Here is a 112,563-nt window from a genome sequence, read left to right as displayed (position 1 = left end):
TCCTTGTAATCAGTTCCCCCTTTCTACCCCACCCTCCTTCTACCCTCCCAATATCTCCACTCACACCACTGAACCTGGTTTTCTTTTTCTTTTTTTTTTCTATCCTTTATTTTTACCCTACTTCTGTGTCTCTTGTAGGTCACATATTTATGGGTCTTGTTTTCTTTTTTAATTGTTTTATTAGGCTCATACAACTCTTATCACAATCCATAAATACATCAATTGTGTAAAGCATATCTGTACATTCGTTGCCCTCATCATTGTCAAAACATTTGCTCTCCGCTTAAGCCCTTGGCATCAGGTCCTCTCTTTTCCCCTCCCTCCCCATTCCTCCCTCCCTCATGAGCCCTTGATAATTTATAAATTATTATTTTGTCATATCTTTCCCTGTCCGACGTCTCCCTTCTCCTCCTTTTCTGTTGTCCAACCCCCAGGGAGGAGGTCACATGTTGTAATTGTTTCCCTCTTTCCAACCCACTCTCCCCCTACCCTCCCAGTATCATCACTCACACCCCTGGTCCTGAAGGGATCATCCGCCCTGGATTCCCTGTGTTTCCAGTTCCTCTCTGTACCAGTGTACATCCTCTGGTCTAGCCAGACTTGCAAGGTAGAATTAGGATCATGATAGTGGGGTGGGGGGAGCATTTAGGAACTAGAGAAAAATTGTATTTTTCATCAGTGCTACATCGCACCTTGACTGGCTCATCTCCTCCCCTAGACCCCTCTGCAAGTAGATCTCCAGTGGCCGACAAATGGGGTTTGGGTCTCCATTCTGCACTACCCTCCTCATTCACTATGGTAACATTTTTTTGTTCTGATGATGCCTTATACCTGATCCCTTCGACACCTTCATGATCGCACAGGCTGGTGTCCTTCTTCCGTGTGGGCTTTGTTGCTTCTGAGCTAGATGGCTGCTTGTTTACCTTCAAGCCTTTAAGAGCCCAGACGTTATACCTTTTGATAGCCAGGCACTTCTGCTTTCTTCGCCACATTTGCTTATTCACCCGCTTTGTCTTCAGCGGTTGTGTCAGGAAGGTGAACATCATAGAATGCCAATTTAATAGAAGAAAGTATTCTTGCATTGAGGGAGTACTTGAGTGGAGGCCCAATGTCCTTCTGCTACCTTAATACTAAACCTATAAATATTGGCACATAGATCTATTTCTCCATCCTCATATATAAATATATTTGCATATGTACATGTCTTTGTCTAGACCTCTATAAATGCCCTTTGCTCCCAGCTCTTTCCTCTATTTCCCTTGACTTTCCTCTTGTCCCACGATCAAGCTCAGTCCCTACCTGGGTTTCGGCAATACCTCTTTGTTACATTACCCTTGATCATGCTCTACCAGGCCTCCCACACCCACCTCCCCACAACCCGGTTTTCTTAAAAGGATGGTTTGCTTGCCTTTCTTTGTTTGGGCCAAGGCAGTAGAATTTGTCTCTGCTTTTCATTAGCTCCTTAGATACCTTGAATGTCTAGAGTCCCACTGCTCTCGACCACTTTTCTTGTCTTTCCAGCCACGATGGGACTCCGTGGTCTCCTTGGCTACCAGAGAATACCTTAGAAAGCCTTAGAAAAATGCCCTTGAACTGTTTTTGCTGTGACTCACATCCCGACTCAGACTAGCCAAATCGCCTGATGAAGGTATTCCAGGACACTACCCAGCAGCTGCTGGCTCTTCATTTGCATGTCCAAATAAACAAACTACTACTGGGTGCAGAAACCTATGACTCCCCACCTCTGGCCTTATTTCCTTTTCGTCTCCTCAAAGTCCTAACAGAAAACAGAACTAGGTTACTTTCAAGTAGAAATCGCCCAGCTGTAATCAAAACAGCTTATTGCTTGCCTAGTAGATGACAGGCAAAAAAAAGAGGGTGTGTGTTCGCGCGCGCGCGCACGACTGGCGACTTGACAGTCTCACTTGAGTATGTCGAACACAAAAAGATCCCTGATAAAACGAGACGGTATTTACTGCACATTAAAACAGAGACATTATTTTCACGAGGCCATCGGTTCTCGCTACACTTCAGTTTGAGCCTATCTCCTATACTATAATTTCCGAGACCATAAAATACCCAACAACAACAAGAGTCAGCCCGATCCAGAAGCACACATGCCATAAAATGACCAGAGGTCGCCGAGTTGTTTATCGGGCACATGATGCACGCTCGGGCCACTTCCTCAGGCCAGTCCCGAGGTTCGTTGCCCAATCTCCTGGAGGAGTCTCTGGTTTCCCTTCCCGGGCTCAGCCTCTGCACGCGCTGGCCTGGCCGTCCCTGCGGGTGCTCTCCTGCTGTCTCTGCAGCACCCCACCCCGGACAGCACCTGGCGGCCCCGCCCCCTCCCCGCCGGCCCCGCCCCTCACTCCCCCCCCCCGCCGGCGGCTCGGGCTGCGCAGGCGCACCGGGCGGGCGGCCGCGAGGCCGACGGAGACCGCAGCCGGCTCGGCCAGCCCGTCCTCGCCCCGGTCCTCCGCGGGGCTGCCGGCGGCGCCCTGGATCGCTCGGGACAGAGGCTCCGCGGGCCGCGCGTCGCCATGGGCTCGAGCTGGAGCGGCGAAGCGGAGCGGCAGCCGCTGCTGGCGCCGGGAGCCGGGCCGGGGCCGGGGGCCGCCCGGAGAAGTCGCGAGGCGGCGGCGGCGGCGGCGCTGGCCCCGGGCCCCGGGCGGGTGTACGCGCGCCGCTGGCTGGTGCTGCTGCTCTTCTCGCTGCTGGCGTTCGCGCAGGGCCTCGTCTGGAACACCTGGGGCCCCATCCAGAACTCGGCGCGCCAAGCCTACGACTTCTCCAGCTGGGACATCGCGCTGCTGGTGCTCTGGGGGCCCATCGGCTTTCTGCCCTGCTTTGCCTTCATGTGGCTGATGGACAAGAGAGGTAAGGGGCTGGCGGGCGCGCCGGCCGCCGCTGTCCCTGCTGCCCGAGGTGCCGCCGGGAGCCCTCCGCAGGCCAGCGGGCCTTCGCCCTCCTGAGGTTGCCATAAGAGGCGAGGGAGTGTCTTTGGTGTCCCATGCCTGACCCCTTGGCCCCAAGATTGAGAAGGCAAAGAAGCTTCTTTGTATATATATATACACACATATACGATGTGGATACATGTATCTAATTATCTATCTATCTATCTATCTATCTATCTATCTATCTATCTATCTATCTATCTATCTATCTATCTCCAAGCTGCCCCTTCTGCAAGACCTGGGGTTGCAGGTTCAAGGTTTTGCAGTGTGGGCACCAGAACATCCCCATGCACGTGTGATGCATGGTTTTTACACTTAGCCAAAAAATTCCTGATGCTCTGACTTCAAAGGGATGGATGTTGAGGATGAAAGATCTGAAAATCGACTGCTAATGCCTAGATGTAAGGAAGTAATGAGTTGGCTTTGCTTAATAGATGACTCCAGCCCGGACTAGCTAATTGGGAAACTCAGGTCATCTGACGCCTTGGTTTTGTGCAAGACGGTGCCGGGCAGCTCACAAGGGTGTGGGGCTTGGTGCTTTCTTTCCTTGGTTGAGATAGATGATTGGGATAAAGCTGGCAGGTGAATGAAGGCGGTCATAGAGGCAGGCTCTGGACAGCGTACAAATACTTGCTAGTGCGATTCTGGGAGGGAAACACTGTAGAAGTGAAGGGTAAGCATTGAACTTTACCATGTAAACATCAGTGATGGTCTGCCTTTCAGAGGCTCATGGGGAAGAGTTTAGATTGTTGGATGATGGTTTTTACAACTACTTTAATTACTTCGGTGTTAGTCTGACCTTTCATGCCTTTTGTTGACATGAGTTGTTTTTAGATCCTGAAAGTATTGGTGGGTACTCAATTGCAATTGTCTTGACACATTAAAAACAATGAATCATAGCAACCCTATATGGCAAAGTAGAACTGCCCCGTGCGATGTCCACGGCAGTAAATCTGTGTTGTAAGTTCTTTACCCTGCTCTTTGGAAAAGGAGCCCTGGCCGTGCTGTGGGCTGAGTGTTGCGTAGTTAACCACAAAGCCAGTGTTTGAAGCCCACCGAATGCTCTCTGGGTGCATGTCCTCCCCGTCAAGATTTAGTCTTGGAAGCGCTAAGGAGTAGTTCTCCTCTCTCCTATATAGCATCGCTATGAGTTGGAATTGACTCGATGGCAGTGAGTGGGCGGGTCCTTGGAACCTAACGATCGCGATAAGAAGTGGGTATGTGCTAATTTAGAAAAATAATCTTTCGTTGCGTTTTGGTGAAAATGCTCCCATCAAATTAGGTTCTGATATGACCATCTCCACACAGATTGTCCAGTGACATTAATTGCGTGTGTCACAATGTGGGCAGCATTCTTTTTCATGGTGTTCTGGTTGCTCCAGTTTCAGTCTTATGGTTTCCCTGCGGGAGCCCTGCCCTGCTCACACAGTGGTTGGCACCCTGGGCCACAACTCCAGGTCACCAGCTTGAAGCCAACAGCCGCTCTGAGGGGAAAGATGAGGCTTTCTACTCCCATAAAGATTTACAGGGTTGGAAACTCACATGGGGGCAGGTCTACCCTGCCCTGTGGATCACTATGAGTCAGAATCGACTTGATGACAGTGAATTTTTTGTAGTTTTCCTCCCCCTTACCTTCCTTCTTCTCGCTGCTTTTGGATAACTGTTGACTTTTTATTCTCAAACTAATGATTTTTAAATATAGCGCTGATCTTACCAGTGACATTCTTAGGCATGTGTCTGGCAAGGAGTCCTGGCAGGGCTCCTGGTTAAGCACTCACGTGGGGACCTCAAGGCCAGCTGTTGGAACGCACCAGTACCTCCAGCTCGAAAGCTACGGCAGTCCATTCCTTTCTAGTCTGCCTCTGTGAAGATTTACTGCCTTCCCCTAAGGCACTCTTTAACGTATCTATCCCAAGATCAACTCACAGTGAAAGACATAACACACACAACAATCTAGCCTCTGCCACTGAGTCAGATCATAGCCCTGCAGGACAGACGCTGCTGCTCGGTCGGTCGGTCGGGTTTTGGAGGCTGTGAATCTTTACGGGAGCAGAAAGCCTCATTTTTCTCTCTCTGAGCCTCTGGTTAATTTGAATTGCTCATTTTGTGCTTCGCACCCTCACACATAGCCCACGATGCCACCAGGACAGCCTTTTCCGACACACAGCGCTCTCCTATTTGTTGTTGCTCGAATGAAGTAACCGACCTTTTAGTAGCTGGGTTCTTGCCATTTCTTCCAGAGTTACCCATAGGGGAAAAGTATGAGCACTTGTCCGTGGATGGCGACTTCATTAATGAACAATGGTATGATGCAGTTGGTTTAAAAAAGGGGAGGAGTTTTAGGGCTGGAAGCATAGTATCCACCACAGAAAGAGAATTTGAGATGCTCCCCTCAGATTGTTCGCTCTGATGGTTAATTTTAAGAAGGCATTGACAGACTAGGGTGCTGAAAGGTGCGTGGCAAGAATGATAAAGGGATAAAACCATGATGTGGGAGATCAAGGACTGTGGATGTGCCCAGCTCCATGCAGCAGCCCGAGACAGGCTGTAAACTCTGTGCAGACCAACAGAGGAATCGGACTTTATGTTCTTGGGTGGTTATGCGTCAGGCAGACTCTTTGCCACGGCAGCAAGTTTGGTTTCTGGTTTAGTGTTGCAGGTTCTAGAAGAAAGAACTGTACAGAGTGATGCAGCAGCATGTGTGACCCAAATGGACACAAAGGAGCCATCTAACAACTTTCCAGCGCTGGGGGAGGTGTGTCTTGACAGGCACAGCCTTCCAAGTAGAGCAAGGACCTTGCAGCAAACGTGTGCTAGATCCGCACAATGATACTGCCGTCCTGGGGCCACCTGGAGTCCAGGTGGCTCCCCCGCAGTGATGGCGGCCTGCTAGATGCTGAAGAACGGCATCTGGTAGGAGGTGGAGGTTTTGTTTACTTGTTGGGTTTTAGTTTGCTGCTGTTGAACTAAATTCCAGACTTGATTCCGATTGCATCAGTCTTTCCAATAACGAGTGGCCACTTTCAGCTTCAGGAATTCAGTCTAGGACAGTGGGTCTCGCCCTTCCTGGTGTCGCGACCCTTTCATATAGTTCCTCATGTTGTGCTGACCCCCAAACCATAAAATTGTTTTCGTTGCTACTTCATCACTGTCATTTTGCTACTGTTATGAATCAGGCAACTCCTGTGAAAGGGTCATTTGCCCCCCAAAGAGGTTGCGACCCACAGAGTGAGAACCGCTGGTCTCTCATATCACGTTGCAGTTGGCGATTTCTTCGCAGCTCCGTGTGGGAGAAATACTCTCTACCGGTCCTTTCATCTAACTTTCATAGGGAGCATTTTTCCATACAGTTCCTTCAGTCTGGCCCACCTTGTTTTTAGTTTAGGAGGAAAAAAAATTCATTACAGCCTTATAATTAGAATCGTATACATGACGAGATAAATGAGGAAATTCACGCTTGAGTTTTTTCAGGGTTCCTGTCGCATTACATTGAACTCAAGGATGCTTTAGCTGTTGAAGCAAGGAATAAACTCAATTTAAAAATCCTCTTTTTAGAGATGGTCTTCTTTTTTGGTGGAGTTGCCCATCCCACTGGAGGAGAAAAGGGATAGTTGCCAGCATTGGCTCTCCTGCTGCCCTGGTCTTATCTGCACATATTCAAGCAATTACTTGAAATTCAGGTAACTGCCTGGCCTCCTACCTGCCATAGGCCCCACCCAGCTTACTGTAGAAATCAGACTGCCTAAGATAGGCCTTCACGCCCTCCCATATCAGCAAAGGAGACAGACCAGGATCAGCTAGGGAGACAGTAAGTGCTTGGGTCACTCGGTTTAAACCGCTAACGGAAAGGTCGGCAGTTCGAACTCACCAAGCCAGCATGCCCTGGTAGAAGATGTATTTTGCTTCCATAAATATTACAGCTTTGGAAAGACTGAGTTCTCCTGTTTTTTTTTAAAACCATTTTATTATGGGCTCATACAACTCTATCACAATCCATACATACATCAGTTGTGTAAAGCACATTTGTACATTCTTTACCCTCATCATTCTCATAATGAATTCTGCTGTTTTACAAAGCTGTTAAAAGTCAGCATTGGCCCCACATTAAGGAATGTTTCTTTTCTCTCTTGTTAAGGGGAGGATGTTCTAGATGCTAAGTAAAGAAAATCTTAAGGGGCTAGCAACCAAATGTATGCGAGGATTGAAAACATAAGCCCTCACAGAACCATTGCCTTAGTGAGGCGACGCAGACATCAAACAAACAATACAACCGAACAGTCCGTATGGCAGATGGTGACAAATGCTTTGGAGGAAAACAGTGCAGTGTAAGGGAGTAGAGAATAGGGTTGGCAGAGGGCAGGTGCATTATTCTGTTTTATATGGGGCGTCAGGTCAGGTGTCTTTGGACAGAGACCCGAAGGAAGAAGGAGCCCTCACATGTCCATTCTGGGCAAGACCGATTTGGACAAAGGATACAGGGCGAACCAAAGAGCACAAACATCTTGGGCATAGCCCAGGAAAAGCACTCTGGGTTGGATGTTTGGGGTAAAACCAGTGAGGAAGAAGACAGGGGTAGGAGATGACGTCAGAGAAGTGGGCGACCAGAGCCGCAGGCCCTTGTGGACTGTGCCCTTGTCCTGACTGCTGCTTTGTTGAAAGTAAAGACGCCAGGCAGGGAGACCAGTGAGCAGGCTCCCTGAGAAATCATCCAGGTGGGACCTACTGGTGGCTTCCAGCCAGAGGGAAAGCCAGTTTGGGTTTGGGCGTGGTGCAGCAGAGGTGACAGGGTATTTTAAAGAATAAAGTGTCAGCCATGTCCAACTTCCTCAAACTTCACAGGGGAAAGAACATGACCTTCCTCAGCAGCAGCACCCAAGGCCAGTTTCTGGGAGTCTGACGTCAGACTCACCGCCACCCAATAGCTCTCCTTTCCCAATTCAGACAACACCCTTCCTGCACCCCCCACCCCCACACGGCCCTTTCCACCTGTTAGCCGGGTTCCAAATGCCGTTGCATTAGCCACATAGAACCCCCCAATCCTAACCGTTGTGAGGTTTATTAAGGAAGGTAATACAAGTATTCAGCCAGGATAGGACAGCCTCTTCTCAGCCTTCCCCTCTGGTAGGCCTCTCTCCCACCTTCAACCGCTTGGACTGTGGGCTTCTGCCCTCCAAGGCTACATGGCTCTCTTAGGGCGACCGATAAATGCCCAAAGCTGCGTGCTGCCGTGGCCTTCAGCGCTAAGGCACTCGGCTCTAGCATGCCGGTCAGCAGAGCTGGCACCTCACTGAAGTGTCTGCTAGCACTCCACACACCCGCACTCGCTCCGCTTTGCGTGCTCGGGGGCCGCGAAGGCCACTGTGTTGCTTCATGCTCCGGCTCTTGCTTCTGCTATTGCCTCTCCTGTGGTGTCATAGCTGCCTCCTGGATCCAAGGAGGCTCAGGACCCGGGAATTTCCGGGTCCCGATGATATGCTCCCCACCTCTTCCTTGTTCTTGATGGGAGTGGAACCACCGTCGCCTTCCGAGATGGCCCATTTATACCCTGCAGGAGGGCAATCACTCACGGCTGACTCCTGTCACATCTCCCCCACTTTTCCTCTCCCAGACTCATCAGGGAATAACGGAGACTATGGCTAGCCGAGACACATGACCGGATACACTCGGTTGTAAGCCGGGGTTTTCAGCACATTTTTGTGGTACAATTAGGTGCCTCGGCTGATAATCGGGTTGGCTTATACTCGAGTATATATGGTAAATAATCCCATGGTTCATTGAAAAACCCCAGCCAGCAGCTAGCGACTCTCATGGCCTTTTGTGACCCTCTGGGAGAGTCAGGCTCCATGCTGCTTCCAAGCCTCTGGTCTGTGTAGAGGCTGACCCCTCATCTGCTCCCGGAGTAGCTGGTGGGGTCAGCTGACCACTGACCTACGGTGAGCCGCCAAGTGCTTAACCACTGTGCCACCAAGGCTCTTGAGCAGCAGTTAGATGCCAGCTACATTGGGGGGGGGGGTGTTTCCTGAGACTAGCTCTCTTTTTTTCTTTTTAATCCTTTTATCGGGGCCTCATACAACTCTTTTTTTTAAAACAATTTATTAGGGGCTCATACAACTCTTATCACAGTCCATACATATATACACATCAATTGTATAAAGCACATCTGTACATTCTTTGCCCTAATCATTTTCTTTTTTTTCTCTTTTCTTTTTTTACATTTTATTAGGGACTCATACAACTCTTATCACAATCCATACATATACATACATCAATTGTATAAAGCACATCCATACATTCCCTGCCCCAATCATTCTCAAAGCATTTGCTCTCCACTTAAGCCCTTTGCATCAGGTCCTCTTTTTTTTCCCCTCCCTCCCCTCATACAACTCTTATCACAATCCATACATACATCAGTTATGTCAAGCACATATGTACATTTGTTGCCATCTTCATTCTCCAAACATTTTCTACTTGAGCCCTTGATCTCAGCTCATTTCCCCCCTCCCTCCTTCACAAACCCTTGATAATTTATAAATTATTTTATCATGTCTTACACTGACCAATGTCTCCCTTCATCTGTCCCTCATGGAGGGGGTTATATGTAGATCGTTGTGATTGGTTCCCCCTTTCTCCCCCCACTTTTCTCTTGCCCTTCTGGTATCGCCACTCTTAATATTGGTCCTGAGGGGTTTATCTCTTCTGGGTTTCTTGTGTTTCCAGCTCTTAACTGTACCCTTGTACATGCTCTGGTGTAGCCAGATTTGTAAGGTAGAATTGGGGTCATGATAGTGGGGAGGAGGAAGCATTAAAGAACTAGAGGAAAGTTGTATGTTACATTGGTGCTATACTGCACCCTGGCTGGCTCGTCTCTTCCTTGTGACCCTTCTGTAAGGGGATGTCCAATTGTCTACAAATGGGTTTTGAGTCTCCACTCCACACTCCCCCTCCTTCACAATGATAAGATTTTTTGTTCTGGGTCTTTGATACCTGATCCCACCGACACTTCATGATCACACAGGCTGGTGTGCTTCTTCCATGTGGGCTTTGTTACTTGTCAGCTAGATGGCCACTTGTTTATCTTCAAGCCTTTAAGACCCTAGAAACTATCTCTTTTGAAAACCAGGCACCATTAGCTTTCTTTACCACATTTGCTTATGCACCTGTTTTGTCTTCAGCGACCATGTCAGGAAGGTGAACATCATGGAATGCTAGGTTAATAGAAGAAAGTATTCTTGCACTGAGGGAGTACTTGAGTTAAGACCCAATGTCCATTTGCTACCTTTAACATTAAACCTATAAATGTATGTACATAGATCTATTCCTTTTCATTATATATCAATCTACTTACATATGTACATGCCTGAATTTAGACCTCTGTAAATGCCTCCTAGTTCTTTCCTCTATTTCCTTTTAGTTTCCTTTTGTCCCACTGTCATGTTCGGCCTTCATTTGAGTTTCAGTAATTTCTCTCGATTACATTGTCCTTGATCAAGACCTCCCAAGCATCCTACACTCTCCTTGCCATCGATTTTAGATCACTTGTTGTTCCCTTGTCCCTGGGTTTGTTGGCTCCCCATTCGTTTCCCCCACGTACCCTTCCTCCATGTCCCCCAGAATAATCAGTCCGTTGGTTTCTCCTCCAGATTGTTTATCCTGCCTATCTTATCTAGATAGACATGCAGAGACAATAATAAGAATAAAAACAAGCCAGAGCAAAAGAACAAGAACAGAAAAATGACAAGAAATAAAAAAAGAGAGCGAGAGAGAGGAAAACCTGTAAACAGTTCCAGGTCTGTTTGTTGACCTTTAGGTGTGTTTTCCTGTTGAGTCTGATGGAGGCCCCAAAGTCTATTTTTGGTGTTCCCGGGGACTTCATTGTTGGTCCCCTTGCTGCTCTGTTGCACACCCTTAGTGTTTCTACCCAGTGTGACGGGGTCAGCTCTGGTACAACTCCCGCACTGTGCCTGCAGTGATGTCCCTTGAATCCCCAGGGGTCAGTGAGGGAAGTCGTGTCTCGGGGTGGGGCCGACCCTATGGTCCTCTCTGTGCATTGGCTGTCAGTGACATTTTCAAAGCAGACCCACAAGTATTTGTTATGGATTGAGTGTGGACTGTGAAAGGATGTTTAAGGCCTCTTAGATGTTTCTTACCTCATTGGCATGAGTACTTGGGAATTTACTGAGCTGTGCAAAACTGGACAGAGCAGTTTGGGGGCAGATGGCATGAAGCTCAGAGCTTTTCTGAAATGCCGAGTAGACATTCAAGTAGACGGGCTAAATTGTCATTGGAATATACAAATGTGGAGCTCAGAAGCGAGCCAGAGAGAACCTGAACTATACACGGGGGACTTGGTAGCCTCTAGATAGTATTTAAATAAAATGTAGGGCCCTGGGACAGGGTGAGGTCACCTGCGTGTCTCTGAAACAATCTGAGGCCTGAGCCCTACAGGCGCTCACTTCAGACTTCAGACATTGGGGAGATAAGGAAGAGCCAGCTAATGAGCATGGAGCCCAGAGCCTTGGACTTAGCAACCATATTCTCTTTGTATTTTTCCAAGTGTTCGAGAAGCAGTGGGAAGGATTTCAGAGCAGAATGCAGGGAGAAGGACTGGAGGTCAAGAGCGCAGTGTTTCGTTGCAGAAGTCATCATCTGGTGGGTGAGGATAAAACAAGACCGAACCTTTGCTGTCAAGTTGAAAGTAGAATCAAGCTCTGGGGGGGGTTTAGTTGTCATTGTTACAGGAACAGGTTGGCAGGCCTTTCTTCTGAGGTGCCACCCAGAGGGTGCTGAACCAGCAGCCTTTTCATTAGTAGACATGGGCACACTCTGTGCCACCCAGGGGCCTGCTGGTTGCTGCTTCTTGGGGTCAGTTCTTGCTCATAGTGACTCTATAGGGCAAGGTCGAGCTGCCCCTGTGGTTTTCCAAGGCAGTATCGTTTTGTGGGAGTAGAAAACCTCCTCTTTCTCCTGCTGAGCAGCTGATGGTTTCGAACTGCTGATCTTGCAGTTAGCATTGCAATGTGTACCCCCTATACCACTAGAGCTTGTCCCTAGTTATCGATAGGTCCTCACCAAAGGCATTATCTCCTTCGTTGAGAGCTGGCTCCCTCCCAGTGTCTAGGTGCCAGGTTTGAATTAAACAACAATAAAACCACTGCCATCGATTCCATGCCAACTCTTGGGTTTCCATGATGGTAACTGTTTATGGAGTGGAAAGCCCCATCTTTTGCCCTCAGAACAGCTGTGGTTTCGAAATGCCACCTCGGTCTCAGCCAACGTGTAACTGTGAGGCCACCAGAGCGCTTTATATTTGAATAGAAGTTGTTTTTATTTCTAACCATGTTAATTTCTCATAATTTCTCAAAATTCTTCACTTAAAATTTTTGTACAAGAGCTGTTACAGTGCAGTATATTTTATAAGAAGCATAATTGAGTAGAAAAGTATGTATCTTCAGCAGTAGCCACAGGAAGCCTGGCTCTTTCCACCGTATGGCTGTCAACAATGCCCTGCTGCTCACTTGGTGGCTGCTTACCTTAACTGCAAGCAGGCAGCCTTAGAGTGTCAACATATAAAACCTTATGTAGGACACCTAATAGAGTCACACAAGAGCAACATTTTGCAATTTTAGGATATTTCTAACCATGTATGTACCTTTTATTAATTGCAGACTATTTTGATGGCTATAATGTGTCAAAAATCTATGTTCTGTTAATAGAGAGGTTAAAGGAGCAGGTCATAGGCATTACTTATTACCAAGGAGCAGTTTTCCATGGTATTGTATTCGTCATATTTAGATTATATAAGAATAGTGTGACGTTAACTCAGTTCATATCATGGATTCTTCTCACTGTAGCAGGTGTGTGACTTGTCTGTGTCTCAGGGTTATTTTCCTTGCTGTGTTTTATCTGCATAATTGACAGTTGTGTTGACTTGCAATTTCTTTCAAGCAGATAAGCCCTATATAAACCAAACATTTGACCTTTCCCCCTCTGCCTACCCACCTTGCCAAAGTAGATTTAAATAAAAGAAACAATCCAATTCCAGGTGATTTTTCTGTTTGAAGTGGACTCAAGTTTCTATGTATGAGGTGTGTGCGTGGGGTGTGTGTGGGGATTTGAATAGAAGCGGTCACTTTGTGTGCCGTGGCTGCCACAGACAGAAAGGCCACAAGTGTGCATTCCAACAGTGGAAACACATGCCGCATCATAGGACTCTGGCCATACCTGAAATGCTGTGCCTGTTTCTGGTTGTCTTATTTTTTCCCAGGGGAGATTATGGGGCTTTTTACTCCCATACAGAGTTCTAGCCGGGAACCCCCGGGGCAGATCCCCTCTGCCTTTACCATCACCCTGCGTCGGCATCGACTGGATGGCAGAGATGGTTTTTTCCATGGTAGAGGTTACTTACAAATTATAATATACAAGGTAGAAAGGCATCTCTGGATGTGTCGTGAGAGAAACAGTTGAACTCCCTTGCAGTGTTTTTCCCTATGTAACCTCCGAGGAAAGTACCCCGACCAATCGGAAGGCAGCTTTCGGTCAGCATGGAAAGGGAGGACGAGCCTAAGAGTTGCCCTGGTCGCTTTGTGCAATGGGATCGTCTCATTACTGAAGGTAGTGCCAGCGAGGCCGGGCGTGAAGCCCTCCACTGTGTGGGAAGGGAGGTTGGCCTGCTTTAGCTACGGGCTGCCTTTCCGAGCCTCCCATTCCTTGTTTCCAAAGAAACCTAATAAATGAGATCTTGACCACAGGATGTAGGAAACAATGGGAAACACGCACTGCACACCACACCTAACCGGAAGAGCAGGCTTGCGTGACAGCTGGAGGCTGTAAACAGTGCAAAAAAAAAAAAAATCATTGACCTTTGTGTTCCAAAGGACGTTATCTACAAAACGAAGGCAGAACTTACAGATGGAGAGAAAATAGTCTTAGTAAATACGACTTAGAAAAATAAGTTGTGCGAACTAAAGGTTTAACATGCAAACCATGTAAAGAATTCAGTGGAGACCCAAAACCCATCTATAGGCAACTGCACACCCCCTTACTGAAGGGTCTTGGGGAGGAGACGAGCCAGTCAGGGTGCAGGGTACCAACTATGAAACACACAACTTTCCTCTAGTTCCTAAATGCTTCCCCAACTATCATGATCCCAGTTCTACCTTACAAATCCAGCTAGACCAGAGCATGTACACTGGTACAGATAGGAACTGGAAACACAGGGAATCCAGGATAGAGGATCCCTTCAGGACCAGTGGTGAGAGTGGTGATTCCGGGAGGGTGGAGGGAAAGGGGAACAGATTACAAGGATCTACACATAAACCCCTATCTGGGGGACACACAACAGAACAGTGGGTGAAAGGAGACGTCAGACAGTGTAAGATGTGACTAAAGAATAATTTATAAATTATCAAGGATTCACAAGGGAAGGGGTGTGAGGGGGAGAGGGGGGAAATGAGGAGTTGATATTAAGGGCTAAAGTAGAAAGAAAATGTTTTGAGAATGATGAGGACAACAAATGTACAAATGTGCTTGTCACGATGTATGTATGGATTGTGATAACTATACGGAAAAAATTTAAAAAAAAAAGAATTGTACGAGCCCCCAATAAAATGATTTTTAAAAATCCCTAAAGCTTAGCAAACCATTCAATAAAAAACTGGGCAGAAGATTTGAACAGGCACTTCCCAGAAAGATATGCAGCTGGCCAACCAGCACCTGAAAATGCACGTCAGTCATCAGTCCCGAGGGAGAATGAGAGAGAGGAGATGGCAGGAGGCCATGCCTGACTGCTCTGGCTGCGCAAGAGACCAGGAGAATCCACCTGCCTCAAGCCCAAGGCCAGGCACCACACAGCCGAGCTCAGCCATGCCCCTCTCCCATCTTTATCCTGCCACCAACTTCCTCCCGCCCTACTCCGCTTTCCTGCCGGGTTCGAATACATATTGCAGTAGCCACAGAGAACCCACAGACAATTGTGCGAGTTTATTAGGGAACTTAACAGGTTACCATCTGGCAGGATAAGGATGCTGCCATTGGGCCACAACCCCAAGTGCCTCTCTGGTCCTAGGCCTCTCAACCAGTCCCTTGGCCTCAGCCTCGGTGCCCAGCTTCCCCCGCCCACGGGCTCACATCTCAGGAGTGCAGCTGCTCCGCTCTCTCAGCATGGCTCCTGTGCGCTGTCCCCTGGTCCCTTGCCCTAACCTCTGATGCCACCTTAGTAGGGACCTCGAGTGTGCTCCACTGGTGCCTCCTCCTGGATGGTCCTGGGATTCTCCTTGTCCCCCTTCTGAGATGGCTCTCATGAACAGGGAACTGGCACCCCAAACTGACGGAGCCCCTATGTTAGTGTTGTACACCCCTGCCTGCATAGTGCCACCCAGTCATGTAGTGGGAGGGACAGAAACATGGACAGAAGAGCCCTGTTAGGAAATTTTACTTCACCATATGGCTTCAGAAGGTTCAGGGGGGAAATTCCATTTTTCCTTCAGCTTTATGACACACCCTATTTGGGAAGAGTTCTCCATTGGAGATGGCACGTGGGAGGACCGGGATAAACAGCGGGGTGGGAGGCAGAGCATCATCATTGCAGGCAATTCCGGGAGACACGGGCAGGTGAGGGGAAGGCGTGGGAAGACCAGCGCAGCGAGGCTGACTTCCCTGGGTGCAGCTGAGGGGGGGGAATGGAGGCTGTGAGCCTAGTCCGAATAACAAAGTCACCGTGCGCTTTAGTGAGTGGTGGGAGTCGGGATGGAAGGGCAAGCACCGATTGAGAAGAGCCGGTTGAACATTGTGATGAACGGGCCTGTGTGTTTCAGAAGCGCGGTCACATTTTCCACACCTAGCAACTGTGCAGCACAGGTGGGACTGCCCGTTGTTCTGCAGACTTCTCCACCTTTACAGAGGCAGACAGGCTCACCTCTCTCCGGCCTAGTGTAGTGTAGCGCCGGCGCACCAACATGCGCTCAATCGGAAGGGGCCCGATGACAGCGAGATGGGTATTTGCTTGATCACATTTCTCACCCAGAGACTGGAAAGGATGACCGTGTGCCTACCTGTGGTGGGACAATTGGGAGTGCAGACGGGGGCCTGTGTGTGCTAGCTCAGTCGTGGACCGACCAGCAGTGGGCGAAAACAACCATTCTGAGGGCGGGGGAGGACTGGGTGGTATGTCGTTCTGTCGGATACAGGCTTCGAGCCGACTTGACACCCCGACAGCATGTGTGCTTCAACGTCACAGCACGGTGGGCCACATGGTCTAAATGTGCTTTCCAAGAGAGAAGGAATTTGCTTTGTGTTTTTTTTAAAACATTTTATTAGGGGCTCATTACAACTCTTATCACAATCCATACATATACATACATCAATTGTATAAAGCACATCTGTACATTCTTTGCCCTAATCATTTTCTTTGTTTTTTTTTCTCTTTTCTTTTTTTACATTTTATTAGGGGCTCATAAAACTCTTATCACAGTCCATACATATACATACATCAATTGTATAAAGCACATCTGCACATTCCCTGCCCCAATCATTCTCAAAGCATTTACTCTCCACTTAAGCCCTTTGCATCAGGTCCTCTTTTTTTCCCCCCTCCCTCCGCTCCCCCCTCCCTCATGTGCCCTTGGTAATTTATACATTGTTATTTTATCATATCTTGCCCTATCTCCCTTCCCCCTTTCTCTGTTGTCCATCTCCCAGGGAGGAGGTCACATGTGTAATCAGTTCCCCCTTTCCAACCCACTCACCCTCCACTCTCCCAGCATCGCCCCTCACACCCATGGTCCTGAAGGTATCATCCACCCTGGATTCCCTGTGCCTCCAGCCCCCATATGTACCAGTGTACAACCTCTGCCCTGTCCAGTCCTGCAAGGTAGAATTTGGATCATGGTAGTTGGGGGGAGGAAACATCCAGGATCTGGGGGAAAGCTGTGTTCTTCATCAGTACTACCTCGTACCCTGACTGACCCATCTCCTCTCCTAAACCCCTCTATGAGGGGATCTCCAGTGGCCAACACTTGGGCCTTGGGCCTCCACTCTGTACTTCCCCCTTCATTCAATATGGTATTTACACACACACATACATACACACCCACATATGTACATATACATATATATATATCTTTTTTTTTTTGCGTGATGCCTTATACCTGGTCCCTTTGGCACCTCGTGATCACACTGGCCGGTGTGCTTCTTCCATGTGGGCTTTTTTGCTTCTGAGCTAGATGGCCGCTTGTTCACCTTCAAGCCTTTAAGACCCCAGACACTATCTCTTGATAGCCGGGCACCATCAGCTTTCTTCACCACATTTGCTTATGCATCCATTTGTCTTCAGCGATCCTATCATGGAGGTGTGCAGCCAATGATATGATTTTTTTTGTTCTTTGATGCCTGATAACTGATCCCTTTGGGACCACGCGATCACACAGGTTGGTGTGTTCTCCCATGTGGACTTTGTTGCTTCTGAGCTAGATGGCTGCTTGTTTATCTTCAAGCCTTTAAGACCCCAGTCACTGTCTTTTTTGATAGCCGGGCACCATCAGCTTTCTTCACCACATTTACTTGTTCACCCACTTTGGCTTCAGCAGTTGTGTCGGGAGAGTGAGCATCATAGAGTTCCAATTTAATAAAATAAAGTATTCATGCATTGAGGGAGTGTTTGAGTAGAGGCCCAAGTTCCTTCTGCCACCTTAATACTTAACCTATAAATACAGACACATAGATCTATTTCCCCATCCTCCTATATATATTTGCATGTACATGTCTTTGTCTAGACCTTCATAAATGCCCTTTGACTCCTAGCTCTTTTCTCCATCTCCCTTGACTTTCCTCCTGCCCCACTACCATGCTCCGTCTCCACCTGGGCTACAGCTATACCTCTTCTCTAAGCAACCTTACCCTTGATCATTCCCCACCAGACCTGCCACTCCCCCTCTCTACCATTTGGGGTCCCATGTTGTTCCCTTGTCCCTGTGTTTGTTAACACCACTTCCTTACCCCTCCTACTCCCCACCCCAAGTCCTCCGGAACTGTCGGTCACGTTGTTTTTCCTCCAGATAGTTCATCCAGCCTGTCCTATTCAGACAGCCCTGTGGAGACACTAACATGCACGTAAGCAGACTTCTCTGAGGCAAGAAAGACATTTTGGGAACTGTACTTGATGAAATAAAATTTGTCATGGATGAGGAGTGTATGGGGTGTTGGGATGTGTTTTGGTTTTGGATAGAGAAAGCCCTCGCCCCCCCCACACACACACATACACATTATCCATGTGACCAACTCTTGGGACATATAATTGATGTGTTTGATTTCCAAAGGAAACGACTGCCTGGTGCACGTTGTCTCTAAAGTCCTAAGTCTTGCCTTCTCTCGTATTAACAGCATTTTCCTCTAAGCTGAAAGCCACAAGACAAATCAAGACAATAAAAGGATCATTACCTCACTGATGGACTACTTCTTCTGCCTCTGTGACAAGTAGTAGCCACTTGTCAGGTTTTGAGGAAACTTCGAGCAATCTGTCACCCTAAAATAGTTTTTAGGGACAAACTAGAAATTTTATCAGCAGTTTAGATTTGCAAACTAGGATTTTGGGGGCTGCGCATTATATATAGAATATGGGTTTTGGGGTATGTACTATATTCTACAAACAAAATGGAAAGAACAGATAAATAAAAAATATATATGAATATAAGTAGAAAGCAATAAAGAGATAAACAAATTAAACTAAAAGAGAGAGAGAGGAATTGTAGCCTTAAAGCCGTCCAGAGCCCTCGCCCATCAGATCTCAGCATCAGCCTGCGGGGCTCTCAACAGAGGAAAAGTAAGCTGAGACATACAAGTGGGTTCAAACAAAAAGACAAAGCATTAGAATTTTTATATTGACAACGTACAACAAGCAGTACCTAGAGGCTGAAATTATTTCCCTCTATTTCTTAGTGTTTAATTCTTATTAAAACAAAAGATTCTATCCCTTCATTTTGGAAACGTGGAGCTAATAGAGCTTTTCCCTAGTGTCTTCAGTGAAGTTTTCTATTGAAGTTAGAAAATCGCCTGAATTGCCTGCGTAGTCTGGCCCTATGCTCATTTTATTTTTTAGTATGTAGACTTTCTTGTCCCACAGTGAGAGTTTTAAAGAAAAGCTGTGGTGTTGAAATGTTTGTGAGTGCAGGTAACTGAAGCCCTGGGCGTCGGAAACAGAAGGGAGCGTGATGCCTTTGGTTTTCTTTCAGGTCTTCGGATCACGGTGCTTCTGACGTCCTTCCTCATGGTTTTGGGAACTGGTCTCAGATGCATTCCCCTGTCAGACTTAATGCTTAAAAGAAGGTAAGTCCTGCCCCTCACTTTAGAAGAGGTGCTCCCGGTTTTCTCTTTCATCATGATGCTATGACATGGAGTGGGTTTCCCGATTTTAAGAGGATGACTGAGGGGTCATATCCGGAGAGGCAGCCTTTCCCCCCTCGGTGTTGATTAATTCCGGGACCATTTACGAGGTGTCATGGATAAGACGCTACAGTAGCTATTGTTGAAATAAAGAGAGAACAGGCTTGTCTGCATGCGCTCCAGAGCCGTCATGAGGTGGTTGTGCAGTGCCATGGACTCAGCCCCAGCTCACAGCCACCTGCACGCAACAGGCGGAGGCCCTGCCCAGTCCTGGCTGGTCCTCGATGACCGTAGCCACCATGTCAGTCTCGGCCACTGAAAATCTTTCTGGATTTTTGCCAACCACCGTCTGTCTTACCAAATGTGTTGCCTTTCTCCAGGGCCTGGTCTGACATAATAACATGCCTGATTCATGAAATGAAGTCTCACCGTCGTCCTGTCTAAGGGACATGCTGGCTATTGGAAACAATAGTGTAACGTAAGAACACAATGATTAATACCATAAACCAGACACCAAACAGGTTGCTGTTTAAGTAAGGTGACCAGGCGTCCCGCTTTGGGCGGGACAGTCCCGATTTTTTAACAATTTTCCCACGTCCCGCGGTGTTTTAAAAAAAGTCCCGATTTTTGGAAAGAATGCACGACAAGCTAGGGTATATGGTTTTCGGCTGCCATGTGGCTACTTCACCAGGATATGAGTTTCATGGATGGTGTCCCACTTTGCCAGTGTTAAAGTCAACTCCAATTAATAGCTAAATAGAGGACCGAAGTACGGCCGGAGTCCTCCTTGGAAGCAAGGTGGCGAGACTTCATGTTTACGTACGTTGGACATGTGACGAGAGGCTGGTCCCTGGAGAAGGACACCGCGCTTGGTAAACAGAGGCAGGCCCTGAGGAGATGGACCGACAGCAGGGCTGCACAGTGGGCGTACGCACAGGCACTGCGTGAGGACGGGGCAGGACCGGGCAGGGTGGCCTGATGCGACTCGATGGCCTCTAACACCCACAGGACAGGGCGGGACTGTTTCCTCTAGGGTGTCCAAGACGGTGTTCTTCGTGGAAGCAGGCCGCCAGCTGCTCCTCGCGTGGAGTGGCTGGTGGATTTGAGCCACTGACCGTCCAGTTAGCCGCTGGATGCTCAACGCAGCCGCCACCCGAGTTCCCGAGTTAGAGCCTGGCAAAGGGGTAAAACGGCTCCAGGCAGAGAGAAGCTTGCTGAGTTTATCGCCAAGAAGAAGCTCTCTTACATGAGGTGATGAGTGACCTAAGCCCTGGAGGATGAGGCCAATTTAGGGATGATGTAATTAGTATAATTAAGGCAAGGGTCTTCCGGCCGTGGGAAAGCAGGTCAGCAGGGCAGCACAGGCCTCATCTGGGATGGATGGGAGTTGCCTTTCTGTACAGCCGTATTTCTGCAACTTGGCTTCATGGATTTATTCCCAGGGGGCAGGAGGTATATGAAGATGTAAGGTGGGTTTTTTTTCCATTTTGATTGTAATATTAATTATTTTACCTATACTAAGCTTCAATTAGGAAACATTTTTATCGACCCAGGCCTCAATTATTATTTCTGTGAGGTTGAACTTGCATTTATTTTTCAAGTTGCTGGTTTCCTCTTACTTTCAAACCACAGTCATCATTTTACACATCCCAGACAGCACCTTCATTTAATATCATGCAGCAAGAGCATGGGAGTTCTTTTCTTAATTATCTTTATTTTTAAATTTTATTAATAATTGGAAATTAATACATAATATCATTCCACAGTTCAGTCACGTCAAGCAGTATTGTACAACTGCTACCACAATCAGGTTCCAAGCATTCTTTTTCCTTTTGGACTTCTTGACCTCAGTTCCCTTTTATCCCTCCACCCCATCACTGTATTCCCCCTGCCCCGAAACCCTTGCTTTACTTGCTGTTCCTCTGGGTTCATCCGTCCTGAGTTGCATATACCAACACACAGAACAGCAGGGAGCACAACTTCAAGAGTGACATAACATCTCTGCGATACACCCTAACTCAAACGAACAAGAGCAAGACAAAAACACAGAAAAGGCTGAAAACCACATCAGGTCCTGCATGCATCAGAGGGGAGAACCCACTGACAAAGTTTCAACTGCTCAAGTCAGATTTACAAGCCATCTATTCTTACTGTTTCTCAAATTGGAGTCCAGGTGTGTCCTTGAGAGACGCAGAACTTGCCCCCCTCCTTTTAAACAGAACCCACAAATTACTCAATGTTGGAAAACACTAGTGTGTAGAATCAAAGAGTGGGATATAAGAAGGGGAGGTTGGAAAATGGCATCCTGATTACAAAGGGTCTTTTTTTTAATAACAATTTTCATTGTATATTAGTTGCGGGGGAGGGTTACATTTCAGATCATCAGATTATGAAGGTCTTGATACCATCCTGAAGAATTCGACTTTCTTCACCAGACTGAGTAGCAACAGGGTCAGACTGTGTTGGGAAAATAACTGACGTGAGGTATGTGGGATGGGTATAGTGGGTAGAGATTGCTGGCAGGGGACCCAGAAAGGTGCAATGAGAGCCCACAAGGGAGTTTTTTTTTAAATCATTTTATTGGGGGCTTGTACAACTCATCACAATCCACACATAAATCCATTGTGTCAAGCACATCTGTACATTTGTTGTCCTCTTCATTCTCAAAACATTTGCTTTGTACTTGAGCCCTTGGTATCAGCTCCTCTTTTTCCCCTCCTTCCCCATTACTCGCTCCCTCGTGAACCCTTGATAATTTATAAATTATTATTCTTTTGTCATATCTTACACTGTCTGATGTCTCCCTTCACCCACTTTTCTGTGGTCTGTCCCCCAGGGAGGAGGTTATATGTAGATTCTTGAAATCTGTTCCCCCTTTTTACCCCACCTTCCCTCTACTCTCCCGGTATCACCACTCTCACCACTGGTCCTAAAGGGATCATCTGTCCTAGATTCCCTGTGTTTCCAGTTCCTATTTGTACCATTGTACATCCTCTGGTCTAGCTGGATTTGTAAGGTAGAATTGGGATTATAATAGTGTGGGGCGGGGGGGGGGGAGGAAGCATTTAGGAACTAGAGGAAAGTTGTATGTTTCATTGTTGCTACATTGCACCCTGACTGGCTCTTCTCCTCCCCAAGACTCTTCTGTAAGAGGATGTCTAGTTGCCTACAGATGGGCTTTGGGTCCCCAATCATCACTACCCCTCATTCACAATGATATGATTTTTTGTTCTTTGATGTCTGATCCCTGATCTCTTCGACACCTCGTGGTCACACAGGCTGGCGTGCTTCTTCCATGTGGGCTCTGTTGCTTCTGAGATAGGTGGCCGTTTGTTTACCTTCTAGCCTTTAAGACCCCAGATGCTATATCTTTTCATGGTCGGGCACCATCAGCTTTCTTCACCACATTTGCTTATGCACCCATTTGTCTTCAGTAATCGTGTCAGGGAGGTGAGCATCAGGGCATGCCAGTGTAATGGAACAATGTGTTCTTGCATTGAGGGAGTAATTGAATGGAGGCCCAATATCCATCTGCTACCTTAATACTAAACCTATAAATATATGCACATAGATCTATTTCCCCATCCTCATATAGAAAATATTTACAAATGTACGTGCCTGAATTTAGACCTCTGTAAATGCCCTTTGCCTCCTAGTTCTTTCCTCTATTTCCTTTTACCTTCCTCTTGTTCCACTATCATGTTCAGCCTTCATTTGGGTTTCAGTCATTCCTGTTGGTTACGTTGCCCTTGATCAAGCTCTACCAGGCCTCTTATACCCTCCTCACCACTGGTTTTGGATCATTTGTTTTTCCCTTGCCCCTGGGTTTGTTAACACCACTTCCTTTCCCCTGCTTACCCTCTCCCATGTCCCCCTGGAACCGTTGTTGGTCCCGTTGTTTTCTCCTCCAGATTGTTTATCTAGCATATCTTAACTAGATAGACCTGCAGAGAAAATATGCACAAAAACAAGATAGAGCAAAAGAAAGCAACAAAGAAAACAAAATAACAACAAAAAAAACAATGATTTAAAAAAAGAAAAGCCTGTAAATAGTTCAAGGTTTGTTTGTTGACCTTTAGGAGTGTTTTCTGGTGAGTCTGATGGGGTGCCATGCCCTGGCCCCAAAGTCTATTTTTGGTACTCCCACAGGACTTCATTGCTCTGTTCCCCTTGCTGTTCTGTTGCATGCCCATTGGTGTTTTGCCTCGGGGTGGTAGAATCAGATCAGGAGCAATTCCCACACTGTGTCTCCAAGGGAGTTGTTCTCTTATTAGTTCATCTATTAGTTCATCTATTAGTTCTTTTATTAGTTCATCTATTCAACAAAATTCAGGGAGCCCATGCTATGGGCCAAGCTCTCCTCTGGGCATTGGGAATAGAGCAAACTGAAAGCCCTCCCTCTTGGGAGTCTACAGTTCAGTCAGGAAGGGTTACAATAAACTAGATAAGTAATTAAACTCCATGAGTAGAGTCTGTTAGTCTTTTTACAATGGATAAGGAAAGACTGAAGAATCCATGCCTTTGAATTATGACCCGCCTTCTCGAATGGCACCTTTGAACCCTTGACTTCCGAACCTCAGCTATGTAAGTCTGCAAACTTTTGAAAAGCAGCTTACTGGCAGTCAAAACTCACTCAGAACGGTCCCCTGAGTGGTGGACCGGGACTCCCATAAGCGTACCATTTCAGTGGCCTCCTTGCTGCCCTGTAACATCTGGGAGACTTGGTTCTATTACTATTATTGAAAGTCTTCCCATCTCAGTAACCCACATTGTTTGTGTCAGTAGTGGCCAGCCACTTAAGAGATTAATCTGTATGAGTCAACAGTTATAGCTGGCCTGTACTTATATAATTTTCTAAACTGTGTTCCAAATTCCATACCATTGGCTAAATTAATGACACTGTCAGTAGAGTCCCCATATGCCTCAGGAGAATGATTAATAATGTTCTCTAACATAAAATGGCACTGGTGTCTCAGAGACATATATAAGCCATAGATATAGGAATGGATTTGGGGCTCCCACTTCATTAGCCCCAGTCTCAGAACAGTGCTTATGAATGGACCTGCTTGCTGCTTGCCCTCATGAAGAGAATACAGAGAAACTGGGTGGCTCCTGGCTATCAGAAAGAATAGTGTTTGGGGTCTTAAAGGCTTGTCTTCAAACAAGTGAGGTGTCAATTAAGTCTACCTGGAAGAAGCAGGCCAGGCAGGCTGTGTGATCTAAAGAGCTTAAATTGTGAACACCTGATTTGCAGAAGGCTTTGAATGATGTGGAAGCCCAAAATCCATTTGCAGGGTCCATGCATTGGTTAAGCCTCAGGTGACGCCCCTCCTGACTATAGTGGAGAGAACTGAATAACGTTGTTATCAGACAAGGAGCATTATAAAGTTGATTATGGCAGATATCTATTGTTAGATTAAAATGTAATTTTTTGGGGTCTCCATTGAAAAGTTGTTTCAGTGGAAAAAAAAAGAGAAAGAAAGAAAAGTAAAAGAAACGTGATGGGGAAGCGCACATGGATTCAGCCTCTGGTGCAAATTGCCTGATCACAGATCAGGACGTGAAGAGCCTGGCTCTGATGCAGTGCATTGGAAAGTGGGTGATTGCAGATGCAGTTGAAATCAAGACCTCATCATTTGATCTCCTTCTTGACCCATTTAATTAAATTTGTTCTAGTTTTTAATATTTTCTACTTCTCGACTGAGATTTTTCTATGTTGTAGCTGTTAGATTTGTTTTGTTGTTGTTGTTTTACTTTGTGGAAGTTTTTAATTAGTGTTTGTTTTTGTTGTTTACATATTTTTCTGTTTATGAAACCCAGGATAGGTAAGTCTATAGAGACAGTAATTGGATTAATGGTTTCTTGTTGGAGATTGGGAGCTAAGAACAATGGGGAGCTAAGAACAATGGGGAGCTAGTAACAATGAGTGCAAGAGAGAAGAAAATGTTCTAAAATTGATTGTGGTAATGACTCTTTTTTTAAAAAATCATTGTATTGGGGGTTCATACAATTCTTATCACAATCCATCCATCCATCCATTGTGTCAAGCACATTTGTACATTTGTTGCCATCATCATTCTCAAAACATTTGCTTTCTACTTGAGCCCTTAATATTAGGTCCTCATTTTCCCCTTTCCTCCCCCTATGAACCCTTGATAATTTATACATTATTATTATTTTGTCATATCTTACACTGTCTGATGTCTCCCTTCACCCACTTTTCTGTTGTCTATCCCCCAGGGTGGAGGTTATACGTAGATCCTTGTAATCGGTTCCCCCTTTCTACCCCACCTTCCCTCCACCTCCCGGAATCACCACTCTCACCACTGGTCCTGAAGGGATCCTCTGTCCTGGATTCCCTGTGTTTCCAGTTCCTATCTGTACCAGTGTACATCCTCTGGTCTAGCCAGACTTGTAAAGTAGAATTGGGATCATAATTGGTGGGGGGGTAGGAAGCATTTAGGAACTAGAGGAAAGTTATATGTTTCATTGTTCTACGCTACACCCTGACTGGCTTGTCTCCTCCCTAAGACCCTTCAGTAAGGGGGTCTCCACTCTGCACTCACCCTCGTTTACAATGATATGATTTTTTGTTCTTTGATGCCTGATCCCTGATCCCTTCCACACCTTGTGGTCAAACAGGCTGGTGTGCTTCTTCAATGTGGGCTTTGATGCTTCTGAGGTAGATGGCTGCTTGTTTACTTGCAAGCCTTTAAGACCTCAGGTGCTGTATCTTTTGATAGCTGGGCTCCATCAGCTTTCTTCACCACATTTGCTTATGCACACGTTTGTCTTCAGCGATTCGATTGTGTGGGGAAGGTGTGCATCATAGAATGCCAATTTAATAGAACAAAGTTTTCTTGCATTGAGTAAGTACTTGAGTGGAGGTCCAATGTCCATCTGCTGCCTTAATACTAAACCTATAAATATATGCATGTAGATCTATTTCCCTACGATCAATATATTTACATATGTATATCAATATATTTACATATGTATATCAATATATTTACATATGTATACACCTGTATTTAGACCTCTATAAATACCCTTTGTCTCCTAGCTCTTTCCTCTATTTCCTTTTACTTTCCTATTGTCCAGCTCTTCTTGGTATGATTGAACTAGCGTATGATATGTGGATTATGTGCCAATAAAACTGTTTAAAAACAAAACACACAAAAATCTGCTCTTCTCACTGCTCCTTAAAGCCTTAGCTGGATCAATATTTATTTTATCTGCATAGGACCTATACAAATTCAGAACATTGCTTTGTTTCTTTATCTTACTAACATTTTAGGTCAGTAAGGAATTTAGAATGATGCAATTTAAAATATTTCTTCCAGAATTTGGAAGCAAATCCATTAAAATATACAGATGGCATCACCCTGTAGTGTGAAATGCAATATTGCATACTCAGTAAACAATTTAAAGATTCTTAGAAGGCAACAGATATACCTATAGATACATATATATTCAATCATTTTATTGGGGAGGGCTCTTAAACATCTTATGACGATCCATCATTCGATTGTATTAAGCACTCTTTTCATAGGTTGCCATCAACATTTCCAAAAAATTTTCTTTCTACTTGAGCCTTTGGTATCAGCTCCTCTTTTTTACTCTCCTTCCCTCCCCATCCCTTCTGCACTCGTGAATCCTTGATTAATTATATATTATTGTTGTTATTTTGTGTCTCACACTGCCCTTTGTCTCCCTTCATCCACATTTCTGTTAACCCCCCCCCCGGGGGGTGGGCAACATATCCAATCTCCTGATGGATTTCCCCCCTCCCTCCCCCCTCCCTACCATCCCTCTACTCTCATGATATCGTTACTCCCCCTACTGATTATCAGGGTTTTATCTGTCCTGAATTGCATGTGTGGAGAGCTTTTATCTGTGCCAATGTGTGTTCTCCGGCCTGGCTAGATTTGTAAGGTAGAGCTGGGTCATGGGAGTGGGGGGAGGGAGCATTCAGGAGCTAGAAGAATGATGTGTGCTTCATCAGTGCTATACTGCACCCTGGGAATATCCTATTGTCTACAGATGGGCTTGGGGACTCCACTCATCCCCCTTCATTCACATCAATATAATTATTTGTTTGGGATCTTTTGATACCTGATACCTGATCCCGTCTGGAAGGCAGCCTTATAGTAGGAAGTTATATATGCCTTTAATCTTAGGGGTATCCAGTGATTCCCATAACACACGCAAGGTTGTCTTTCAGGACAGAAGACTTCTTATTAATCCCAATCATAGATAATAGTCACTAATGGATGTGGGATAGTTAAGTTGTATTATGGTTCTAATAAACATTTTTTAGAAATATGCACCACTCTGGAATGCTTTGCAGCTGGAAACATTACATTTAAGATGATCATAACAAGAAGAAATCGATTACTTTGTGGAATTACTCCACAACCTTTTGAAGCCCCCTCATATCTTTGTTTTACTACTTGAGCAAATTTCAACTGGGACAAAGATTTAAATATAAAAACAAAACAAACCTTAAGACTATAGAAGGACCCCTCTCCAGGAGGAAGAAAAACAGAAAACATGGGGGAGGGAGACAGGTCAGTGTGAGAGAGGAAAATAATAATTTATAATCTATCAAGGGATTATGGGGGGGAGGGGGAGAAGAGCTGATCCCAAGGGCTCAATAGAAAGTAAATGTCTAGAAAAGAATGATGGCAACGTGTGCAGACACGCTTGATGCAATCGATGTGTGGATTGTAACAAGAGCTGTAAGAGTCCCCAATAAAATGGTCTTTTAATTAAAAAAAAAGAATATTAGAAATATAGCAATAATGGTTGTACAACACAAAAAGTATCATCGATGGCACTTAATTATACATGTAGAAGTTGATGAATCGGGGGATGTTTTGTTGTGTATATTTTTGCCACAATTAAAAACAGTTGCACGAATCACGAATACAAAGAAGAAGAAAATGTTCTAAAATGGACTGGTAATGTCTGTATAGCTCTTCTTGACATGATTGAACTGTTGAAGGACATATGGATGAATTGTAAATGAAACTTACAAAATATGACAGAAGAACATGAGATTTCTTTGAATAATCTCAGCATGATGGAGAAAGACTTCCAACTAAGACACAACTCCTAGAAACAACCAAAGAAAAGATCAATACATTTAATGCAATTAAAATTGTAAACATCCGTGTTCAAATATACTTTAAAGCAACCTTAAAAGATAAATAAATACTGAGAATTAGAAGGGGCTCAAAAGTCCATGGGAAATCCGTAGTTTAGTTTCAGTTTCCTACAAACATCTTGAAAAGCCTTCCCATTTGCAACAATACGACAACTGGGTAATTTCTTTCAACTCAGTAAGAAATCAGTGATGAGCGATAGGAAAGTGGGCCACAGAAACAGGCAAGCAGCGTAAGAACTTGAAATGAAAGTGACATATACTTAAGAAAACAGGCTCGACTTTTTCCATCATAAAGAAATGAAAATCAAAATAGCTGTTAGCGATCTCTGTTGATTGGCAAGGTGAAAAAGTAATCATATGCTACGTTACCCGCCCGAGGTATCGGGAGAATCAGGCGCTGTTGATGTGCAAGTAGTTGCGAACATCACATTTGGAGCATCGTTTGCAATGTTTATCAGACTCAGCACGTACATGCTCTTAGACCCAGCAGTCACACCGCTAGGAATTTAGCTCATGTGTAAATCTCTGCTTGCTTGCACGGACAGCCATGTTTATGCAACGTTGCTTACAATAGCAGCATACTGATGTCACCCCAAAGACCGTCCAGAGAGGCCTGGTTAGGGTGCACCATATAGTTGAATGCACGTAGCTGGGAAAAGGAAGCAGAAACTATAACTGCTAATGTGAAAATATCTCTAAGATATATTCTTCTGTAAAACAAAAGGACCTAAGGTTTCTTTTGGCACAGTGTGTCCTGCTGCTAACTACAAGTCCTGCAGTTCGAGCCCACCCCAGAGGGACCTCAATAGAATGTTCTGGCAATCACCTTCTAAAAAATCCGCCATTGAAAATCCGATGTGGCAGAGTTCCACTCTGACACACATGGGGTCACCTTAAGTCAGAATCAACTCAATGGCAACTGAATTGGAATGGATTTAGAGAAAAGAGGAAGGGCTAAATCTGCCAGTATTTCTGGAAGAAACCACATAGCCATTGGTTATTCGCACTCTGGCATTTTATGGGCACACACAGATACACATGTATCTGTTATAGTCGTGGAAGCCGATAAGTCCCAATTTCATATGTCCGTCAGACTTGAAGCTCTGAGTCACTGGCTGCAGGAGCTGGCAAACCCACAATTTGCACGTCCTCTGGCAGGCTGTTGGCTCACCGCATTCCCACCGGAGCTGGTAAATCCAAAATCTCCAGGTCAGGAAGCAAGCTGAAGGCTACTCACATTCCAGGAAGACGACAAAGCAAATGCAGGACCAGAAGCGAGAGAATAAACTGCGCCAGCACGTTGAAATCCATCGGAGGCAGGCCACATTCCAAAGGAAACGTCCCTTCCCACTCCTGGGCTGTTGACGTCAGATCACAACGTGGAGACAGACAGATTATATTTCTGCACCTGGTCATGTGGTTGTTGCTGGTATTTAGAACTACCTTCTTCCACTCCCCAGTCCACATCCCGTTGCCAAAAGCAGTGCCTCAACCACCCATCGTCCTTTTCCCGGTGGGGCCCAACCTTCATTCCTGAAGCTCTGGGCCATTGGAAGTCCTGTCAGCATTGGGTTGCTATAGTTTTCAATTGACTGTAATCACGAGGCCTGGTAGTGATGAGAGATACCCTAAGGGATGTATCCCAGACATTCTCTTCATTACCTCATTATGTAACATCAATCTGACTTCCCCTTGGTTTCAGGACCTGTGTCACCAGCCTGTCTGGTAAGTCCCTCCTTTGCCTGCTGACCCAGAGGCATGGGAAACCCAAGGTGGGCCTGGGGCAGTTTCATTTCCAGTTCAATGGAATCAGGGTTTTGTCTCCTGGTGAGATTATTTCTCCCTTTGGAACTAAGACCTCTAGACCCACAGAGGACAGAGTTGTGGAGACAGGGAGCAACAATTTGGCCAGTAGGTCACAAGGTGTAATAGTGAGCGGTGCCCCTCCCCCTTTCACCTACTGATCCCTGGATCCGTGAATCCTCTCTCTGGGAGAAGCAACATCATATTTTATCTCCTGGTGTAGGTTATGTACAGCCTCCTGAGAACGCTGCCCCTACCCTGCAAGACATTGCCATTTAACTGTCACCTTAATTAGAAAGACCTAGTTTGCTTCAGGAGAATGGGGAACACGGTAAGGCCAGTAAATTCCACCAGCATAGACCCGTTGCCACACTTCTGCTATGGAGTGAGTTCCTCACTCTGAGGTGAGGCTGTGTGGGACACCGTGCCGGTGGAGCAGACATTCTGTAAGTCCATGGATGGTAGTTTTGACAGAAACATTGTATGCAGGGAAGGTAAATCCATACCCAGAGTGTTTTCCCAGGAAGAACAAAACGCTGCCCTTTCCATGGTGGAAGTGGTCTAATATAATCAACCTGCCATCAAGTTGTTGGCCGATCTCGCCGAGGCGTGGTCCTATGACGCTTGCTCCGTGTTGGTCTCCACGGCTGACATGTCGGGTCCTGAGCAGTGACTGTGTCCGAGGCAGCCGCAGAGAGTGGAGGTCTGTGTTGCTGAGCCCATGTTTAGGCTCCATCCCGGCCACGCCGGCCACTTTGTTCAGGAGCCTTGGGGGCAATGACAGGTGCAGCTAGGGCAGGAGGTGGACTCGTTTCCACCGAAGCTCTCATCTTAGGCCTGCAAGAGAGACTTGCCGCTGTAGTCGGCCGCCATGAACCCAGTCAGAATGCAAGACTGCTCTCTGAAGGAAGCTGGAACAGATACAGGAGCATAGTGGGACCTGCCTCCACGCATTCCGGCAGGCAGGCTCCTTTTCTCCCGCGGAGAACACACATCCTTTCCAAGAAAGAAAACGCAGCGTCTCATCCAGCTCGAGTTTCTGGATTCTCTCAGGTCTTGGTGGCTCTCTGGGAAAAGCTCCTTTTTGTTCTTTCCTGTGGCTTTTGGCTTTGTCCTTGGGGAGCCTCTTTGTTGTTATTTGCAGTGACCACACCTGCAGTGAATGATAGCGCATAAGGCCTTCGAAGCTACATGGCTCATGTATGGTCACTATCTCTGAGTAGGAAAATGGCATCTTTAATTTAATCTAGCTGCTGGACTAATGGTTCTTCCCCAGGTGGCAACACACTTCCTGGGGGGTGCGGACATGATCCGAGAAGGCATCGAAAGCAGATACTTACACTTTATCCTGGGTGGTGGGCTGAAGGCTAAACATTTTTAATTGCCAGAGTAGGGGCTAACTAGTTGTTTTTCTCCCTGAAGATAAGCCAAATAAGTTTGGGGATCGATGAGCTTAGACTGACTCAGGGACACTTTGATTCCCTGCCATTTCGGGAGACAGAAGCAACCTGAGGTGTAAAGTTCATGGTTTCTCATTAAATTTAGACTACAAGGCCTCAGGCAGAGCGACACTTTTAGCAGAACTCCTATTGCTTCTATCTACATTTACAAACCTAATATTTTCCTGACTTCAAGCTTTCCTAGAATGTCATCTTCAAAGCATAAAAGGTCCAGGCACACAGTAAAAGTCTGATTTTTTTTTTTCCCCAACCAGTTCCAGGTTGTATTTTGCTGAGTTGTCTAGAGAAATAAAACCAGGTACACATAAGTATAGAAAGGAACTTTATGTCAAGAAGTAATTTAATATCAAGAAGGCATCCCAGCCTAGTCCAACCCAAGGTCAAACTCACGTAGCCGATGGCAGGGAGACCACAGGCCAGTGGGCACAGGGTTGCAGAGATGCAAGGCCAGTGGAAATATAGCAGGGCACCAATCACTTTCAGGTTGGGCAGTCCCATGCAATCTCAGCATGCAGAAAGGCAAAGGGATGGAGAAATAGATGAAATATCCCCAATGTCTCTCTTATAAAAAGGCCTCACCTCCCAGGAGGCATCATCAGACTGGGACCTGATTGACAGGTTGGACTCCATCCCTACACAGATGCAAGTTGACTTCCTGTTTAACTACTACACAGGATATCACAAATGGTTGTTTACCTGTGACTCACTCTGGCCTGCTTTTCTGACTTGCCACAAACCATTGAGCCAGTGCCCAATATTTTCCATCTTTGTGCAAGCAACATCCAAAATCTAGAGCCATTTGGGGGGGAACAAGTTAAGTTGCTTTAATGAGGAGACCTCCACAATGCACTGCCTCAGACCAGGTGGCCTTTCTTTCTTGTTTAACCATGCAGAGTTGACAAGTAGACCAGGGAAGATAGCAAGCCATCTCAGGTCTTAAGCTCCCTCTAGCTTGTTGCTTCCTTGGGGAAATGACCCGGATGGTACAGGTAACAGTGGTTTCATGTGTACTGCAGTCACACGGGTCTTAGAAAGAGAGACAGAAAGAAGTCAAACGATGCAATTTGAAAAGAGCTCTACCCATCAATTGCCAACTTTCCCGATGAAGAGCGGAGGCCATGGGCCCAGGACCAGCAGGGACCTCTAAATCAATGAAACCCACAGTGGCCCTACCGGACAGGAAATCCCCCATGGATTTCAGAGACTGTAACTCTTTATGGGAACAGAAAGCCTTGTCTTTGTACACCCCTTCCCCAAGAGTGGCTGGTGGGTTTGAACTGATGACTTTGTAGTTAGCGGCCCAGCGCAAAAACACCAAGGCTCCTGGGGGGTGACCTCTAGAAACTGGCAAGGGCAAGGAAACAGCCCCAGGAAAGGACACAGTCTTGTGAACCCCTCGTGTTAGCTCAGGGAGATCCATGTTAGGCTTCTGACCTCTGGAGCTGCAGGAAAATCAATGTGTGTTGTTTTCAGGCACTGCCTTTGTGGTGGTTTGTGACAGCAGCTACCGACAACTCATATATCAAGTTAAGTGTGTGTGTTTAGCAGTAAAACTCAGTGCTGAGGAAGCAGGCGCTGAAAAACCTGCTGATGGGAATATAAATTACTACAAGCCCTGCTGAAAAAGACTTTGTGGGTATGATTCTTTCATGAAGTCTAAAATTCCATATTCTTTTACCCTAAGCAAATCATTTGGAAAGTGGCAAATATTTACCTATAAAGGTTATTATTAAAATTAGCAAATAAGTTGTGGAAGTAACTTCAACATCTAACATTAGGGATATAATGAAATGAATTTTGTAGCCACATATAAAGCAGCAATGGAAAACTGATATATCAAGTTATGGCTTCATCCATCATGCAGTCATTAACAATTACAATTATTAATGGAGTGAAAAAGATGCTCATGATAAACTATAAAGTTAAAAAATTAGTGCACGAAGCTGTATAGTCAATAAGATATCTGGGATTACTGATGGTGTTTTGCTCGAGAAAGAGAGACACACACAAAAAAATACTGAACAAACTCAAAATATTAGTAGTAGTTGTTGCTTAAATTGAAGTAGTAAATTTATGCATGGTTTTTTTCTTTATACATTTGTTTTTAAAAATGTGCATGCATATGACCTTTAAACTGCTGTTGTTTAATTCTGCCTTGTTATAATTCCATATGATAGAATAAGACTGCTTTATAAGGTTTCCAAAGCTGTGGTCATTATGAGAGCAAATTGCAAGGTCTTTTCTTCCACAGAGCAGGTGGTAGATTTGAACTGCTGATCTTTCAGTCCCCTGCTGAGTGCTTTACCATTGTACCCACAGAACTTACTAAGAGGACAAAATAAGTTCTAAGACAAAGGAAAGTGCTAGGAGACAAAATGGGGGTGGTAGAAATATCAAAGACTAAACTCCATACATTTCCCCCTGTGCCCGGCAGAGAGATTATCTTATTTGACCCTCTAAAAATCTTGTGAGAAGATAAGATAAAATAATAATTTATAAACTATTAAGGGTTAATGGGGGAGGGGGAGGGGGGAGGGGGAGGGAGGGGGAGGGTAAAAAAGGAAAATGAGCTAATTCCAGGAACCCAAGTGGAAGGCGAATTTTGAGAATGATGAGGGTAATGAATGTGTAAGGGTGCTTTACTCAATTGATGTATGTATGGATTGTGATAAGAGTTGCAGGAGCCCTAATAAAATGATTTATTAGAAGCAATCTCGTGAGAATAGATAAAGTATGATTGTAGAAACTGAAGCAGAAAGAGAGTAAGAGGATTCTGCAGCTAATATAGCTAAGGCCAGCAGCTGGGTCTGGATACCTAATCCAGTTTTCTTTCTACTGTCTTAATATATTTTCTATAACTTGCACTCAGTAAGTATTGTTGTAAGCCTCTTTAGGATGCTCACCTTTCTAGTCTCTAGTGTCTCGCTGGAGATGCCTTGCCTGGACCATCGTAGGTATGCCGTAGAATTTTTAAACGGAATCAAAATTGACCAAAGGTATTAAATGATACAAGAATAAAATTAAGTTTTCTAAAATAAACTGAAATTCTGATAACAACTGGTGCTGTGGGTTAGGCAGTGGACTACTAACTTCAAGGTTGGTGGTTCAAACTCACTATCTGCCCCAAAGAGAAAGATGAGGCTGTAAAGAGCTACAGCTGTAACAGCCCCATACAGGGACACTATGACCTACCTATTCTCTATGGCAATGGATTTGGTTTGGGTTTTTTTGTTGTTGTTTTTAATGATAACCGCATCTTTCTTCTTTTCCCACAATCATCTATTTTTCTTTTCTCCTTTCCTAACTCCTGTAGTTAACCTGTACCATCACCGATCCTTTGTATCGCTCTAGCATTCTTTGGGTTAATTAAAGGGAAACTCTTTCTAGTACTTTTGCCATTTTCAACACCCAAGAAATCCTGGAACAAGTGCGTTTCTTCTGGTGTGGGTTGATTCGGAATGGAGGGAAGTTTATGAACTGCCTGCCATATTGAGTGTCAGAGATGAGAGTACTTATGGGTTCTAAGTGATCTGGAAATGCATAGAATTTAGTTATAAATACCAGACTGACATTGTGGAAGTGTCTGCTGAGTTTCGCAAGGCCTGTGTTCTAATGTTGCCAGCGATGCTACTGATGCTCAGCTGGGGGTTTTATAAAGTAGGGCTAGACACAGAATAAAAACCTGCCTGTGATCTGAGAGCAGCCGTGGTTTCTGTTATTAGGAGAGGCTGTGTCGAGAGTAGAGATTTGTAGACGGGTGCCCTGAGTTCTCATTTGGATCTCTAGTCCCACCTCAGTCATTAGTTGAGTTGTATGATGTTGAGGCCCATCCTGTTCCCTCCAGTGCAAGGGAAATTTTAAAAATGCTTGAGAAAATTCCATTATTTTCAACTTCATTTTCCCTTGCACTTTTTGAGGCCTTCTTGTACTTTTGGGGAAAAGAAAGTTACAAAATTTGGAATTGGATTTTTAATATACTATTAACTTATCTGTATCCCATTTTTTACAGCTTCTAAAATGAGGAGGAAGTTATCTATATGAGATATGAAATCCCTTTCAGAAAAATTCTAATTCCAAAATATCACAGGCATTTGTTCCAGGATGTCGAAAAGCAAGAGGTTAGGCTATCAGAGTATCATTAAACGTAAGCCAGAATGTCATGTATATTAGCAAACATGAACTGAAGGTCTTCGGCTTGCACTCTGGCTCCTGCCGTTTGTTTGACAAGCTGTGGGGCGTTGAGTAACAGGAAGATGAGGGCAGCTGTGTGCTGTGTTCCACTGCAGGCCTGAGCCGCTCTCCTTGCAGGGGCCTTGAGTAAAGGCCCGGAGGGTCACAGGACACCAGCAGGACTTGGCAGCCCTCCCTTAGCCTAGAAAAGAAGGCCAGCAAACCTCTCAGCAGTCCTTGCAGAGTGTGTGTGTGTGTGTGTGTGTGTGTGTGTGTGTGTGTCCCCATGTGGGCAGGGGGGGGGGGGTGTTGGGCTGCGCTGCCTCTTCTTTCTCTACCTGCCCTGTTTTCTGATGTGGAGAAGCATCTTTGTCTTTAATCTAGGCTTCCACTCAGCTTGCAAGGGAAATTCTCCCATCTCCCATCCATTTTTTCCACCGAGGGAGGATGAAATGGGCCCCAGGGTTAGGCAGAAACTAGGTGCGAGAGGAGAAAGACAGGAGGGAGAAGAGAGTTGAACAGCACGGAGTGAAGGAGTGGATGGGAGGAAAGTGAAGGAGGGGTGGAATAGACAGAGTACACCCCACCCACCCCCTTGTCAGTGCTCTCTCGTTCATTTACAGAAGTGTCTCAGAAATGCAGTTCCCTGAGTATACTCCCTAACTCTAAATAGATGTCAAGCAGCAGTTCTTAACCTGTGGGTAGTGACCCCCTTGGGGCTCCAAGGACCCTTTCACAAGAGTCAACCAATTCACAACAGTAGCAAAATGACAGTGCTGAAGTAACGATAAAATAATTTTATGGTTGGGGGTCACCACAACATGAGGAGCCTTATTAAGGGGTCACGGCATTAGGAAGGCTGAGAGCCACTGCGTTAGAAGGTCCTGGCGGTGCTCTCAGGTAAGCATTGGGCTACTAACTGCAAAATTGGAGGTTCAAATCCACCAGCTGCACTGTAAGAGAAAGAAGAGGCTGTCCCCATAAAGATTTACAGCCATGTAAACACTACATAGGGTCACTATGAAATCGACTCGTTGACAGTGAGTGTTGTTTGTTATTTTATTTTGTTTTCAGCAGGCAAAACGTTTGCGTGGGCAAGTGAGTGTGAATTCACTGGCTGTCCTCTGGAGAGCTCCCTTTCTGCCTCAGTTTCCTGCAGAGTAGAGTGAACTCCCACCTCACACTTGTGCCCCACAAAAACACGGCCTCCTTATCCTCCATCCATCCCTCCCAGCCCCACGGCCCCTGTGCTTGAGATGCCAATGTGAAGTTGGTTTTGCTCTTCTTGCCCGTGTCTTGACTTGGAATGTGGAAAGCTTCTTTGGGGAGTTGCCATCACATTCCGTCTCCTGGACAACCTACCTGGGTCGAGACTGAGATTTTCCTGATTCCCTCGGTGCCGGCAGCTTTGATTCATCTGAGGTCACTGTTCCCATCTGGTGTTCCCATCTTCATGGCACATTTCCAGATCCCAGAGTGGCCAAGGGGTGCCCTTGGGATGCCGGTACTACCTTTTCTGCTTACCACTTTGTTGAGCCAATGGGCCAGGACTCGGTTGAAAAGGAAGCTACCCTCTATGTCTGGCTGCTGTGGTTTTAATTTATCCCTAGAATATTTATTAACCACCTTATCTTTTGTATTGTTGAATTTAAACCTTTTTTAGCATTTATAAACAGAACTGGGTTGGTACATAGTTTGATAACGTTCCTGTACTAGGGTCAGTGGTGCATTCCGGGAGCTTACCTTTAGTGTGTGACCACTTAGGTCCTGTGGAATTCCAGGAGTGCCCGTGGCTCTGTGGGCTAAGTATTGGACTGCTAGCCAACCACCTTGTCATGGGTGAAAGCCCCCTCAGGGCAAAAAGACGGGGCTGTCTGCTCTCTGCAGTTGATAGTCTTGAACACCCTAAGGGGCAGTTCTGCTCTGTCCTGCAAGGTTAATGAGAGCCCCACTCAAAGGAAGCGAGTTTGGGTGGGAAATTCACAAGCTGGGGCCCTTTGTCACCAGGAATTTGCCTTTTATTTAGGAAACAAAACTGAGACTTGGAGACTGACAGGAAAAAGCTTCCTTGAATCTTGGGATTTATTTCCGCTTTATGGGAGATCTTTCATCCTTCTTCCTTTATGCTTCTGTGTCATTTGAAAAAGGCCTTTTATTGTGATTTGTGCGGTGGTTTCCAGAAGAGACCAGCTTTCCATTCAGCAGTCCGCCCATATCTTGTTCCATGTCATTGACTGCAAGCACCAGAGAGTCCCCTCCTCGCTCCTCCCTCCTCCAGTGGTGTCCATTTCGGCTCCTTCTTCCTTCCTAGCCCTGCAGACCTTGCCCTTGGGTCAGTCAGTGCTGCCCTTCCCATCGCGTGTGTTTGCTCCTTCTCGGGAGGGGAGACCTCGGTTTTCTCGATTGCTCCCCTGGTGTCACTGGCTGAGAATTGAGTCTCAGGGATAAGTTCAGGCCAGACCTGAAGGACCATACGCTTGGGGTTCTACCAATCTAGTCTTTTTTATGATTTTTAGTTTTGACCGACTTTTTTCTCCACTTTGTCCGGGAGCTTTGACTGAGATCCTGGTTAGAGCATTCAGTGGTGGCAGCAGAGTATCACCTACTTCCGTTCTTAGCCTCCGAGAGCCTGGCTGTTGGTCCGTTGGACTCATGTTTCCACGTGCCTTTGACTTTCTTCACTCATTTGCCCGATGGATGGGAGGAGACTAGGAGATGCACCTTGGGTGGCTGCTCACAAGCTTCTCGGATCCCAGCAGCGACTCGTCAAATCAGGATGCAGACCATGTTTAATCTGCGTCAGCCCAGAGCAGTACGTGTGCGTTTCTGAAACCAACTTCTTTCACACGTGCTTGGAAAGCATTAAGACAACCACAAAGTTGGATTCTACTTTTTATAGATGGAAGGTGCGAGACTTTTCAGTGTAGACTAGATCCTTCACAAGCTGGGTGTTTTATCCACCTTTTACCAAACTCGGAGACTTCCTTGATCTTTCCTCTGCTGACTTCCATCCTTAGCATTCCCTGGCAGCTGCTTCTTCAGTGTGGCTGAAGCCAGGGTGACATTTCAGTTACCCGAATGACCTTCCTGTTGGATTGCATACTATTGAAACTCACTCGCCGTTTCAAGAGCTCCTCTTTCGTTGCTTTCCTGCCCCCGTAGGCGCTCCTTCTCAGTCACCTCTATAGATCCCACTTCCTCTGCTTGTACCTCCATTGGTAGTATTTCCTATTATCTGGTCCCCAACCTCAACACACATCTCGACTCAGATGCCCTAGCTTCTGACCCATATTCATCCACTTACTGGACATTTTTTTTTGATGGGTGTAAAATGATTTATTTATTTTAAACATTTTATTAGAGGCTCCTACAACTCTTATCACAATCCATACATATACATACATCAGTTGTATAAAGCACATCTGTACATTCTTTGCCCTCATCATTTTCAAAGCATTTGCTCTCCACTTAAGCCCTTTGCATCAGGTCCTCTTTTTTTTCCCCCTCCTTCCCCACTCCCCACTCCCTCATGAGCCCTTGATAATTTATAGATTATTATTTTGTCATATCTTGCCCTATCCGGAATCTCCCTTCACCCCCTTCTCTGTTGTCCATCTCCCAGGGAGCAGGTCACATGTAGATCCTTGTAATCAGTTCCCCCTTTCCAACCCACTCACCCTCCACTCTCCCAGTATCGCCCCTCATACTCCTGGTCCTGAAGGTATCATCCACCCTGGATTCCCCGTGCCTCCAGCTCATATATGTACCAGTGTACAACCTCTGCTCTATCCAGACTTGCAAGGTAGAATTCGGATCATGGTAGTTGGTGGGAGGAAGCATCCAGGATCTGGGGGAAAGCTGTATTCTTCATCGGTACTACATCGCACCCTGACTGACTCATCTCCTCCCCTAAGCCCCTCTGTGAGGGGATCTCCAGTGGCCGACAAATGGGCTTTGGGTCTCCACTCTGCACTTCCCCCTTCATTCACTACGGTATTTTTTTTTGATGATATCTTATACCTGGTCCCTTTGGCACCTCGTGATCGCACAGGCGGGTGTGCTTCTTCCACGTGGGCTTTGTTGCTTTTGAGCTAGATAGCCGCTTGTTTATCTTCAAGCCTTTAAGACCCCAGACACTATCTCTTTTGATAGCCGGGCACCATCAGCTTTCTTTACCACATTTACTTGTTCACCTGCTTTGGCTTCATCAGTTTACTGGACATTTTAATAGATGTGTGTTTCCTCCCATCTACACCTAATCACTCACCTGGCCATCACACTTCTCAATGCCATCTTTCCTCCATGTTCCTACTGCTGCTACCAATGCTGCCTTAGAACTACGCCACAGGGTCCCATGCTTGGGAATGCCCTGTTTTAACTTGCCTCAACCTTACTGTCCCGAGGGAAGATCCATCCTTCCTGCTGCCCTCTAGCCCGTGTTTTAGCTCCACCCGAACCCAAACCCACTGCCGTCAATTCTGACTCAGAGCCACCCAGCGGGACAGAGTAGAACTGCCCCATAGGCTTCCCAACCCTGTACATCTTTATGGGACAGGCTGCCACATCTTTCTTCTGTGGAGCAGCCACTGGGCTTAAACTGGTGACCTTATGGTTAGTAGTCAAGCACTTTCACTACTGTGCTAGGAGGGCTCCAGGAAATCCCTGCAACAAGCCTCTTTCCCAGGTCAGGCTGCACCCCTGATGTGTATGCTCCCTACACTCAGTGGGGGACAAGGGGACAGCTATTTGGGAGGGGCAATAGGAGCTAAGGGGGGTGAATTTTTACCTCCACACATACTTGAATTCCTTGACATGTAGGCCAGAGCCAGGGACCCGAGGAGAATATTTATACTCTTGTCACAGAACATTTGAACATTTGGGATGTTCCTAATGATGACCTTATGTTTCGTTGCAGACCTAGCCTGTGCAGTTAGGTGACTCGTCAGGGATTCTTGAGGGTTTAGCTTTCTATTTTTATATTCTCATATGTCTATCACAGTGTTGTCCCAGCACACAGTGAATAAATAATACGTATTTGATGAGTGATTTAAATAATGAATGCAGCTTATATTAAACATTTTTAATAAATATAAGATCTCCTTTATTGTCATTGCCATGCTTTATGATTTCTTTTAATGTCAGGAAAGCCAGCAATAGTGTTAAATAGGAAAATTTGATTTATATAAAAAATGAATTTTTACATTTGTATTTTTACAGGTAATTTGATTTGATAACTTGAGATTAATAATAAATGTCAGTGTCGCACAAGCATGAACACATTGGTAGTATGGATTCCCACTGCCATTGGGTTGGGCCAACTCATCGTGACCTCATAGGATAGGGTAGAACCGCGCATGCACATTTCTTTAAAAAAATTTTTTAATGTTAATAAATCATTTTATTGGGGGCTCTTGTAACTCTTATAATAAGCCATACATTGATTGTATCAAGCACATTTGTACATACGTTGCCATCATCATTTCCAAAACATTTTCTTTCTCCTTGAGCCCTTGGTATCAACTCCTCTTTTTCCCCTCCCTCCCCTCTCTCACCAATCATTGATAATTTATCAATTCTTTTTATTTTTATGTTTTACACCATCCACTGTTTCCCTTTACCCACGTTTCTGTTGTTCATCCCCATGGAGGGTGGGGGGATTGTATGTCGATCATTGTGATAGGTTCCTCCTTTCTCGCCCGTCTCCCCTCACCTTCTTCCTACCCTCCGGGTATCACTACTCTCGTGATTGCCCTGAGGGGTTTATCTGTCCTGGATTCCAAGTGTTGAGGTCTCTTACGTGTACTAATGTACATGCTCTGGTCTAGCTGAATTTGTAAGATAGGACTGGGGTCATGATCGTGTGGGGGGAACATTAAAGAACTAGAGGAATGTTGTGTGTTTCGTTGGTGCTGTACTGCACCCTAGCTGGCTCGTCCCCCTGTGAGTTTCTGAGACTGTAAATCTTTATGGGAGTAGAAAGCCCTGTATTTCTCCTGAGGAGCAGCTAGGGATTTAGAACTCTTGACCTTTCGGCTAGCAGCCCAATGAGTAACCACTTTGCCACCAAGGCCTTTGTGTTACATGATAATGACAGCAGTGATTACTAGATTATTAGTGCGCAGTAGGCACTGGAGCAGCAGAGCTTCTGAGCAGTTGTGTTAGGTAGCTGCCAAGTTCTGAGACTTTCTGGGATACAGGTTTGAGAGGGAACAGGGTCCTAAAAGATGCTGGTAAGAGCAGAAAGGGGTTTTCCTGCCAGCCTTCTTGTTGGATTCAGGTAGTCAGCCCCAGGTCCCACTGTGCGACTTTTTACATAAGAAGCATTTCGATATTGAGTAATATTTAAATACCCGCTGATGCTTGTTTGAATTACTGAGGTGGTTTTTCATGACGATATGAGTTTAGGCTGGACCCCTGCATTTAGTGACCTTTAGACTAAGAACCCACCTGGAATGCCCTTTGATACCGACATTGGATCTCCATGACCACCACCATTTCAGCACTGGTATCACATTGCAGCAAAACAACAACAACAAAAAACATCACGATGTTCTGATCTACGATGAGTAAATTGGAGTTAGATGATCCTGAAATCCCTGCAAGCTCACGAGTTCTCAACAGGACATAGAATTGCCCCTCCGTGTTTTCCCAGGCTGTAACCTTTTGGCAAATAGACCGCCTCATCTTTCTCCATTGTGCCCACTAATTGGAAAGTGACCTTGTCATGGTTCCCCTGAGGACACCGCGAAGCCACGGTGAACATTTGAGTCTTAACCTTCCCTCTCCAGAGTTACCAGTCGAGTGGCTTCTTTTTAACACTGTCCGTCCACGTTCTCCTCCCGGTAACGTGTAAGGCAGAATCAAATGTACTCCCGACAACCCTTCTCCTTGTGGAGGAGGTGAGTCTTTCAGGATTGCCCCAATGAAGATGTGGAATAGCCACGCAGGTACCCTTGATGAGCCAGCATGCGCTACCTGACCAGGCCGAGATGGAAACCACGTCCTGGCGTGGTTTCAGCGGTGTCTCCCTGATGCCCTTGCTGTGTGACCCTGGGCTGCACTGGCTTTTGGAGGCATGTTTGGGCTCGGAGATGGTTAAAAGGCTTCCGTCACCCAGAAAATCACTGCCCTCCCTAGTAGGGAGAGACCAAGGGCAAGGTAACTGAGAGGAATTACTGAAACCAGAAATGAAGGCTGAACATGGTAGTGGGACAGGAGGAAAGCGTAAGGAAATAGAGGAAAGGAGTAGGAGGGAAAGGGCATACAGAGAAGCCTAAATACAGACATGTACATATGTGCATATATTTATGATTATGGGGGAAATAGACCTATGTGCATATATTTATAGGTTCAGTAGTAGAGTAGCAGGTGGACATTGGGCCTCCTCGCATGCACTCCCTCAATACAATAGCACCTTGCTCAGCTAAACGGTCATTCCATGATACCCACCTTCCCGACATGATCTCTGAAGACAGACGTGTGCATAGCAAACATGGTGAAGAAAGCTGATGGTGTCCAGTTATCAAAGAGATATAGCGTCTGGGGTCTTAAAGGCTTGAAGCAAACCAGCGGCCATCTAGCTTGGAAGCAACAAAGCCCACAGAGAAGAAGCACACAGACTAAGTGAATAGAAGGTGTTGAAGGGACCAGGTAGCAGACATCAAAGAAAAAAAAACAACCCATCATTGTGTGATCACCTTCCCCACATAAATGCTGAAGACGAATGTGTGCATAAGTAAGTGTGGTGAAGAAGGCTGATGGTGTCCGGCTATTGAGAGATATAGCATCTGGGGACTTAAAAGGCTTGAAAGTAAACCAGCGGCCATCTAGCCGCTCAGAAGCAACAAAGCCCACATGGAAGCAACACACCAACATGGGTGATCATGAAGGACCGAGGGGACCAGGTTTCAAACAACAAAGGCTGGGGGGGGGTGGGGGAATCATATCACCGTGAATGAGGGGAGTGCGTGATGGGGACCCAGTGCCCATCTGTAGACAGCTGGACATCCCTTGCAGAGGGGTAGTGGGGAGAAGAAGAGTCACTCAGGCTTCAGGGTAGCAAACAAAGAAAAAAGAAAGAAAGAAGATCACTGCCCTCCCACCAGAAGATAAAAACAAACACCCTCAGTGTTCTGAATTTAGTGATGCCGATGCCATTTTGCCCTCAAATAATTTCTTCCGCACTTATCAGAGATAGGGCAGACCTGGCTCACATACTTTACATCCCACGCACTTACGCGGCTACCTTTCTGCCCGCCCTTCCCTCAGATGCCCATTGATTATTTCCTTCTGTGCTCAGGAAGTTTGTTTTGAGTGGCTTAAGGGGCCAGCTGTTAAAAGAGAGGTACTCGACTCCCACGTGGTACTTACAAAGCAAGACAAGCGGGGTGCAAGCCATAGTCAGTACCGCGTCTAAGGCAGAGAGCGCAGCTCGATTTGCTTACCTGTCTTGTCTGTGCTTTTGGATTCCTGGCTCCCCCTGCCCCCCCCTTCAAAGCTACCCTTGAATGGGAATGTCTCCAAAGAGGAAAAGGAATTGGGTCAATAAGGAACAGGAGAGAGAGCTAAGTAGAATATTGAGGGAAAGACAGCAGGAGATCAAATGGAATGGAATCTAGAGACTTTCCCCACCAGTCCTTACAACCACAGTCAGAATCAGAATATTCAAAACCAGAGTGGACCGAGCGGTCCTGCGTTTAAACCAGAAACGGGCTGCCGTCAAGTCAGTTCTGCCACAGGGCGACCCCATGCGTGTTGGGGCACCAGCGCTTTTCAGTGACGAAGTGTCAGCAAGCAGATCACCAGCACTGCCTTTCAAGGCACCTCGGGTGGACCTGAACCTCCGACCTTTGGTTAACAGCCAAGCCTGGTAACGTTTGTACCACGCAAGGGCTCACAGATCCTTCGGTTATCGTTCCTGCCCCGAGCAGGTCCTCAGTCACCGTGTGTTGAATTTAAATGAGGCCTCTTCTTCCCAGGTGAGGTCCATAACTGGCTAGTTGCAGGGCTGGGCCAGAACCCAGGCTTCTTGACTCTTCAGCCAGCTACTGTCTGTCAGAAGACTCTCAGACACTGCTTTGTATTTCACACATCTGAGAGCTGGCACAAAGGAGCCTTGAACTGGTGGGCTCAGCGGATTATTCGTAGGGCTGGTGGCATCCGTTTATGAGCAGCCAATTAGTAGAAAGAGGATGGGTTTTGGAGTCAGATGTGGGTCTAAGTCTTTGACTCGTTTGGTATGTGGAACAGATCAGCGGCTTCAGGAAATACTTGGGAGCTGAATAAATGCTAAGAATTATTATATTTGATCTCCCTCACCAACTGTCAGTGCACTGCCCCTTTCAGGTGTGTCGGTTTGTTTACACACACATGCTCATCGCCATGGGTAAATGGCCGTTGGACAGCCGACCTCTGCCTTAGAAACGTGCCTGCTCTGGCTACCGCCCGGCTTTGATCATTTTTTTTCTTTTTACTTCCAGACTAATCCACGCGGGACAGTTGTTCAATGGGTTGGCAGGCCCGACGGTAATGAACGCAGCCCCCTTCCTCTCCACGACGTGGTTTTCTGCAGACGAGCGGGCCACCGCCACGGCCATTGCGTCCATGCTCAGCTATCTGGGCGGGGCGTGTGCCTTTCTCGTCGGACCCCTCATTGTCCCGGCTCCGAACGGGACGGCTCCTCTTCTGGCAGCGGAGAGCAGCAGGGCCCACATCGAAGGCCGCATAGACACCGTGCTGTACACAGGTACTGTGACATCTGTTTGCTTACTGGTGGGATTGGGTTCGACGCCAGTGTTCCCTCTCTGTGGTGGGTGTCAGGCCATTTCACACCGGGTGTTTAAGGGGGCTCCTCTGGATCGCTCCACATGATAGGCTCTATCTGTCACATCAAGTCGAGATCTCCATTTGACACTTGTACCCTTTCTAGGCAGTTATTTGGGTTCAAAGGCTGTCCCTGCGTGACAGGTTATTTCTTAACTTTACTTCTCTTGCTCATTCATTTACAGTTGAGCACTGTATGAACCACTTTCTAGAGTCTTCTCTAGCTAGCTAATCAATCTATGTAATAGCCATCTTGATTAATAGTTTAACAACGCTTGGTCAGCACTGAGCTCATTTCCTCCTTCGCAGCTCCCCCATGATTGTCCGCGTTCTCTGACCTCATTTCCCTAAGTTTAAGTTACAGCTTCTCACCCCCTTCATTGGAGGTTGAGTCTACAAATAGAGGATAGTGACCTTTCCAGAACATTCTCTGAGACCCTTTCTCTCTGTACTTCTGAAGGCAAGTCCTCGCTCGCTCTTATATGACTGTCTCCTCCAGAAGCAAACCAGAAAACCCGTTGCCATCTATCTAGTCAATGCCAACTGGTACCAACCCCGTAGACAGACTTGAACTGCCCCATGGGGTTCACCAGCTGGAAACCTTAAGGAAGCAGATTCCCACAGCTTTCTCCCCCAAAACGGCTGATGGGTGAACCGCCAACTGAGAATGTAGCAGATGAGCGCTTAGTCACTGCGCTCATGAGTCCCCTCTACAATAATGCGGGGGGGGGGGGGTGGTTTATTTTCTGTTTTCTTTCAGATTAACAAAGAATACAGAGGTTGAGAATCCACACACTCCCCACGTGAATGTGTTAACAGTCTTTCTGTTTCTAACTGAACTAAATAAAATTGTCCGCGGTCGAGTGTCTTGTATGAATACTGTACCTTTTTTCCCCTGCACTAATTGGCATAAGAACTTGGACTTGCAAGTGTAAAAACTCTTTGAACAGTGCCTAGACCTCCCAGAAACCTTCCTTTCTCTGTTGAAACCAAACGAAGATGATTTGGATAGTCATTTTGTTTTCTAACATTTAATATTGTACAGTGTTTCAGTTAAATTCTACCCAGTCTCTTGATTTCATATTGTTGGATGCTTTCTTGTTATGTTCTGTTTTCCAATATCACCTATAAACTGGGCCTGACCTGCACTATACATTAGAACAATGACTTACGGTTGGCCAAGCAAGCCCTCTTATCCAGTGCTTACCAGGTTTGTTTGTTTTTTCATCACATTCTTTCTTTCTGAGCACCATTTTTAAGGGCGAGCATCCTGGACTTAGGTTTCACCATCCTGTTTTATGGTAGGTACTGTTGTTTTTAGTGCCGTTCCCTTCGGAGTAACAGTCTACAGTTGCTTCAGTCTTGCCTGTGTCGTACACCGTGGGTATGCCTGGGAGTCAGACTCAGCCGCCCCATAGCGTTTCCTAGGCTGGAAGTCTTTGTGGGAGCAGACCACCAGGCGTGTTCGCCTGCACGTGGTGAGTTCAGACCAACACCACGGCCACCTCTCCAGTGACAGTCATGTGCCACCAGTGTCCCCTTGGTGTACTCTAGTACCCCAATATTCTTGGCTTATATGACTTTTTTGCCTCTGTCCTAGTGGCATTTACCTCTTTGCATCCCAGTCACTGAGCTATCTGAGCCACCATACTATATTTTACTAATCTCTATATCCGTAGGACTTAGTTGCTGCTTCACAAATATGTGTTAGAGAAATAAATACTTGAAATGTGTAGGTTCTTTGTGTTGCGTGGATAGGATTTTACCCTATTAATTTTTCTTTCCTCTTTCAGAATTTGGAGCCGTATGCTTGATTTTTGCTGCAACGTTAGCTTATTTCCCGCCCCGGCCTCCTTTCCCGCCCAGTGTTGCTGCAGCTAGCCAGCGACTGAGTTATCGGCGGAGCTTTTGTAGATTATTAAGGTACCTGTACTTAGTCATTGGATCGTTTGGATGAACACCTTTACCTTTAAGATCATTTCACAATTAAGATACTCTATCATAGTAATTTTTTTTTAAATCCACTTTGATCTTTTATTTCCTGTCTTTTTTTTCTCATTTTATTGGGGCTCTTACAACTCTTAAAACAATCATTTGTATCAAGCATATTTGTATATATGTTACCATTGTTCTTTTCTAGACATTTACTTTCTATTGATCCCTTGGGTTCGGTTTTTCTTTTTTTCCCTTCCCCCACCCTTGTGGCCCCTTGATACATTATAAATTATTATTTTCATATCTTAAACTGACCGCTGTCGGTTTCTGTTGTTCGCCCCTCTAGAGTGGGGTGTGTGGTTATGTGTCGATCACTGTGATCGGTTCCTTCTTCCTCCCCTCCTCTCCCCACCTTCCCCCTACCCCTTTGGTATCAATAGTCCCATTCCTGTTCCTGCATTCCGTATGTCGTGAGCTCTAATCTCTTATCTGGACCTGTGTACCTGCTCCAGTCTAGTCTGAAGTGATAGGCATCACGGGGGTCATGACAGTGGGGGATGAGGGAGTCTCAAGGAACCAGAGGAATATTGTGTGCTTCATGGGTGCTATACTACACCCTGGTTGACTCATCCCTTCCCTGTGACCCTTCTGCGGGGGGTGTCCCATTGTCTACAGATGGGTTTTGGGTCTCTGCTCCAACCCCCCTCGCTCTCCACAATATGGTTTTTTGTTTGTTTTGGGTCTTCTGATGCCTGTTATGTGATCCCGTTGACACCTCATAATCGCACAGGTTGGTGTGCTTCTTCCATGGGGGCTTGTTGATTCTCTGCTAGATGACCACGTATTTAACGTCAAGCCTTTAAGACCCCAGACACTATATCTTTTTTAAAAAATCATTTTATTGGGGGCTCATACAACTCTTATCACAATCCATACATCTACCGATTGTGTCAAGCACATTAGTACATTTGTTGCCATCATTTTCAAAACATTTTCTTTCTACTTGAGCCCTTGGTATCACCTTCTCATTTTTCCCCTCCCTCCCCCACACTTCCTTCTTCATGAACTGTATAATTTACAAATTATTATTATTTTTTCATGCCTTACACTGACAACACTATATCTTTTAATAGCCAGACACCATCCGCTTTCTTCACCACATTTGCTTATGAACCTGTTTTGTCTTTGGTGATTGTGTCGGGAGGGTGAACATCTCAGGCTGCCGATTTGTTAGAACAAAGTGTTCTTGTATTGAGGGAGGGTATGAGCAGAGGCCTGAAGTCCATTTACTACCTCGGGGTATATCATAGTAATTTTTGATTAATGAAATATCTTAGAAGTGTTTCCACTCACGAATCTATCAAAAATTGCCAGAACAAAACCACCTTATAATTTTTGCCTTAGCTACATACCTATATTATTATTTACTTAATATTTTAAAGGAAAATATTTAAATATTTTACTTAAATAATTTTTAAAAGGAACCATATTAAATACTACTTATCCACCGCCATCGAGTCAATTCCAACCATAGTGAGCCTATAGGACAAGGTGCAACTGCCCCTCTGTTTCCAAGACTATAACTCCTTACAGGAGTTGGCCTCGTTTTTCTCCCTCGGAGTGGCTGGTGAGTTCGAACTGCTGACTTTGTGGTTAGCAGCCCAGTGCATAGCCTTCCATTCCAGGGTCAGCAAACCAAGGCTCAAGAGCCATATGTAGTTCTTTGTTACAAACGTGACTCTGAAGTAAAATTGAATATAAAGCTAGAATTTTGTTTTCTGATAATGATGATTTCATTTGTTTATAAATATATTGATGGCTATCGAATAATGTTTGAATCACTTGTTGGGAAGATTTAGAAGTCCAGTGCCAGCTGGCTCTCGAATCATTTTTAAATTGTAAGCAACAAGATTGGCTCTTCTGTTTCCAACCCCTGTACCACACCACCAATAGTACCTGTAGAATCATGGGGTTCACGTGCTTATTTTCCCTGCCATACTAATCATTTTATTTGTACTTCCCAAATGAGTATTACAAGAAACACACTGGTCAATACACAGTTAATAAAATGTTTATTCAGATATCACTTCAAATGATCTTTTATACTACTTGTGAGACCAGACTTAGGAAAAAGCTTACTATCTTATTTTATTGACATAACTTAAATATAGTTTGATTAACTGCTGCCCTTGCTAGCACAAATGCCTTGGTACTCAACTTGATCCTTGGGCTCTCTAGTCTTCTTTATGGGTGTGATTTAAACTTGATCCTTGGGCTCTCTAGTCTTCTTTATGAGTGTGATTTAAACTTGATCCTTGGGCTCTCTAGTCTTCTTTATGGGTGTTGATTTAAACTTGATCCTTGGGCTCTCTAGTCTTCTTTATGGGTGTGATTTAAACTTGATCCTTGGGCTCTCTAGTCTTCTTTATGGGTGTGATTTAAACTTGATCCTTGGGCTCTCTAGTCTTCTTTATGAGTGAGTTTTGAACTTGATCCTTGGGCTCTCTAGTCTTCTTTATGAGTGAGTTTTGAACTTGATCCTTGGGCTCTCTAGTCTTCTTTATGAGTGAGATTTGAACTTGATCCTTGGGCTCTCTAGTCTTCTTTATGAGTGAGATTTGCAACTGGACTAGGAGAACTTGCCTTTTGAATTTTTCCACCTAGTTGTCTTGAATTTTTATTGATCCTCTAGCAATTTCACTAGTTCTTTTTGATCTAATCTTTCTATCCCAGATGGTAAGCTCCTTGTAGTAGTAAACAATGTTTTTGTATTCTCTAGTGTTGTCTCATAGAAATATAATTTGAGCCACATATATAATTTAAACTTTTTTAGTAACCTCAAAATCTATAAAGAAATGAATCATTAATTTTAATGTTTATTCAGTTCAGTACTCTAAAATGTTGTCATTTTAACTTGTAATTAATATTTCAAATTATCAAATGAGATATTTTGCATTCTTTATCCACACAAAAGCTTTGAAATCCAGTGTGTATTTTTTATTTAAAGATTTTCTCCATTCAGATACCAAAATGTCATTGAATACTTGATCTATATTTAGAATTCATAAAATTCACAGTCAAAAAATTATTCTTTGGTCAGTGCCACTCATATTAAACTATTTGAAAGTAGAAATATTTGCAAATTTTCAAAATTTGAATAAAAAGATCTTTGATATTATAAGGTAAGTGTTATATTCTATAGGCAATTCTCTGATGGTTAAAGATCTTTCACTTTTGTAGAATATATATTTTTTAGTCTTTTCGTAATTTTCTGATAACATTTCCATCGCTGAATTAAGAGCAACTGTTGCCATACCTCCATCTCTGAAAATGTTTTTTTTTAATGCATGTCTTCAAGAACCCGAGCCATTTTGTAGCTGACCACCGTTAATACTGTCGTTGGATCCTTCTAAAAATAATTTTAAAGTAGTATATTGAGCATTCTGATTCCAGAAAACTAATTTCTTTGGTAATTTTTTGGATTGTTGAGAGGAAACGTCTTATCAGATCCACCACAGGCACACCTCATGTTATTACACTGCACTTTGCTGTGCTTGGCAGACACCATGCTTTGCACAGAGAAAGGCTTGCGCGGCTCTCCGCTGGCTCCCCTCCCAGCAGCCTGCACTCGCTCCGTGCCTGTCACATGTTCTCATCCTCCCATGTCAAGCTTCCCATGTGTGTGGCTGACTCGCCCGCAGCCAGTGCAGGCGCACTCCATGTGCACTGAGGAGCCGAAGCATGTGTGTGAGCGACACTGCAGCCGTCTGGCCGGACCCGCAACACCACTGAGGTTGCTCTGTGTGTTTGCTGAAAATACCTCCTAATGCTGTGCATGTGGGTATCTTTAGGGATATTTTTACAGTGTTTGTTTTGCTGCAACAAACTGCGGTTGCTGTCCTTTGTGAGAATTAGGACCCACCTTTCTTTCTCCATATGTGATGTCACTGAGAGTCAGAGGCCACTCGAGGGAAACAAGCAGCTGAGGGCTTGACGAGTCACTTAAGGACTTGAAGCTAAGGAGTAACACAGAAAAGTGGTTTTCTCGAGGAAACGCTAATGTAAAATGATCACTCTGACCACAATACACCTTCTTGCTTCTAATTACCTGGACACCAAAATCTTCCTTCTGTCTAAGTGCATTAGCTATCAGGTCTTTCTTGTCCATCCAGAGCCTTTATGCACATCCCTTTCTCAAATATCCCTTTGTCTCTTCCCATCCGTCTCTTTCCAGGATTACCTGCTTCAACCACTCACCTGCGGGCTGGCCACGACAGTCAGGGTGGGCTCTCCAGGTCTCACCTCTAGCCCACCACGCATTTTTCTCTGATTCTCCAAAGAGCTCCTGAAATCTCACTTCCTGCATTTGTTAGGAATAACTTTTCCAGATTCTAATTCCCCCATTTAACACTAGTGTTGACGAGTAACATGAATGTGCTGCTCCCAAGTTTCCACAGCAGTGATTGGTTTCCTGTCCCTGAGAGTCCCTTCTCTTGCCTCTGCTTTTAAGCTGAATGACATTTCTATATTGGTTACTGTCTCTGGTTTCTCTAGACCAGTGGTTCTCAACCTTCCTAATGGCACAATCCTTGAATACAGTTTCTCATGTTGTGATGACCCCCAACCATAACATTATTTTCATTGCTACTTCATCACTGTCATTTAGCTACTGTTATGAATCAGGTAACCCCTGTGAAAGGGTTGTTCGACCCCCAAGGGGGTCACAACTCACAGGTTGAGAGCCACTGTTCTAGAGAAACAGAACCAATGAAGCTTATAGATGTATCTATTAGAAAGTTTTATATCAAAGAAATGACTCACACAGTAATAGAGGCCGGCAAGTTGTAAGTCTGTGGGCAGGGGACTCCTATCAGACTTGAGTAGCTGCCCCCCATCTCTGTAGGTCCACGAGCGAACTTCTAGCTGCAGACGCCAAGGTCAGCAGGTAAGATGCAGGCAGCTCAGGCCTCCCGAGGCAGGCAGCATGGCAGGCTGCGGACTCAAATCCAGAGAGCTGGAGGCTGAGCATTTCCTTGGTAAATAGACACCCCCGCCTCCCAAGCAAGATTGCTAGGTCAAGATATTTTAAGCTTAATTTGTCAGGTCTTGGCAGGTTGCTTTTGAAACATGCCCACCCCTAGCTACACTTCTGTCTGTCTGTAGTGCCCATACCACCTCAAGCCTGCTGAACTTGGCATTGCTCGTTTTCAAACATTTTACCAGCCTACTTGGTATAAATGAATATAAGGTTTCATTTCATTTTCTGAGTATTAATAACTTGGAAATTCCCATCATGCGGTAGTGAGCCTTTTAGGTTTTGCCTTCTCTTAATTCCTGTTCATAGCTTTGCCCATTTCTTAATGAGAGCTGCTGACTTTTTCTTAATGATTTGCATAGTCTAGATACGAATCCATTGCTGATTTTAGAAATTACAGATATCCACTCTTATTCTGTCATCTGCGATTCATTTTATCCATGTCGTCCTTAATTATTAACCTCCGCTTTATACTTTAACGTTGGCCTTTCACACACACCTAGAAGCCACTTTCCTGTGTGATGTTATCTAGTGACACGGCGTTTTCTCCGTGAAATGAGCACCACCATTTTCCAAACAACCCTTAGCCCTTTGGTTCGTAGTGCCCACCTTTGTTATGCAGGGACGTTTTGTGTCTTAGCGCGCTGTCCTCTCCCATTATTCTGTTGGTTCCCGAGTCAATGCCACACTGTTTTCATCACCCCGACTACGCGGTTTGTCTTAGTTTCTGATCGAACACTGGTCCTCTTTCGTCTCTTTAAAGGATGGCTTAGCTCGCCAAGGACATTTATTATTCCAGGTAAACTTTAGAACTTGTATATATTGAGTTTCTAAAAATTAGAACTGGAATTTTAAAAAATATATTTTTATTGAGGGCTCTTGCATCTCTTATCGCAATCCATACATTCATCCAGTGGGTCAAGCACATTTGTACATATGCCGCCATCATCATTTTCAAAGCACTCTCTTCCCACTTTAGCCCCTGATATCAGCTCCCCATTTCTCCCCCCTCCCTTCCCCACCCACCTTCCCTCATGAACCCTTGATAAGTTATAGATTTTTTCCATATCTTTTTTCCCATATCTTACATCATCCTTCATCACCCCTCACCCACTTTTCTGTTATTCGTCCCCCTGAGAGGAGGTTCTAGGTTGATGCTTGTGATCAATTCCTCCCTTCTCCCCCCACTCACAACTAGAATTTTTAATTGTGATTTTGCTTTGACTACAGATTAATATAAGGTGAATTGATATATGGATTTCTAGTTTTGTTTTTGAAGTTGTTGGATTTTTGGTTTGTTCTACATTGAAGTCTTGGGCCGTCCTGATTTATTCCTGGTGCGTTATATTTTAAATTACTATTCTGAATGGTGTCTTGCCTGGTTGGTCATTATGGGAAAATGTTATGTTCCAACTCAGTCTGAGCTTGTTGGGGCAGTTAGTCTTTCCCTGCCAATCCTAACTCCTTTGTGGGCCACTTCCCAGTCACAAGCACTCCTTCCTGCTTGGGCTGCTTTAATTTTCCATTGTCATCGTCTCTGTATGTGCCTGAACACTGCGCTCTACTTTGGCACGTTTTTGAATCAATGCCATCAAAATTACCCTTTTGTGTCTGTCTTCTTTTAGCCACCCTTATTCCGTGAGATGCAACCGTGCACTGTCGTATTTCCCGTTGTGTGACTATGTGGGTATTACCCGTCTCTGAGGCTGGCGCACATGTGAGTTCTCTCTCTACTCCGAGGGCGTTACAGCAGGGATGCTGTGAAAACTCTCCTCACGTGCCTAATGCGCGTGCTTGCCTTCCTTTGGGTCTGTGCCTTGCTAGGCCACCGTGTATACACTTCTTGAGTCCAGTAATAATGCCAAACTTTCAGATGGACTGCATAGTTTTCCCCTCCCACTTTGACCGCTGCTTCATCTGCTCATCAACTTAGGATGTTGTCAGACTTGAATTCTGCCATTCTGGTGGGTGTACCTTGGTACTGCACTGTGCTTCCAGCCAGCGCTTCCCTGATGACCAGGAACACTGAGCATGTTTTCATATGTGTAACGGCCATATGAGCTTTTCTTTTTAAAAACTGCCTATTCAAGGTTCCTGCCCAGTTTCTCACAGTATTATCTATGGGTTTTTCCTTTTTTGTTCTGAGATTAGTTATATATCTGCTATGTAAACTCTCTTGGTTATAAGTATTGAAAATATCTTCTACTCTCTGACTTTCTTCTTAATTCTCGTTAGATACATGGCGGTTCTTAATTTTTGTCTAATCAGATTTATCCTCCCCAGCCCCATATGATTAGAACTTTGTACACAGCCTAAGGAATCTTTTCTTAACCTAAGGTCACAAAGATGTTTTTATATCTCATACTCTAAAATCTGTATGGTTTTGCATTTTGTTTTAAACAGTCAACCAGAAATTTGTCTGTAATCAGCAAAAATTGATTTTTTTAAAATATGGAACAGTGTCATTTTTTTACAGCATGGATTTTTCATTGATCCAGCAGCATGGACTGAATACTATCATTTCCTACTATTTGCAAGGTGGAATCAGCTTTGCCATAAATCACTGGTCCAAGCATTTCTGTTTTGGGGTTTTGTATTTTGCCTTGCTTCTCTTTGTATTTCGGTCCATGTAGGCCTTTTAGATTCATCTCAGTGTTTCTTAGTCTTCCATGTGGAACTGTGTACATTTTAAAGTTTTAGTATCAGGTTATTTTTGCTTGAGATTTTTAAATTTCTAGAATGACATTTTCGGCCTGCTGCTGGTTCATAAAAAGAATTTATGTGCTCACAGTATATCCAAAACTAATTCTAACAATCTGCTTTTATGCAAGGGGGCTTCAAAAAGTTTCTGGATTAAACAATTTTTCCGTGAATTTTTGAAGCGTCTTCACATTACTTTGGGTTTTCTGGTATTCACAACATCTGCAAATAGTAGCCTTTTTTCCCTCTCCATTTTAAAATTGTATGCCTTTTTCTTCTTCCTGTCACTGTTCCTAATTAGGACCAGCAGGGTGTTAGCAGTGGTGTTAGCCAGAACCTTGGTCTGTCTCACGTCTCAAACGGAGAGTCGAAGTTTGATGTTTTAAAGTTATGAACACGCCCTTCTTTTTTTGGAACAACACTTACCATGACTGAGTGTTGGATTTTTCAAACCTTTATTTTCTGTATCTATAGAGATCATTTTTTTCTTTTAAATGTTACAGTAATCTGTAAACACAATTTGATTGTGAATAAACACAATTTAATTGTGATGGATTACCTCTTTTAAATATTTTAAGATATTAGTTTCAAAAACTATAGTTTTTTAATATTTCTGTATTTGTGCTCTTATGAGGTAGTCAATAATTGTCTTTCCCAATAGTATCCTGGCCGGGTGTTTTTTTATCAGTATTACCGGTGTGTTGAATTTGTGAAGATCCCCCTTTTCTATTCTTTAGGAATTTGTGTGAAACCTAAAGGTATGTTATGTCTCTTTAGAATTTACTGGTGACAGTATCTGGGCCTAGAGTGTTCTTTGGGGTAAGTTTTTCATGGCAAGAGTAATTGATTTAATAGTTTGTTTTTAGATAATTTTCAGCCTTTCTTTTCTATGTGTTTAAAACATTAATTTCCTCCTCAGTATGTTTTTTGTTATACCCAGCAAGCTGATGTTATATTTTATCATTAATTGGTTGAAACTTTATTTTTATAATTTCCCTCATGCTTTCTGTTTGATCCATGTTATTTAGAGAGTATTTGTTTATTTCCAGATACATGAAGAGTTTCTGTGTACATTTTTGTTACAACTTTTTTGTTACAGTGCAATGTGATCAGCAGCGATGCTTCAATTCTTTGAAGTCTCTGGGGATTTCTTTTGTGATGCATGTGTTCTTCTGTAACATTCTGTATGTACTCACAGAGAGTGTCTTTGTCCTCGTTCAGTTACAGCGTTCTGTACACATCCTTTAGAATCCATGGTTCATTGGGCTTCTTAGCTTCTAAACCCTCATTGATTCGTTTTGGTTGTTTCATCTGCTTGTTCTATATGTGAGATGATAGAACAATGACTATATGAATTGTATCCCTTTGTAAATCTGTTTTTATCTTGCCAGAGGCAGTATTGTTAAATGTGTAGATTTATTCTATCTTCCTGATCTATTCAAGGGTGTATCATCGGGAGGTCCCTTTTTCTCATGTTTTATTTTGCTTCTACTTTATATGTAGTCTCACTGCCACCGAGGCATCTTGCCTCTGCTGGCCTAGGTCCCCAAGGCGTGAACACGTAATGAAGTTCAAGACTGTTTCCATTCGCCCACATGTGTCTTGTGTGGGTTTGTTTGTTTTTTAAGTACTGGAGTATATATTTCTCTCTTGCAGATTTGGTTTCTCTAAAGTTGCTTTTATAAGAGGGCACTCCCCCCTGAGACGGATCACTATCTGGGCAGAAACTGGAAAATTACCTGGTCCAATGGTTAATTTTCCTATTTGTCTTAAGTATTTGAAAAACCCATTTTTATGTGGTTTCTTCTCTTTTTACCTTTCTGCTTTTCAACTTAATTGTATCTATCCAAAGGGTGTCTCTTGTGTACAGCCTATAGTTGCCTTATTTTTAATACAACCGACAATCTTTGCCTTTTCATTAAAGTACAATCCATTTACATTTAGTGTAGATATGTGCTTTTGTGTTTCTTTTTCTTAAAGTTTACTATCTTTGTTTTATATGCTAATGATTTTCATCAAGTTTGAAACATTTTTAAAAATTGTATTGAACCCTTAAAGGCTGCCTTTTTCCACTTAATTCCTTGAGCATATTTATAATTTCAGGTAGTATAGAGTTGATTCCAACTCATATTGACCCTCTGCTCAATAGAATGAAATGCTGGCTGGACCTGAGCCAGCCTCAGAATTGTTGCTGTGCCTACGCCCCTGTGTTATTTCTCTTTACCCTGACCCTCCAACGTTGCCGAGCATGACCCCCTCCTGATAACATGTCCAAAGTACACGAGACAAAGTCTCGCCATTCTCACTCCGAAGGGACACTCCTGCGTGTTAAGGCAGTCCATGCTATAGCCATTTTCTTCCCAGTCTTGTGATCCAAGGCATTGATTCTCCTTCAGTTTCTTTATTGAGTGTCCAGCTTCCGTAAGCATATGAGGTGATTGAGAATACCATTGCTTGGGTCAGGAGCATCCCCATCTTCAGATGACATCTTTGCCTTTTAACATTTCAGAGAGGTCTTATTCCAACAGGTCTGTCCAGTGCAACATGTTTGATTTTTTGACTGCCGCTTCCAGTAGTGAAATTAGATCCTTGACCACTTCAGTCTTTTCTCTGTTTATCATGTTTATCGGTTCCGTTGTGAGGATTTGTGTTTTCTTTACATTTGAGGTACTGTCATGTTTTACCTTCTTTGGGAAGTGCTTCAAGTCCTCTTGACTGCCAGCAAGCAAGGTTAGGTGATCGGTATACTGCAGATTGATAATGAGTCTAATTTTTTTAACTTCAATCTTAATTCACCTTTTCTGTCTTTTTATTTATTTATTACTATTATTATGACTTATAAATCATTTTATCAGGGGCTCTTACAGCTCATATAACAATCTATACATCAAGCACATTTGTACATATGTCGCCATCATCATTTTTGAAACATTTTCTTTCTGTTTGAGCCCTTGGTATCAGCTCCTCTTTTTCCCCTCCTTCCCCCGCCCTTCCACCCTCATGAACCCCTGATAAATTACAAATTATTATTTTCATATTTTACATCGACCGCTGTCTCCCTCTGTCCACATTTCTGTTGTTCATCCCCCTGGGAGGATGGTGGTTATATATCGATCATTATAGTCAGTTTCCCCTTTCTCCCCCTTCTCCCCCCATCCTCCCCCTCCCCTCATGGTATGGCTATGCCCATTACTGTTCGTGAGGGGTTTATCTGTCCAGGATTCCGCATGCTGAGAGCTCCGGTCTAGCCGGATTTGTAGGTAGGACTGGGGTCATAGGGGGGTCATGGGGGGGGCAGAGGAATATTGTGTGTTTCGTCAGTAGTGCCTTTCTAATCCTGGTGCCACATTCCGCACGTCACCCGGTTTTCCGCCTATTTGCTCAGCATATAGATTTAACAAATATGGTGAAAGGATACAACCCTAATGCCCATCTTTGCTGACTTTAAACCATGAAGTAACCCCTTGTTCTGTCCATAGTTTCCCAAAACCTATTTGGCTTACTACCCCTTTCCAGAAAAAAGTTATTCGGTGCCTTCCCCCAACCATGAAAAATGTTGGTACTATAACTCATGATTTCGGCAAAAGCGTTTAAGTGTCTACGTTTACAGTTCCTCTGGATCATTCCAGCGCCTCTGCGGGGGTTGAATTGCCCACTTTGGGAAACACTGCTCTATGCAAATGACTGCCTTGTGGTTTGTGTACAGAGTTCACCTGAAGACAGTGAAATGTGCTTGAATTCCCTTTCTTTGCGTGTTACCCATAATTTGTTTGGTCCATACAGCCAAATGCCTTTGCAGGGCCCATAAGAAACAGGTGCGCATACCTGTTAGACAACTCACAACCACAGAGTCCATTCTGACTCAGAGACCCTGGAGGACAGGGTAGAGCTGCCCCGTGGGTTTCGGAAACCAACTGTTCAGGGAAGTAGAAAGTGGAGCAACTGGTGGTTTCGAACTGCTGACCTTGCATTTAGTAGCCCAAGGTGTTTGCACAACTGCCTCTTGATGCAGGTAAAAGTTCCAAATGAGCACAATGAAGTCATTTCCGCTGACGAGCAGACAGGTCTGTCTCTACTTGGACCTGTAGTCAGCAGAGAGCAGTGTCTGGAGCGACAGAGAAGGCCCTTGACAAGATGGGCTGGCACAGCGGCCTCAAGCATGGGAGCAGTTGTGGGGAGAGGCATGGAGACAGGGATGGGACAGGGCAGTGTGTCGTTCTCTTGTACAGACAGTTGCTATGGGTTGGAACCAACTGATGGCACCTCACAGCCACATAGAGTGAGCGACAGTCCCCAGGGGGAATGTGCTTCTCAGAGCCATCATTGATAGGCAGCAAAGGGCCAGAGATGTCCCAAAGGCACGAAGGGACAGGGAAGAAGAGGACACTGAAAGATGTTCTAGAGCAGCGGTTCTCCACCTTCCTCAGGCCGCAGCCCTTTCATACGGTTTCTCATGTGGTGGTCACCCTCAACCATAACATGATGTTTGGTGCTACTTCATCACTGTCATTTTGCTACTGTTATGAATTGGGCCACACCTGTGAAAGGGTCATTAGACCCCCAAAGGGGTCATGACCCACAGGTTGAGAACCACTGTTCTAGAGATTTAACTCTTGAACTAACAGATGAATTAAACCTCAAATTTCCCTTTTCTTGAGTAATTTTTCAATGGTTCTAAAACTAGATTCAGGTTTCTTACTTTCAGAGAGTTAAATGAATGATAAACTTTTACATGCAACGAGGTGGTACAGGTTTACAGAGCAGATTATCAGTTTTCTGTTCACCAGTTCGTTTCCATGTTGCTTCCTCAGCCCCAACGCGCATGCGTCCCACCTCCTTCCTGCATTTCCCACCTCTGCTCCTGCGCACCCCACCCTTCTGAACTTAGCCCGTGGGCACATGCAGCCCCGGTCTCAGGTGGTGGATTGTACTAAGGTGTGTGCACAGACACAGACCTGTGCGGCGTTTGGCTGAAAACTGGCCAACCGTGATGGAGTAATCCTAGAGCCATCGCCTCAAACCATGAAGATGTTTCTGAGCCAATCTCTTTGCACGGACATAAGTTATATTAATAAATATTTAGATTCCATCTTCACTGAGAGCATTCAGGGATATCATTGTCTTATCAATTAAGCCATCCCCATTGTTAGGTCCGTTCTAATGTCAAAGGCTGTGGTTTTCTTGGGGACAAGAAGAGATTGAGGGGACTGAGTTCAAAATTAGTGTTCAGAAAACAGTAGCCTGCCTATATCAAATTAATGGACCAAAAATTCTGTTACATAGAAGCAACAACAAAATACCTTATAATAACTTCAACAATCATTGTGCTGTGTCTAAAGAAGGGTGTGTGTGTGTGTGTGTGTGTGTGTGTGTGTGTGTGTGAGAGAGAGAGAGAGAGAGAGAGAGAGAGAGAGAGAGAGAGCGCAGTAGGAGAGGATTGCGCCTTTCTGAACTACGTGAGAGCACTTACCCAAGAGACTGGTCACGTTCATCATTGCAGGACCCTTGTCTTTAAATCTGAGTATTTAAATGACACTCTCTATTGGACACTTTAGGGAGCCCACGTGGCAGATTGGGTTAGGCTTGGCTGCCAACCACAGGGTGAGCAGTGTAGGGGAGCAGGAAGCGCCTACTCCTGGGAATAGTTACAGTCTCAGGAACATCGGAGCACGGCTGCTCTGCCTGGAGGGCCACTGAGAGTCAGAATCGACTGGTAGCAGGGAGAGTTAAAGTTTGTTGGAAATTGTATTAATCAAAACTGGAGAAATTGGGGGGAGCGGGGAGGGAGGGGAAAAAATGAGGACCTGATGCCAGGGGCTTAAGTGGAGAGCATATGTTTTGAGGATGATGAGGGCAATGAATGTGCAAATGTGCTTTACATAATTGATGTATATATGGATTGTGATAAGAGTTGTACGAGCCCCTAATAAAACGATTAAAAAAACTGGAGAAATAAAAAAACAAACTCTGAGTTACAATCTGAAAGTGGTAAAAACCAAAACAAACAAAAATAAAGACAACTATGGCTTTGTTTCAAAAAACAGAAAGTGATGAAACTATCAAGTTAACCCTTTGTTGTTAACCCTTTCCTATCCCCGCAACCCCTTGCTCCTCGGGAGAAACAGTCACTGGCCCTCATGCAGGTTTGCCTCCCCTTTCACTGCTTATTTCTAAAACATGAACACTGATGAATGTTAAACAATATGATGAATTTGTAGTAAAAAGTAAATATGCCAGTTTCCGAGTGACTTAATTTTTCATGAGTAAGAGTTTAACTTCTGGTGATTTAATTTATAATACTATTTTCTTTCCTTTCTCTTGCACAGTAATGTCAGGTTTTTGATGATTGCTCTGGCGTACGCCATACCACTGGGGGTGTTTGCCGGCTGGTCTGGAGTTCTGGATTTAATTTTAACACCAGTGCATGTGAGCCAAGTAAGTATTTTACTTCTTTATGTGTTGTGGGCATTTTAGTTCATTTAAAATATAAATATTAGTTTTAGCTTCAAAGCATAGGTTATGTATTATTGAAACAGCTAGATCCTTATGAAATCTCTATCTAGTAAAAACTACTGACTTTTTTTTCCACCTTGATTTTGATAAGAGCCTTGAATTTTACATTTCTTGGGTGTTATTGATGCTGCTGCTAAATAAGATAAAAAATGAAGAGCCAGTCTTAGTGTGTTGAATTTATCTTTTATCCTGGCTTGATACTTAATAAAGTAGATAAACAATTTCATCATCAAATGGATGTCCATCCTACGCTGATTTTTCATTTCTCCTGTAGACTCGGTGTAGGACTAGGTCACTTTTAAAGCAGTAGCCATAGAGCTTCCTGCAATCCATTCCTCCTCGTTGTTCCCAGAAGGGTAGAAAAGGGTGAAATAGAGTGAATGGAAGCAATGCACTTGTGTGATATTCTATCATCTGAATAATAATTCCGTGTGCTTTTGAAGAACCTTGGATCGTTTCCAGTTTTCAGCATCACAGGCAGTGCTCTGTGGATATTTTCGTTGTTTCTCTTGATGCATGTTTGTACACGTGTCTGTTGCATGTTTGTGTGGGACTGGAGTTGCTGGTGACAGTGTATGCATACTTTGATAGCTGATGCAGAACTTTTATAAAATGGTACCAATATGCAATCCCATCAACAATACACAAGAATTTCTCATTTTCCACACAATTACTAATACTTGGTGATGTGTGAGTCATTTTAATTTTTGACCAGGTGAAGGCTAGGCAGCTGTATACCAATGTGGTGTTTCCATAATATCTTTTCATGTGTTACCCGGATTCTCTTTTAAGTCTCCTGGCTAGTTTGTTAGGGGAACCCAGCAAGCCCTTGGCTGCGGTTTGAACTGCACATGTACAGGGCAAAGCTACTTAACAGGAATTCAGTCATGGAGTTGGAAACAGCACAAAAATAATAGAGTCCAGCAGTTACCACCCAAAGTGGTGAGGCCTCAAACCCAAGCAAGCAAAGAAACAAGCCCACTAGTACCTAGCCAATTCCAATGTAGAGGGTTTCTGAGGCTGTAATCTTTTTAAAAAATCATTTTATTGAGGGCTGATGCAGCTCTTTATCATTTTACTGGGGGCTCATACAACTCTTATCACAATCCATACATACATCAATTGTATAAAGCACATTTGTACATTCGTTACCCTCATCATTCTCAAAACATTTGCTCTCCACCTAAGCCCCTGGCATCAGCCCCTCATTTTGCCCATCACCCTCCCCGCTTCCCCCTCCTTCATGAACCCTTGATAATTTATAAATTATTATTTTGTCATATCTTGTCCTGTCCGATGTCTCTCTTCACCCACTTTTCTGTGGTGGTCTGTCCCCCAGGGAGGAGGTCACAGGTAGATCGCTGTAATCGGTTCCTTCTTTCTACCCCATCCCACCCTCGGCCCTCCTAGTATCCCCACTCTCACCACTGGTCTTGAAGGGATCATCTGTCCTGGATTCCCTGTGTTTCCAGTTCCTCCCCGAGACCCTTCCCTAAGGGGATGGGAACAAATAGCCTCATCTTTCGTCTGAGGAGTGGCTGGTGGGTTTGAACCACTGACTGTATATTAGCAGCCCAGTGCCTGCCCCCAGCCCCACGCGGGCTCTTTGAGATGTCATTTGCAGTATGTTAAAGTACTATGAATCCTGCTCACGAAGATTGAGCGTCAGCAGGAAGGACTGGGCCCTAGATGGCATTCTACCTAGGCCTACTTGCACAACTTGGGCTCAGTACAAGAACACAGCCACCACTGTTGACCATTACATCAATGTTAAATCATCAATAATACAATCCAGTCAGGGTATCTTGAGACAGAAACACACATAAGATAAGATATTATACAAACCAGGTGATGAAAATGTGACCAGAGGCTCACAAGAACCCAAGACTGTAATTCCCCAAGGTGCAGTGGTTCTGTAGTCGTTAGCTCACTGTTTGTGGCAACTTCGTAAAATATCACTACTATGAATAACAAGAATCAACTTGTTTTCCTTGCTTTTTAATCTTTTAAACTTTATTTAGATATAATTTTTGCAAGTAATATGTCTCTATTTTCTTCTTTATCCAGTCTAATAATCTTTATTTTAATGAGAATATTTTGTCCATTTATATTTAATGTAGTTACTGATAAATTGGATTTTGAGTACACCATTTTACTAGTGTTTTTAAATTGTTATTTGGCTAAACTATCCTTTTTAATTAGTGTCTTATTTTTCTCTATGTTAATTAAATATTTTCATCCTACCTTTCTATTTGCTTGGTAGTTACAGACTTTATTATTTTGTGGTTTTACTGGGAAATAAAGCGTACAGACTTAGCATGTTAATGTTCACTATAAATTAGTACATTTTATCTTTACCGACACAACCCAAGGCCCTTAGAACCCTTTAGCTTCGTTTAACCCTCTTTTCATCATTTGTTCTATTGTTTCTGAAAGTTAAGACATTAATGTTAATTGTCTTACACAGTTCAATATTCATTGTCACTCATTCTTATATTTACCCTTCTGTTGCTCTGTTTTTTCCTGTAACTTTGATCTTCCATCTGTGATCATTTTTCTTTTGCCTAAAGAACACGCCTTTATCTTTTTAGTGTGTGTATCACAGAGAAACCACAACTGAGTGGCTTTAGTAAGCAAACTTGTGTTCTCACAGTTTGGGATGCTCGAAGTCTAAAGTCAGGGCACTGACTCTAGGCGAGGCCTTCTTCTGTCATCTCTAACGTGATGCGGTATCCGACACACCTTACACTGTGTCGTGCAGACTAGAGAGAACATCCTGTGACCAGACTGAGTCACATCATCAAGCGTAGGGATCAGGACTCCCAGCACATATTTGGAGAGGAGGCACAGTTCAATTTAGAGCAAACATTTTTATTTATAGTTTTATCTTTAGGAGGATTCAGGCTTCCTGAATTTTTTATTGCTATAAAAATCATAAGAAACTTGTTAACTAAAAATATCAAAATCTGAAACCATTGTTTCTCATCATGCCCTCCATCAAGGCCTGCACACTTGTTAACTTCTTATTGTGGGTTGTGTGGATCCTCAGTTTGACATTCAACATTCATGCACATTTCATCTCATTCAGTGCAGTCTCCTCAATGCACCATCCACATTCCACTTCCTCCCTGTGTTTTCTCGTTCCATTCCTCCGCCTTCTCTAAGCCTTCGAAACTTGGTCTTTGTGTAAATGCTGCCCTTTTGATTTAAACGGTTGACGATGCTAAGGTGTATGTACTTCACTAGTGTTCTTATTCCCCTTGTATACCTGTCTGTAATGTTTGGCTGAAAGTCGAGCCAGGATGGTGCGTGGAGTTGTAGACTTAGACTTGAAGAGTAAGGAAGGACCACATTGTCGGGTCCATCAGTCACTGTTCAGCCAGTAAGGTTGGCCGTTTGTTGAGTTGGAGTTTTGTTCCACATTTTTCTCCCGTTCTGTCCAGGACCTTCTAATGCAGTGGTTCTCAACCTGTGGGTCGTGACCCCTTTGGAGGTCGAAGGACCCTTTTGCAGGAGTCGCCTGATTCATAACAGTAGCAAAATGACAGTGTAGCAATGAAGATGACTGTATGGTTGGGGGTCCCCACAACATGAGGAGCTGTATCAAAGGGTCGCGGCGTGAGGGAGGCTGAGGACCACTGCTCCAATGCGATCCCTCTCAGAGTACTGTACTCGTGTATAAGCCGAGTTTCTCAGCACATTTTTAATGCCGTTTTTGTGGTAAAATTAGGTGCCTTGGCTGATATTCGGGTTGGCTTATACTCGCTTATATACAGTAGTTGGGAATGGTAGCCAGGCAACCTAGTTCTCTGCTCTAGGGGTTGTGCAGACTGGTCTTTGGCACGGCCCATTAGTCCCCTGGATTAATTGTGTCCATGAGTCACTTTTCATCACTCTTCTTTCTTTAGAGACGGGGGGAGGCTAGTAGTTGCACCTCACTCGGCCACTCACAAGCTTCGATTACGTATATTAGAATTTCATACTCCCTTCTAAATCATCTATCCTTTCCCCAATTCAGGCTAGATATTATGTACTGGCCTTTCTTCTAATTCATTGTTTTGCTTTTCAGCTTTGTGTAATATACTATTTAATCCATGCAGTAATTGGTAATTTCAGAAATGTTCATGTAATTTTTTAGTTTCCAAATTCTTTGGAAATTCTCGAGCTTGTCATATTGGGTTTTTTTTACTTTTAATTAAAATTTATTTAAATATGGATTTCATAATTTTGTTATCTGAATCCCGTAGATCTATTTCTATTTTCTTTTCTTTTTTAAAATAAAAACATTTAAATCAATTTATTTAGAAAATTTGCATCTATTTTTCAAAATATTATCAAAATTGAGCCTAAAAAGGTGTAAAATTTAGTAAGTGTATATTAACTAACATGAATAATTGTTTTTCAAAACTTGCAATAATTAAAATATATCTAGATTTTGTTTCCAGAAATTTATACCTTATTTTTAATAAATACATATTTTCAATCTTACACCCACTATTCTATGACACTTAGCTCATTTTAGAAGATTTTCAGAATGAGCCAATATCTCAATGAAGCATGGCCATATAGAGGTCTATTTCTATTTTCTGTTCCTATTTCTGGTGCTCATTCGCATTGCTTGGCAGCTACTAAACCAAAGCACCAAAGATACTGCCATCGAATCCATGCCTTGGTGACCCTGAGGACAGGGTGGACGTGCTCCTGTAAAGGTTTTTGTTTTTCCTGGAGCTCTTTATGGGATGAGAAAGCCCTGCATTTCTCCAAGGAGCTGCTGAAGGTTTTGACCTGCTGACCTTCTGGTTGGCAGCCCAACTCAAAACCCATTGCGCCCCTTATGTGATGACACTGAGCATTTTACAGATGTAAATATAACACCAAAGAGTCAATCGGGGGCATGTGAGACCAAATACTTGCTTATACTACTGAGTGACACATGAATCTCTCACTGTATCCGTTTTATGTAGTAGTAGTTCCTAGATTTGTTGTCATTTAGCTTGGACTTTTTATACTAGAGGAGCTTTATTTTCCTTGTTCTTTCTAAATTTCAGCATGCTAGGCGTGTACTCAACATTGTCTGTCACTTTCTGAACAGGTAGATGCTGGCTGGATTGGATTTTGGTCCATAGTTGGAGGCTGTGTTGTTGGGATCGCTATGGCAAGGTAAGAAGGTTTAATGTCTTGCCTGTGAAAGGACTCTTGTTAAAGTTAAGCCCTACAGGAAAGGGTATTTCCCTACATTTAGAAACCAGGGGAAACTAAGGCAGACACGGGGCAGAAAAGTACAATTGCTCAGGCAAAAGTTCGGGGAAACTTCTGCTACAAGAAACCTCAAGGACGGGTCTTCTAAACTTCTTGTTGCAAGTCCAGGGATGTCTCCCAGTGAACGAAGCTGCTTTTCCCGACATGATTCGGGAATAGTATCCATAAGTGGAACTAAGGGAAGGGTGAGATAATAAAAACAAATCGATTGGAATAGAATAGAAAGGATTTGAAAGCAAATCATTTGAAAGGCCACCTCCCAAACTTCCCGTGGGCAGCAGCGCCCTGGCTAGCAGGTGTTTGTTTTGGCCCTCCTTTGGGCAGGTATCTTCCTACGGTTACCCGTTTGATTTTCTTAAATGTCCATAACGACTTCCTGTTTCAACACCCCCCCTTTGATCTTAACCCATTATGACAACACCTTTTTAGAATGCGTTCGAAGAAAAGACCGCGGCTTCATTTATTCTAAAATAAGAAATGAAAATGTCACTCTTTTAGCTGACTGCCTATAAAACTATTCTTAGTGTTTTCAAAGAGGTAATATTCACTCACTTACTAAAACACTTTACCCCATCTAATCAAAAGCAAAATTGGGCAATCAACTCTAGCAAGAAGGGAAGAATCTAATTACATATTTGGGGAGATCAAATAAGGTATGTAAATCACCTCAATCTCTAAAGACATGTGCATCGTTGATACAGGAGAATAGTAAATGGAGACCTTACACTGTTTACTGTTCCTGGGTAATGAAAGAATAGATGGGGTTGTAAGTTCTAAACCACCTAATAAAAGGTTTTATACGTTGGGAAAAGGTAAGAGTAAAATCTAAAGAAGAGGGACAGGAAGGTAGCTATTTGTAGGAAATCACTATACTGAACCTAAAATACATTGACCTGTCACGTTTGACAAGAATCAAACCTAATTTTTCTAATTAACTCTCCCAGCCAATTTCAGTGAGTCATCGTTGATCAGGTACTATTCTGAGCACCAGCTAGGTCAAAGAGGAAACCATCAACCGCTATGTCTCAGAAATGACACCTCACGCTCCATTCTCTCTGTATTTTCCTTCTCCAAGCCCTCAATTTTAACTATATTTAGATCGCACTGGAGGGAAAATTTAGAACAAGGACATTTATGTTTTTAATTTGTTGAAGTGGAAGTTCCAAGAAGAACTGCCTTTTCTCTGGGACCTGAAGTCTTAAAATCAGGTGTGAAATTGTTTACATCGCACTCTCTTTGGGGGTCTATGAAATGGGATATTCTTAGAGACCTGAGTATGTTGAGTGATTTTAAAAGTTTTTTGGAATTATGTTCCTGCAGACCAAGTTGGTCCTAATTCGATCCTAACAATCTACTTACTTTGATGACATCGGCCCCAGGAAGAGACTGAGACGCCCCAGATAGCAGAGCACAGCAGTCAGGTTACCCCTGGGTGGTCAGTCTCTGTGGCACTTACTTCATTCAACTCCGCTCCGAGTCATACCAGAAAGCTGTCTTGTTCTTTGACACCCAGCGAGTAAGTTTGCACGGAATGCCAAAATATCAATCAGAAACGTGTTTGGTGAACAGGGAGTTTCAACAGTCTTTTGGAGGTTCTGCGGAACATTTCCATCAAAGTGTTCACAGTCCATGACATTGGTCTATTTGGAAACTTGTAGATGCGCACATGCCTGAATGGTCGGACAAAGGCGCATTCATCTTTCCCACCAAAAGATGGCATCAGCTCCCACAGGAAGGTCCTTTTAGCCTTCCAAACATGCTAACCGTAACCTGGCAGGTACTGCAAAACAGAAGATGGTATTGAAAGTACTCAGGAAAGCCACAGAATACAATAGACATGACAGCCAGTGACAAGTTCAAAGCAGAGGAGGGTATGCTGGGTACTTATTAGTGGGTTTGTTTTTTTTCTGCAGTTAGAGCACTTCTAGAAGACAGTACTCAGTCAGAGAGACGCAGCTCATTCCCAAGCAACATGACAAAAAGCAGTTGACAAATAGAGACTGCTTTGGGTATAGACAACTAAAGGATAAGCATTTCTACCCATTGTCCTTTATGTCATGAGAAGTTAGGGGAAAAGCAGGGATTTTGAGACGTTAACATGCTGCTGCACTTTAGTAGAGAGTTGGTAGGCCATCTCATTCTCTATTCCAGAGCGTGGAGGTATAGCTGTGAGGTATAGCATTCGCTACTCGCCAAAAGTGGGCGGGTGCAACCTACCAGGTGCTCTGCAGGAGAAAGGCTTGGCGGCCTGCTCCTGTAACTATTTGCAGCTTTGTTGTTGTTGCATGATTTTCTTTATATGAAATCTAGGATAGGTAAACTCAGAGAGACGATGACTGCATTACTAATATTTTCTTAGACTTTTGGCAGAGGAGGTGGAAGGAAATGGGGAGGTAATTATAGTACAAGAACGAAGAAAATGCTTTGAAATTCATTGTAATGATTGCAGGACTCTTTAATCTACGTAAGCCTTTGTGATCTTATGCCAATAAAACTTTACATAAATAAAAGGGGAAAGGAAAAAAGAAAGGAAAATATTGACAGCCTTGGACATACTGTGTGGCGACTCCCCCTGCCCTGTAGGAGCACCGTGAGTGGGACTTGATGCCGGGCAGCGGGGTTTGGGGCAGTCACTGTCCCCGATCCTGTGCTCTTGCTCTCATGAAGCTCACGGGAAGACAAGGAACAAGGAAACCAGTGAATTTCCAGTGCAGATCAATGCTGTGAAAAAGCTAACAGTGTGGAGAAAAGATGGAGAGGGCTTCCTAAGACTGGTGGGCAGTTCTTAAGGATTGGCTGGAGGGCGTCGTGGATGCTGTGGGAGTGCCTGCATCCCTGCAGATGGGACGACCTAGTGCTGTGGATATGGGGAAACGGCTTCCCCACTGGAGCACGATAGTAAGGCAAGGGAGAATGGAGGCCCAGGCTAGGGCAGCCAGGACTGTCAAGGCCCTGATCTGGGCGTTTGCTTTTATTCTAAGTGAGTGCACATCTGGGGAGAACCGTATTTATAAGTCTATGCCAATGAATGAACCTATTTTAAAATTACAGGCTATGTATATTCTATAATAGAACATTTTTAAATGATAGAAAATAAAAGTAGCATTTTAAAACTCAGAATCCACTCAGTGAACAAAGGAAGTAGGGGGGATCACAAACACACCTTGCTAAAATCAAACACACCTTGCTTTTAAAAGAACAGCTGGAAGATCATTCGAGGTTCTGCTCTGTAAGGGAAGCAGGTCACTGATCTCCACAGTATGAAGCAATCCAGCTCAGATTAAGGGAGCGCCGTTTCTTTTCAGGTTTGCAGATTTTATCAGGGGCATGCTGAAGCTCATCCTTCTCCTCCTGTTCTCCGGGGCCACACTGTCGTCCACGTGGTTCACCCTGACCTGTCTAAACAGCATCACTTACCTGCCTTTAAACACAGGTGAGCACCGATTTGTCTGTCTTTCTAAAGGAATTTTTATTGTGAATTGAGTGCAGGCTGGCTTGCCCGACTATCATTTCTGCATTCCAGTTTAAACCAACCTTTGAGCTTTGAATAAATAATGTTTCAGCTTTATAAAAAAAAGTAAGCCGTGAAAGTAGGACTTTTCTGGCTTTCCATAAGTAATTGTTAAATATATAAAGAGGAATATGTGTTAATATCCCTTATGGACCTATCAAACCATCATCCTATCTAAAGAGTCTACGAAATAGCTAAAAATCTTTGTATTGGTATTTTGCATGTAGAAAATAAGTATAGTATGGTCGTTAGCTTAAGCTTAGATTCCTTGGAAAGGTCTATATATTCTTTAAATTCATACAGATAAAAATATACAAATATAGTTATCTTGTTTATAAAAAATATACAAATAGCTTTATCTTGTTTCTGGTCATATTGTTAAACAGTAAGAAAAATGTAGCAAAGGCAAAAACACAATGAAGTCTTAAGTATACTTTAGTAAACATTTTCCACCCAGCGTCTATGGTTTTCATTTTCTGTTTAGTTTCATTACTTTATGAATGCAGCAGAGTATTGGAAATAGTGGGTTTTCTGTGATCATAGCCAGGTTTCTTAGCTCATCTAATGGATCTGCAACACTTATAACTGCTGTCGTCCTTGTTCCTGTCAACAGCTCTTTGGGGTCTGTAATAGTCTTCTGTTGCTGCTGCAACAAGTTACCACAAATTCAGTGGTTTCAGACACACAGTTTTTCATCTGGCATTCCTGTGGGCGAGAAGTCTAACGCGCTCTGTGTGATTTCAAATCCAGACGTGGGCAGGGCTGCATCCCATCTTGGTGGCTCTAAGGGAGAATCTCATTTCTTTGCCTTTCCCATGTGTGTAGAACAGACGACACACCCTGGCCGGGTCTCGGTCTTCTGAGCCAGCCACGCCGCGTCCAGCCCTCCTCCCATGGCATGGCTGTCCCATGGCATGGCTGTGCTTCTTCTTGCTTGGTCTCATGTCCCTCTGATCCCTGTTGTCCTGCCTCCTCCTTCAATTAAGAGCAGTGGTTCTCAGCCTTCCTCATGCCACGACCCTTTCATACAGTTCCTTATGTTGTGTGACCCCCCCAACCATAACATTATTTTCATTGCTACTTCACAACTATCATTTTGCTACTGTTATGAATTGGACAACCCCTGTGAAAGGATCGTTTGACCCCCAAAGGGTTCATGACTGTGTTAGACAGGGTTCTCTAGAGAGATAAAAGCAGGTTGCTGATAATTTTATATAGATATAGATATATAGATACAGATATATATAAAGATAGATATATAATACAAGAAATGAACAGCTAAATTATAAAGCAGTACAAATGGCTCAGTGCAACTCACTCCCGTGAGAGAGTTGTGAGACACTAGCAGTCCTTCAAGTCTTGAGAGCCTCCAGGTCGTCCTCTGTAGAGAGAGAGAGCTAGGCTATCCCAGCACAAGCAGCAAACAGCAAGGCAGGTCACCAACTGTCAGCCAGGTCATGAACAGTCAGTCCCCAATTCCAGAGATGTACACTCCAATTGTGTGGTCTTAAAGGGATCTCAACTTACAGCGATACAGTCCACTGGCTAGGCGCCCCACAGGTAGTGTGCCCTTTAAATTGAGGCACAGAACAAGCAAGGCAGCTGCACACTGGTCCAATGATTAAAGAGCGAGAGACAAGAAAGGCGAGGCTCGCCGAGCCATTTATCTCTCTGCCCTTCAATTATTCCCACTTGTGTTTATCGGCCAGTCTGGCACAATAAACTATGTCCATGACCCACAGGCTGAAAACTGCTGACTTAGAAGAACCTTTGCGATTACTTACATTGGACCCACCTGGATTATCCAGGGTAATCTATTGCTTTCAAGGTCATCTTGTTGCCAACTTGTGTTCTATCTGCATCCTTAACTTCATTTGCCATGTAAAGTAACACTGGAAAGGGCTCCAAAAAGTTCATAGAAAGATAAAAGTACAAGATAATATAATATTTCCGCAAACTTCTTGAAGACTCCGCGTAATGTAACGGTTCCAAGCGTCAGACCACGGGCGTCTGTGGAGGGTGGTCGTTCTTCTGCCTGCTGCACAAAGTCTGCAAGATCACCTCCAGGGACTCCCGTGTTTCCTTGGCCTCCAACAGAAGATTCAAGATGCATGGGTTTGGTTTGGTTTTTCTTCAACGGTTTTAATTCTTTCTTGCTTACACCAGCAGTTTCTTCCCTTTCCACGGGGCAGCTTTTTGAGCAGGATAACGTCCTGGCTTTGACATACAGCATCGACTTAAGTCTAAGCTGACCCGAATATCGGCCGAGTCACCTAATTTTACTACAGAAACTGCATGCATGCTGTGCTGAAAAATTCGGCTTATGTGTGTGGGACTGTAACAAGTGAGAGCCTCTGTTAGCTGTGGTAGGTTAGCTCTCAAAGTGGTCTCTAGAGGCCATGGTGCTGAGTGGCATGTACGTTCTCTGGGTGCCCTTCGTGACAAAGAGGGGTCCTTTCGTCTACATGAAACTGAGGGCTGGTACTGGAAGGTCTGCGAACAAGAGGTCAAGCGGGCTGGAGTGACACGTGGCTGCAGCAGTAGACTCAAACACAACAGTAACTGCAAGGAGGGTGCCGGGCGAGCAGTGTTTGGTTCCGTTACACAAGGATCCTTATGAGCCAGAACCGGCCAAACGTAGCACCTTCCCTGACTCCTGTCTATGAGCTCCGTAATTACAGAGCCAGCAGCGTACACATCAGAGGCGTCAAGTCTTTCAAAGAGACATTTGAGGATTTCTACCACTTTCTCAAGGAGCCCTGACAGAGCACTGGTTCTGCGCTTGGCTGTTTAACCATTTAAACCCTGGGGGTCAAACCCATTATCCACTCCATGGGAGACCAGGCCAGGTGCTCTTGAGAAGATTACCGGTGGAGGATTCTGGGATGACGGTTGCAGAAGCATTCCCCCACAAAGGCCACAAAGGAACAAGACGTACAAGGAAATGATGCTTGGCTCTAAGGGACTTGGAGCTGGGGAGCCGGGTACACCAGCAGGGAACAGAGATAGACCAGACTCGGTGAGTCCGTGAGTTACAGGAACTGGGGAAACATCCTCCCACCATTCCTTGACTCCCTCAGCCACTCACTACTGCCTGTGAGCCCAGAAGGAGCCTGCTGCCTTGTCCACCACAGCCTCGATCTGCGCAGGACCCCGGCCTCCCACCCTTCCTCTGGAGTGTGCTGACACCTCCCCACCCAGACACTGCAATTGAAACCAGAACAGAGCCCCTGCAGAGTCAGTGTGGTCTGTCTGCTCCCCGTTTCAATCAATGCTAAGAACCACTGACTTCTCTACTACATGCTAACGAGCAAGCCTCTCTAGTGCGGGCTACACCATAGCTAGCAGTCAGATAGCAGCAAGGCAGACTTCCTGGGAGGGGGGTTTGGAGTGTGCCAGCACCTCTCGGATCTAGACACTGCTGGCAGCAGAAGGCCCGTGCAGCGGAGGCTCTTACAGTACAGTCTGCCAGCATACCCCTTAGCTCAGGCCTCTGAGGTCAACAGACCTCCTGTGGGGTGGGGGAGGGGAGGTAGGGTCAGTCCAGCTCTGTGTACTGCCCCACATTGTTGGTGCTGAGGACTGCTGACTGACACTGACTCAGGCAGCGAGGAAGCCGCCATGCTTCACGGATGCCACACCCACAGGCGGCATCTTACAGGAAAGGTTCTGAGAGCCACATGGAGGTCTGTTTGGAGCATGACAGCCCCTTCCCCACCCAAACACTGTCACCTGCAAGTTTGCAACCAAAGGCCTGCAACTGTCACCTGTAAGTCTCCCATAGTGAGCACTCCTATAGGGCTGGCCTCCGAAGCCAGCTGGCCAAGCATCCCTGGAGGTCAGTTAGGGTTGGTCTGCCCTCGATTCTGACTGGCACTGAGGTCTATTGACTGAGGCAGCTGCTGCTTAGGGAGCAGGAGTGTCAAGTGGAGTGTGGACTAACAGACTATAATCTAGTGGGGGGGGGGTGGCGGGTGAGGTGGGAGACTCACAGCAACCAGGCAGACCTCTGTGGAAATCTCACCAGAGCATGACACTGCTCCCTCACCTGTAACTGTCAGAGGTGCCCTAGAGTCCGCTCCAGTAGTCAGCCCTCTACCTGCCTCCCTTGAACCTCTGAGCCTGTCTCCTCTCCCTGACGGCTGACTTTGAGGCCTGCCGCATACTAGGGAACAAGACGTTTGAATGGAGGGTACAACCCACAGCCAACATACAAGGAAACCATAATGGGGGAAAAATAGAGGGAGTGGAATTAAAAGATTAAAATTTAAACTGTTTCTCAACATGAGCTCCAGCAAGATGAAGACACTTCTATAACCAAACGCAACAGCCATTTAGTCCATCGCTGAAGAACTCAGGGTCCTGGGAATTCAGCCTTGTCGATTCAGCCCTTCAACTGAAGAAAATAGGTGCCCGGTAGCATTTTTAACATTTAGGGTCAAAGTGAAGTCATGAGCTGATTCAGAACGGGAAGGTGGGTGCCTAATGCCATCCCATCAAAACTGGTGAAAATTGCCCCTGTTTGATAAAGGGATTTGCTGCTACTTTCCGAGGTGTTTTTCTGCCAAAGTTTTGGCTGGCTTTCTCAAAACAGTCTCTTAACAAGCAGACGTTACTGCTTTGGGACTTCCAGAAAGTCAACAAAATGCACATACAAAACCCAAAACCTGATGCTGTGATGTTTGGTTTTGACTACTCCACTTAAACTTTAACCGAACCACCTCTACCTCGTGGCAGCCTGCGCTCATTGTTCTCTGTCTTCAGGATTGTCCTAAGGAAGACTCACAAGGGACAGACACACCATGAGAAAGAAGAGCGTAACATTGAAATACAAAGTTAAAGGAGTAAAGGGCAAGTAAAGACAAAAACTGAAATAAATAAAGAAGTGCGCGAACAAGATGATGATCTTACACAAAGGTAGTGTGGCGGAAAGGGCCGATGACCGAAATGGGGAACGCACGAGGATTTGCCAGCAAACTTAATCAGAGAACAAGGAGCCCACAACCCAGGGGATGAGATGGTTAAAATTACAGATGCCGGAGAGCAACAGGAACGGAAGCTAAAAAGACGGAGCACAGCTTAATGGAATTACGGGGCCAACGAGACTAACTGTGTACGTTGGCAAGTCCAGGAGACGAGAGAAAATACAAGAACACAACAACTATGTGAACAAGTAGTGACAGAAAATGTCCCCAGTGTAGCAGAGAGCATGACTCAGCAAGGTCTGCACCAGGATGCAGCTTGGTGGGCTCTCGAGGATGACAAAGACAGAATACTGAAAGCGGTGAGAAGGAAGCAGTCTCTTATAAAGGATTCCCACTAAGATTAAGTTCCAGTTTTTCCTCAAAATCACTAGAGGCCAGTGATACATTGAAAGTGCTGACAGCAGAGAAAAAACAAACAAAAGACCCAACAAGAACATTATACCCTGCAAAACTATCCTTGGAGAATAAGATACATTAAAGACATTCCCAAGTGGAAATTGAGAGAGTGCATATCTGGTCCTACAAAATTCTCTCTCTCTCTCTCTCTCTCTCTCTCTCTCTCTCACGGGAGTTCTGTAGCTAGAATAGAAAAAACACTAGAAAGTAATTACAAGCTATACAGGAAAAGGGAAGTTCATAGACAAGTAGAGGTCTAAAACCCTAAAACCAAACCCACCACCATCAAGCTGATTCTAACTCACAGCTAACCTACATCAGGACTGTAAATCTTTGTGGTTGAAAGTTTGAAAACACTAAAGAAGATTTGAATTGATGTTCCATGTTCATAGATTGAAGACTTAACATTGTTCATACTGATTTGGGTCAATGCTAACCCAAAATGATCTATAGACTTAATGCAATTCTGATTAAAATTTCAATTGCCTTCATTACAAAAATAGAAAAGCCAATCCTTAACTTTAGATGGCATGACTAGAGGTCCCCAATAGTCAATCCAATGTTGAAAGAAAAGAACAAAGTAGGGAGACTCAACACTACCTGATTATAAAATGCATGGTACAGCTCCAGTAATCAAAAGAGCCAGATCCAGGATGTAACAATAGACGCATAATAGTTGAGAGTCCAGAAATAAACTCACACATCTATGGGGAACTGATACTTTACGAAGGTGCTAAGTCCATTCGATGGGGAGGAAAGGAGTATCTTGAATAAGTAATGCTGAAAAAATTGGATTCGCACATGTAGAAAAAGGAAACAGGATCCATTCTCCACAGCCTTATATAAAAACAAATTAAAGACGGATGATTCCTCCATTACCAATGGGGAGAGTGGCGATACTGGGAGGGTGGAGAGAGGGTGGGATAGAGAGGGGCAACCGATTATAAAGACCTACATATAACCTTCTCTTTTGGGGATGGACAACAGAAGAGTGGGTGAAGGGAGACGTCGGACAGTGTAAGATATGACAAAATAATACTTTATAAATTATCAAGGGTTCATGAAGGAGGGGGAGCAAGGAGGGAGGGTGGAAAATGAGAACCTGATGCCAGGGGCCTATGTGAAACGCAGATGTTTTGAGAATGATGAGGGCAACGAATGTATCAAATGTGCCTTATACAATTGATGCTGTATGGATTGTGATAAGAGTTGTATGAGCCCCTAATAAAATGATTTTTTTAAATTTCAAAATGGATTAATGACCTAAATGCACAAAATGAAAGCATCCAATTCTTAGAAGGGGTGATGTTGTCAGACTTAGTTTTTAAGAATGTATTCTATATTAGAGTAACAAAAGCTCAAACAACAAAAGGCAAAATAAGTGAGTAGGACATCATAAAAATTAAAAGCTTGTGTTCATCAAAAGTCTTTACCAAAATAGTGAAAAGACAAGCTACAGACAGGAAGACTATTTTCGGAAACGAACTATCTGACAAGAAGCTAATAATCAAAATATGCATTAAACTTTGACGGCTTACGTAATAGCAAGAAGACAAATAACACAATCCTAAAATGGGCCAAGGATTTAAAGAGGACATTCAAAAGCCCACCAAACACACGAACGATGCTGTCATCAGAGAGATGTGAAACACCAACAGCCTTCATTATAGAAAAACCAATCCTCAATTTATGTGGGATGGCAGGAGCCTCCGAACACTGAGTGCAATGTTAAGAGAGGCGTCGTTTCATTCCCACTTGGACAGCTGAGATTTAAAGTACAAAACAAAAACTATACAATGACAAATATTGGTGAGGATGTGGAGAACTTGGGACTTATGCCCATCAGTGGTCGAATGCAAACTGGTGCCGCCCTTGGGGAGAACAATGTGGCAGTAGCTCAAAACCTAAACATGGAACTACCATATGTAATGATAATGTTTACCAAAACTCATTCTACTCTAGTCCTCCGGAATTGGAGACATGAAAAGTTCCCGAAATGCAGCTCTTGCAAGATGATAATCTCCATTCCACCACTCCCCCTCCTTTCTAGAGTACATTATGCAAATCGCTCCAGTGCAGTCCAAAGTCCGAAGGTTAGGTAGGGCTAAGCCGAATACAGAGGACACATCTATCCTTGGCTCTTGCCAGTGATGAGCTCACACTCCTTGCTTCTCAGTGGACTCAGTTTATACACAGCAGGATGGCACTGCGGAGAATCCTGTTCACAGTTATTCACAGGTGAATCCTATTAGTAGCTCACACCATCCTCTTACCAGACCCACGCAGGCAAAGGCCATTTGGTGGGAGTTACATGGTGCAATCAAATGTCACCAAACTGTAATCATCTAATCTCTGGACTTTATCTTATTTGTGCATATGACCTGGGACCTTGGACAAGATGCTTCCACCAGGCATTGGCTTTCTACTAATCTTAATTAGCTAGACATCTTTCCAGGCCACTCCAGAAACAATGGTCTTTTTCCTCTCCGCTGTAGCATATAATTCCTGACATCCATCGTAACTAAGACAATCATTGAACAGAAAGTGTGCTCTCCACCCTCGATTAAGGCCAGGCTCATCCCACTCATGTTTGTTAGCAGGTACTACGGCCACAGGCATGTGAAATCTAGAATCATTATGTCTCGCATCAGGGACGAGGGCTGGAAGGACCATGCTAATCGTTGTAACTTACCAGCAATTCCGCACTTAGGTACATGCCCCAAAGACACGAAATCAGAGATTCAAATAGACATTTGTACACCAATGATCATTGCAGGACTATTCTCCGTAGCCAGAAGTTGGAAGCAATGTAATCGACCTGAAAATGTGTTTAGTGTGTCTGTTCATTGCCTCCGCCTGGGGTTGTAAAGCTTGCAAATAAGCCAGATAAGAGAGAACAACTGGTGTTTCTTCAACTGGGAAAAGAGGAGGCGGGTCAGGAAGAGGAGGTGGGTATGGACTGTGTGGGTAGTGTCTCTGTGAACAACTGCCTCCTTTGCCAGGAGACCAGAGGTACCATTACTGAACATACTGATCCGAGATTCCATAAAAGAAGAGTCTGACCCAAAGGAGCAAGATGCAGTCTAATTTCAAATGCTCATAGACTCTAGAGCAGGGGTCCTCAAACTACGGCCCGCAGGCCACATGCGGCCCACTGAGGACATTTATCCAACCCGCCAGGTGTTTTTTTTTGCCACCGTTGCCTGTCCTGCTTAGCAGCTGACTTGTCCAGTGTGTATAGGAATTTGTTCATAGTTTTTCTTTAAACTATAGTCCGACCCTCCAACGGCCTGAGGGACAGTGAACTGGCCCCCTGTTTAAACATTTTGAGGACCCCCTGCTCTAGAGTTTGTGGAACAAGGAGACTGGGTGAACCCTGAAACTATAGCCCTCAGATAATCATTAAACCTTAAACCAAAATTATGCTCTGGAGGCTTCTTAAAGCCAAACGGTAGTTTAGCCTAACTAGTGAAAATTGTCTGCCTGGACATCATGCACTAGTGAAAATTGTCTGCCTTGACATCATGCTCTTTTAAGAATTATCGATGTGGAATCGATTAATAGTGGGAACTAGAAATATTCTCTTGAAACTTCGGTTGATTTGATTTTATTGAGGGAGGAACAACTCAGGAAAGGAGGTGGGAGTGGGTGCACAACTCAGGGTAATCAGTGTTGCTAAATTGTAAATGTAGAAACTGTTGAATTGGTGTGTACTTTACTGTGTATATTTTCAACAACAACATTTTTATGGCATAATAATACAGCCTGGGAATCCCCACAGGGCGGTTCTGCTCTGTCCTGTAAGGTCACTGTGAGTCAGAACTGACTTGTCAGCTGGAACCACCACCACTTTCACAGTGACAGTCAAGCAGGGGGGTACGGTTCTCCTACACTTGTAGTCCCCATACTGTGTACCCTGGGGCGTCATAACAAGAGCAACATAAACAATTTTAAATTTCCAGAGGGAAACACCTTTGGTCTCGGATGCTACATAAACCTCTAGCTCAAGGTAGTTCCTGGTTCCACCATCAGGTTGTGCTGCATCCTCATTGGTGGACTCAGTCCTATCTTGGCAAAGTTGGTTTTTTAGCAGTTGCTGTGATAAAAATTACATACCTGGAAAGCCAATGTTTTAAGAATGATGAGGGCAGTGAATGTGCAAATGTGCTTTACACAATAGATGTAGGCATGGATTCTGATAAGAGTTGTATGAGCCCCTAATAAAATGATATGGAAAAAAATGACATACCACACAGAAATTATCAGGGAACAGAAACCTAAGGTAGCAGTGTCCAATCCGATGCCAAGGTCTGAAAAGCTGTGTGGTACCCATCTGATGCGTTACCCATTAGTAAGCAATGATGACTTTTAATGATCGAAAGGAAGATTGTTTGCTTTCGATGTAAGAGCATTCATTCCTAAGCGACCACTAAATTGTTAAGACACGTGTGCTGTGTGCTTGTGGAATTATTTGGTGGGGCGGGTGGCTGAACACTTAGCACCTGGCCAAAGGTTGGAGGTTCAAGTCCACCCATAGTCGCCTTGGAAGAAAAGCCTGATGATATTTATGGGGAATCCCCTTGGAGCCCAGCCCCACACGGACTCACCGGGCACTGCCACGAGGTGGTGGACCAGATGGCTTCACGGCAACTGGCCGGCTTCGTTGCAGCCTGTCCTGTTTTGACTCTGCTGTTGAAACAATTGTTGGTTTATAAGGTGGCTTCAAAGTGTTCTTGGGGAAATTCCATTATCTTTTGATGCCATTTTTCCACCAACCTTTCAAGCCTCCTCCTATGTCCTCAATGTTAGCTGTTTCTTTTGGCCTAGAGCAGTGGTTGTTATCCTTTGTAATGCCACGCCCCCAAACCATAAAATTATTCTCCTTGCTACTTCATCACTGTCGTTTTGCTACTGTTAGGAATCGGGCGATCCCTCTGAAAGGACCATTCAACCCCCAAAGGGGTCACGACCCACAGGGTGAGAACCGCTGGCCTAGAGGTCCCGTGCAAAAGTGACTGAGGCCCTGATGGTGCTGAGAACCAGGACGGTGTGGAGACCCCTCCGCTACACCATCTGACCGAAACCCTCTGTAACTCAGGCCCGGGTGTCCCAAGTATTCAGTTGTTTATGTTGTTGTTGTTAGTAAGAACACACACAGCACAATGGACACCACTTCAGCAGTGGGTTCCAGTACACTGAGTGGCTCCGATTCCATTGCAGTTGATGACGTCACACTCCTTCCCTGAACTGCCCCCCTCCAGCCACGCCCCTAACTCGCCTGTCGCTTTAGTGGTGCTGTCACTCTGACCAAGCGTAGTCACATAGAGCTAGCAGGGTGGCTTTGTGATGCTACTCAGTTTTGATACACTAACATTCCTACATTGTGATTTTGAGCAATTTTGAGAAAAATTCTGGGCCAGAATTTTTTTAAAGCTATTCTGGAGAAGCTTCGCAAGGAGCAGTTGGACAGCATTCAGGGACCGTTTAGTTTGCAAGTCTTCTTGTCCGTGCACTGCTCCGGGTTTGTTTGTGATCGTGTGTGTGGAGTAGTCATCTGTTGGATCTTTCCGGAACATCATTGTGCGTTATTATGCACAACAAATTGCATTCCCTTGAATTAAGCATAGGTTATTAATGATAAAATAATGCTTCCATGGAATTTTACATGTCTTCTAATTAACGTGATAAAACCAAGAATTTTGGGGTGGACATAATTCAGAACATTTAAATTTTTTTGACTTCTATTTTGTCTGAATTTATATATACTGAGCATGCTTTCCTCTTATCATCAGAAAACGGTTTTTAATTAAACATCTCTTTAAATCTTACAAGAAGATTGATGCAATTGACTCTGCTGTTGAAAATAATTATGTTGGACAGAAAGGAAAGCAGAATTCTAAATTAAATCAAGGTCAGAATCGAAAGGTTGAGTTTGCTGTGGCCGCACTAGCAGTCAGAGTTATAAACTCTGTCGTTCCTGTGAGTTGCTAGCCAGCGTTTGAATAGCATCCCAGTATACTGAAAGATGAATTTTTAACTTATAAATACACTGACTGGAGGTTAGGAACTAAATTTATGTACATTCTGCCTCTGAGTTATCTTAACACCCTCCTGCCGGGCTTCCCCGTGACACTGAAAACCGAGCTCACTGCTCCTGAGCCCGCTCCGACTCGCAGTGACTCTGCATAGGGCTTCCCGACGGTGAGTCTGCACTGGAGCCGACAGCCTCCTCTTCCTCTCTCTGTGGTTTAAACCGCCAACCTTTCGGTTTGCAGTCGCGGTTACCTGGCCTGGTCGCTTGAGTGTGTTGTTATTGCCCCTCCATGTCTGAAAATCTGACACATGGGTTTGTGCCATGTAAACGCTGTCTTCACCTCCACCCCAGTCCCCAGCGCAGGCACCCAGGAATGAGCCCGTGGACGGCTGGTGGATGATCTCCGTCGTGGCTCTCCGGAGCTAGGGCTCTTTGTTCGTGATGGACAGCCACTCACAGCCCTCAGTGCTCCCCGGCGCTAGCTAGGGGAAGGCAAAAGAGCACATGTTAGTGGAACAATGGAGAATTTGAATACATCTGTCACACATTCCCTTAATGCCTTTGTAAAAATCTGACCTAATTCCTTTAAGTAAGAGATTTCATGAAAGGGGGCTTACTACAGAATCTAATTATAGACACACTCAGACCTGTAGACTGGTATTTAAACTCAGTAATGGCAAATTCATATTGCCTCGTTTTTCAATTCAGAGCCATTTTCATTTTAACTGAGAAAGTACTCTCTTTATCTATATCCTAGACAACTTAGGATTTCCTGGCATTTTATTTTCTTGATTTTAGTTTTATTTTCAGAAGAATCTACATGAAATGTGTTTGAAAATGCGTGCATGAATCATAATTGCTGACATAATAAATTAAAAGATACTTAATTATATTCAACCCATGTGTTACTGCTGTCTCATTAAAACCTCCAATTGCCCCTGATCTTGGTAGTACTTCTGCTCTCTCCAGAGAAGGGAAACAGAGTTGTTACAGCCCTCTCCAAAGCCACCTTGTTTTGCTGTACATACCTGCTTCCATGCTGCCCGATGACTGTCCGCGGTGTGCCCGTTTGGTTCTAAATGTGCCTCTATCTTCACTAATTCTGATGTTAGCACCCAGGCAGGTCAAGAGATGCCGGCATGATGTGAGTTTCAACATCGTGACGCATATGTGTAACCAACACAGGGGCAATGCGTCACTCACTTCTGAAGGTAGCTGCCCAGCCCTGTGAGCACAACTCACACAGAGCCATTTTCGAGCGAGCCGATGAATGCTTTGAACTCACACTTGGGAAATGCTAGCACTTTGGTGTGGATCTCGTTACAGCAGTGTAATCGTGCTGTTCCACAGAAAGTGACTAGGGAGAGATTCTTCATCCGAGTCAAGTCACTAGAATGATGATGTCAGAAGCAAATTCTGCTTGGGGCTAGCGGGGCACAAGTCCCTGGCGTGATAGCTGACCTAGTCCTATGTGAATGAAGAGGCAAAGTGATATTTAAAGAAAGAAAAGATGCTCAGTTGTATTAAAGACATGTAATATGTGGGGGCATACACATGGGCCTTTTCTTCTATTTCCATGTAGTTTGTCTTTATTAGGGTAAGGACGTCCCATTTTAACAGGTGAAGAAATAAAAACGCACCCTTGTCGAAGCATAGGGGAAATCACGAAATTCAAAAGGGGAGTGAAGCACATCATTAGGTAAATGTGCATTACTTGGAAAATTGGGGATTGTAGACTTTATGGAGAGAAGCTAAGGAGTAGCCTAATTACTCTCTTCAATTTTATGAAGTAAAAGTTGCTGATGTTCATGACTGCCCAAGAAAAGAAAAACAAGACGTGAAATAAAAGAAGGCTGCGGAGTTGTGAAAGACTATTTAAATGTAAGAATCATGAAATACTCCAAAGACCTGTTGAAGAAGTTCATATAATGCTTACCCATGGGGATCTTTAAAAGATTAAGTCTTCAGGTAGAATCTGTGGTTTTAACTATAGAGGAGTCAGTGCTTTATGGTTCTTTGGGATCTTAAATGATACTGAGAGACTTATACCTATGATATTTGAGTTTACAACCAGTTTCTAACTGTGGGCCCATGATTTCAAAGGATTACTAGTTGTATTTCATGAGAAGAGACCATTTTGCTGTCCAGCCATAAGGGACTCTGTGTTAGCTTCTCTACAGAACCAAAACCAGAATACTTATGATGTTTTAGATAGATGGATAGATAGATGCATACATACATACATACGTACATCACGAAGGAATACAACAGCTAATTAGTCCACACAGCAGTACAGAGTGCTCAGTTCAACTCATTTCCATGGAATAGTTAATATACTGGAAGGCCTTCAACACTGCTGGGTCCAAGGTCAAGGAAGCAGACAGCTGAGTCTTCTGTAGAGCAATGCAGGCAGTCTGGCCACAGGCAGCAAACGGCAGGGTGAGTCACCAACAGTCAGCCAGATGACAGGATCCGAGAGACCCCTGCTCAAGCAATGTACACACAAGCAGCATGGCGAAGCAGGTCTCAAAGGAACCTCAAGCTCTAGTGACACGGTCCATAGGTTGGCTGTTCCACAGGTAGTGTAGCTCACAGGTTGAGCCAGAGAACTAGCTAAGGCAGCCACACGCTGGTCTGATCACCAGAGAGCGAGAGAGAGGCGGGGCTTACAGAGCCATTTATCTCTTTGCCCTCCAATCAAACTGCGACCTTATTAATCCCACATATTCCTATTGGCCAGGTTGGCACCATAAAACTACCTATCACAGACTCTAAATATGATTGCCAATCTTGATAGGACTGAATTATGCCAACAAAGAGGCCAAACCAGAAAACTCATAACTAAGAGGAGAAAAAGCAAAGCCATGCGTGGACGTCACGGCATAATGGCCCACATCCTCTTTTGGAGCCTTGGTCTTTCGTGCACCGCATGGTTTACTTAGTGGCAGATCGTGGAAATCAGGGCAGTCATTTTTTTCAGGAAGAACCCATGAGGTTAAGAAGGGAGGCACAACCTAAGCCATCAGAAATGTAAATCTGTATCTGTACACATGCATATGAGGGGAGTTTTAATGGGGGCATCAAACACATGGAATTAAAAAATAATTAAGATTTCCCATGATCTTTCGAAGTGCCATTGTATGCTGATATGTAAATATAGTCTACATACACCATGCCTCCTGCATCGTGCTGATCCTGGCCCCTGACCACCCCATGCGTGCCGAGTAGAACGTCACAGGGTTTTCAAGGCGTGCCATTTGGGAAGCGGATCACCAGGCTGTTCTTCCTAGGGATCTCTTGGTGGGTTCAAACCACCCCCCTTTCAGTTGGTGGCCCAGGACTTAACCAATTTCACCACCTAAGAACCCCAGTCACAAGCCCAGGCTTATGAAAACAGCATGAAATCAACTCTCTGCGTTAGTCCGGGTTGACCAGAGAAACAAATCCGTAGACGCTCACATGTGTATAAGAAAGAGCTTTATATAAAAGAGCAGTTGTATATTGAGAAAACATCCAGTCCAGATCAACCCATAAGTCTGATATTAGCGCATATGTCCACTACCCATCTATAAAGGCCTCTTCAGACTCATGCAGCACATACAATGACACGGAATGCAGGAAGATCACAGGCCAGTGGGTGGAAACTCTTGAATCCAGTGGTGGTGGAAGCATCTCAGCGCTAGTGTGGGTCTCCACGTGGCTGTTCCAGCGGCAGGACTCTGGCTCCATCAGCGTAGCTCCATGTCGCTGCTCAACAGGAATGCTAACCAGACAGTGTCCCGCCTCCAGGGAGGAAGACAGGAGATGCCGGAATCCTCAGGAGAAGGCCATGCCCACACAGAGGCCTCATTAGCTATGACTGATGGACAGTCATAGCTAGATTCCACCCCTTCACTCAATTTGACAGGAGACTATGTAACTGCCACATCTTCCTAACATGAACATGAAATAAAAATTTGAATATTAGGAACAAAAAAATTAAAATTTTGATATTAGGAACAATAACAACAGTAAACTTAATGTCATAAACAGAATCTTTAGGGGACTTTTGTATTCTAATCCATAAGATCACATATAATAAGAATTTGTTGTATTGCCTTACAACGTTTCTAATTAATAAAACTTTAAACAAATTATCTATTATTCTTATACACCTAGAACATAGGATTCCAAACTTATTGGGCCTATTGGACCCTCTTCAGAAATAAAAATTATTCAGCACCCTCTTTGGTACTCTCGCCCATAATCCAGGATAAAGCATACGTATCTTTTACAGCCCTTGGATATTGTGACCCCCCACACACCAGGGGTAGAATCGCCCACTTTAAGACACATTGACCGTGAAGCATCAACAATTTTTGATGTTAATGACCTTAATATTCTTCCATCTTCATGGAAGGAGCCCTGGTGGTATAGCAGTTAAGTGCCTGCCTCCTAACTGGAAGGTTGGTGGTTTGAATTCACCAGCTGTTCCCCTGGAGAAACAGGTGACCGTCTGCTTCCATTGAAGATTCCAGTTTGGGGAGCCCTCCGGGCAGGTCCACTCTGTCAGGTAGGCTCCTCCTGAGCGGGAATTGACGCTGTGACAGCATGCAGATGCCATCTGTTAAATTAATGAATTATTGATCGACTGAGGTGGACTGTAGACATCACCTCACATTACTTATTATTCACTGGCTGATTCTCTTCGATCTCACCCTAGATATATCATCATCCAGCTTCAGCTTACCTCTCTCAGGGCAGATTGTTCCATCGTGGCACAGCTGGGGGTTCCAGGCAGGGCTCTGAACCGGTTCATTTCTCTTTGACCACCTGCTGGGAGTGTGCGTTTCTGATTCAGCCTATCAGGGGAGAACGCAGGGGGTCAAACCAGAATGGACTAGTTTGAAGCCCAGCTCCTAGGACACTCTTCCTGTGCATGCAGTAGTCAGTTCCCACTGCTTCCACTGACAGCTCTGCAGACCGCTGGGGACATCTGACATGTCTGGTCTGAGCCTTTAATCGAATCACTCCCGGTTCCACGAACCGCAAAATCAGCAGTTAAAACCCAACAGTGGCTCCACGGGACAAAGACAGGCCTTTTCCTTCTCAAGAAGAGTTACAGTCTCAGAAAACCCAGAGGCAGTTCTGCTCTGCCCTATTGGGCCTCCGTGAGTCGGCTCGACCCCATGACCGTTTTATTTCATCAGAACTGGTCCGAGCCTTTCACTAAGCAGTCCCGGTTCTTCTAGCCATTCCTTGCGGGACGTGGACTTCACCCTTCGCAGCTGCGTCACAGTTGTCACCTGTGGTAGCCTTTCGGGCTCTCGGTAACGATTGCGCCATTCTAGCACCCTTTGCCTCGCGCTTGCTGTTACGAGATGCTGTCAAGGCAACCCTCTCGTGATAGACACCGATTAAGGAAAAATAACAGTAACAGTGGGGTGTTGATAACGTACTAACATTGCACATGTAGATGGCTGCTGAGCCAGTAAGATGGTCACACAGGACGTAACTGAAAGGTTTTTAAGGTGTGTAAGAAACGGTGTAGATCTGAGATTGGAAAGTTCTTGACAAATCTTGGAGCGTGTCATTCAGTGTTGGGTGCAAGGGCGAGGAAGGCCTCAGAGAGTCTGGGGGGACATTCCGTTGTCTCAGTCCCATTGCTACATGAGCGTTTTGAGGCCCTCACCGTTCTTACGGGAAATACTGTCATTCGTTTATTGGGGCTTTTAGAAACACGCCGGGGCTGAGTGTTTTAGTTAATAAAAACGTATTCACGTAGTTTTGCTTCCTACATTTGGGTAATTTGGTTTGTCGTTGAGAGCAGGGGCTGGGGAGGGAGTGGACTGAAGTATTTTCAGGGCTACGATCCAATTCATGTGCTTCAAGCTGATCTGTTATTATTATGTGTTAGTTAGGACTTGTTTTGTTTTTTTGGGGTTTTTTGTTTGTTTTGTTTTGCTATTTAACTTATGAGCCAGTGAAATATTATTCGCTTCTTTGGAAAACAAAAACAAACAAGAACTGCCTCAGCACTTCAGTGGGGTTTGTTCTGCCAGATTATCTCGACCCTTTAATTGAAAGGCAGTTTATTATAATTTTAGCATCAGAGCTATAGAAAGCTATAGAAATACTTAATGAGGGTGTAGTTTGAACCTTTCTTGACAAGGAGGAAATTATCCTGTCTGCCTGGCTTTCATTAGATGACATTCACCCACTGGATCTGCCGAGCCAGCACAGAAAGATACTGTATCAAATGCTTAGCTGAAAACTCAAGTGGAAGTAAATTCAGATTCCTCATAATCGGCTTCTACCTAAGGCACGTCCCAAGACCCTGCAGGATTTATCGCATCAGTCCCGACAGAGCCATCTTCTCCTGATAGTCACTGTTGTTGTCAGCTGCCATGGAGTCGGTTCTGACCCACAGCGACCCGGTCCTGCGCCTCCGTCACGTGTGTTCCTGTGCCTGAGCCCATTGGGGCAGCCACTGTGTGGAGCCTTCTTGTCGGGGGACTTCCCTCCTCCCCACTGCACCAAGCATGACGTCCTGATGATGAAGCTCTAAGTTATTACCCCTGTCCTGCATAAATGACGGCTGTCATCTCTTGGAAATGCCCGCCATATCTCAAATGTGTTGTCTTATTACAGAGCTAGTAGACTACCGTACAGATAGAGTGAAGGTAACTTGTATCTATACTCAGAAACTAAGACGTGTGCGAGTGTTTCAATTGCACCAAACCCACATATTGTTCAGGGCAAATGTGGACCGCAAAAGAAACTGTATCTTTCTTCAGACCGCCCATGCAGAATCCAGATGCCTAGGAAACTGAGCCCAGGGGCTTCTACTGAGCATGACATGAGGGCCAGGAGAGCAGGGTGTTCCTGAGGCTTTCCAACAGGACTCCCACGTCCCCAGACCCGGGTTTCTGAGACGTCCTCCCGTGTTTCATGTTTGGTGCCATGCTTGAGAAAAACCGACGGGGTCGAATCTCCCTGTTCAAGACCCGTCCTGACCGCCTCCTTTTCCAGACCTCTCTGCCATTAAATGATCGTTCTTTTGTCTTTCATAGCACATACTTTATTCTGTCCTACACAAATTAGGATTGTTTTTATTTATTAAATTTTCATTTGACTGATAACGAATTATTTATTTGATATACACATATCCGTGTATATATATTTGTTTGTGTATGTGTGCATAAAGTATTATTTCTAAACGTGTTTCCAGAAAACAGCTAATTCCATCATCATTTTCTGAATTTTTTAACTCAGTTCCTGAGAGTTGGTTGCACTTCCTGATCCTTAAGACCAGATTTTTCCCATCACTTATTTTAATCTTTTCTCCTTTAAAGCTCCTAGGCTTAATTGTGTTTGGGTCACTAATCTTCTGAGCTCTGCTGACCATTGACTGGCCAGTAAATTCTGAGAAAGCGTGTGGGGGTAGACTACTCTCTACCAGCTGCCGTCGGTGATGCCTTCTTGCGCTTCCTGGTGTACCACTAAGGGGCTACATGTAAAATAGAATATGCAGATTACTTTTTGTGATCGGTGTTCAGTAAATCTACAATGAGCAGGAGGTGTTAGGGTTCACTTTATTTCTTGAAAATACCCTGGTAGCGCTCAGTGGTATTGATTGTAACCACCGGCTGTTTCCCATTTAGTTTGTGACCTCGTTGTCGCCAGCATTGTGTCCTTCACTCACTGTCATGCTAGTGTTCGCTTGTGTTGTCCTGTCTACTGTCTTCCGTTCAGGAAAAGGTCAAAATAGTCCCCCCTTATTTGGGTTGCTAGAGTATGCTAAAAATATCTTACGGTCCTGCTCAAATGCTAGCAAAATGGGGTAGGAAGAGCGGAGGTGACTGAAGAGAAATTCTGATTGAGGGAACAGTAGGAACTATCTTTTACCCCTGTGTGTTAGTAATTTGGTAGGTTCCGTAAATGCCTGACGCAAACATAACCGATTTGGGGTCGCTTTCTCATTTACTAGTTGTTGCTCGGTGCCTAGCAACCAGTGTACAGCAGACCGGGCACCGCTCCGGCCTGACAGTTGTGGCTGTGCTGAAGGCCATGGTGGGCGGCAGCCGCTGAGCCTCTGCCTTACTAAGCGTGATGTCCTTCCCCAGCGCGTACCCCAATCTGGGCGGGTGCAGCTGCTTCCGCTGTCCGTGTGCTTGAAAAGAGATATTTGCAAGGAAGAAGTTGTTTGTCTCATACAATTCATTATGCGATCTTTGACGTTTCTGTCACCAAGTTATGTTTTTCAACTATTGATCCTTATTTGGGGGCTTCTAACTTTTCCTTTCAATCTGTCATCATGATCGGTTTATCATGAGTGCATGTGTTTCGATTCTAGGCTGCTGAAGTTGATAACAATTTTCACTTTCTTGGTCTTCGGCATTAGTGGTTTTTGCAAAATTTGATTTTTCCTAACTTCTGCTAATTACAATAGTTCTGAGTCAAGTTTTTCTGAGTCTCAAAAATTTACTTATTAAAAAAAACACATCTTGATATGTATTCATTGCCAAATTGAAAATTGTACTTGAGAGCTATATTAACTGATCTGGTTTCAGTATGTCGTTTTAAGTAATGTTTATTGGCTTATATTTGCCCATAGATTTTTACGTCTCCTTTAAAATGATAGAATGAACTGTACTGCAAATTGAGTTACTGTGTCTTCTCTTTGACATGCCAGAACTGTTACTCAGGGGAAAAGAGCTCCTTTAATGATATTATATTGATAAAATGTTTGTACTCTGGAATGGCAAATAAACTGGTAATGGTCCAGTGGCCTAACCTTTGTCTGCGGACCCCCGAGAGGGTGAGCGAAGGACAGAGCTGACCGGTGGGCAAGGCTTTGTCAGCCTCTGTCAGAGGTGGGGCTCCAGAGTGGCTCTTGACGAAAGAGAATCCCCAGAAGCTCTCTGTTGTCCTGGCTCGTTGCTGCCACCGTGAAACTAAAATGTTTGTGCTTTTATTTTAGTGACATTGTACGCCTCCTGCATTCTCCTGGGAGTGTTTCTGAATAGCAGTGTACCTATATTTTTTGAGCTTTTTGTGGAAACTGTCTACCCAGTTCCTGAAGGCATTACTTGTGGAGTTGTCACTTTTTTAAGTAATATGTTCATGGGAGTACTTCTGTTTTTCCTCACATTTTATCACACAGGTAAGATATCTGATTTTTCCCCTTCATTTGCTAACTAAGTGCTATGAGAGAGGTTTGTGACATGATGAGTGCGGAGTATATGTCAAGAATTCTCACTCAGTTCTCATTAACTTACTAGGACATTGTTGTTGATTTCATTTCTCTGGATGGGCTGTGTAAACATAGACAGTGTGTTTCTTTTAAAAAACAAACATCCCTCCAGACTCCTCATCCCTCCAGCCTGATGGTGTGCTGAGTAGCTTTAAAAAAAAAGAGGAAAAGTAAAATTAAAATGGACGGGGTGATTCTTTTACTTGACCGTTCACATGCCAGTAAAGAAAGTACCCCAATTCGTCTCCTGAAGCCCCTCCTGCATTCTAGATGGCTCACATGCAGACTCCGGGCAGCATGCAGCTTCGTCAGCCTGGGCTGGCCCAGCACGTGCAGGCCTAGCCTGGAAACCACTGGCTGATAACTTTTCTTGTAACGTCGGGCCCCTCGTCTTCACATCGAGTGTAGATTAGCGCCGGGTGCTTATATGCCATTTAGGGGACGGCATGAGGGAAGGCCGCCCAGAGGGAGTGTCGAGTATGTATTTGAAGCCCAGCAACTGCCTGTGTAAGAACCTGGGGGACCGTGACTGCGTGTTAATGCGGAAGGGACGGGGCGCAAAAGGCCGGGGAGAACGGTTGTGCCACTCAGAAAACGGGACCCGGGCCACTCACTGTGACACAGCACGTGGTCGACGTGGTACACGCTTCCTTGTATTCTCAACAACAAAATGAACATACTAAAAACTTCTGTAATCGTGGAGTGCTCTTTATCTGCACGGCCCGATACAATGGCCACTAACCTTATGTAGTGCAACCATGGAGTTGGGTTTAAGACTATTACTTTATTTTAATTAATTCACTTAAATTTTAATAGCCACAGATGGCTGGCTAGTGGGATCAGAGAAAGAAGGTCAAGATTAGAAACTGGATCCCTCTCTGGAGTAGACAGGGACCCGAATGAAAGAGGAGACAGCAGAGTTAGCTGCGGATAAAAGAAGAGACATCACTTTAACTGAGTCAGAAAAAGACAGTCTGTGTGGTGTGGATGTGGGTGGATACATTGACTGGATAGACCACTGAAGAAACTCCATCTCAATGGCCCAACTTTTCTTTTTAATCATTTTTTGGGGGGCTCATACAACTCTTATCACAATCCACACAGACATCTACTGTGTCAAGCACATTTCTACATTTGTTGCCCTCATCATTCTCAAAATATTTGCTTTCTACTTGAGCCTGTGGTATCAGCACCTCAGTTTTTCCCCTCCCCACCCAGCCCCCTCACGAACCCTTGATAATTTACAAATTATTATTATTTTGTCATGTCTTACACTGTCCGACGTCTCCCTTCACCCACTTTTCTGTTGTCCGTCCCCCAGGGAGGGAGTTATATGTGGAGATCCTTGTAATCGGTTCCCCCTTTCTACCCCATCTTCCTTCCACCCTCCCTGTATTATCACTCTCACCACTAGTCCTGAGGGGTTCATCTGTCCTGGATTCCCTGTGTTTCCAGTTTCTATCTGTACCAGTGTACATCCTGTGGTCTAGCCAGATTTATAAGGTATAATTGGGATCATGATGGTGGTGGTAGGGAAATATTTAAGAACTAGAGGAAAGTTGTATGTTTCATCATTGCTACCCTGAACCTTGACCCTTCTATAAAGGGATATCCAGTTGCCTACAGATGGACTTTGGGTCTCCACCACGCACTCCCCCTCATTCACAGTGATATAATTTTTTTGTTCTTTGATGCCTGATACCTGATCCCTTCGACACCTCATGGTCACACAGGCTGGTGTGCTTCTTCCATGTGGGCTTTGTTGCTTCTGAGCTAGATGACTGCTTGTTTATATTCAAGCCTTTAAGACTCCCACACTGTGTTTTTATAGCGTGGCTCCATCAGCTTTCTTCACCACATTTGCTTATGCACCCGCTTTGTCCCTTCAGCGATTGTGTCATGAAGGTGAGCATCAGGGAATGCCAGTTTAATAGAACAAAGTGCTCTTGCATTGAGAGAGTACTTGAGTGGAGGCCCAATGTCCTTCTGCTACCTTAATACTAAACCTATAAATATATGCACATAGATCTATTTCCCCATCATCTTATATAAATATATTTACATATGTACATGCCTTTATTCAGACCTCTATAAATGCCCTTTCCCTCCTATTTCTCTTCTCCATTTCCTTTACTTTCCTCTCGCCCCACTATCATGATCAGCCTTCACTTGGGTTTCAGTAATTCCTTTCGGTTACATTGCCCTTGATCCAACCCTGCCAGACCTTCTACACCCTCCTCACCATTGATTTTGGATCACTTGTTGTTCCCTTTTCCCTGGGTTTGTTAATACCACTTCCTTTCCCCTGCCTCCCCCTCTCCCATGTCCCCCCAGAACCATCATTCCATTGTTTTTTCCTCCAGATTGTTTATCCCACCTATCTTTTCTAAGTAGACCTGCAGAGATAATAATATGCACAGAAACAAAACAGAGCAAAACAAAGCAACAAAAAGAAAACAACAACAAACCAATGACAAAAAAAGAGAAAGAAAAGCTTATAAATAGTTCAAGGTCTGTTTGTTGACCTTTAGGAGTGTTTTCCAGTCGAGTCTGATGGGGTGCCATGCCTTGCTCTGCCCCCCCTTAGTGTTTTGCCCCGGTGTTCTATTGCACACCCTTAGTGTTTTGCCTCGGTGTGGTGGGGTCAGATCGGGCGCAATTCCCACACTGTGTCTCCAGAGTTGTCCCCTGTAGGGCTATGGGTTGGTGAGGGATGTTGTGTGACCCTAACTTTTTTTCTAAGAAGCTGTGTGTCTACTAAGAATGATATGAGAGAGGGAAGCGGAGGAAAGACTTGAGAGGGACATGAAGCGTTGAGGGGCTGCAGGGACACCGCCAGAGCAGCTGACAAGATGCTTGGGCGCATGGAAGACAGACCAGCTGGAGCTGACGTCCGTGTTTGTGGAGGCTCCTTGCTGCACTGCGGTCTAGCTTTCTCTTAATCCTCCTTCTGTGGTTTAAATTCTCTTAATACTTCAGAAAATATGGACCGAGTTAGTTAGCATTCTTAGCATTTTAAAATAAGGATTTACACCTAGTTTTGAATGGGAAGAATGAAGTTTAAAAAGGGAACAGAAGGTTTCAATGGGTGCCTCAAAGAGACAGAGGATTACAATGAAATGTTCAAAGAATTGGAGTTAGAAACACAAAAGGGAAGAGTATGTTCAGCATTTCTCAAGTTGAAAGAACTAAAGGGGAAAAATCAAGTCTCCGGTTGCAGAATTGAAGTTTGTGCAAAACAGTTGCACCACGCTGAGCACTGCATCCAGAGAAGATGGCAAAACACAGAGGGTCACTGTACCAAAATAACTGGTCGACACTCAGTCATGTCAGGAGATAGCAGATGATCCAGAATGGACACCGTTGACAGAGACATCCAAGCCAAACTGAAGACATTCACAAAAGCCAGCCTCCAGGAATCGACAGAAGATCAATTCAGATGTTTCAATAAATAATTGGGATGCCAGGAGCACTCACTTTTCATGCCAAAAAGATGTTGGAACTCTGTAGTCCGGCCCGCTGCCTGGAAGAGATTGAGGAATGAAATGACACGTTGCATTGGGCATCTGTCAACTGCAGAAGACTCCTGAAGGTGCTGAAGGACACACGGTGTCCCTTCGAAGTTGAAGGTGCGCTTGACCCAAGCCGTGGTATTGTCAGTGTCCTCGTGTTCAGACACGAGCTGGGCAGTGTGTAAGAAGCCCGGAGAACACTTGCCGGCATCAGTGTGCTGTGGCTGGAGAATATAGACCAAATCATGGGCCGCCGAAGAACCAACAAGTGTGTCCTGGAAGACACACAGCGAAGAGAGCGCCGTACACGGTGGAAGGTTGAGACTCTATTGACAGACTTGGCACTTGTTATCAGAAGGGACCAGTCCCTGGACTGGCACTGTGACTGTCACCAGGGACCAATAACCAACACCAGAATAAACTGAAATGGTAGTGATAAAAGTAGGTTTTTTTTAATTTTTATTTTACTGGCCTGGTGGCAAAAGAAACTCTTGTCACTATTTGTACCAATCCCTACCTTATTTTTGTAATCAAAGATTGATCTGCGCCCCCCTCCCCAAAAGCACATATTTGCTTGATTTCTGATCACATAGTTTAATACATATTGATGTAGATATTAAAAGGTTTGTGCCTAAATTCCATGCTTATTGGGAAAACTGAAACTTTACACCCTAATTTATTTTAACCACCAAGATAATTGTCAGGGAGGGGAAAAAAGGTCTCCATGACTTGTAAGTTTTTCCTTTTTAGAGTAAATGGAAAAATCTGTGTAAAACGACCTAGCCCAAGATAGAGCTGAGACACTCATCACACGTTAATGTCGCTTCTATTGTAAGAGGTGCTTTGATTTATTTGTAAGGTTACTATAACTATGAGACCCACGTTGGAATTCTTTCACGGACACAGAGGTGATTCCATCCAAAAGGTCCAGTAGCAGAGATCCGTGGTCTTTGCACGTGGAGGGCCTTGTTGTAGCTGGGGCTGTCGCACAGGTTCCGACTCACCGCCGCCCTCTGCACGTTAGTGTGACAGGCCGCTCAGCCCAGTGCGAATCTCACAGCTCCCGCTCTGCCCGGCCCAGTGCCGCCCGCCGCACCATCACAACCCATTGCATGGCGGGTCTTCCTCTGTTCCACTGACCCTCTGCTAATGTCCTAAGTAAATGAGATAAAGTCTGTCCGTCCTCCCGTCTAATGAGCATTCTGGCTGTCCTTCTCCCAAGACAGGTTTGCTTGTTCTCCAGCCCCCAGCATATTCCGTGTTCTTCCCCAGCACCTCCATGCAGCTGCACCCACCCTTTGGTCTTCCTTACTCACCGTGAAGTTCCGCAGGCAGATGAGGCAGCCGAAACCCATGACTTCTCATTCCTCGAGCTGACGTCTTTGCCTCTAACACCTTACAAAGGTCCTTCTGCAGTAGCTTTGCCCAGTTTAATGCGTCATTTCATTTCTCAATTGCTGCTGCCGTTATGTGTTGATTTGGGGTCCAAGTAAAATTAAATCCTTGACAACTCCAGCCTCCTCTCCATTTATAATGATATAGAATGATACACAAATTATAAATCTGAAAATTCTGTAAAATCATTTTCTAAATGTAACTTTTAGTCCTGCAACCTGCTACTCCCAAACCTCTGGCTAGGACAAAGTAAATTCCTTTCCAGTAGAACCAGTCTCCAAATGTCATAATGAAATATTAGTAAAACTTGAAAAACTTAACCAGAAATGCATTTTATGTTAGAACTAACCTATTAGCTACATGATTGTAAGGTCTGGCTTTTAATCATTATAAAGATACACGTAAAGAAGACAAATATCCTCACCTATAGGCAACATCATGATAAATGGAGAAGAGATTGAAGTTGTCTTTGAGCAAAAGAAAGACTTTGTCTTGCTGAGGGCCACAATCAATGCTCATGGAAGCAGCAGTCAAGATATCGAAGGATGTATTGCTTTGCATCAATCTGCTGCACAGGACCTCTTTAGAGTGTTGAAAAGCAAGGATGTTACTTTGAGGACTAAGGTACACCTGACCCGAGTCATGGTATTTTTCAATGACCTTATATGCATGTGAAAGTTGGACATTGAATAAAATCCAAAGAAGAATGGATGCCTTTGAAATATGGTGCTGGAGAAGAATGAACTGCCAAAAGGACAAACAAATCTATCTTGGAAGAAGTATGGCCGAATGGTCTTTAGAGTCAACGATGGCAAGACTTTGTCTTACCTACTTTGGACACGTTGTCAGAAGAGACCAGGCCCTGCAGAAGGACATCATGGTTGGTGAAGTGGAAGAGCAGCCGAGACAGAAGGCCTTCAAGCAGATGGACTGGCCCCGTGGCTGCCACACAGGGGCGATGGTGAGGCCGGTGCAGGGCCAGTCCGTGTTTCACTGTTGTGCATAGAGCCGCTGTGAGAAGGAGCTGGCTTGACGGCACCTAACAATAAAGTCACATACGTTATTGAAGCGACGTCTCGAGGCCGTGGCTCCAGTTCCTGGCTAGATGTTTTTCATCCTGCTCCCCACCCCCCATCCACACACACAGTGCCCTGTGTGGCAGGGCTTGTGGCAGGGATGTTTTTCGAGGACTAATGGCCACACGTGTGTGCCGTCCCTATAACAAGGCAGCCCTCAGAGGGTGACTTGTTTGCCCATCGAGGTCATGGCCGTCACGGCAGGGGGGCTGGTCCACGCTGGGCATTAGGAGCTTACGTAGGGTCTGCCACACCATGGTCCCAATCTGCTTTGGATGCTGGAACCGTGTCACAAGTTTCCTGGAGTTTTTCCTACTTTTATTCCCGAAGGCATTAAACAGAAATTGTCCCTAATCTCCATATAGCCCTGGAGGGCAGGAGTAAGTGCTGGGCTGCTGACCAGAGGGCAGTGTTTTGAGCCGGTCAGCTGCTCTGACCGTCGGCTTCCGTCAAAGGTGTGGAGCAGTTCTTCTCAGCCCTCTAGGGTCACTCACTGAGACTCGGAATCAACGCAATGGCAGCTGGATAACGGCCCACTCATTAGCCGCCATGGGCAATTTGAGCATGTTTGTAAAACTCAATCATTGCCAGGCTATGTAACGTTGGCTTTGAGGATCTCCATGTGTTTTTCAGACCTTACATGATGCTTTGGTGAAATAATTTTAGATGCAGAATTTGAGAAAGCTATTACATTCTTTATGTGTTCAGAAACGTAGTTGAGTGTTGCTTGTTCTGCAGTTCATTTTGCCTATTTGTGTGTGTGTGTGTGTGTGTGTGTTTGAGGGGGTGGTATTTTCTAGAAGTCATGCAGTAGGTTTGGTCTATAAGGGTTGAAGACTCGTTCTCTCGCCCCGTCATGGGAAGCCCCCACGGGGAGCTGAGGGAGGTGAGAGAAAAAGTCACCAAGCGCACAAAGGGCAGGTTCAGAAACTGTGGACTCATCAGAGGCACTTTCGATTTGAGAAGCCCTGGGTAGGCAAAGACAGGACGACGCATGGTGGCTCGGGATCGTCACTGGAGAACTGAAATCTGAAGCTGGCGTCTTGGCTTGAGTGAGAAGAATAAAGGCAATTTTGCTCGCTTCACAAGTTTTGTTAAATTGCCGGCGAGAGTCGAAAGCTGGTTTGGCCGTGGCAGCTGGATTGAGACAGGTGCTAGAAACCCAGAGCTGGCATCACTGGTGAGGAAGATGGGGTGGAAAAGTAATCTCCATGTCTGGGCGGGACAGGTGTGAGGATGCACACAGCCCTTGCTCGTTCATTCCGTCCCAGCAGGGCATCAGGATTTGGTTAGCCTCTGCCGGCACCATAGATTGGCAAGGAGAGTGCATGTGTGGGGTGCTGCCGGGTGCTGTCAGTTAACCATTGGACTGCCGTCTGCTCCCATAAAGATTGAGAGACCCCACACGGACTGGCTGTGAGTAGCAATCACCTCGAGGGCCGTGGGTTTTCGGTTTTGTTCTTAAGAGTGTGAAGCCTTGATGGCACAGTCAAGGCCGCTAACCTCAAGGTTGGCAGTTCAAACCCACTAGCCAGCCCTTGGGACAATTATGAGACTTCCTGCTCCCGTAAAGGTTTACAACCCAAAGCCCCTCCTCGGGTCGCTGTGAGCCGGACGGACTCAGTGCTGTGGGTGGTGGGTCTCAGAGAATGTGGAGTCGGAGGTCCTCTAGTGACGGACAGAAGGAAGGCTCGCAAAGCCGTGCTTGCTTTGAAAGATGAAAAGGGTCAAATTAGGAGCAGCTCATGAAGTGGTTCATCATGTGACATCCAGCCCAGTAAGGACAGCAACTGGCTAGGCCGCAGCCCGCTGAAGGGAAATTATGACATCATTTCCTGCTTATTCGCCAGCACACCTGAGCTGGGCTTGATGCCTACCGTTTTCAGCAGGGGGCGCTTGCTTTCTGGAAAGGCAGATGGCTTCAAAGAGCACTTGCAGTTGGCTGAGCCAGGGGACTGCCCTGGCAGGCAGGCTGGGCTTGGCAGAGAGAGAGGCGCCCAGTGAAAACCAGTCAGCCAGCGATGGCAGGGCCCTGTTAGGAGGCGTTTGTAAAGGCGTCATCTGAGCTTGGGTAGAAGGAACAATTTTACAACTCTGGTGACATCAAATGCCTGCCCTGGCAGTATGTGACAAATCCCTACGTGTGTGTGGAGGAGGACAAGCATGTATACTTTGGCACCCCATAATTTAGAGTCTCTAAGATTTAGAAAACGTCATTGTTGCAGGCTTTGTCAAGTGCCGTACTTTGTATTATACATTGCTTAAAATCCCACCTTAAAGTCAGAATGCTTTTAATTCTTATAATATGTTATTATCTCTATTTTATACCTTTGTCCTTTTTTTAAGTGCTCTGTCAAAGTGATCAGAAATTCAGAGGCTGAGTGGTTAACACAAAGCAGAGGATGGTCAGAGTAAAGACAGGGTCCCAGGGCTCACAGCCTCTCCGAGCACTTCCATTATATTCTGTCCACAGAGAGACTTCCATTATATTCTGTCCACAGGGTTGCATGAAAACGCCCTTGAACTCCTCCACCCGCCTGACTCGGAGAACGTTGAGATTTTAAGAGGCGGGGAGGCCAGTTTCCGTAAGCATATTTTAGCCAAGACTAAAGGGTGTTTCCGTACCTTCTCTTCCCTTACTGCTTGGTTTTCTGATGCCCATTCCTGAGCATTAACTGCTCTTTCAGCCATATGAATATGGATTAACCTAAAGCAGCAGTGTGGAAATCTCTAGCATGGCTTTGAAGATGGAGGCGGTCGTATTGGCGCTCTGTGGGTGTACACAGGTAAAATAGAACTAATGCTCACACGCTCTGCCCCTGAGTCAAGGCCGGTTGAACTGCCCCTATGGTTTCTGAGACTGTCACCCTGCATGGGAGCAGACAGCCTCATCTTCCTCCCTTGGAGTGGCTGTTGGTTTCAAGCGGCTGACCTTTCGGTTAGCAGCCCAACATGAAACCACTATGCCCTCTGGGCTCCTTCCTGTAACCAGAAGAGCACCCCAGAAAGGTCCCGGGAGTTGTTTTCCTTGTTTGCTTGCTCTTTATTGGAACTGCTAAACAGATCATTAAACTAGAGACATCGTCCAGTCCCCTCAACCCCTTCATGCCAAGGACTGCTCCCTTGTACACCCGGGACCTCGGGTGGCTGACAGACGCTGGGCAACAGGGACTGACCACAGCTGTGTCCCCAGATCCCTGGAGCTTGAGGATTGTCTCCTGTTGAATTGTCCCCAATTCATGAGAAAATTTTTTTGAAGAAAACTACTCTTTTTTTCTTGTGTGTGTGCGTGCACACACATACACACACACACACACACACACACACACTCACTCACTGCCACGGAGTCGGTTCAAACTCATATGGTGTAGTGTTTATACATTGGGCAGCTAAACTCAAGGTGAGCAGTTCAAATTTACCAGCTGCTCCAAGGGGGAAAGATGTGGCTTTCTACACCTGTAAAGAGTTACAGTCTCTTCCCGTTCTTATTGATTGCTGTATATATGAGGGGCTTTAAACATTTCATGGAAAAACCCCAGTGTCTTTCAATTCCATGACGCCACCAACTTTTCAAAGCACCCCCATATGTCTAACACACTTGCCAATGCGAAAACATCTTTCCTGGTGCACTGTTTTAAAACCAGAGCAGACTCATGAGCATCAAGCCAGTTCTGACTTGCAGCAACCCTATAGGACAGGGCAGAACTGCCCCTGCGGACTCCCGGTCTAACTCCCACGGGAGTGCAGAGCCACGTCTCTCCCCATGCGCCATTTAGTTCCATTTGTCACCCTGTGCCGCCGTCCACCATGGTCCCGGAGTTCCCACCACCTCACACATGCACCCCCTGCGAAGAAGCTCTGTCCACAGCGCCCCCCCCCCGGTCAGGTGATCGCTGTAGGTCTTCCGGTCATTGGTCTCGTGTGTAACCACTGATGCCAGCAACGGGGAGATAGACTACCAGGATAGCCACCAACATATGTATGTACACTGGCTTCTTTGGAGGTGAACTTAAGATGGACTTTTTAAATATACTTTATTTTTCTCTATTTTCCCCTCTGTCTTACAATGGTTACAATGTTACTGAGAATGAAGTATTTCTCTTCAAAGTATAAAAGTTTGATCTGGAGATCCAGTTGATCTCTCTCTGTCTCTATTCTATCAGACTTTTAAGCAGGAACAGAAGTGTCTGCAAGAGAGAGCACTGAACAAATAACTAACCAACTAGCCTTTAACAGCAATTGGTTTTTCTTTTTCCTAATAGTTTGTCACCAAAGTCAAGGTAGGTAAAATTGATGAAATGTTATGGGCAACACTGATGAAAAATATTCCACATGAAAGCCCTGTACTATATTACACGCATCACGGCGCCCTTCGACCTCCGCTGCTCATTGGAAGCGGCCGCCCGGCGCCCAGGTGCGTTTTTCACGGGCAGTTTGAGGGTTGCTGGAGATGCACGCATGTGTAAGGCGGCATGTGTTTGTCTTACAGAGTTGTCTTGGTTCAACTGGTGCCTTCCCGGGTCATGCTTGCTCGGTCTCCTCCTCATCCTGTGCTTCAGGGAATCCTACGACAGGCTCTATCTTGATGTGGTCGTCTCCGTCTGACAGCCGGACAGAGGGACGAGATCGCCCGGCAAACTGCGCACTTGCTTGGAATCGCACATCCGACTTGGAAGGGGGACAAAGAAGACCAGAGACACTCCCCTGAGCGGTCTGTTAGGCGCCAGATGAGCACATTAATACCGCTAGGTAATGTCACGGGACGTGCGTGCTGATGAGTGATTTTGTAAACCTGCCTCAGTGGCAGTACGGTGCCCGGTTCGCGGGCTGTTGGAAGTGTGATGTCTTACACAGAAAATACTACCTGAATAACCCCTCCCCCCCTGTTTCGTGCCTGTGCTGAACTCCTGATGGATTCGTTCTGATTATGCAAAGAAATTAGAAGAGGATCTCTGATAGGGAGATGCCTCCTCCCCTAAGTCATGTCAGAATAGGAAGACATGCTACAAACTTCTAAAGAGATTAAAGATCTGAGTTCTAGAAGCGCAGAGACATGCGAATGACAGGAAGTAGCCACGTGTACACTACATTTTTTTTCTAATAAAGCCATTTCTTATCCGACTCCTTCTTTGTCAGGGGTACGTGGCCATTGTTGTAGGATAATCAAGGGCTTCCTTGTGACTTCCGAGCACACACACACACACACACACACACACGTTGTGTCCCCAGCTCCATACCCTGCTTCCTGAGAAATGCCACTGCGTCTACTGAGCCCTTAACTAATTACAGTAAAAGGGTGACCAAGTGTTTAAGATAGCCACGGTGACTTCTGTGTGGAGACAGTTCCATTCCGTTCAGATTTAGCCCTTCCTTCAAAGGGAAACAAGAAACCCCGCAAAAGGTACTGTGTCTTTCCGCCTGGCTATCCGGTGACAAGGAACGTGAAGTCCAGCACCAGCCTGCACTGACCCGGCTTTGGAAACAGCAACATGTAACACGGGGCCTTTGAGAACAGCTCCGTGATGTGGAACTCCATGGTCGTGTTCCGTGGGGGTGTCAGAGATTCCGTTCTGTGTGGAGTCAGTATATTTTGAGCCGGCAGCCTGTTGCTAGTACATCTCTCCTTTCTGTGGATGGCGGCTCTTTAAAAATAGCACTTACCCGGAGAGCTCTCAGGCAGTCTTTCACTCTGACAGAAAATTCGCTGTGGTGGGCGGGTGCTCCCAGAGCCTCACTTGGGTAGTTCCCCTCATGCAACAATAGCAAAAGCCATTTCCAGACTAGTCCAGGCGAATGCTTTACCTTCTCCGTTATGCTTTGCTTCCTCCAAGCCCCTCTTTTGTCTTTCTCTCTCTCTCTCTCTCTCTCTCTCTCAAAAACAGTTTCTTCCTTGTCAGCAAAATGTAGATGTTCTTTGTCTTTTTCTGGACAGATAGGATATGAGCCAGCCCTTTCTGTCCACCAGGTTGGGCTAGAATAGCCACCTACCCGCTATTCCGAAAGCAGACAGAGAGGCGGGGGCTGCTGGGGGATGGGATGGAATGGGATGTCATCCAATGGCAGGGTTTGAGACTATTGCTGTATGAGACTCTGTGACAGAGTAAGACTTCTGGCATGGACTGTTTTAATTGTGGTTAATTCCATTCTTAACACAAAGAAAATAACACTTTCAAAATTTTACCTACACGACCAGTTAGTTCAAAGATGCCTCCCGTGGGTCGTGAGGATAAGTGCTGGCGGTGTGCCGGGAGCCAGCCTCTGTGCAGCCTCTCTCCAGATAATTGTCCTGGTCACAAATTGTAATTATTTTAAGTGGCCCAATACTGCAGATATACATGCCCAGCCAGATAGGAAAGAAATGAAAAGTCTGAGGGGATTCCAGGAGGATGCTACACTATTTATTTCCCTGAATATCTCAGATCATATTTGTTATTGTTTATATTGCTCAGAGGCACCCGGTCAGATCCAAGTTACGATCTTGGCACTTTGTGAACCAACATCATGGAACCCTGATTAAGTTTTATAACTGGAAGAACTCACCATGCTCCACTCCTCTGAACCCTCACTTCAGAATGTATGGCAACAAGCAAGGGAGTCTATTTAGTGGTGAAGCGGAGACCCCGTCTATGGACTCCCAGCCCAGCATCCTCTCCTCCCGCATAAAAGCCAGTTAGACGCTATTGAGGTGTTCCTGGGTACGCTAGCATGTTCCAATATGATGGGGCTTCGAGGAAGCTGTCCCACCTGAGGGTGATTGTTTGGTGGTTAAGTAAACCGACTGATGTCTGGAGCACTCTCCTGGGGACTCTAACAGCTTCCGGGCTTCGGCTTGCAGCGGCCGATGCTGGAAAAGCCCCGATGAAGAATGCAAGCCTGTGAACCAAGTCAGCAGGACTATTTATTAACGGATCACAACATCCTATAGTGCAGGTTCCTTGTGGCTCCTCAGTGAATATTTAACACTTCATGGGAAAAGAGCATTTCTTAGTACGAGCCATGGTGGAGGGACAGGAACAAGACAGGGACACAAACCAGTCCCCTTGAGGATGGAGCTCATAAAAATAACAGAGTCAAATACACAGGTAGTTTGGTCCATTTACATACATCTGGCCCTCAGGCCACGTTTTCCCATAGATCAGAGATTCACGTTTAATTGTTGAGGCTGTTTACAGCTTGCTCTCATGAAACCCCTCTGCTGAAGGGTCCCAGCAAAAAGGTTTCAGATCGAAAATACTCAATTCCCACCTACATCTCTTGGTTTTTTAAAACCGGTTCTTTCTACCAAGACTTAGGACTGCATCGTGATGTTTGCGTAAGTTCATTTTCATTTCATTCAGCTTCACTTTCAACTCAGGATTGAATGCAGACGCAGAGCAAATTTGCTTTAAGTGGATGTTAATATCATGTTCGTTGTACCTTTGGCCCTCCGTTGGAATCGACTCACTCGCAGTGAGCTTGGGGTTTTTGTTGTTCTTGTTCTTTATGCCATATTATTACCAAGCAGGTAAATATTTAAAAAATAGAAAACTATGAGAAAATCTGGGTGAACAGACTTATAAATGTAGGGGAAATTGAATGTCATTTTCATTTAGAATTTTAATCATCTAAGAAGGGGTAAGATGAGGCTTAGTTCCATGCGACCGGTCAGTTTCCTAGTCATCCGGGGACTAGAGGCAGTTCTTAGGGAAAGTGCTGTGCCGTCCTGGCAGGGAATGCTTGAGTGCTGTCGCGGACACCTTCCCGGGGTGTCCTTGGGGGTGTGTTGTGCTCAGTTGCGATGAGGTGTGCACTTGTGAGGCAGCTTCGTCTCGACTCTCTGTGCCACACACTTCCCTTCCTAATGTGGCATCCTGGCCACCTCAAACTTAGCAGATGACCTCTAAGAATTAAGACCCTGACCTTCAGAGACCCCTGAAGGTCTCCGATGGGCGGAGAGGGCAGGCAACGACACAGCCCTAAGTCTCTTTTTCTCTGTTTAGCCGTTGCTCGTTTTACCAACGATTAAAACAATCCATTAGCTTCTTCTACGCAACCGTGTTCTGAGGCTGAGACTGGGTCTCATTGCAGGAGGCCCCTGCCTGAGGTCTCACGCGACCTCAGTTCTGCACCCGAGACTCTCCCTGACCTCCGCTTCTTTACACTGACTTCCTAGAACAGATCCCCCTCCCCTGGCTCCACCTCTCGGTAAGCTCCAACGCCTAGACCAGCGTCCTTCTCCTGTGTGACGGTGCGCCGACACATCAGAAGTAAATTCCCGCAGGTTCATTTCCTTCCACCTCTCTTCATCCGTTTTGAAATTACTCAAGAGGCTCGTGACTGTATGGCCGCTTTCTTTTCTTGGGATTTACTTATTTATTTAAATAAATCATTTCACTGGGGGCTCTGACAGCTCTTACAACGATCCGTACATCAATTGTATCGAGCACATTTGTACATAGGTTGCCCTCATCATTTCCAAAGCATTGTCTTCCGACTTGAACATGGCTAACTTAAATACCCAATTCCGAAACACAGCACGTAAAAGCGAGCTCCTCCTTCACACACACGCACACACACACACACACACATACACACACACTGTCTGATCCAGTCTCTTCTCTCGAGGGAATGCCCCTCCATCTCTTCAGAAACTTGTCTGTGCGTTGACACATAGGAGGGGGCTTCAAACCTCGGTGGGGAAATGGAACGAAAAGATAAGGGGATTTTTCCAGGGACTTTTTGAAAAACCCCTTGTGTGTGTATTTAAAAAGAACAGAAGATACTCTAAGCCGGTATCCAGGCAACTGATCCAATGTGGCCCTGGAGCTCACATTCTGAAGTTCGAATCCCAGCTCGTTGCAGGGACACTCTGTTTTCATCCAGCTGATTAAAGTCCAGGTACCTCGAGAGAAGAAGGCGAATGACCCACCTTCAGGACCCAGATTGACTCCCTGTCTAGCAGGGCTCCTGTCTCTGCACAGCCACACGGCGCCACCACGACCCTGTCCCTGCCGACAAGTCTGTCCTCACTCGGGGCGACCCTGAGACGCAGAGCAGTCCCGGAAGCAGGAAGGACAGAGGGATTCTGTCCCGCTGGTAGGATTCCACACTTGGAAAACAATAGTGTGCATCCTGGCGACCCTCAGCAGTGTCCCGGTCAATCAACTACTGTTATTAGGAATTAGCAATCCTCATTTCTAGGCTTCCAGTAAAAAGGATGGACTAAGATGAGCCCGGGGATGCAGTAGGAGGCACTGGGCTGGCACTGAAACGGTTGCCATGCGGACCAGTGAGCAAGGCCAGCCTGCTCCCGTAAAGATCTCCAGCCTTGGGCACCCTAGGGAGCAATTTCCGCTCTGTCCTCCGGACAGTTGGGATCAATCTGAGGGCTGTGGGCGAGCAGCAGGACCGTTTGGGCACTTTGCCCTTCCCTGACCTCCTGCCCTTTCTAGTAGCGTCCGCTTGCTGCTTCCTGACCAGGCTTGGCAGCACACCGGGCGGAGCACGGGTGTTCTGGGTTGGCAGCCGTAGAGAGCCGAGCTGGCTGGGCAGTGTCTCGTGAACCAGCCTAGGGAGGACACAGGGAGCGGAGGGTCTGGCTCCTGACCCGGCCTGGCATCTTCCGCTGCGTGGCCTTGCGCAGGTCACATTTGATGTCCTGTATCCTCCTCGCGTCTAAAATGACAGGAGAGCCCCTGCAGTCTCTGTCACTCCAGATTTTTGTAGTCTGTGCTTAGTGGGTCCGCAGACACACAGTCAGCATAACGAAGAGCCGTCGCCCACCCCCTCCCGCCCCCACGCAGGGGGAACCCCGAACATGCCCACTGCGCACAGGCCCGAGCAGGAAGCAGTGACCTTTTCTGTGCCTGCGGTAGGAGGTAAGCTTCCAGGGCTGTTTATTTCCCCGGAGGCAATTCTGTGTGAAATGCAAGGTTCACTAAGTGTGTCAAGTACAACAGAAAGAAAAGCTGTCGTCGGAAGTGGAGATAGCCTCGCGGAAGGACGGCATTTGTGCACTGGGGTCAGACCAAGTCGGGCACCTCTCCTCTGGTGTTGTGGGGTTCCTTATCAGTCGGCACAGGTTTGCATGGGCAGAAATCACACTGTCGGATCAGATCCTGCAGCTGGTCCTCGGCCTTATCCCCCTCGGATTACGTCACCCACGAACTGGAAGCACCGACAATACCATCCCTGCACACAGCTGCCTTAGGTGTCTTTCAGAACAAGAGCCGCACTTAACGGGCCAAGGTGTGAGCTCCACACAGGTGTTCGTCCCCTGGCTTCCTGGTGACTGTCGTGTGTCCACGAAACTGGTCAGAGAGAATTCATCAAAAGCAGGTCACTGGGACTCTAGGTGCCAGTGCCCTTGAGCAAGCCACTTGCGCTCCCTGGGCTCCGCACCCGCTGGAACTTTGTAGCTCTCCATTGGAACCCAACAGCGTGAGGGTGGAGCCTTTGCACCCACCCTCTAGCCTGCTCATTGTCTTTCCAAACCAAGAAGAACCCCTCCAGTGCTTACTTGTGTGTACCTGCAAGCACCGTGGTTTCCACAAAGGGTCGGACCATGATGAGAGTTCTTTCTTCCTCTGTCCTCGTACTCCGTCTGTCTACAGAGCGTATGGTATGATACGAGCCTGCAAAAGAAGGGCAGAGAAAGAAAGGAGGGTCCTCACCCTTGACCTTCCAGACAGGTCCCCTCAGCTAGCAGTTTCAAAAAGAACGCCAGTTCCCCGAGCTCTTCATGCCGAACAGAGCCCACATGTTGTTCCCGGCCATCACACCTGGTTTCTAAGACGCTATTCTTTGTTCCGATGGCATTTCTGCATAAACAGGCTTTCTGGGAGCAGAGAATCCGATACTGCAAAAGGGATTCTAAACCCTGTGGTCCTTCCTTTGGGAAGTGTCAACGGCATTCCCAGCATCCCTCTCCTGTACTCCTGCCTTTCCCCAGCGGCCTCATCCTCTTTTGTACCACTTTTTTTTCTCTGAAAATGCCCTCACAACCAAATTTAATAACTTGCATACTTACAGAGATGCACATGCTCAGGAGGCTGTGTGAGTCTTCTTTCTAAAGGAAATCAGCATTTTTACAAAAAAGAAGGCCGGAATGCCATCAGGACTCATCTCTAAGGATTGAACCTGGGGCATCAGGCAACCAGAGGGCGACAGTGGTGGGCACTGGAGACTGCTGGCACGCTCAGGCCCCTTCGCCTGTGGGTGAGCCGGTACCACACTGGATAGTTTGTTACGAAGCCTTTGCAGAAACCCAGAGAATGCTCAGAAGGGCTTATAAGAATCACAGAGCCCTCCCTACACATAATTTTACTGACCACAAATGTCTCCGAGCCCAAATGTACTTACTGTCGTTCCTTTTGAAACTCTTACTTCAAGGGCATATTTGTTGTTTCCGTTTTCCACCAGAAACACATCACTTTGGAGCTCGCGTATCAGGAACATTCTGCCTCCACCCTACTCCATGATCTCCACAAGTCCCAAACAAAGTCACCTCCTTCGCCTACACACATACCAACTACCTGTTCACCTCTTTCTGTTGAGACCTGTGAGTCAGGAAGTGCCTGGAAGAAGCCACGAGAGAGAGAGAGAGAGAGAGAGAGAGAGAGAGAGAGAGAGAGAGAGAAGAGAGCCAAGCCCATCACTGGGCCTTCCCAGTGGAGTCCAGCTAAAGAGGTGGGGGTTGGGGGTGGGAGGATGGTCTGATTCTTCTTAGTCCTTCCTTGAAGTCCCTCCCTCCCCTCACCCTGGACCCCTGTCAGTAGGTTGTTGTGGAAATCATCTCGGGGAGTGATGTGAAGTTCTCCATTGGAACAGCCTGTCTCCCTGTTCTTTGTGCTTGTTCCCCCACCCCCCAGCCCTCCCCCCCGCCCCCGACACCCTTACTCTAAGTCTGAGGACACTCCCTAGCCCTCCTCAGCTTTTCCAACTGTACTTGCCCCTTTCTCCCATTTAGGGAGAAAAAAACAAAACCAACGTTGATAGTTTTGTCTGAATGTCTCACACGTTCTGTCTCAGAATAGGGAAGCCCCTGTATATTGGTTCCTCTTTTATGCAAGGTGCGAACAGACCATCAGTCACAGGAGACTTGGGGGTGCACTCTGATCCCTGCCAACCAACTGGAGAGAAGGTTACCCGAAAGAGCCCCTCCTGAGACCCTTACCTGGTCATCTCTCATCAGTACTCCTCTACCTGCAACTTCTTCCCTGGCCTTCCAGTTCACCTCATGTGGTTGCTGTGCTCTTTAACCCTCGGCTTCTGCTTACAGAAGCCACGTCTTTCCACTTAGAGTAGAGTGATGTTTTCACGTGTGAGTCCGCTCCACTTGCACCTAATGCAACAGCCGAGGTTTCGTGGCGGCCAGTGCACACTGCAGTGCGAGCAGCAGATCCTACGAGGTTTGGGGGGTTAGTTTTGTTTTTTAAGACAGCAGTAAAGAGGAGCATCTATCTGTTGAGCTCCCACTGCGTGCGATGCGCTGAGCAAGGCACCGCCCCTGGCCCCCCAAAGCCCACCTTCTGATGAGTCCCCTCATTCAAAGCCCCGCCGAAGAACTGTTGCGTTTTTTGGGAAAGCTCTTTGGCTTCCTCTCTGGTCACTTACTCTATTGGGGATGCTATTGCTCTACATCTTGTTCTCCTAGGCCATTAAAAAGCCATGTTAGTCCCTAATCAATATATCATGAAGTGTAACCTTTATAGAGTAAAACATGCCTCTGGCCAGGCTTTGAAGAAAAAAGGCAGAGAAATCCATTTCCGTGGCTTGGAAAGAAGGGGAACCGCTCAAAGGAAAGCTAGTAAGTGTCCCCAAATTTCAGATCTGCCTGTTCTCATTCAGACATGCAGTTAGGCAGAGGAAGCTTAGTGGAGGGGAGGCAGAAACCTGGTAAAGAGACCCAGGAGAGCCCCGAGGAAGAATTATTAAAATATAAGCCAGGCCAATAAGCTTTTCTTTCTTTTTTTAATCACTATGTCTGCCGAGCCTGTGTGGAGCAGGAGGAGCGTGGAGGCGTGGGGTTGCAGTGGGCATGGGTTCTGGGGAGCAGAACCAGCACTGGCTCCTCACTGAGTCATCTGTCCCAGCTTCCAGCCTCCAAGCACATCTTGCCTGCAGTGTGTCTGGCCAACTGCTTCTTAGCCGCCTAGGGGTGGGAATTCCACAGGCTCCCTGTGTCATCCGTTCACGCTCTGAGAAGTGCACTGAGAAGTTCTTGCTTTAAAGAACGGGGAAGAGGGGAGTAGCAAGATACAGATGAACGGAGATCAAGCAGAACAGATTGGGGCAGAGGACCCCCAAAGTGAAAAAGGAGCTATAGTGGGGCTGGCGGTAGGGAAGCAGCCCCCCCCCCTTGCTTCCTTCACTTACATGTAAACAGCTGACTCCAAAGGATATGGGAATGTGACAAGGTGGGACGAGCCATCTGGGAACCCCCTCCTCACAGATGTCTGTCTGGCACCGTGGAGGTGTCTGTTCTGCTCCTAGAAAGCAGTGTGAACCCAGACACCCACCACCACCCACGAGGAGCTGTGTTAGATTCAAGTCTGTGACCTTGCCCTCCCCCCTCCCGCCCCCAGCCCTTCTACCCACAGGAACGGTCTCTAGCTGACCCAGCACTCTGCCAGAGAGCGAGTTCCTTAGCAACTCTGAGATGCAAAGCAATTGAGGGTAGTCCAGGAGGATTTAAATCCAAGTCAAGTTCCCGTCTCTTAACTCCATTCAGCCTTTTCCATCTGCCTTCACCCTCTAGGTCACATATCTGGAAGCAAACCAGAAAGCCCGTCCAGCCAAAATTGCCATCTGGAAGTCCAGACAGTTTATTGCTCTGCCTTTGTCCCCATTCCCCGGTGTATTGGGCCCGATTCTACACCATCCTCCCTCGGCTGGCTTTCCTCGACTTTGAGCCGCCTTACACCCAGAGCCAGGGCGCAGGTAGGAGGACGTGGAGGCAGGCCGGCTGCCGAAAGAGCCGTCAGCACTGGGCCAGAATGTGAAGGCTGGTGAGGAGCCTGCGCTGTGGCCCCCTAGTGATCACTGACCACGTTTGGGGCTCCGACTTTGCAAGCAGACCCCAGGGGTTCTTCCCTTTCCCAGCCTCTCCCGCCAGGTCCATCCTTGGGAAGGTTTTGAGGGAAACTGAGGCAGTTGACCACAGCCAAGTTCTGACTGTCAGTCTGCAGTGCATAGTGTCCAGCAGGCTGTCACTGGCAGCTCCGGTAGGAGAATGGGTCTGCGCTATCCCAGAGAGCTGAGGGCCGGGGAGAGACCATTTGATGGCTTGAGATTCCTCCTAGCTCCCAGACCTGGTTTTAAAATGCAAACACCAAGAAACAGGATATATTCCAATAGCTGCCACACCCCATGTGCCTGGTCACTTTTGTCTCCCAGCAGGGCAAGGGTGCTGGGAAGGGCTGATCATCCGCCCTGGTGGGCGTGCGAGCCCGGCGGGTCTACGCAGGGGGCAAAACGAGCGTGTATGATGGTGAGCTCTCCAAAGCTCAGCGCGTAACTGAACCACGGTGTTCTCTGTGTTTTCAAACACCCCTCACCATGGAAAGACTGTGACACTTTAATGGGACGATTTTTCTTTGCCTTTCTTGGTAATATTTGGAGTTTTAGAGATCTTTATTTTGTGGTGAGGTATAATTTTATAAGGAAATGTTGATGTCTTGAGTATTTTTATTCTTTTAGAACTATAGCCATGGTCAACTGTAAACACAGTCACTGTTAAGCCCTTTGAATCGGGACTTTTGAAAGACACCGTTTGGGATGGCACGGTGTCTGCCGCGCGGCTGCGTTTCCACACTGGGGACACCGCAGAGCCTGGACCGGGAGAGGCGCCCTGACAGCACTGTGCTGCCGCTGTGCGCGACGCTCTGCCAATGAGGTCGGTCAACGTTTAACGGTCTGGAAGGCTGAGTTCCAGACGGGGGTCCTCGCCATCTACCCCCAGTGCTTGAGCTTCCAAGTCAGCCTCCAGTTTTCCTCGTTTTATTTGGAAAACGCATATTTAACATGGCAGTCTCCTGTTCGGTTAGACACTATGGTTATGTTGACATTATAGTAACAGTGCTTGTGGGTTTGCAATAAATGTGTATTGAAAGCACTGGCGGCACCGTGGTCTGCTTTGTTTTTCATCAAACTCCAAATGGCAGGAGAGGTAGAGTCAAACTTCCCTGAGCGTTTGGGCAGCGAAATGTAGTGGGGGCTGAGGGGGGAGCATGAGCCTGGGAGCAG

The 112,563-nt window shown here is 45.4% G+C and overlaps 1 protein-coding gene across 1 annotated transcript; it reads left to right on the top strand.

Annotated features, from left to right (window-relative positions):
• Positions 1–2,425: 2,425 nt before the first annotated feature.
• SLC49A4 (solute carrier family 49 member 4) lies at positions 2,426–102,460 on the top strand. Its single transcript, XM_075556326.1, has 9 exons — positions 2,426–2,877; positions 19,178–19,271; positions 45,410–45,675; positions 47,546–47,675; positions 61,749–61,857; positions 67,028–67,095; positions 70,500–70,627; positions 91,083–91,265; positions 101,828–102,460. Exons 1-9 carry the CDS (start codon positions 2,541–2,543, stop codon positions 101,941–101,943), a joined length of 1,431 nt encoding a protein of 476 aa, XP_075412441.1. The 5' UTR covers positions 2,426–2,540; the 3' UTR covers positions 101,944–102,460.
• Positions 102,461–112,563: the final 10,103 nt, after the last annotated feature.

Source organism: Tenrec ecaudatus, chromosome 8 (genome assembly GCF_050624435.1).
Source record: "Tenrec ecaudatus isolate mTenEca1 chromosome 8, mTenEca1.hap1, whole genome shotgun sequence".
Classification (NCBI taxonomy): domain Eukaryota; kingdom Metazoa; phylum Chordata; class Mammalia; order Afrosoricida; family Tenrecidae; genus Tenrec; species Tenrec ecaudatus.
This window is presented reverse-complemented; position numbering and strand designations above follow the sequence as displayed.

Excerpts from the sequence above, each read along its gene's own strand:
- SLC49A4 (XM_075556326.1), top strand. The coding sequence starts at position 2,541 with ATGGGCTCGAGCTGGAGCGGCGAAGCGGAGCGGCAGCCGCTGCTGGCG. Across the intron at positions 67,096-70,499 it reads GTTGGGATCGCTATGGCAAG|GTTTGCAGATTTTATCAGGG; the intron begins GTAAGAAGGTTT and ends GTTTCTTTTCAG. Across the intron at positions 91,266-101,827 it reads CCTCACATTTTATCACACAG|AGTTGTCTTGGTTCAACTGG; the intron begins GTAAGATATCTG and ends TTTGTCTTACAG.